The sequence below is a fragment of the Lonchura striata genome, chromosome 11, assembly GCF_046129695.1.
Source record: "Lonchura striata isolate bLonStr1 chromosome 11, bLonStr1.mat, whole genome shotgun sequence".
Classification (NCBI taxonomy): domain Eukaryota; kingdom Metazoa; phylum Chordata; class Aves; order Passeriformes; family Estrildidae; genus Lonchura; species Lonchura striata.
Window position 1 is genome coordinate 11,617,716 of NC_134613.1, and position 142,069 is coordinate 11,759,784.

General features: G+C 39.5%; 6 protein-coding genes and 1 long non-coding RNA gene across 16 annotated transcripts; 5 read left to right on the top strand and 2 right to left on the bottom strand.

Annotated features, from left to right (window-relative positions):
* Positions 1-4,137: 4,137 nt before the first annotated feature.
* PYGO1 (pygopus family PHD finger 1) lies at positions 4,138-12,311 on the top strand. The gene is made up of 3 exons (XM_021537407.2): positions 4,138-4,282; positions 8,638-8,723; positions 10,457-12,311. Exons 1-3 carry the CDS (start codon positions 4,234-4,236, stop codon positions 11,576-11,578), a joined length of 1,257 nt encoding a protein of 418 aa, XP_021393082.1. The 5' UTR covers positions 4,138-4,233; the 3' UTR covers positions 11,579-12,311.
* A 7,985-nt stretch (positions 12,312-20,296) lies between these two features.
* DNAAF4 (dynein axonemal assembly factor 4) lies at positions 20,297-28,040 on the top strand. The gene is made up of 9 exons (XM_021537371.2): positions 20,297-20,447; positions 20,989-21,136; positions 21,500-21,633; positions 22,714-22,954; positions 23,673-23,818; positions 24,388-24,497; positions 25,208-25,361; positions 26,353-26,458; positions 27,511-28,040. Exons 1-9 carry the CDS (start codon positions 20,325-20,327, stop codon positions 27,618-27,620), a joined length of 1,272 nt encoding a protein of 423 aa, XP_021393046.2. The 5' UTR covers positions 20,297-20,324; the 3' UTR covers positions 27,621-28,040.
* A 1,252-nt stretch (positions 28,041-29,292) lies between these two features.
* Positions 29,293-54,295, top strand: CCPG1 (cell cycle progression 1). 4 transcript variants are annotated; one of them, XM_077785892.1, is made up of 10 exons: positions 29,293-29,403; positions 33,669-33,740; positions 37,560-37,674; positions 38,171-38,250; positions 38,456-38,663; positions 42,689-42,937; positions 45,914-46,035; positions 47,058-48,472; positions 49,636-49,721; positions 50,975-54,295. In XM_077785892.1, the coding sequence occupies exons 2-10, from the start codon at positions 33,681-33,683 to the stop codon at positions 51,010-51,012; spliced, it is 2,373 nt and encodes a 790-aa protein (XP_077642018.1). In that variant the 5' UTR covers positions 29,293-29,403; positions 33,669-33,680; the 3' UTR covers positions 51,013-54,295. The 4 variants fall into 4 exon arrangements, with proteins under 4 accessions (XP_077642018.1, XP_021393086.1, XP_077642016.1 ...); XM_077785890.1 differs by lacking the exon at positions 50,975-54,295 and adding an exon at positions 30,948-31,005 and having other exon boundaries at positions 29,315-29,403; positions 49,636-50,379; XM_021537411.2 differs by lacking the exon at positions 50,975-54,295 and having other exon boundaries at positions 49,636-50,379.
* On the bottom strand, positions 50,369-58,044 carry PIGB (phosphatidylinositol glycan anchor biosynthesis class B). The gene is made up of 12 exons (XM_021537413.3): positions 57,965-58,044; positions 57,748-57,880; positions 57,389-57,506; positions 56,655-56,759; positions 56,380-56,510; positions 55,711-55,851; positions 55,259-55,310; positions 54,631-54,842; positions 53,380-53,444; positions 52,392-52,602; positions 51,450-51,630; positions 50,369-50,848 (listed from the first exon to the last, which is right to left on the bottom strand). The coding sequence occupies exons 2-12, from the start codon at positions 57,756-57,758 to the stop codon at positions 50,717-50,719; spliced, it is 1,359 nt and encodes a 452-aa protein (XP_021393088.3). The 5' UTR covers positions 57,759-57,880; positions 57,965-58,044; the 3' UTR covers positions 50,369-50,716.
* Positions 58,045-60,003: 1,959 nt separating this feature from the next.
* On the top strand, positions 60,004-90,680 carry RAB27A (RAB27A, member RAS oncogene family). Of its 7 annotated transcripts, none has more exons than XM_021537420.3 (7): positions 60,004-60,104; positions 70,492-70,609; positions 82,835-83,007; positions 84,546-84,631; positions 85,269-85,372; positions 86,053-86,176; positions 88,336-90,680. In XM_021537420.3, exons 3-7 carry the CDS (start codon positions 82,855-82,857, stop codon positions 88,532-88,534), a joined length of 666 nt encoding a protein of 221 aa, XP_021393095.1. In that variant the 5' UTR covers positions 60,004-60,104; positions 70,492-70,609; positions 82,835-82,854; the 3' UTR covers positions 88,535-90,680. The 7 variants fall into 7 exon arrangements, with proteins under 7 accessions (XP_021393095.1, XP_021393096.1, XP_021393094.1 ...); XM_021537415.2 differs by lacking the exon at positions 60,004-60,104 and adding an exon at positions 60,373-60,396; XM_021537418.2 differs by lacking the exon at positions 60,004-60,104 and adding an exon at positions 65,505-65,732.
* Positions 90,487-93,832, bottom strand: LOC116184020 (uncharacterized). The gene is made up of 2 exons (XR_004148739.2): positions 93,554-93,832; positions 90,487-91,350 (listed from the first exon to the last, which is right to left on the bottom strand). It is a non-coding gene; the product is annotated as an uncharacterized LOC116184020 (long non-coding RNA).
* Positions 93,833-93,852: 20 nt separating this feature from the next.
* RSL24D1 (ribosomal L24 domain containing 1) lies at positions 93,853-100,535 on the top strand. Its single transcript, XM_021537422.2, has 6 exons — positions 93,853-93,984; positions 95,744-95,857; positions 97,400-97,472; positions 98,196-98,259; positions 98,722-98,807; positions 100,118-100,535. Exons 1-6 carry the CDS (start codon positions 93,904-93,906, stop codon positions 100,189-100,191), a joined length of 492 nt encoding a protein of 163 aa, XP_021393097.1. The 5' UTR covers positions 93,853-93,903; the 3' UTR covers positions 100,192-100,535.
* The last annotated feature ends 41,534 nt before the right edge of the window (positions 100,536-142,069 follow it).

Sequence of the window (142,069 nt, forward strand, 5' to 3'; positions counted from 1 at the left end):
ACATTTTCTAACAATGTTTGTTATTTTTCTTTTTCATTTTGCATTTTGTAAGCGATGAAGTGCAGGAATTAAATGCTTCCCTTCTTTTCATCAGACCACGATAAACAGGAAAATGCAAAGGATTCAAGATGATGATCCAGAAAGAGCAAGAAATTGCATTTCTTTCCTTTCCCCACAGAGTGTCCCCATTTCACTGTTCGTTGCTCAACAGGCGACCACCTCTGAATAGGCAGAAGTCCATTTTGCAGAGAAGCCTACAAAGGTTATTAAGCATGTATTTGTCCCTTTCTAAAAGGTACTGTATTGCAGTCAACAAGGCAAACTGAGAGTTCCCTTTTACTTATCACAGAGGTTCTGTCTTGGTGACTTGAAAATCAAATGAGGTTTTTTAATAAGTATACACACACTGGATTGCTTGTCAAAACTTTTGTTGTTTGGTATATATATAGCTGTGAATACAATAATTAAACTTAAGTTCCTAGATAATATCATCTTTATATTTTAACTCTTTAGATGCTAATTATTTTTATATATATTGTATATAAAATTTTATCGTTTAAAACTAATGCAAAATTGTAGGTTTTAACTTCGTAAGTTGTGCATTGTTGGCAAGAGTACCTGAGTACATGAAAGCTGCTGCTTTTTCTGATATACTTGAGCATATACATGTTTTAGATGTAAACTGAAAAAATAAGTGTGCACTCAAAAAAAAATTAGTCTCACTAGGTTTCATAACTAAAAGCTTGCTTTGTTCTTCAAAAATTTTGTTCTAGTATAGATATGACACTAGAGTGGCCTTTGCACAGCTGAGACTTTTTTTGATCAGTTCACTAATAACTTGTCTTGCAAAACCTAGAAAAATGTGTTTCATCAGCCAGTGATTTGCAATGTGACTAGACAAAGGCATGATCATTCTCAGACTTGTATCATATGGAAGAAAACTAATGTAATGGGTTACAGATAAAAACTTACATTCTTCCATGGATCAATTCATAAGCCAATATATTTTGCACTTTTTTCCTACAAACAGTTTTGTATTAATTTCAGACTGAAGTTAAAACATGAATAAACTATTAATTAGATTCTGTTTTGTATTTTGTACTTTATATTATGTGGCTAAGTGGCTAGTGCAGAAGTTTAGACAGTCCTAATTTTTGCTGATTAAAAGCAGAAACGAAACAGACGTGTGCTGGTGAGGCCTGGTTTGCATCACCAGAACAGATGTGGCAGTCACCAGCAGGCAGAGCAGTTTGCACTGAAATGGCTTCAGTGACTCATGCTCGAGCTGTTGCAGACACAGCTACAACCCAGTCAGGTCGGCAGAGATGCTCTGCATCCAACAGACCCAGAAGGAACCTGCTTAACACATTTTCCCAGAGTAGTATCAGCTGCCAAACCAGCCAGGCTAAAAAAGCATAAAAAGCACATCTCAGTGTAACTTATAAACATGCACGTGTTCAGTTCTATTACCAACAAAGGGAGGTGTGGAGGAGGAGAACAAATGAGACTGGAGCAGCAGTATAACTCCAGCAGAACAACAAACCCAGATTTTTAGTATTGTCTCGGGCCTGAAACTCCCTCCAGTCCTGTTTATCACAGTGGTGCTGTGAAACATGTACAAGGTTGCAGAATTAGCACTTAAATTTGTTTAACATGAAAAGAGGCCTTTTAGAAAAATGAATTGTATTTTTTCTCCTCATAACAAGTGGGGGAATCGAATCTACTGATTCTGGAATACTGTTACAAGTTAAGATTATTGCAATCCAAATTTCCTTAAACCTGACCCTTTTTTTCCAGAAGACAATTATTTCAGAATGACAGCTTAATTACAGTTCAAAAGGACTTTGGAGGTCTTGACTTTTGAGTCCAGGCTCTTGCATAAAGCAAGTCTAACGCTGGCTGAACGTGGACCAGGCAATTCTGGGATTTGCCCCATTGGAAGCTTATTTCAAATTATTAGTCTAATTTTTCTGTCACACTCTTCTGTGAAGACTTTTGTCTCTCTTTTCTTAGTAACTTCCACTTTGGAAGGTTGCTAACTAGCTACCCCTAAGTCATCTTAATTAATGCCAGCTTTTGAGAGGAAGAAATGTTGGGGTAATTTTAAAAACAGCCAGTGAGCAGTGAGACTTATCAGGTGGTGAATTGTGTGTCATAATGAGAATTTCTATAGATTTTTGGGAAATATTTGGGATGCTGGTGTAGCAGGCACTTGAGCCAGTGAAGTAGTTCCTTTCAGACACCCCATCAGCTATTTCCATTGAGAGTTTAGAAGTGAGTCCAACAGGATTCCCACAGACTGCTCACAAAAGACCTGAGGCAGTTAAAAGCTGAATTTCGATGAACAGCAAAACAGACATAATTTTTTGCAAGTAGAGCACTGGGTTAAATCTGAATTCCCAGCTCACATTTCTGATGCAGACGATGTCCCTGTAGGAATCTTCATAGACTCAGTGACATCAATCTGCGCATCCATAATTACAGTCTACATGCCATTACACGGCAGCCGTGCACAAAGCTCGTGCAGCCCTGGGAAAATCAGCTGGGCCTGCAGCAAGCTCTGTCACAGAAAATGCAAATTTCTTCACCGATAAGGCTCATCTTCCTCCAAATATAGACAAGCTCACACCCACTTTGCTAATAACAGGCTCTACGTCTCTTCAGTAAAATTACACAGAATCAAGCAGCACATCCCATGAGAATACTGGTGGTGTGCTGCACTTTGAGGTATGCACATCTGGGATCGCTGCAAAGTAAGAGACTGTGGACAAATAAAAATGATGTCTAGGGAAGGACAGAAATCAACATAAATTGAATTACTTTATCCACTTTACTTTTGCATTTTGCATGTCTAACAAAGTAATAGCTATACCAATATTTTAACCCTTACATGAATGTAACCTTTTCCTCTCAGAGAAAGTGTTCCAAATGCTGGAAAAGCATCAATTATCCATCTAACAAGAAGGTACATAAAGAAAGGGCACTGACAAGTATTTCAAAGTGAGGCACGTGAGCAAACCTTACACTGTACAGCTGGACATTTTTTATCCTTATGGGGAGAATAAATCTTTATTCAAATGATACTTTTTATGCAGATGATTAAAAATTTTGATCTAGATCAAGAACTGCCTATGTAACACCTCTAAAATGCAGTCATTTCAGAAGATGGGAAACTGAGGCAGAATGTGTTTGCACAAAATTACACCGACACCTGCAGCGATTTCTCTGTCCCGTAGTTTTTAAGGGTTCGGCAGCGTTTACCGATGCCCTGAGGGCACCGGCTGGGCCCAGTGGTTTGAGCAGCACCCCCGGGCCAGGGACCCGGCCGGCGGGCGATACCTGGAGTGGGGAGCCGCTCTCTGCGGAAGGTGCCCCCCTGCCCGGGAGCCGCCGGAGCGCCGTCGCCGCGCGGGCTGCAGAGCGGGAGCCGCAGCCGGAGGCGGGAGGCAGGCGTGAGGCACGTGCCGCACCGGAGCCGCGCCGTGGAACCATTGACGGCCCCGGACGCGGTCCCGGCCGGCGACTCCCCCGGCACGGCGGCCGAGGCGGCCCCTGCCCCGCTCCTGCCAAGCCCCCGCGCTCAGGGGCACTGCCGGCCCCGGCCCGCCCCGCGGCCGTCCCGCGGCCGGACCGAGTCCCAGCAGCGGCCGAGCGGAGGGTGGAGCGGCGGCGGAGCCGCCCCAGCGCGGCGCCTTTGTTCCGAGCGGCGGCGCGGCCGCGGCCGAGAGTCCCGCCGCGCTCATGGCGGGAGCGGCGGGAGCCCCGCGGAGCGCCCCGCGGGCGCTGCCGCCCCTGCGCGCCCGGGAGCCGGCGGGCAGCGGGGGCTCGGCGCGCTGAGCGGCGCCGTGTCCGGCGGGGGCGCTGCGCGGGGCCCGGCAGCCCCGGCGGCGGGGGCCGGGCGAGGCGGGCGCCTGCAGCCTGCGGGGGCCCTGGCCGGCGCGGCTCGGCGCTCCGCGGACCCCCGGGCGGCCTCCGGGCAGCGGCGCCCCGCTCACCGGACCCCGCCTGGCCTGGCCCCCGCCGCGGGCTGTAGCGGAGCCCTCCCGCGCCCAAAGTTTGCAAAGTCTCGTAGCTCCGCTGCCGGGGCGGCGGCGGCTAGGGCAGCGGCGGGCGGGGGCGGCGGCGGAGGAGGCGGGGGCGGAGGGGGCGGGGTGCGGGCCGGCGGCGGCGGCGGCAGCAGCATCAAAGAGCCCCGATTCTTGCCGCCCTGGGAGCCATGCGCTGCTGTCTGTAATGTCAGCGGAACAGGAGAAGGACCCCATCGCGCTGAAGAGATCCCGAGGTACGGCAAGGGCCGGGCCGGGCCCGGGGGCGGCCGCCGCTGGGGCCTGGCTCCCGTGCGGAGCGCCGGCGGAGCCGCGGGATGCGCGCACCGCCCGCGCCGCCGCTGCCCGCCGGGCTCCCCTCGCCGCGCGGCGCGGGCCGGGCCGCCCCCGCCGCGGTCCCTCCCTGCGGCTGCGGCGGGGCCGGCGCTACGGGGGCCGCTCGAAGTTTGGTCGGTGGGGCCCGGCCGGGCCCCGCGGGCTCCCGCAGCCTGCGGGCCTTGAAAAGCAGCCCCGGGGCTCGCTGTGCGCGCAGGTGTGCCCCGCGGGGGAGGGCGGCGTGCGGTCCTGTCTCTTGTGTGTCTGGGGATGTGCAGCGCATTAGTATGCAGCGAGCATACTGCTGGTGCAAGGGAATACGGCGGCAGTGCCACATGTCCGAGTTCGTGCTGATGCAGAGCCCATAAATTACACTTGAATGTTCGCTCTTCTGCCCCCAGTCCTGGCTCCTGTGCTTGAGTCTAGTTGGAATTTTTTCTTTCCTTTTTCGGGAAATGAAAAAAGAAAAAAAAATATCGAAATATTATTCTTTACTAATAGCACTGGCGTATGGCTCTGGTGAGGTTTGAGGTATGCGTTTCTTTCAAAGGAGTAGGGAGAAGGGCAGAAATGCAGGGTCTCCTCTGACTTCGGCAGTGCAGCTGACTTTAATGGCAGTGGCACATCAGCCTGCGTAGTGATTGTTGTGTCCTTATAGTCCTTAGACACAGCAATGCCTCTCTGAATGAAATAATCAAAGACAGCAGGATGGGTGACTGAGTTGGGTGAAAATCATGGCAAAATTATAAAATTTGCAATTTAGTGCTTCTCGTTTTCTTGCCTCCTGTTTTGCCCCTGGAATTCTATTGTTCTTGATGTTTTAAGCTTTTTTTTTCTGGATGGGTAAGTGGTGAAAGGTGTGGATTCCATGGTGCACATTGTCATTGATTTACAGTTTGCTTTTCTAAAACTGCTATAGTAACAGCTGGATTGCAAACTTGAAAATGAGAGAATGAAGACACGCAGCAGTGTTACAAAGGAGACTGGGATTCATTAGCCTCCTCCACTCTCAAGCCCTGATTCTGCAAATATTTAAGCATATATAGTTTCACATACCGGAGTTATCCACCAAGTTCTACCCAATTACAGCTTAATATCAAAACTGTTTACAGTCTTAGGGCCACAGAATAGGCTCACCAAATTTGGTTGAAATTGGACTATTTTTAGTTTTCTGTCTATAATGAAAACTTTATTCAGCTGGTTAATTTTCTTGGGAAAATGTTCTTACTGAGATAAAGTACTGTTTAAAAAGACTCCGGCATCCATCCTCTAAAAACCTAGACTGACATTTGTCAGTGAATATGAAAATATTCCATACTGTATTTGCAGTATGTTAAGTATGGCATAAATTACATGCAAAGTCAAAATCCCTTAATGTGTAAACAATATACAACTTGCAATTTTCTTAATACTGAAAATGTCCATCTTAGGTACGTATGAAGTAAAAGGGAATATGAGGCTTATCTCTTCTCCTTTGCCCAACTGTGAATGGCTGAAATTAATTTTATCTGTAGTTTAATAGGGGAAGAGTTATCAGATATGTATTTATATCTTCAGATCCATGAGACAGGTGATGTCCCAGTCAAAAGGATTGTAATTTTGCCCCAAAAAAATAGTCTCAGATTATGAATAATTTTTCATTAGTGCAGTGTTCCAAAATGCTTGGTATTCCTTTAATGAAAGTCTGTGTGGTAGGTACCAAAAGTGACTTTGTGGAAAGTTTATTTTGGCTTCATGAAAATAAGCCTTATTCACTCTATTTTGGAGGTATGCTAGGACTAACATTCTGTTTCCTTTCATGTATAAATTAAATCATTATAGAACCCAAAGGGAAAATATAAATTCTTAGGGCTGAATTAAATCATTGGCCTCACACAGTGAGAACTGAAAATACAAAAGCTTTGTGCCTTTCCAGACACAGGACTCCCTTCTGTAAACCGAGGCATGTGAACGGCCTTGCTGATGAAAGTAATTCAGGTAGAAATTGATGGAACTTGTCACTGGAGTCCTAATGTTCATATGCTTATGCTTTTGAAGAATGATGTCCCAGAGAGGGAATTTATATGTCATTTTATAAAGTTTTAACTTCTGCTACTGTAAACCAGCACTTGTGTATGACTCTAAGTATTCTACTTGATCACAAATTTACTGATATCTGTGCTGCTAGTTGTTCAATCTGTTAAAAGAAATCTGGATATTTGGAGTATTTTGCTATCAGTGGTTAACGTCAATTATTTTTTAAGCATACAGGGACATGAACAGGATTGTAATTTATGCAGTTGTGAGGATTAGTGTTCACAGTGCATTCTTACATTAAATTTAGTATAAACTTATAGGAACACTGGAGAAGAAGCCAATAGGAAGTACAGTTTTGAGAAAATAGATTATAAAGAAGGTGATTTATAGAGTTGAAATTTGGCATAATTCTTTATGTAAAACTTCATGCTGTAATCATTTAGTATCTACAGGTAATGTAGTGGCAATGCTGCATAGTGCACTGTGTATATGCAGGATTTTATATTCTAAATCAAGGCAAAAAGGTCTCTTTTTGAAGAATAATCCCTAGTTTCTCTGATGGTATCTTAGACCACAATATGGCTATGTGCATGAGTTTATTTTGAGAACTTGATTGTGACATCATGCCCTTGGCTTTGAAATTCAGACTTAAAATTTGATAGGTGTTGATCTGGGATATCTACGTATCTTTCTTATGTGCAATGAAAAATAAAATCAGTTTTAACAGTGACAGATAGAGCCAAAAGGAACTTATTAAAGCAGAGGCAGAACTGGATTCTTAATTGATGTAGGACTGGTAAATTCCCCAAAACCTCAAAAAAAAAAAGGCATGGAGGAAGTGCTAGGAGTGAAAATGTGTCAGGCCTCCTTGGATCAGGGGTATTTCAAAAAACTTGGATATTTTGGTCTGTGTACAGGCAATTTGGTCTGCTGCTTCCCTGTGAGAAGAGATTTTGTGTTATGTTGCTGAATATTCCTAAAGCTGGTTTACCTGTCTGCTGGGAACACTTGTCTAACAGAGCAGTGTAAAGTCATACATTGTGCTGCTTTGCATAATACTGTTGATAATTCACAGTTATCTCCAGGTTGTCTTTGATAATGAAGACCTGTGTGTTCAGCTGGGTGCTTGCATCTTGATAAAGTTTGACTCGTATTCTGAATATCAATTTTAAACAAACAACAGTAAAATGTTTAGGTTGGATTGCCTGCTTACTGTTCTGTGCTATTGCTATATATTTATATAAAAGAGCAAATAAGCTATTATCCTAATGGGCCTGGGAAAAAAAGAATTAATCTAGTTTCTTAATATAATGATGTTAGTACTTTAATATGTGTTGCTCTGGTATCACCTGAAAATGCTTCTCATACTTCAGCCCAGGGTTTTCTTTACATTCCCATATTGTGGCAATTTCACTTGTGTCTGTGAAGGCAGACTGGCTGGGATAATAATGAATTTGCTAGATTTATTTTTCACTTATGATCTAACTAGGATTATAAAAATGAAAGCCACAATTTATACAAATTTGAGAGCTTGTCTCACTGCTGTGAAAGGTGGAGAATCCCACTGGGTGAAGTCTGATTGAGCAACCAGTGAAATTAACATTCCTTATATATATATATTTTTTTTTTTTGTGCCAGGATAGCCTTGCTCTGTTACTATGTAAGGTTTCTGCAGAGCTGGGCTGGTTCACTTATTATTGTGAGGTGTCTTTTTGTTTGATCAAGTCTTGCATTTAGATTTGATGCACTGGAAATTGGTCTAAACAACATGGCAAGTTTTCAGTGGTTTTTGTTCATGGATCTACTACTGTTTGCTTTTCCTTCATGGTGGATTGTAACAATCTGTTGTATATTGCTACATTGATGCTGTGTCTATGTGAGTTAAAAGATGAATCTTAGACATGGCTTTTTTGCAGTTCTTCTGAAAGTTTTATGATTTATGCAAACAAGAAATACTTCTAACTGGTGATGTGGAGATGTTAAGAATCAAGGGACAGATAAAAATAAAATAAACGTGAATGTCTATTTCAATAAGAATGAGCATGAATGGGACATGAAAGTGGTAGCAGACAGAGCTATAGGAGGGATGTTAGATTTCCTCCAGATCTGTGCTCCTTTAGCACTTGGAACATAAAGGCACCAGAGTCAATTCAAATTCAGTATTTGTTACAGATATCTGAAGCTATGGTAGTTAAAGACAAACTTAAAATACAGTCTGCAATAAAATTAATGTACTATTGCACTGATTGGTATCTTGTAGGTGGTGACACTGGATTGGATGGGTTAGGAGGACCAGGAGTTCAGCTTGGAAGCCCTGATAAGAAAAAGCGCAAAGCAAATACACAGGTAAATTTCCTTTGCTTCTTTTGAATTCTTAATAAACAGTGCACTCAAATGTTATTTGCTGGTATGACTATCTCTCATTGTTCAGAATATCAGTTTGTTGTCACAAATAGCAGCTACATACCAAGTATTTCAGTTTTACTTTGAAGTTGAAATCTTCCTGAGTACTAGTATTTGTGCAGAAGTTATTTTAATGCCTGTAAGTTGCCAAAGACATATAAAGAGAGGAGCGCAGTAAAACTGCAATAACATGGATTTTTACCTTAGGGATTTGATTCTGAGGCAGACTTTTTTTTAATGACTTTGTAGCCATTGGTAGATATCTGTACAGCATGAGTAGTTGCAATGAGACGACTCCTTACCTTACTGTCATTTCAGTAGGTGTAGGTTTGTGGGCTAATGAATCAGTACTGTTTGTTATTGCTTTGACCAAGCTCTTGGCATACCCTCCAAGTGATTTTCAGGCAAAAGCTAAGTCAGGTAGAGCTCTTGCAAGGTAAATCCTTGCAATGTGACATTTCTATGCAGTTGTTCTTTCCAGAAAAGAAAGCCTCAATACAAAATATCTTAAGCAATTGGGTATAGCACTGAGTTTTCCTTTGTGTATTCTTTGAGTGAGAATATTTGTTAATTTGGTACTGCCTAGTGGGAATACCTTTATTTATGTAGGTAAAACAATCACTTAGGCTTATGTAGAGTCCATTGAGATGTGGATCTGTTTTCTTAATTTTTGTTTTGTTTTAAAGTAGTCATGCTGAAACTTGCTCTGAGAAATATTCAGTTACTTTACAAGGCTTCACACCTCTTTCTTGGTTCAGTTTTCTTGTGTTCTGGAATGGTAATAACTCTAGAGGACATGCAGACTAGCTTGTGTTCCTTCAGATCAGGTTGAAATTTGTGCTGCAGCTTTTTTTTTTTTTAATAAATTTTCAGTCTTGGTTTATTAGCACTTAGGAGGAAGTGCTTTCTGTGAGCACAGTTAGTGTGAGGGTGAACCCAGCAGGTGTTCCCTACAGGCTAGTCTAGAATGAATTTCAATTGTATGACTGTACTGGTGACATTTAAACAGACTCTGGGCTCCATTAAACACTTGATTATGCTCTGTAACCAGAGCATAATCCTCATGTTTCATACCTACTGACTATGCTTTGCAGACTGCCCACAATCACTGAATGCTCTGTTTGGTATAGAAATGTACAGCATAGAATATTCCACAGTCTATAGAAAATACCAGTCTGCTGAGTCCTATATTCTAAGTGCCTTTTTTAGAGTTATAGTACCATTAGGTTTGTATATCCTCATAGAAGTGGGGTGTCTTAAAAGATGTATAATCAGTAACATGAACCCAAAATGAAATTAAGGAAATGCTTCAAATCTGCTCTTCAACATTTGGAAATACTTTGTGTATGTGTTTGTGACAGCTGGATTTCTGTATTGTTGCTTGCTTTTTGTAAAAGATTATGAAATAGAAGTCACATGTCAAGTAGTATTTTCAACTGCAAACTTTTTGAAACACTGAAACTACTATAAATCTCCACATTATCTGGAGCCCAAACTCCTCCCCTGCCTCTGTACTGAAATTTCAGACAGCCTGGCAGGGTAGAGTGGGTGAATTTTACACAACAACTGAACAGTTCTTTCAGCAGTTGTGTTGCTAATCCAGAATCTTTGTGGTTGGTCTGTCTTGCAGGGAAATCCTAAAACTAATTAAAGTGTTGTATTTAAAATATTTGTAGGGGTCATCATTTCCTCCTCCATCTGAATATGCTCCACCACCGAACCCAAGCTCTGACCACCTTGTAGCTGCAAATCCATTTGATGACAACTATAATACTGTGTCTTATAAACCACTTCCTTCAGGAAATCCATATTTTAGTAATCCTGGTTATCCTGGTTTTGGAGGCTATAACACTTTCAGAATGCCACCTCACATGCTGCCCAGAGTGTCCTCACCATATGGTGGTTCTTACTCCCTCAGAAACCAACCACATCCTCTTCCTCAAAACCCTGTTGGCATGGGTTTTAGTCGACCCCACTCTTTCAGCTTTGGTCCACATGATAATCCAGGTTTTGGGAATCAACCACCTTATGGCAGTGGTCAGATAAATCAAAATGTCAATATGTCTGCTCAGCATTTCAGACCAAATCCTGGGGAGAACTTTGGCCATTCTGGTCAGATACCTCACCCTGATGTGCCAGCTAACTTTGGTCCTGGAAACAATCCAAATTTTCCAAATTCTCAGCTAGAGTCAAACCATTCTTTTGTTCCTCCACCAAATACTTACAACCAGACAAAATCATCAGCACAAAAGCAAGACTTTAGTCAAGGTGCAAGCAAAGCATCCAGCCAGAACACTGCTGCTCATCAGCATCATCACAGGACAGAGGACGTTGTGAGTCAAGGTAACAGTGACCTGAAAAATGTTACTCGAAACAATGTGGTAAATCAGGATAACAGCCATTCTAACAGTGCTGATAACACCAATGCTGGCCACTCAAATGGGACTCAGAGCAAGGCCCGCCAGCCTCGAGGTACTGCTGAAGGATGCAACTCTGAAAAGAGCAGCAAAACAGCCCTCCATCCCAGTCGTCATGGACACTCGTCCTCTGAACCCGTCTACCCGTGTGGAATTTGTACACACGAAGTCAATGATGACCAGGATGCCATCCTGTGTGAAGCCTCCTGTCAGAAATGGTTCCATCGGATCTGTACAGGCATGACAGAGTCAGCCTATGGCCTTCTCACGGCAGAGGCATCGGCGGTGTGGGGCTGTGACACTTGCATGGCTGATAAGGATGTGCAGCTAATGCGCACGAGAGAGACTGCAGGACCACCTGCACTGAACACAGAAGGCTGACAGCCTGAATGGGTGCTAGTGGAGCAAATACTTGCAATGAAAATTCGGTTACAAATTGGGTACTTCACTTTCTGCAGACAATCACTTGTGTTTGATTGCTGTCATCTTTTTCCCCCTAATCTGTATTCATTCATAAACTTCCATCTCAGATTTTGTACTCTTAGTTTTATGCGTGCAAATGTTTTACAGGATGGAATATTTTTTGTTTCTGATTAAACTGTAACTGACAATTGATCGGAAGTAGGATGAGCATTGACAATATTATTGAAGGAAAAAATGTGCCTGTATGAATAGCCCTAATTTGCTAGTGTGTATTAATGTGTTAACTAACACTAGCATTTAGTGCTTAGTTTTAATGGTACTATATTTGCAAGTACTCATGACTTTGTTTTTTTCTTTTGGCGTGAATGTCTGTTATTGATATTCTTACTAGCCTTTCTTTGAATATAGTAGACATGACATGGAGGAATGTGCAGTACTAATAGTTGTTATTTTAGGGTAAATACAGAGAATGTGCTTTTTCCTATTTTTGAAGTAAAGCATTAATGTGCTATTCAAAAATCATGAATTCATGCTTAGTAACACAATGAAACCTGCTAACTATTACACATTTCTGTTTCCTAGAAAAGGCAATAATCTCTTGACTTCTCAGCAATTACATGCTGAAGACTCTTGATAGGCCTTGCATTATTTGGAAATTGTTGTGAAATAAGATTAAATTGGAAAAAGAACACATTGAGTTTATGAAGTCCACTGCTTTAAATCTAGAGACTGCCAGAACTAGGATTGTTCATGTAACCTTAATTCATTTATCTTGAGGACATACCTTGGGATACAGTCTTTGCATCTGTTACGCTTGTGCAGTCATGCACCTCTCTCTCATTCTTTCTCACTGATGGTTCCAGTCTCCTGCCTCAGTGCTGCTTGAGAATTGTGATGAAGTAGTGCACAGAAAATCCAGCTTCTAGGGCTGTCAGCTCCAGCCTGCTCAGTCACCCTGAGCTTACACAGTCCACTTGGCATGAAGGAGGGGGCAAGGCAGTGGAGTGTGCTCTTCACAGCCTCCAAATTGCTTGATAATTTGGCTAGCAAAGTCTTAAAACTAAATTCCCACCACTGCCTCAGCCAGTCTTGCAGTGAGGGGGTGGGAAATCTAAGGTGAAGAAAGAAAATACATCTGTCATATCAGGTGAGTTTAGCTCATATCAGAACTAAGTAATCAGAAGTTTAGCTCCTTTGCTAAACCTGATAGCCTACTGACAAGTATTAATGACACTACAGCCTTATGTGTGAAGCTAAGAAATTCTATTTTAATAAGGGTAATTTGATCTTATTCTTGATCTCAAAAATAACTCCCATTCTTTTTTGAATGTTGGGAAGCATCTAGCCTTGCACAGTTCAGCCTTAGCAGTGTGATTAAGTTGCACGTGCAACTGAAAAAGTTTCTTTTGAGAGTAATATTGTTTTGAATTAAAAGGAGGTACTGTGATAACAAATTCTGCTTGGAATATGTACCACTGTGCTGGAAATAGTCTTTAAACAGCAATTAAATCGTATGTCAAGCTTACAGGTACTAGTCATGTTCCTTAATATGATAAATTTTTCAGGTCTGTGATGATGAGTGATATAGGAGTTTATAGAGAATAGTCATCTAATAAAGAGATAGTTTTCATGGTAAGCTATGCTAATGAATGAAAGTAAGGCCTGTCTGATAGGTCACCTTGTGTTTGATTTTAAATGGGCTCTACTGTGTACATTTCTGGAAGATACTGTGCAGATCTACACAACATGTTTTATTTTAAAAGTGGAAAGTTGTATAAGTGCAGTATTACCCCATTACTCCACCATTTTTTTTGTTGGGTGTTTTTTTTTGTTTTTGTTTTCTTTTTTTTCCCTTTAATTAGGAAAAAGAAAATAATATCTAGAGTGTGACATATTTCATATAAGAAATTGAGAATTTTACTGTATGGAGATATAAAGTGTAAGGTAGATCCAGAGCTGCTGTTTTCATCAGTAGTTGCTTTAATTTAGTACATTAACTAGACTGAATCTTGTTTTGTTAGAGGTGTGATTTTAAAACTATCAACAAAACACCAAACAAGCAACACCCTCTGTTAGAGAGATTTATTCTTCAGTAGTTCTAATGACTGACAGACTATTTGAATTTGCTTTTGGTACCTGAAGTAGCAATTAAACCAAACCTTGTTTAGATAGATTTGTTCCTCTAGGAATCAGTTTAATCACTGCAACAATTAGCACTGTGAACATAGTGGAGCTAGTTCACGCCTACAGTAATGTAAGTGAAATCAAAATTTTGCTTAGTGCCAATTCAACCAAAGGTCCAATGATGATATTGTTACCTTTCCCACTTCCGTACCCCATGCCTCTTGTGAGAAGATTTTGGGGCATTTGTTCTCAGAAGTCTAATTAATGTTTTAACATTTGGAGCAGACATTGTATTTAAAATAGCCATGTATTTCTTACTCCTTTCCTCAACCCAACATGAAGTTAAGCAACTATTTTCTAGATTAGCTGTTGGGACATTAGTATTTAAACAGTGTTCTTAAATACCCAAAATAATCTGGAATATCATTTTATGAGGCCTTAAATTGTGTATTTATGAAACTTATTCTAACAATTTATTTTAGATTTTTTCTAAACTGGTATTATATTGAGTTTGTAACCCAGTAAATTTTCTGCATTTATTAATTTTTAAGTTCAAGGCATTAGCAAATGTCAATGATATCAAATAAAAACAAATGAACAACCAATTCCACACTTGTTAGCACACTGATCTTAGAGATAGGACTGACAAGGATCTCCAGAAGTCATCTAGCCAATATGCTTGCCCTACTGATATGCTCTTGGCATACTTGAACTCTTTATCTAGAGAGCAGTTATATTTTGGTTTTCTCTGCATGTGTTGACTAAGTAGTAGTTCAGGTATGCACAGGAGAAACAGCAATCATGTTTAATTAGTGAGGTACTAGGAAAATGTCAGCTGATTAGCATTAGAAGTTAGTTCTAGAATGATGGGTGGGAGGGAGGGTGGGAGGGTTGGCTAGAATAGGTGAGGTTTTTTTGTAATACATGAAACAATTTGTATTGAGCTCTCATGCGCTTCTTTCATTACTGGTGAATTAGACTTTACTGGTGCTGCACACCAAAAATATTGCAAAGATTTTGTAAATCTTGCAAACCTTAACATTTTTGTGGGAAATGCCTATGTCCTTTTTACATGGTTTGTGGTCATAATCAGAAATGCAGCCTTAGATTGCTCCCAAATTTCCACCCTCCTCCCAGGGTGAGATAAACAGGTATAAATTGGATTGTGCTGTCCTTAATACTTTTTTGTTAGTGACCAATTTTAAATGAGAAAACATGTAAGTGACAGTGCTGGATACAGACTAGAGAGCAGGTAGCAAAAATCCTGTTTCTTCCTGTTTTACTCATTCCTTCTACAACTTGAAACTAGCAGGTTTGTGCTTGTCTCTTCTGAAAGAAGATGGGACTGGTGCTTGCTTCCAAAGGTTCTTTAGAGGCTTAGTTATTATTTAAGATCTTCATATGGAAGAAGCTAGAGAGAAGTAATGAAGTTTGCTCTGCTTAAAAGAAAAATATAATTTTGGGGGCTGCTCAAAGAAGATTATACTTTGTGACCGCTGAAGTTTTTAATCTAAGAACCAGTTTTGTAATCACATTTTTCAGGCTTAATTTCAAGCATGTGACAATTAATGAAGCCAGTGAAACTGTATGCACACAGTCAAGAATGTTTTAAAGTGTTTGCAGTTTGGGGGCTGTGATATTTGCAAGTGAAATGCTTATATGGTTTGAGATTTTTACAAAATCAGTGGTGTTAAAATGTAGCACCCTTTTAACATTTGTCTTTATTCCAACTTAATACAGTAACACATCTGCATTAAATACATCCCTCTCATTTTATAAATAAACATTGCCTGTCAGTAAAAGTATTGGTGTAACATTTTTAAAAAAAGGAAGTCATGCTTCTTATCATGTTGTATGTGACTTAAACGACTGTTTCATATTAAAACTAATCTTTCCTTATGTACTGCTTAAATATGCCTGTTTTGGGATATCAGTTCAGTACTTTTTATACAATCTTGAATGTGTTCCACATTGGTGACATGTATTTTTGCAACAACTTTTTTGTTTTGATTTTAAATTAGAGCATGTCTGATGTAATACATGCATTAGTGCTGTGGTGTGTGACAAAGTTAATGTATGTAATTCAAATTGGAAAAGTTTCCAGACTTTGTCCAACATTAACCCTGTGGCCAGGGATTAAATTACTATGTAATACAAATTATTTCATACCATGATGTGTTTTAAGCTACTCTATGAAGTATGTGAAACATTATTGTTTATGGATTGGTAGCTGGTGAGGTATCTTGCATAGAATGAGGTATGTTAGATGGTAGCAATTCGTAATTAAAACTGAATACCTTTCAGAACCCACAGCACTGATATGCATTATCTTCTTGTTGCCATTACTTTATATGAATTTCTTAATGTTATCCACTGATAAATGGGTGGACATTTGGTAGTCAGCTCTTGTGCGTGAAAATTCTGTTCTAAGACTCTTTACTTGTTTTACAAAACATATAATTTTTTTTGTTTGCTTAGGAGGCATATAATTTTTTTGTCTATTGGATGTGATTAGATAATATGCAGGAAGATGTAGAACTGGACGTATTTTGAAGTTATTCTGCAGTTGCAGAATAACTTCAATAATAAGTTTTGGCTGAAGCTTTCTATATTGGAATAGACTCTTCCCTAAAATTGGAAACTAAGTGTACTTAGCAGAACTTTTTAAGGCAATATAACTATCCTACACTACATCTTGAGTTATGTACATTCACTTCTTTATGTGGAAGTGATAACATTTGCTTTATATAGAAGAAAAGAAAGGTTCCTTTAGTGGCCTAGTGCTGTGTGTCATCCGTTCTGGGGTAATTAGTTCTGAGTGGTGTTCAGGCCCTCAGAAGTGCTGCCTCTAGCTTGAAGTTTTCAGTGTCACCCTTTGTCTCCTGGTTTAGAAATGGCTTATCCCAGCACCACAGGGAATGACTATTTCTGCATACCATACATTATTTTCCTTTTCATGTTCAATGAAACTCTCTCAAAATAATTTTTTTATCCAACCCCACCTTTTTCCTTGGAGATTTGTGCACTGTATTTCAGGAATTGCTGTACTGGGGACATTTTGGGATTGGAGTTATGAGAGTTGTCTGTTCCTAGACACTCATCTTTTCCTCTACAGAATGGTCTAAATCTGAGCTTCCTTATAACTTAGGGAGGGAAAGCTCTTAATATATTATTTTTTTTATTTTTGTTTTTCTTTCTTGATAGTTTTTTTTTTTCTGAAATGTGAAATAATACAAAGTTGTTAGAGATTTTTTGTTCAAAACTTGGTCTTTCCTCCAAGCTTTTGTGTGTGGCCTTTAGAGCAGGCACTATGGTCTTTAGGGCCTTCTGACTTGGAATTTTTTGTTCACCTTCTCCTTTTAGAGTTAAAAGTGAGTAGAAAAAGGCAATTTACCAATCTACTGCCATCCAAACAATGCAAAATATAAGCTGATTAAGATTGTTGACATTTAATCTCTTTTTGTTAATTATGATGTGATATTTTTACCTTCTAGAAGAACATATATCAGAATCTGATTCAAGTGTTCTTGGAAAATGTATATGGTAGGCTTTGTCCAGCACTGTATGTAACTTTGTTGCTTTCTGTTGTCTGGTTTCAATTTATTTTAAAATAAAGATAATTTTTGTGGGGAAGTTGCCTGTGGACTTTCTGAAGATGATACAATGCCTAGATGGATGCTTCTCATATTCTGCCTGTGATAACACATTCGGATTAGGTGTAGTCCTGCAAGAAGCAGCATGAGGTCATGTGGATCAGAAAATGCAGCTCCTGCCTCTCTTGGAGAGCTCCACTGTTCTGTAAAGGTGTTCATCTGCAGTGACTTCAAGGCAGGTGGGAAAAGGTCTTGTGCCTTCAGCCCCATTTCTTTCTTCACAGGATGGGAAGGGATGCTCAAGCACCATTTGTTCAAATAGATTTTTTAAAATAATTTTCTGCACTTGGAAAGTGAGTATACAAATAATTATTTATTCCAGTTTATAAAATTATTACTAAGTTCTTCCTGTTTGTTAAAATGCCAGAACTAGCACATACCAAATCACTGCTTTACCAATCTTTTTTACAAGTAACTGATACAGGTCCCAAGCTACATATGCAAAACAGTTTGTTGGAATAAACAGAGTCTCATAAAATGTTTCTGCATTTTATTAAAAATATGGAGGGATGAGAGAAATGAGAGAATTTAGAAAGGATGTGATAAAAAATGGTTAGTAATTAAAAGTAAGAAAATGTAAAGTATCTAAAAGTATCCATATATTAAAACTTCTGAAGACATTAGAAGTTAAATAACCCCCAAAAAAGATATATGTATGTATAGGCAGCTGGAAGGTGCAGAATATTAATAATGTTGTTAAGGTTTATGTGAAACATACAAACATGTTTGGAACATAAATCTTCATCCTTCATAGCACAGGAGATGGGAATTTAGGAATCAGGTTTTCAATGGAAAAATTTATCTTCTTTCACTGCAAGCTTTCCACTGCAGACTTTATGACTGATAAAGTTAGTGCCAGCAGAAGAACCATGCTGTATGGGTGTCTCCTGTTTATTTTTCAAGTGAGAGCACAGCAGCTTGTCCAGGTAAGGCTGTGGAGTGGGTGGGACAGAGGTGGTTCTGCATGTACACAACAATTCAAAACCTTTAAGGCTGATCCAAGACCTTGCTGAATCCCTTTTGTGTCCTTTAGCAGGTAAATCTACTACTTTGACATAAAAGCATGTTAGTGATATTTACTGTATCTCCTACAAGCTGTGCATTGCAGAGCTAGGTTTTAAGTAAATAGACATTTTGGTTGATGTATTAGAGCTCTTTTGTGTAATTTGAGAAGACTGGATACTGGTAACCATTACTGTGTCTTGTAAAGCATGTATGCATAATATAGTTCTTCTAGCAGGAATAAATAATAAGCTGCTTAAATTCAGTATATTCTCTGTGATTAAACCAAAAATGATACCTGGGTGACCAAGACAGAAGACCTGCACTCAAAAGCTCTGACTTTCTGGATGACTACAGCTGGAGTGGTAGGAGATTTTGAGTTACTACATTATTATCATTCTAGCTGCTGCTGCTATGTACTTTGAATGTTCTTGGAAAGAGGAATTTAATTCAATTCTTGGATTCCAGTCTATGCAAGAATTCTTCCAGATGATATTGATGTGGGTGAGTGAGGGTGGAGAATAACCCAGAAATCATATGCGTTGTAATGGATTTCTTGCTCTAAAAAGTAATAAATCTCTGCAAAAACTACTTTTATATATAAACAGTACTTAAAAGTAACCTACACTGTTTGAATATTGCTGTGTATTACATGTAATAGAATGTAAAAATTAAATCTTAACATAAAAATTAAATCTTCAGTGATACACATTAGAAATACTAGCTAATGTGAGCCATTAAACTCCATTATTCTTGGTCTCATTTTAAAAGAAAGAAGAAAAACTAGACTTTTTGTTTCTGGACTTTTCGTATTGGTTCTAGGTAATTGTATACTTTTGAGGATCTTAAACATACCTGCGTTTAGCTCATCTTTCAGGCCATATTCTCCAGAAGCAGTTGCTTTCAATATACTAGACTTTATTTTGGCAGATACAGTGTTACAGTTTGTTTGAGTGGTAATGTGCAAATTACCTCCCGAGTTTTTGGCAGAGACAGTGCAGCAGACAATATTGCTCAGCAATAGCGTGGGGCTGCCTGTATGACCCAGTTATTTTCAGGGGACATGTGGAAGTTTCAGCGCCAGCATTGCCAGAGTAGGTCAAGGAGGTGATCCTGCCCTCTGCCGAGCCGTGGTGAGGCACACGTGGAGCACCGTCCTCAGTGCTGGGACGTGGAGATCCTGGAGCAGGTCCAGCACAGAGCTGCCAAGTTCATTCGAGGGTCTGGAGAATCTCTCACAAGGACAGGCTGAGGGAGCTGGGCTTGCTTCCCCTCAAGGAGAGGTGGCTGGCAGGGGACCTCAGCGATGCGTGTAAATGTCTGAAGGGAGGTGCTGGAGGATGGAGCCAGGCTCTTTGTGCTGCTGAGCAATAGAACAAGAGGCAACAGGCATAAACTGACGCTCAGGAAGTTCTGCCTTAGCTGAGGAAGAACTTCTCTGTGCGTACAGGCTGCCCAGGGAGGCTGTGGAGTCTTCCTCACTGGAGATATTCCAGAACTATCTGGACATAATCCTGAACAGGGAGGCTGGACCAGATTGGTGGTTTGGTTTTTTTTTCTTTTTTTCTTTTTTTGTTTGGTTGTTTGGTTGTTTGTTTTTTTTTTTTTTTTTTTTTGCTAAAAACTAACGTCTGATAGCTTTTGTCAGAAACTCTATGCTATCATGAGTTTGTCTCTTTCCAGAAGTGTCCGTGGATGACACGAGCTGCGTTCCTTCCTGCCCTGCGGAGCCGCGGGCTGGCAGCCGGAGCCGCGCCCGCGGCCCTCAGCCCCTGGGGACTACAGCTCCCGGCGTGCTCCGCGGGGCCGGGCCGGGCGCGGGGCCGGGCCGGGCGCGGGGCCGGGCCGGGCGCGGGGCCGGGCCGGGCGCGGGGCCGGGCCGGGCGCGGGGCCGGGCCGGGCGCGGGGCCGGGCCGGGCGCGGCGATGCCGGTGTGGCTGCGGGAGCACAGCTGGCGCCAGAGCCCCACCGCCGTGTACCTCTCGCTGCCCTTGCGCGGCGCCCGGGCCACCCCCGCCAACATCTTCTGCGGCGAGCAGTACCTGAAGGTGGGAGCCGCTCGCCTCACGGGCCTCCTGCCTCCGCAGCCTGCCCAGAGCCACGCGCGCCCTGCACCATGGCAACTCTTCAAGTTCATAGCCCTTTATCTTTTAGAATTTCCCTCTGTGTGCTGCAGGCTGCTAAACGCCCGGCCTGCGGCGGGTAATGGCTTTGCCACTGCTCTTTCCCAATTAATGCTCTTGGCCGCTCAACAGGTGTCAGCTGCCTTTACTCTCATAAATGGACTGGATTTATACATTTGCTTGTACTGTGAATAATCCTAAATTAGAAATCTATGGCTTCTGTTACAGTGATGAAGAACCGGCTTTTTCAATCTCATTCATGAAATATATAACCTTGTGATTACCCAACCTTAACGTGAAGGAAGCACCTTCGCTGGGTTTCTACAAACCACTACAGTGGATACAAAGCAAATTAGTTCTGTCAGTAGTGTTGTTTTTTGAGGTTTACTGTATGCTTGTGCTCTGCTTTGAATACGTGAGAGTTAATTTAAAATAGTTAATATTAGTGCAAATTATACTTTTGTAGGTAAGCATCCCTCCCTTTTTATTTGAAGCTGTTTTGTATGCTCCTATTGATGACACAAACAGCACAGCAAAGATTGGAAATGGAAACATTTTCTTCACTTTGTATAAAAAAGAACCGGCCTTGTGGGATTCCCTAACTCTAGCCAATGGTAAGTTTTCTACTCTGAAGAGTAGATTGCGTGTAAGGAAACCATACTGTGAAACTTCTGCTGGTAGATATCTGCTCAGTTCAACCTTGTTCATTATTAAAAATAGAAAGCATGTGAGAATGAAGAATATCTACTAGTTCTAACGTGTGTGAAATAATACAATGCTTCCTGCAGAATTTACATTTTGTGTTTAAGCAAATCTTGATGTTTCTCTTTTAGAGATAGGCTTGGTAGACACCGGTTTGTCAAATTGTAATCATGTTGTATTTTGCCAAAGTAGCAAAAGAAACCATATTTTCATTAACATGTTATGTACCAATAGAACACCAAGCCTAAATGACTAAGATAGTTTATTTTTTTAAGCTGACAAGGAGAAACTACAATATCTGAGAGAGAATGCTGTTCTAAAAGCCCAAGAAAAGGCAAAAGAGGAGACGGAAGCAAAAAAAATTACAAAACAGGAACACAAAAAATATGCTTTGGAGGCCACAATGAAGGTAGGTTTAGAAGGAGCTCTGCAAGATGTACATGTAAATAGCTACTGACTCATCTGGTAGATGCTTTGTTATATGTACATTAAAAAATACTAAATGTTCAGATTTTTTTTTTTTTATAGTAGCAGTGAACCTTGTTATTTCTTTGCACTTAAAACCTATTTATTATCAAATATGAAAATTTTACTGACAAAGTGCTTACAAGTTGCCATTTTCTGTGAGTAATACTAATGAAAGTTTTTGGTGACAGGCTCAGACTTTTGTTTGTTCAAAGGAGAGTACAGTCATGTTGCAAAATTGTAGTCTTTTGTGGCCCTTCCATATGTTTAGTCCTATTTAGCACTGTGAAAAAAATACAGGGTTTAAAAATTCTCACTTATTCTTTATTGTATTTTATATCAGACTTGCTTTCTTTTTGTCTTTTTTTGTCTTTGTGTCATTGTTATTCTGCTTTATATGTATATTTTAAGATAAGTTCTTAAAATTTTAATGTATAGAAGAAGTCTGGTCCCTTCACTTGTGTTCAAAGGATTCTTTTTTGGAGTATGCAATGAAATTTTAAGATTGCATATGCAATATGGACCAAAAAGAACCACAGTTAGTGACTTTTTTAGTTGCAACAACTAAGAAAGTTGTTGCAATGTTGTACCTCTTCTAATATGTAACAATCTCAAAGAGAAGAGGAGAAATAAGAAACAGGGTATTCAGATCATCACATATATTTTATATTTCTCTATTCTCCAGAGATCTACATTGGAACATGGCTAGGATTTTCACTGTTTAAAAGAAAAACTTATTTCTGAATATTTCTGAATTGCACCTTAAGGTTGTTAGTGAAATAGTTTAAAGATGAGACCTCTAAAAGCTATTCAGAAATCTTTCACAGTCATTTTCAAGCATCTTAGTTAACTCTGCTTGTATGGTCACATTATTGCATTATTGGTTGCATTATGCTTGGGATATGGAACTGGGAAAATAGTGGTAACTTTAACTTAGTCAAGTCAGTATTATCAGATGTTATGTATCTCATAGGGGTGTTTTTTTTTTGTTTGTTTGTTTGTTTGTTTGTTTTTGTTCAAATAGCTAGAGGAAGCAGAAAGAAAAAGAATTGAAGCTCTGAAAGAAAAGGAGCGTCAGAAAGTTGCTGAAGAGTTGGAGTTATGGAAAAACCAACAAAAAGATGGTGATAAATACAAGAGCATACAAAAAAAGGAGGAATTACCTCAAGAAATACAGCCATTAAAAGAAAGAAAAAATGAAAAAATGAACAAAACTCTGATTCCTAATGAAGGAAGTTCTAAGACAAGACTCAAATCCACAAGAGGTTGTATAATTGAACTGTACTTTGTAATTCTTTTAAGTGTGGGTATAGCTTTATTCCCATATGTTTCTAATTCATCACTTATCTTTGTCTCCACCTGTTCTTTTAGCTCGTAGCTATTTTAAAATTTTTATTTCAGGCAATGTATTGAGCTAAAGCACATGAGTTCTTAGCTCTTATTGAAGTCTTTGGAAATACAAGGGTGGGCTTTTGTTCTAAGCTTTAGGAAAGTAAATCAGAAAGCCTTTCTGGCACTGTAATGCAGACTTCCTGGGGGTGGGGTTTCTGGTACCCAAAGTTACCTAGCTGCTGGATTTCATAGAAGTATTCAATCTCCTTTTGTGCTCTCTGTCCTGTGTCTTGGCTCCATGGAGAGCCAGTTCAGGGAACTAAACCAGCAGAAGACATTTAATTGTTTGTTTGCGTGATTTGATAGGTTAGTTTTAGGTCTTATTGTTGCCCTGTCACAGCATCATACAAATAACAAAGAGGTGTAAGAGGAGCTTAAGTTAATTTGTGACAGATGCTGTATAATTCCATTTATTTATTTGCTACATTAGGAAGAAAAGTTGTCTGAACCTTCCCTTCAGAAGAACAAGTCTAAACTTTTCTCAAGCAACTAGAGGTTTAATTCTAATGTGCCGCATTTCTGAGTCAGGTAGTAAACCAGAAAAATCTCTTGCTTCATTTTTCATTTCCAGCGCTCTAACTCTTTTCATAGGTCATGGCTCCTGTAGTATATTTGCACAGAAGTTAAAGGAAGAACAGTTACCAGCTCCTCGAGCTCCTGCTACAATTAAAGTAAACTTTACACCACGAGTTTTTCCCACAGCTCTGCGAGAATCTCGTGTTGCAGAAGAGGAGGAGGTAAGGTGGGGAATTAATTACTGTGTATTCAGTCAATATAAAAATAGTGTCTGTGCCAAGGAATGTTACCTGTGCAATATCCTTATCTTCCAAGGAAGGCAGTATTATTTAAATTAAGATATAAAGAAACAATTTTATATAAAGAGTCTTTTCTCCATGTGGTTGTGCAGATTAATAAATAGTATGTCCCTTTTTTGGCATGGGGAGAAAAGGCAGCAATATTAATTTAATTCCTTGAAGTACAAAATTTGAATTGTCCTAACTCTTATATTGAAGATTCTTTCAGTTCTGTCTTAAAAGAAGCTCACAGTTCTTTTGAGCTTGAGATCAAAACAGACAAGTAAACAAAAATGTATTAGAGAAGTGGTAATCTGACTTTTCATGGTAATAAAATTTTTGGGGAAACTTGGAAGTTTTCATATTGGACGCTATCAAATATTTTCCTGTGTCTGAAATATGTGGTCAATGGAATTCTTTTGATAAGTATGAGTGAAGAGACAAAAATAAAATCCTTTTTTGGATGTGAATTTTTACTTCAGAAATAATACTAGCACATTTTGTATTTACAGTGGCTACACAAACAAGCAGAAGCTCGAAGAATAATAAATTCTGATTTATCTGAGCTGGAAGATTTAAAAGAAGAGGAGAAGAATCCAGATTGGTTAAAGGACAAAGGAAAGTAAGTTACATTCCACTTGAAGATGTATTAAAAATCAATTGGTTTTATGGTGTTTGTCTACTGTTCAGTTTTGGTATATTCTATTTATTATAGACAGAGTTGGTGAATGTCTAGAGTAGTCATGGTGGTCATACTGGAGATTTTATTGACAGCTTATGGGGTTAAAATATGATAAATCATGAGATGCAATGGTTGAAGTTCATGGTGAACAAAGTAATTGTAAACACATTATGTATATTCTTCTTTGAAGAAAGTTGAGGCAGTGCACTATAATTCCTAAGTGGATTTAATTTCATTTGTACTTTTTTAGTGAGACATTAGATATCTGTGTAAAATAAACTTTAGGGACTTTATACAAACATTGGTTTATTTATATAGTTGTGTTATACAGAAAGCTTTTATTAGGCAATCATAATCAGATATACAAAGCTTTAAAAATTAGCCTGTGTCTACATAAGTATATCCACTCTTACAGTCTTTCATTGCTTGTAAGCAGTGACTATTCTTGTTGTGTATCTCTAAGCTGTATTGTCAGCAGCAAGGTGCACTGAGCTTCAGCTGTGTTGTTCTCAGAAAAGGCTATAAAGGGACCTTTTAAAGGAAAATATGCTAAAACCTCAAATTTTTGAAAATGAGTTAACAATAAGTAGGTGGTTATTTTGTATTTATACCCTTCTTTAAAGTGCATGTTTCACTTTTTTAATACTCAGCAAAATGTTTGCAATGGGAGACTACCTTGGGGCTGTGAATGCCTATAACCTTGCAGTGCGGCTGAACAATAAACTTCCCCTGCTGTACCTGAACCGTGCTGCTTGCCACCTCAAACTGAGAAATTTGCACAAAGCTATTGAAGATTCCTCCAAGGTATAAAAACTCAGGAGCTCAGGCTGTCATCTTTTGCATTAATGTGATTTGTTACTGTGATGGTTCTGTTTTAAGCAGATCTGTAAATACATAGTAGTGCAATTTGAAGTTTTAAAATTAAAAATTGATATAATGAAGCCATGGTAAAATATTAAAATTTGATAGTGATTAATGAACTTTCAGAAATTTAAAACAAAGCAACAATAAAAAAAACCTAAACCGGACTTCCACACATTTGTGACAAATGGCCATATACTGGCCAGTAGGTTTCTTTACAGATAAAAATATTGTAGCAATATGTACACTTGAAAAATCTCACAACTTGGAGCAGAGAAAAACCAAAGTATACTCCTACATTTTCTTTTATGTTGTGGTGTGCTTCATTCAGTAGGAAGGAAAAAAAAAGGTTGTGGTGATAAGCAGGATACCTTAAAGAACTTCCAACAAACCAAACATTTTTAAACAAGGGCTGTATTGCCCTCATATTTTAGCAGTGTTATTTGTGCAACAAGAGGAATGATCTCAAATGGCACCTGAATAGTGTGGGAAAAGTTTTCCAATACTTATTATTTTTTGAACTAATAAGTACTTGAGTCTTGAAACTTGGGGGTTTTTGGTCTTGTTTTTCCTACTAACTGCTACTAAAACACATGTGTTTTTTTAGTGCTACCTTTTTCTTTTTGATAGCATGAGAGATCATACGATGCGTGAAAACAGAACACATTATTTGACCTCAATAAACATTTAACATGGTATTTGTCAGTTTTTAGCCATGGCAGTGTAACTGTAATTGGCAAACTACAAATCTTAATGACTAGAGTCACAAGCCATTTATAGTTAAATTTGAATAGCTATTTCCTATTTGTTCAAATAGTTATTATGTGACTGCATAATAATAGTAATTAGGTGAAAGAAGCGTTCATAAATTTTAAAAAGCCCCAAATTATCGAAAATTTACTTATAAATACTTCGGGTGTTCTCATTTGTAAAGGCACTGGAACTGTTGACACCACCTGTTCCTGATAATGAGAACGCTCGAGTGAAAGCCCACGTCAGACGTGGAACAGCATTTTGTCAGCTGGAATTATACACTGAAGGTGAGGCCTTGGTTTTATGAAAACATGCACAGGAATTTATAGTGACATGCAAGTAATTCTGTTTAGCTTAGTGAGGCTGCTCACACCTTTATGTTCTCAGAAGTGATTTTGAAGGAGGTCTGTATAATCTATGTCTATTTGTTATGAACCTTTATACATTCTTTATTTTTTTTTTAATTTACTGAGTACTTGAAAAATCTTTACAAGTTTGAGAAAAAGGATTGCATTCCTAATTTAAGGAGTTTTTCCATTGAAGATATTAAAATAACCTGAAATATTTCTAGAATACTTGTGAAGTGCTTAGTAACATCTTTGTAAAATGAGGTAGGAAGCACACATTAATGAGTAAAATGATTCATCAAGTATATGTAATTTGTGTGAAAATAACTGAATTTATAGTGTCCCTATTCAGTTCCTCAAGAGTATCAGATTAGTTTTGTAAAGCAAATTTACAAGTGAAAGCTGGTAATAGAAACTGAAGAATATTCAAAATGTCAGTGTTACATGAAGCTTTGGCCATTGTTTACCTTTTCCAACAGACATCACTTGGTTATTCCCTTACAGCTTCATTTGTACTTTGAAGCCTTATAAAAAAGACTAATGTAGGCAAGATTTTACTTCCTAGCCTCATGATTTGGTTTTTTTCCCCACAAGCTCTGGTTTTCACAGTTCATGTCTTTTTTGTTCATATTTTCAAACAGGATCATTTCCTCTCTTTTGCAGAAGACTTTAGAACAGTCCCCTCATGCACACACACATATATAGGTGTATATGTACATGAATGAAGAATCTCTATTTTCAGGTTTCAAAACCTGAAAATATTGGTGGTAGAATGTTTCCACTAAAATGTTTTGTAAAATAAGATAGACAAAATATAAGTTTATTTACTAGTGGAAGCTAGACGAATACCATTCTGATGCCATCTTACTTAAGGACAAACCTCAAGATGAATACTTTATGCATATGACTGGGGAGTGTTTATTTCCAGTTAGTTGCTAAAGAGGATGCTCTTGCATAATTGATTGATATTCTTATTAATGTGTCTATATTAGGCCTTCAGGATTATGAAGCAGCTCTCAAGATTGATCCTAGAAATAAAATTCTAGAAAAAGACGCTGAGAAGATTCGACATCTAATTCAAGGAACAATGCAAAGTTCTTAATTAAAAAAAGTATAAAAATTTGATGCCTTTGAGGACATCAGAAGAAATGTTATTGCTCTTCAGTGTGTGTTATCTTGACATTTTTCTGCTTCACTTGGAACACTTACAAAATTGGTAAAAGATTGGATATATTACTGAAAAATATAGTATTATAAACATGATTAGATATATTTTATATAAATTTGATACAAAGTTGTTGTATTTTTGTTTTTTGGTTAGCATTCTGTATTACTCTGACAATCTGAAATCCCGGACCTGAAGTGGTTCCTTTTTTTATGTGTTCTTTCCAAAATGGGACCATTTCAAGTACACTTATTTCAGTAGCAGTTTTAGCAGATTTCTAAATTTTCTGCATCAGTCTCTTTCCTGAATACCATTTATGACTAATTTCTGTCTTTATAATAAAGTATCATGCAGATACATATTATTGTGTGCAAATTTTATAGTGTTGTATCAGGGAGAAGGTGGCAGGCATTGTTTCCAGATGTTTTACTTAAGCCTTGAGAGGAGTGCTGAGGTGAGTCAGAAATGTCTGATAGGAAAGCTGCTGGCCCTGCTTTCCTACAGAAATCTGCTGCATTTCACTGGAAGGGGCTGAAAACACTTTTTTTATAACAGCTGGAAGGAGGCAGTGTAGCAGTTTGAGTGCCTCAGTTGACTGTAATGCTATACTTAAAGACATTGCTCTTTAAAATTACTGAGGGGAAGTGAGGGCTAAGGAGGAGAGACACTGGCAACGGGAGAAAGATCATCTTAGCCCTTCAGCTAACAAGGCAAAGCATTTATTAGTTGACTGTGGTCACAGCAAATATTGCTCAAGATTTGTATTGTATATCACTTGTGTTCATATGCATTTATTTTTATTTTTATTTTTTTCCCCTGTAGGGAGTGAGTTATCATATGACAAATACTTTTTGGTCTGTTTAAGGAAAGTGCTGTGGTGCTGTACTGATGAGCCTGCTGTAAAACTTCTCTGAGTGAGGTACCTCCCGTAGTGCTGCTGAGCCAGCCACTTACAACCTGCTGCTCTTCAGAGGTCCAGTGAAAATTTTTTTCCTAGTTTCTCAGTCATGTAAGACATGAAACTGACACTTAAATTGCTGTCTCATATGAAACTTGAGGAAGATATTATCTTTACTAGTGAGACCTGTTGTCAATCTCCCATTTATTTTTTGTTCCAGTATCAGAGACTGTTAGGCTCTAAACCTCTGGGATTTTGCCAGTTGACGAGATGTGGTCTAGGAACGTGGGTGGGAGTTAAGAGCTGCCTTATCTCATCAGAGTTGTTCCACCTGAGGCTAGAAGAATCAAACATTTGTTGTCCATATACAGCACCTTTGGTTTTCTGGGGTTTTTTTGGGGGGAGGGGGGTGTGTGGCATGTTCTGGGGTGTTCTTTGGTGGGGCATTTTGTTCGTTTGGTTGTTTTTTTGGGGGGGGGCGAGGGTGTTGTTTATCCTTTCCAAGGGATACTGGCATGTCACAGAGCGCGTCTGCTCAGAGCTGCTGTCCCTGAGCCCGGCTCTGCCGTGGTTCCCGCGGCACTGCGCTCTCCGGGCCGCCTCCGGAGCACAAGCTGCCCGGGCCCGGCGGCGGTGCCGGGCCCGCCGGGCGCTGCGGCGGCCGGGCCGCGGCGGGGCGCGGAGGACGCTGGCCGGGGCGCTGCGGGCGCCGCCCCGCGCGCAGGCGCCGGCCCGGGCGGGCCGGGTTGTTTGTGACGGCGTCACCGGCGGCTGCGGCCGCGGCCCCTCGTCCGTGCCGGGCCCCGCCAGGGCCGCGCTCAGGTAGGCGGCGGGACCGGCCCGCGGGGGCGGCCGCCCTGCCCCGGCCCGGCCGCGGGGAGCTCGGGGGGCGCGGCGGCTGCCGCGGGGAGGGGCCGCCCGGCGCGGGGCAGAGCCCGCGGAGCCGGGGCCGGGGCCGGGGCGGCCGCAGGCGGTGCGGGCGGCGCTGAGCGGGGCCGCGCGGGGCGGCCGCGCCGCTCGGGGGGCTCCGGGCAGCGCCGTGCCGGCCCCGGCCCCGCGCGCTGCCGTTTGCCAACTTCCTTCTGTGTCATCAGCTGCCGCTGCCTCCCGGCTGATGCAAGGTGCTCTGTTTCATAAACAGCGTCCTGGCGCCGGGCCGCGCTCGGCTCAGGTGCGCTCCGGGAGCACCTGCGCGGTGCCAGGGGCCGGCACTGAGCCGGGAATGCTCAGCCTTGCGGGAGACTGCCTTGGGGAAAGCACCTTCGTCTTTCCTTCATAGCGAGGAAATACTCTATGTCTAATACGGGTTGCTAAATATATTCTTAGAGGAGAATGTTACTTAGGGGAAGAAATTATCACTTAGTAGAAATAATAAACTTCCATGAGAACCCTGAAATGTAATAGCACTGAACCTATTTTTATTTCTGTTGTGCCACAAAGAATCGACTGTAGAAGAGAACTGAGAGTTTTTGCTTGGAATGACAGCTCAGCAAACTCTGTGGAACACATTCATGTTTCTCTTGGTGCCTGTTCTTCATCTTTGTCAATGCTTATTGAAGGTTATATTTTAGTCTTGAAAATCCTCTTTTTAGATGATTGAGCTTTTTAAGACTGGTATTTATTCTGCTTCACAGTGGATAAATAGGATGTGGTATCTCAGATTTATTTTTATATACGTATCTGGGATAACTTGGTATGGTGTTATCAACAATACATATGGCTGTAAGCTTTTACACCTTATGCTTCTGCTTTGCATTTCACTAAGGATAGGAAAATAGTTCAGACTTCTGAATTCGTGCCCCCCAAATACATACAAATTGAACTCCGAGCATAATGGATATTTAATTTGTCCAGATAGAAATTAAGAAGGTGATGTCAAAAGTGGCAATAAAGATACATAGTGAGCATACAAAACCAGTGCATCACGGGATTGGTTATGGTTTGTTTTTCCCCCACTGTTTCCTTCTGTCTTGGCCTGACATACAGGAGATGTGTAACACTCTAGTGTATCCTCCAGTTACCCCCACTGTTACTGGACTAAAACCCATTAGTGTCATCTTGATTCATTAGGAAGTTTGAAGGCTTTATGTCTTTTTAATTCCTGCCCAAAGCCATCTTTTTTTTTAAAAAAGTTGCATTCAGGAAGACAGTGGCAGCATTTCCAGCCCCTTTAGGCTGCTTGGAGAAGCACACTGGGTCTTAGTGGGTCTTTGTAATTTGCTGGAGAATCAAACTGGAGATTTTGTGAGTGGGTCAGTTTAGCCATTGGGTTCAAATTAGTCTTCTTTTTTTTTTAGTGTACTTAGGGGATTGAATTTGACCTCAGATTTAGTTATGATTATGTGCATTTTATTAATCTGTTACAGAAATAAGCTGTTTAGCTGATGATTGAAGTTTAGGATCACTGTACCTCACTGTACCTAGGTAATTTTTTTATTAAAGCTTGTAGGTATTTTTAATATTTTAGATCTGAGTAATAAAGTGCTTTAATTTTGGTAACTGTTTTATATGTGTATGTTTGCTGAATGTAGCTGTAGGAATACATTTACCCTAGAGATGCCCTTCAGTCTGATGCCAAGCTATCTGTTGTAATTTGACTAAATTTAGCAGTTTTGACCATAAACCTTAGTGTTCTTCTGATTATTCTTTTTTTAAATGACATTATTTTTCTTAATATTAAAAATATGTAATATGTTAAAATATTAATTAAAATACTATTAGAAAAATATTTTCTATTTTTGTGATTTGTCACCTGTATGCAGCTAAACATGCACTATTAGTGTAGTATTCTGGTTGAATATAAATAAATAACTTCCAACTCAAGGCCATTTATCAAGATAAGTATGCAAGAGAAAATAATGATTGTTTGTCTGCTTGTTTCTCTGTTTGTTTATGTAATATATTTTGATGATGTTGGTACCCATGGAGGTTTTGAAACTTTTGTTTGGGATGGGAAGGCAGGTGTTTATGTGGAGCCCAAAGCCATGGTTGTATGTTGAGAACAGAAGATACCTTTGGGTTTCTGTAGTTACGTGTCAGTGTGTTTTTGGCTGGAGAGGGGGACAGGATGGTGTTTCTGTCATGTTCACCAGGCCCAGGGTGAAATGCTGAGCTAGCTGGAGGAAGAGAGATGTTGCAATGTCCAGCACAGAGTCCGCCGTGACAAATTGGGCTTTCAAAATCTGTAGATGCACTTGTGTCAAACTGTACTGGTGCCATGAAGTTGTCTTTTGAGAATTCACTTCAGATTTTGCTGGGCAGCCAGTGATATTTCTGACAGGTGACGAGTTCTGGTGTTGGGAGTTACCTTCCTGTGAAAGGAATGCTGCTGCTGCTGCCTGGTCAAATTTAGAGTAATTAATGACAGCAAGCAGATGTCGTTGTCACAAGTAAACTCTAGAACTCAGGCTTTGCCATTTGGGCATTTGTTATTTTGATGATTGAAGAAGTATGATTTAAAAACAAATCACGATTCAAAAAAAAAAAAAATCCTTGTATGCAGTGTGATTTAAAAAACCCAAACAACTCAAACCAAAATAGATTTCTTCCCACCCCCTCCCAACCTGACATTCCCTGGTTAAGATTCCGGGAAAAGCACTAATGAAGGAAGAAAAATATCTACAGGAAAATGGCAACCTTATTCAAAGTAGGGCTTTATTAAAAAATTGAAATTCAGTTTTTCTCTAGGTTTCATACCTAAGTTAATTGTTAGTGAATATTTGTTCTTAAACTGTTATTGTGATTGTCACCATTGCCTTTTTTTTTTTTTCCTTCGGAACTATAAATATATTAGAGTTGATGAGAAAATAGTTTTATCTTAGAAAAACATGCAATAACTACCATATGCAGAGATATGAGACACATGCTTACTGTGTTTTCTGAGAAACCTAAATGGAATTGGAAGTTTTATATTTTGTTGTGCCAATTTCTAGCCACACTGGTGTACTTAGATGTTCTCATTCAAAGTTTTCTGTATAATTTCTGTGTTGAGAAACCAGGAGTGAAGACAGGATTGATAATAAAGTAGAAAGCAGTTAAATTTAAACACATAGATGCTTTCCTCTGTGTCCTTAGTGGAATTAACTCAGAGTGGGAAATAAAGCAGGTGTCTGAAATTCTGTGATAAAAGCTTTATTGAACTGTGATTTCATTGGCTGTTTTATTATGTTGATGCATACTATAACAGGCAATTGTTCAATTTTGGGAAGATTTTTTTCCACCAAGATGAATCCTAATTTATTATAGTAAATCATAGTAAATTTTATATAACAACTCTCTGTATTTTATTTCAATGAACAAGAAATATTTTAAACTTCTTTATAAAGTCTTTTTGGTAGTTAAGGACTTGAAAAATTGATCTGAATATGATGTTAATGAATACTCTGTATCCCTGGTTAATTCCTGTTAAAAAGGAGAAAAGATATACAGGCAGCTGCAGCTGGACAGTTCTCTTTTGAAAGTCGCTACCAGTCATCTCGTAATATTATTTTAAAAAATTTATACTTTGGGTTATTTTCATTCTGTTTTTGTAGTTGCCAGGTACTCTCAATTTTCCTCAGAATCAGTGTATTTGAGAGTAGTTGAAAGGAGTGAAACAGGAAACATTGATTTTGCCCAGTAGTTGAAAAAAATTAGTTTCAAAAGACCCTAATCTGTTTCTTCACAAAAAAACCCCAAAACTCACTGTTTTTCTTGAATAAACTGTAGTTTCTGTGCATGAAACAAAGATTTAATGTTTGAAAATTTGTCTGTAGCATCTTCTTTTAACTTTAGTTATTAATTTATTGACTGGCTTCTTGTGTGTGTGTGTCTAGTCTAAGAGTTTTTGGCTGGCTGAAATAAGTATGTACCTAGCAAAGCTATATTTGCTCCAAGTATAAAGAAGATAATAGGAAATAAGTACAAAAGAATATATTTTCTTTCTCAACTATTGTTCTGGTTTTCTTTTGTCAATTCCAGAACAACAATTTTTGTGTTAGTATATTCTTCTGTAATGTCATGATTTCCATTCTTCTGTTTATTTATTTTTCAATAGAGCAGTGAAATTGTGTGTCTTGGATATTAAAAGAGTCTACTTTTACCTGCAGTGTGCTTTGAAAATGTCTGAGAATTCCAGTGACAGTGATTCATCTTGCGGCTGGACTGTCATCAATCACGAGGTACCCAGTTTCACATTGGTAAAGTTCTGTCAGTTTAAGGCTATCTATATGCACTAAAATACTGTTTCAGCTTAGTAATTCTTGTTTTGTGTGGATCTTGGCATACTAACAGAGAATATAGAAATTTAGAAGTAAATAATGAAACTACTATTTACAAAAAAAGTATATTTTTACTATAGTTTATACAAATTTTGATATTTAAAAGAATTTCTTTTTCTGCAAAGGTTTTACTTTGAAGAGCTAGTAGAATTTTAGTGGCATGCATTCTTCTGTTCCACCCTGCCTGAAAACATTAGCATTCTATGTATCTTGTCTGTTGTTACTAATATATTTCTTGTCCTCCTGGATAACATGTACTCTCACTAAAAGAAACAAAGTTGGGAATACTGAGCAGGAAAAATACCTTGTACAGAAGGGAATGATTCCATGATTTCCCCAAGTTTTTTCTACCACTAAGGTATCTGATCCTAATTTCAGCAGTGGCTGTTCAGGAGCAGCCCTCTGTCCTTACATTGTCTTCCTTACAGAAAATTAGGATAGGGACAAGTGTTATTCCACCACTATAATGGGACAGGTGTCTGGATCTGATGTGGGTGTCAAAGTTTGCATTGTGTGGATGAAATCAGTGCTGTCAGTGGAGTCTGGAGAGCAGGAGTCTTATGGCAAGGTCAGCACTTTGTTTGATCAAATGACTGCACTGACTGTGCTGGTTGACACAGTGCCCTCAGCACCTGCTCAGGTGCAGACACATAAATGTAGGTAAGGAGAGTGTTCTATGTGTTTTATCTTCCCTTCCCACAGTGGACAAGGCAGGTCTGGGTTGCTCAGAACCTCTGAGAAGCCCTTCCTGGTAGTGTGGGTATCCAGCATCCTTTCTTCCTTTAGTCCTGAGGATTTCTGTTTCTCTGCAGATCTTGGCTGATGTGTGAGTGTAGGATGGGTGGGTTGGTTTGCTTGTTTGGTTTGGTTCTTACGTATTTAGCATTGTCTTGTAAACTGAGGAGGCCATTGAGCCAGAATCCTCAGGACAGATGGGTTGACAGTTTTCCTGGAATGACACTTAGGTATTGCCTGCATCTACTCATTGCCTGCCCCAGAAAAAAATTCAAGGACCAGTACTTGAGATATTTCACTCAGAGGAAGAAAACAGTAAAAATGGCTGAAGATCATGCATAGTTCTCCATGGCACACTCCCCTGTTTTGCAGACTGATGAAAACGGGTAACTTGGAACCAAGCTATTAAAAATTTGTGATTGCACTCATGTTTTGACAGTTCTGTGTCACAAGTGATACAGTTGGAAGTTTATAAATATTGGGCCATGCTTTCATTTCTGTTGGCAGCAAAGTATTTAAGAGATGGTTAAAACTTCTTGTCCTTGCTTTTGGCTGGATGACAGGTTGGGAATCTTGTCACCAAAAGAAGCAGAAAACTCATGCACTCCATTCCCCAAGGCCAAGTGGGCTACAAGAGTGTACAGGCTGCTGGACTCACAGAGTTCAGATAAAATTAAAAGGATTTAGAGGTTGAGTTCAGCAGTTGAGTTATTCAGCTGTGAAGTGCAGACTTTATTTTCATTCTTGGGATGGTTATTTTACACTGTAACTGCAAATGAATTATGCAGTCTAAATAAGCTAACATAACACAAGTTGTAGGATGGCTGGGATTTGTCTAGCTGAAGCAGAACAGATTTCTGTGACATGGAGATTTTGTGTTCCTAGTTATTCATCCCTGATTCAGTGAAATAAAAATGAGAAAACACTGGTGTTTGAGAGCTGCCATTATTAGCATTCTTCTGATAGGACAGCTTTGAATCTGAGCATGAAGAAAACAGAATGGATGGGATGGCCAGGTACCCTTCACACATGGACTTCTGTGTACTGCACTGAATTGATTTGGATTTTTAGGGGTAGAACTGTGGGTTAGACAGATGTGGAGTACTGTGGTATGATTTTCTCACATACTGTTGTGACCTGTATTGATGACGACACAGTGGAACCTGTTTGTGGATAGGTTTTGCAGTGAGTTGAGGGGCAGGAAGTGGCTGTTGTCCAGGCTGTGGCTGCAGGGAGCTGGCAGCTGTGTGGGTTTGGACAGAGAAGCAGTGCTCTGCATTGTTGGACTGCTCCAAGAAAGGACTTGCTAATTTTGTGTAGGAGGGTAGGGAGGTGACAATATCTTTTCTTGACCTCTTTGCTATTGCTGAGATGGAAGAGTGATGAAGGTCCAGCATCAGATCAGTGGATCAGAGAGTTCATACATTCACACCTGTGTGTTTCTAAGCATGGCTCACCATGTACTTAGCTAGTCCATTATCTTGGATTCTTAGCTAAAATTGTAATCTGTCTTAAGCAATACTCCTGATGTTTTTCTTCTTGTGGAGCCTGGGCAAACTGAAATGTTGTTATTCTTCTTATTATTCACAATTTAAGAAATGAACATACTGGTTCTATCACACCAGAGAAAATTGTCACATAATAAACCTGTATACCTATCTGTAAAACCCAACCAACGCAAATTACTTTGTATTTTCTTTCCTCAGCTTTCAATCAGATTATAGTAAATTACTTGTAAATGAGAGGTAAATTTCTGCAAAACACATGAAATCAAAGTTGTGATACTTATGTAGTCAAAAGGAAAAAAGATACAAAGTGTATTAAAAAGAAAAAAGATACACAGTGTTTAACAGTTTACCAAAGCAGTTAATTTTTGAAGACTTTTAAAAAGGAAACATAACTTTGTCACATGACTATAGAATGTATCTTATTCAATTCTTTTTGAGGTATCTAATCTTCCTGAAGTACAGTCTCTGTAAGAACAAAAGCATACATTTTTGCTTGAGTCCTGAAATGAGACATCCAGGGAAACTGATCTGGAAGTATTGCTGCTACTGTAATTTCACACCTGCTGTTGCAAAAATAACTATCTCTGTTTACAAAAACAACTCAACTTATTTATGGATCAGTGACTTAGTATTTTATCAGTTATGTTTTCCATGTTTGTAGTTTGCTTTACTGGTGTCTCATCACTGTTTTTAAACAAAAATTACAATAAAAAGATTAAATATTTGGAATTGTCAAGCATAGCGCTTGACTTTAGTACCCTGCAGTCTCCTGATGTTCTTTATTTGCAGTTCCTGTTGTGCTCTGGTGTTGTTGCTGCCTGGCAGCTGACTAATAACAAAAGCTTCTTTCTGGATTAATGCCAGAAATCCAATATAGAGTTTGTATAAGTATTTGTTTTTGAGGTGTCAGAGATGTACTATATAAGCAGCCTTTCAAAATTTCTTATGGGACTTGAGATGGAATAAAGTTATACATAATTTTTCCTGGCAGTAGTATTTATTGGAGCTCATGTTGGAATGCTTGAAAGTTCTGTTTCTGGGAGGGTGTGTGTATTTGCATACAATAGATGGACCTGGGAGCAAGAATTAGATCCCATATTCAAAACCTTCTCTGTTTCTCTAAATTCTGTTTAATAAACAGGTCTAATAATGACAATAATAATAGTTGTTTAAAATGCTCGGTGTAGTTGTTAATTAATGCCCAAATTGCTGTAATTTTTCCCCTCGAGAATTGTCCTTGTCCAACTTTTTTTAACCTTGGTCATGAGTATTACACACTAGCACTTGTTTCACTCTAGTTAATTAGTTGGTATTTCACTTGCTTGTCTTTGCTTAAAGTTGTCTTCAGTTTTAAAGGCTCAATTTTTATATTTCTGTTTTTATTACTAATATTCTGTTTTCTTTGTAACTCTTTCTTCCTACTTTACTATTGGAAACCCCAGTAACTGTAATGTCCATTTAAACTCTTCACCTTCAGGGTTCTGACATAGAGACAGTGACCTCAGAAAATGGAAGCACAAATGACAACCATGAGTTTGTTTCAGAAGAATATGTTTCTTTGCAAGAAGAGGAGCAGGCAATTGATGTGCAAGGTAAGATATTAAGGGAGGAGCAGTTTCATGAAATAGGTCAATATTTCTTGTAGCATTGGCACAAAATTAGTATTTTGAATAGATCTTTATGTGCTTTGTGGACCTCTGTCAGAGTATTTGCTTCACCAGTGTTATGGAAAATATTAAATCGTTGACTTTATAAAAGTATTTTTTCCTGAAATATGTGAAATTAATATAATGTTTTTCATTTTGTCTATACTTCAGATTTGTTATAGAATAATGTCCACTATATAATATCTATATATAAAATGTGTTGCTGTAAGATAGTTTATAGAAGTGTTATTGATAAAATAATTATTCCCTAGAAATGTAATAGATCAAATAAGAATAATTTAGAAGGAACCATCAATGCTTGTACTCCTAAAAAATGACATGACACTGTATTTAATATTATATGGGTGTGGGCATAATTTATGGTTGCTGCTTTTAATCCCATATTTGTTTGCTTGTTTATTTCCTCTTTTTATTCATATAGCTCAGTGCAACAATGATGAAGAGATCCCAGCAGTAGATAATACTCTAACTGGTTTTGAGGAATCTCAGACAGTTACAGAGGTAAATTACATTACAGACTACATTATTCAGAAGCTTCTGTAAACCCCATCTGTCAGTGGCAAGAAATGTTTTGAAAGCATTAAAATAAAGACACAAATTTTTCCTTTTCTGAAGTTCTAACAATTCTTGGGTTTTTTTTTTTGTTTGTTCTAATTATTTTATGGTTTTTGTGTCTGAATAATTCTCACATTGTCCCTCTCTCTAGGGAAATAAAGAAAAAGTTCCTGATGATGGGTCCTGCATTGGAACTATTAGTGATGATTCTGACATTGTCACACTTGAAGCTCCAAAACCAGAAGAAACTCAGAGTCAGGAGGAAGCTCCAGCTGATGGTGAAGAAGCTCAGAGTTCAGAGGATTTTAACATGGGTTCCTCCTCTAGCAGTCAATATGCATTTTCCCATGTAGAAACTGGTAAGAGCAATACAGTCCTATGCAACTGTGTGCAAAAATGTCACCAGGGAAAAAACCCAATCCAATCTTTGGTTAGGGAGCCCATTTCTTGTGGAGAGAGGAAAAAATAATGGTTTTGTTGAGTACATATCCAAGTATTTGCAGTCTCTAGGAAAAATCTAGGTGCCCTCTACAATTTTGTCTAAATATATGTCTGCGATCTTTTTATTTGAAAGCAATCTTTCTCATTGAGTGTTCACTGTTTTAAATGGAAAGTTAATTTGTAGCATATTTTGGAGAATTAAAATTACTCTTAGTTAATAGAATAATTGTAGGTTTTCTCTTGGCAATATTTTGGGCTTTATATAGAGTTGGCATAAATGACTAGCAAGTGGGAAATGATTTTTGGTGCCTTGAGGACTAAGCAGTATGGTTACAAAAACTTTGTACCACCTTCATAGCTACGTATTGTATATTTATATATTTAAGATACTCCCAGTGCTTGGCTGAAATAAGCAGTGCATTATAATCAGGAGGAAGGAGATGAATATTTGTCCAATGAAGAATAATAAACATAATTCCAACAAATCTAAACAAAAAACTTCCTGTTTTGTTGCTGTTCTCTAGTCTTCCTCTATAATTATTTTTAGCTGCTTATTTGTAATCTCTTCTGTTCTCTTTGCTCTCTATGACACCTTTGTATTGCTGATTTTTGTCTTTCAAATTCAGCTTATTATACAAGCAGGATTTTACCTAAAATACTGTTTTACCTTAGAGTAGGATACAGCATCATTAAATGTTCATGTATCTGTATAGTATCCACTGGAAACAGAATGTGACAGCTTAGCATCTAATTATAACCAGTGAAGATTTATAACAAAGCTGTCACCTTCTTTAAGTCTTCTGGGGTATCTGACTTAATTTTTAAGTTAAGATTTAGTTGACTTTATTTTTTTCTTTTAGGGATGAGTTCTAAAAGTGTCTTTTTTTCCCCCTCTGTGTTTTTGTACACAAAAGTCAGTTGGCTGGAGAAGCTGTGGAAGATTCCTGATTGTGTAAGGGGATGGGGAAATGAGGTGAAAGAGCATGTATCTCGCAGTCTTCCTTTTCAAGGTGGTGTGATTAAATTTGATCAGCTTGTGCAAAGCTGATTGCTTAAAGCTTGCATGGAGTGTTCTTATAATTTTTGAAAGCAATCTGACTTGATCTTGTCATAGTCATATTCTAGACAGATGCTGAAAGCCAATCCTCACTGGAGAACTTGGCTAAGCTGTGGGTGTCTTATGTGCTTCTTTAAAAGATTTTAACCTTGCATGTAAGTTTGGAGCAGATGTCAGTAAGGTTTGTAATACATTTGAATGTGTGTGCTGGATTGATTCAATGGATAGTTCTTGTTGGATTCCAAGCTTACATGTAACTGGCAAAAAGAATTTCATCTTCCTAACATAAGCTGATTTTAGCATGATCTTTAGTGCTGGGCATTCAACTGATCAAGTATTGCAGAAAATGTCAGTACTCCGTACTTTTGCAAGTACTTTAAATGCTGAAGTTTTAGAGGTGACAAAGAGTGTCAACAGAAATCTTTGCCATCCATTTCCTGTTGAGTGTTCTTCTGTGTTGGAAAAGGATAAGCCTCAGATTCTTCCTAATGTAGATACTAAAGCCTTCTACAAGGATTTTCTGCCACTTCTTTTTGCAAATTAGTTCCTGTTTAGGTTGTCTTCATCATGCAAACAGAAGTGTTTTAATATTGCTTCATGAATGAAGTTCAGCCAGCAGAAATACCCATATGCTACAGTGAACTGCATCTGAGCTGTGTCCGTGCAGAGCTGTCAGCTTAATCTGATTTCTGGTATAGATCTGACACTTCAAAATCACAGTAGAAACTAGGATTTTGAACTGCTATTGTGGTCACACTTGGTTTCATTTGTAGTCCTTTCCATCCTAGTTCTGTTAGAGCACAGCTTTGTACTGAATTCTTACAGCAGCTGTAAGGGAGTGTCTTGCCTGAAAGTGTAATTGCTGTTGACAACATGACAGTAAGTGCTTATGAATGTCTTTAAGTATCTTACAGCATTTTTCTTTCTGATAGTCATTTTTTGACTCCTTTCCTATTCTTTGCTGTCCAGTGTGTATCCAAGAATTTTCCCATTTGGTGAGAAGCAGCTTGTTCCTTGACCACTTTTGTATTACATGTGTGTAAGCTTCTTTGGTTATTGAAAAACCCTAGAAATCCCCACAGATGAGCAAGAAAAACATCTCTTACTAAGTTTGTCCTGTATATTTCTCTATAATGTCTGAGCTCTGCATTTTAGGAACGCATTCTGAATGTTTGCCTTTGTTTTTCAGGATTGGGAATTATGCATCTACTTAAATGACTGGGTCTAAACTTCTAATTTCTAAGTCCATGTCCAAGTCACAGTTTAAGTGATTTGTCTTTATTGCAAAGTCTGCTTGGTTGGTCTGGTTTGACTGATTTACTAAAATGCAGTTTTTTATTAAGGGAGGAAGTTGTCTTTCATAATCTGTACTTGTCCATGGACTTAGAAATTAGAAGTGTTTCAGATACTAATTGATAATCTTTTCTGGGCTTGAAATCACCTCTTGTAATTTATTTTAAGTGAAGAATCTTAAGTGGTAGTGCATTTTATAGATAATAGCTAACACTGCTTGGCGTTCTTGTCTGTTCAGTGATGTGTGCATGGCTTTGCTCAAAATGATTTTTCAGTTGTGAACTGTTCAAGGACAGCCTCTCTATATTTGTATTTTTACATTCTGTATAATGACATCTGATAAGAGAATGAACAACCATATTTCTAGGAGGGGCACTTGCATTCTGTGACTGTGAGCAGCAAAATTAGTGTCCAAGCAGGAGCACTTTGTCATGTCTGGAGACTTCACTGATCCCATTGAATTTATTCCAGACATGTGAATTAGGTACACAATGTAGATAGTTGAAAGCTGATTTTCTACCCAATTACTGCTTTCCCTTGATATTTATCTTGCACTTGAAAGTTACGCTTTTAAAGGAGGGAGATTAAATAATAATTACTTACATACTGGATTATATAAATCTATTTACAGTACATGCAGCAAACATTTGTACAAATGGGAACGAGCAACTACAGCTCTGTTGTTATTTTCCTGGTTAGAATATGTGGCTTTTGGGCCATTGGAACGTGAACATACAAAGGGCATAATAAGTACCTAATATTGCAAAAATTATAGAAAAGTAATTTTTTTAAGGTTAAATTTTGATTTTATGTAAAATGTTGTCCAATTTACCAAAACTCCAGTCTGGTAATAGAAGAATGTTGGGAAAGAACAAACAGAAAAGCACTTGAGCGGATTTTTTTCCTGTGCAGTAGTGGTTGAAAATGGCTTTTTAGAAAGGTGGGTAAAGATGTTAACATATAGTATATATAGATACTAAAAGTAAACCAAATTGCATATTTAAATACATTTATATATTAATTTTGAATATTTATAATAGCTACATTAATGGAACTGTAATGGAATTTTTTATGCAATTGCATGCAGATCACAGAATGTAGTTTTTTGAGAGTGTGTAACAAAACTGTCTTCTAGGAGACCTTCTTTTAGCAAGTCTGTATATTGCTTTTTCATTATTAAGTATTTCAGTTTTAACTGAAATTTTAGTTTTAGCTGCAAGAGAAGGAAAACTGAATTCTTTGTCTTTCTACTTCACAAAAATTTGCAGGGACAGTACATGTAGATGCTTTAGGAGACAGGATTGACTGAAACACTTTGCAATTGGTGAATGATAAGTGCCACACAGCTTTTTAGTGATAATGTCTTGATTCTCTATTATTTTGTTTTAAAAAAAGAATTAAACTTTGGAGACCACACATTCCTTGCATAATTTCCAGCAAAACGATATCATTAGAATTTTAATTTTGTTTTATTAATGTTCTCAAAGATAAACACCAAATCTGTTTTGCATAAATATTACAGATCTTGATACTCAGTTTGCTCTTTACCGCAGTACTGAATGCATTTTAACCACCGCTGTGCTTGCTTTTCAGTTTTCTCATCTCAGGCCAGCCCCGAGGAGTCCAGCAGCGACGAAGGCAGCGGCCCGAGCGGCCCGGCCGTGCGCAAGCGGCGCCCGCGGAGGCGCGGGGTGTCGGGCTCCGAGCCCGAGGCGGCGGCCGAGCCCGAGGCGGAGCCGGCCCGGGACGAGCAGCACAAGCGCCAGTTCAGCAGCGGCCTCAACAGATGCATCATCCTGGCGCTGGTGATCGCCATCAGCATGGGCTTCGGACACTTCTACGGTGAGTTCGGGAAAGCGGCACACGCCGAGTCCACATCTATGCTCTTTTATTGTGACTCCGATGGTTTTTCTTCTTCTTAGCTAACAACCTCAACCTAAAAATGAGAGAAAGCAACTGCAGCTGTAGTGGTAATACAGGGAGGTCCTGTAGCAGTGCAACTGTATGTAATATACACTATTCATACAGTAATGTGGTAAATAGTAATTTTTCCTGAGTAGCTCTAGTTTTATATGAAAATATGCCTTTCTAAAAAGACACATGATTCAGTTGGAGATGGGGATATAATTTTCTTTGGATTTGGTGTTGACTAATAGGGATTTAAACTTTGGCATTTGTTTTGAGATTTGTATTAATTTTCACTTGATCCCATTTTGGTTTTATTCTCAGGTAAACCTGAAGGTAAGAGACTTGAGTGATGTACTGTGGATGCTGTGCTCGCATTCAGATTTACTTTTTAAACCATGCATGTGTATGTGTACGCACACATCCAAATATGTATGCATACTTACATTACGAAAATAAAACAATAATCACATCTCATGAATTGCTGATGTGGGATTATAGGAACAACTAATCCAGTTATACAAACACACTTTATGTAGTAGTAACTGGTGTGAAAACTGGTGAGCATTGGCATGATACAGGCATAGAGGAGCACAGTGACCACAGCAATCTGTGATAGTGCTTGTGAGGGAAACTTGAGATTTCAGTGGTTAATCACTTCACTCTGTTTAGTTTGGTGCTAATGATAAACACTATCTTTTTAAAGAACTTGGAGATCTGTGGATGAAAAATACACTTCGAACGTGGACTCAGGGCAATACATTTTTTTAAGGAATTCACTTGTTCATTCATTGAATCTATACTTCTAAATAAAAATTGTCATCATTGATGACAGTGATGGCAGCATTTTTCAGCAGAAGGAAGACAACTCTGTGTGGCTTCAGTTGTTGCTTCTTCAAGTGAAAGTTCTTCATGGTTATGTGATAACTTTCTACCACAAGAAAGGAAGTGAAGTTCTTCTTCGATCTTCCTGCTTTTAGGTTGTGTTTTTTTGAACACAAACTTGCAGAGAGAAGTCCATCTCCCTAGATGACTACTTTGTATTTTTGTGGTTCAGCTTGGAATTAATGTTTCCCACAGCATTCTTCTAATGTTAGGCTAATAATGTTATGTAAGAGGATTGGAAAGCATAACATTTTATAAAATTACTTTTCTTTTTTTGAATCAATATCAGAATAGTGTTTTCCATTTAGCTAGAGCTCTAGGACCCCCTTAAGACTTTCAGAGATGTAGAAAGCAGCTAGGTTTAGATTTTAATCAACAACTGTATCCTCATCAGTATGAAACTGAGTTAACTGGCTTTATGATGCTCTAGGAAGGAGAACTAAAAGAAGGCAAACTTTGCAGGTAACAGATGAAGCTTAAATTAGGTAGAAGGTCCTTGCCAGAAAAATGTCTCCTTATGGACATTCAGATATTTAACCAGAAACTGCAAGGGGGACTATAGCGATAATGTTAGGGATTTGGATTTGTTACTTAAAGCATCTGAAGAATACTGTGACTTAGAGTACCAGCTGGAAACACAAACCAATAACTGAGGAATGGCACCTCAATATGTTAATTTTCAGTGATGTTAAATGTTATTTTTGCTTACTGTACCTAAATTAGGATTTTTGATAAGGAGAGAAAAAGAGCTTTAAGTGTTTTTCTGTAATTCTGTTAGGAAGAACATGAACCCCTTAATGCTAAATGATGATCTTTCAGATGCAGGCTTTTAGGATTGTTAGGATTGTTAGGATTGATGGATTTCCTTAGAAGTATCTATTAAAGATAAATATTAAAACCAAATTTACTGTCAGTATATGAAAGGATCGATGCTCTCAAGAAGTGTTTACCAGGACTCTGCAGACTTAAAATCCTTGCTGTGAAAATGTTGCCTTTGCATAGATGAATTGAACTATTATAGTTCAACTTGGTTTAATATAACAGTCTTTTTTTAAGGTCACACTTTACAATAGATAAAAATTAAGAGAGCACAAAACATTCATCAGTGTAAGTGTATCTACAATATTTCTTCTGTTTAACAACACATCTCCCCCTGCCTTTAAATACAGAAATAGAGCTCTGAATAGAGCTATACAGGTATTATTTCCATTATGATAATTCTGCATTGGTTTTGAAAGAAACACCTAAAAATTGCTGTTGCCTTCTTCTCTAGAGTCAGTTCAAGAGAATCTTAAAAACAAATATATAAAAACTACATCAGTGTTAGGATTTAGAGAATGTGTGTTAGGTGAGGAAGTACCAGTCAAGAAGCTGTTCTTGACAAAAAATTTTGGTGGCTAGTACAGCAAAGATACTTTTTCTGAAAACCAGGGTGTCTCAGCCTTTATCTGGCAATTGAAAAATGGGACACTTGCTTACTCTGCAGCCTTTGCTTATGGATAAGAAGGACATGACAGGGCCTGCAATACTTGCTGCTTTGTGAGCAGTGTGTAATAATTGTATTTCTGTATGAAAATTTAAACACTGTGCTAATCCTCTCTTAATCATGTAAATCAATTAATACTCAAGGTTGTAGTTCTGAAGTGGATAATGCATGGACCAGTAGTTTCCATTTTATCCTGTTTTACTTGCCTGTTACTAAAAAACTTACAGAGAAATCACAAATATTCTTTCCTGCATAACTTGTTGGTTTGGCTCTAACTTATTTCTGTGTAGTTTTTCAAAATTCCTTTATTTTTTATTAATGAAAAAACAGTGTAGAAGCAAAATTTTGGGTCTGAGAAATGGTTTATCATTGAAAAAAACAATTTTGTTACAGGTAAACAGTTACTGGTAAGGACAGGGCTGAAATGGCAAGTTAAGAATACTTTTGAGATTTCAAAGAGAATGAAGACGATGTTTAGGTTCCTCTGTTCCTCTGCTTACTCTAAGTCAGTCTATCAAAATAAACGTTTTTTATCTTTGTAGGTACAGTGCAAGTCCAGAAACGGCAGCAGCTGGTGACAAAGACACGTGAAGTAAAAGATATGAAAGATGACCTTTACCAGTGCCAACAAGAGCAAGGAGATCAAGTGCACCACAAAGTGGGGGTAGGTGTGGGCTTAGCTGGAAGTCATTGCATAATTCTGTCATCATGTGTGTATTTTGCACAAAGTGAAACGAATTTCTCACACAAATCCATTAAATTTTTGTCTTTAGTAAGTGCTTTCAGAGAACTTTCCCCTGAATTCTTGACAAATGTTCATGTTGATTGAATTTGCTCTGGAATGTGTTTAAACATACTGGGTTTTATGTCTGTATTCTAGGAGTTAGCTGAACACAGAGACTCTGTTGCCCTGTGATACAGTGCCAGGTTGTCATTAATGAGGACAGCTGAAGTAGAAAATGCTTGTTAAAACATGTTGAACCTACAGGTTTTGTCAATTTGCTTTCTAAATTATCAATGGTTATTAACTTTTTAAATACATAAGCTGTACTCCTTGTTTTTTACTGTTGCATCATCTGGAGAGAAGATTAGGGAGTATATTTTTTTTAGGTTTTCTTTTATGTGTCTGTTAGCAGCATTTGTATGTAATTCAGTAAGTTCTAGAGCTTGTCAATGATGCCAACACACCGGGCAGCTCCTTTTGTTTTGGTATATAGTTACACAAACAGGTACTTTCAGATTAGGTTGAAAATCACTTTGTGAGTTTCTGCCCCACTAAATGTCTTTGCTTCTGCTAATTTTTTTTTTTGTAATCTGTAAATCCAGCTTGCTGAACATAAATCAACAACAAAGATACAAATTTTGATTTCCTTTTAAGATGTTAGACTTCATGTACCCAACTGACTATCCTTTAGCTTGTTAAATCAATACAAGTGAGGGGTGATGACCTCTGGCTGGCTGGGAGAGTTTCTCACATGGTCTTTGTTGCCAAGAAAGTGTGTGATAAACAAACCCAACTGAGATAAACAAACTAGCTCTATTTTTGCATCTTGCTGTGCATGTTTCACTGCATCCAAAATGACAAGTAAGCTCTGTTTGGGCTGCCTTGGTTTTTCATCTTTCTAGCTAAAATTGTAACAATTCTCATTGTAGTATTTCTGCTTGTTTTCTTTTTGTTTCTTTTAGTCACTCAAGGGAGATCTTGCCACATGTTTGACCTTTACTGAGGTGGAGAAGAAATCCTTTGATTCTCAAAAAAAAAGTCTTGCTGCAGAAAATCAGCACCTAAGAGAATCTCTAGAGAAAGAAGAAAAAGCTTTGGCCTCACTTCAGGAAGAATTAAGGAAGCTAAGACAACAAATTAGGAACTTAGAAGATAAAGGTAGTAGCACTGAATCTATTGTAATAGAAAATCAGAAACTAAGGGAGCATTTGGAAGAAGAAAAGCAAAGGAACAGCAATTTTCTCAGGCAAAAGGAAACACTCTTTGCAGAGGCACAGATGCTAAGGCGAGAACTGGACAAAGAACGCCATGTTACAGAAGCTCTGAAAAAAGAACTAGAACAGTTAAGTTCTCGTCAAACACCTGACAGCACTGATGATGATGATGATGATGAGACATTAAGAGAAAATCAAGAAATAGAAACTCTGCGAGGAAGACTGGCAGAACTAGAAAAAAAGCTAAACTTTGAGCAGCAACGCTCAGACTTATGGGAGAAGCTGTATGTTGAAGCAAAAGACCAATCTGAAAAACAAGAAATTAATGAAAATGGACAAAAGAAAGGTGCTAAAGGGCAAAGTAAGAGTAGAAAGAAATCAAAGGAGACATTTTTTGGTTCAGTTAAAGAAACTTTTGATGCTATGAAAAATTCCACAAAAGAGTTTGTAAGACACCATAAAGAAAAGATTAAGCAGGCTAAAGAAGCAGTGAAAGAAAACTTGAAAAAATTCTCTGATTCTGTAAAATCTACATTCAGGCACTTCAAAGATACCACAAAAAACATCTTTGATGAAAAAGAGAAGTCATCAAGTGATAAAAGGTATGAGGCAAACAAGAAAGCTCGAACTTTTTACCGAGACCATAACTCCTACGAGAATCTGAAGCACATGCATTACAGGGGACCTCACATGCCAAAAGAATCCAGAAATGGAAGGAAACATCATTTTACAACATTTGAAAAAGATTCAGATTCCCAGAAATGTCTCAATGATCATTTGTGTAATAGAAAACATCAGTTTGCCCTGAAGGGCTGCTCTGGGATTTTTGAATGTGCTCATCAGGAATTCATTAGTCTCTTCAACAGAGTTTCAGATCCCATCAGGGTGGATGAATTTAATCGGCTAATGAGAAAGTATTTGCAGCAAGTTGTTCATAACTTTCATCACTGGAGAGAACTAGAAAATTTCATCAATAAGTTTTTTCATAATGGATTGTTTATACATGACCAGATGCTGTTCACTGATTTTGTTAATGATGTCAAGGATTACCTGGAAGATATGAAGGAATACCAAAGTAATAATGAGAAGGTTTTTGAGGATTTGGACAAATACGTCTACAGATACTACTTCCACTATGATAACTCACCCCAGTATGGACCCAGGTTTGTTTCCATGTTTCCTGAACTTGATAACACAAAGAAGTGTTTTTTGTAAAGACAACCAATGTCCTTGTTGAGATGGATGGTCTTTGAGCAGGTATGTGTATGTATGTATACAAATACACACACACATATGCTAGAAGACTTCCTGAAGAACTTAGTGGAAATATTAGATTATGTTATATAAAGTGGATCTGTAGAACCTTTATATAAATTCTGTGTGTGTGCATAGCACAATCTGATGTTTCTACTGGGTTCTTTAGAAAATTGTAACTGCCAGTAGGATTTCTTGAGACCAAACAGCTCTGATTGACCATCTGATCGAATGAGGAACTGTCTTGGAGCATTAACTGGGGCTTCCTTTTTGTCGTTTGCTGAATGAAGTTTTTGAGTATATTTGAGGTGTCTCTGAGTCCTGTTCTGGCAGATACATTTCACTATTCTCCTGTAGATTAGGTAATACTGGGTTAGTCTGTATGCCCAGAGCAGAGCTCATCACACAGCAGGCTTTAGTTAGATCCTGACCATGACTTGAGTTTTGTTCAGACTTGCTCACGATGGTCCTTGGTGTTAATTGTTTCCTGCATTCCTTTCCTGGATCTAAAGGTGTTCTCAGGGCTTTACAACTTTACACTTGTATTATTTATAATTTCATGTACTTTACTGCAGCTGCAAGTCTGAACAATTAACTGCTTTAGGGTTACTAAGTATTGCGTGAAGTACCACTTTTTTCTATTGAAAGCTGAACCATAAAGGTGATAGTCCCATTATCAGCTACCCAGTTAATGTGGTTTTGGCAAATACGTAAGGTTTATGATTTTATTTATAGTCCATCTTATTATCAAATGAACTTTATTTTTAAATTAAATACCTAATTTGTGAGAATTTCAGTTTGCAGCAAAACAATTCCAAATTCTTTTATTGATACTGTTATCCAGAAGCTTGTGATACCAGCTGCATTTTTATTTTCAGAAAGCATTTCTTTATATATACCATCTTATTGATGATTTAAACAAATCCCTCCCCCATTTTTCTTACAAGCTAAAGGACTAGTTACTACTAATTTTATTTCCAATGAACTTCAGCATGTTAAAAGCTGTACTTGAAAATGTAATTGTGTTACAAAATGCTTTTAGTAGTAATAAGGTTTTGTTTACTCCTTGCAGTCGACCTAAAAGACCTTATACACAAACTGAAAATTCCAGACATGAAAAACAAGCTCAGAAGTACCAACACCGTAATAAAAGAGAAGGTAAATGGTATAAACATGGTCGCACTAATGGAAGACACATGGCAAATCTTGAAATAGAATTGGGGCAGCTGCCCTTCGATCCAAAATACTGAGTAATTTATTGTAAAAATTAAGATTAAAATTCACATGCTCTCTGGAAACTAATTGTTTTTCAACAAAGCAGCAAAATGCAAGTGTTTTTTTTCTGAATAATTTGATTTTTACACATTTTTGTTAACAGGCAGAAGTCAGGCTTTCTGATTTGCATATTCTGTACCGTTGCTTTAACTGTTCTTTCAAAGTAAAGATAGTTTGGGTGCCAGCAGTATTGTTGCAGAAACTAGGCATGCCATGACCTGTGTATGAAAAAAAAGCTTAATTGCATTCCATTAGTGTAGTTAAAGCTTGAGCCATGCATAATGTACCAACTACTAACTCCAATGTTTGATATACTAACTTCATCTCATGCTTCAAAAAATAGATCAACATTGTGGTAATGTATTTGTTAGTGTTTTGTAACCTTATATTTGCTTCCTGTCTTTGGGGGGGGTTCAAGAGCCTGTTGAATTGTGAAGAATTTGCTGTGCTGCATTCTAATCAGCGTGCTGATTTAAACACTTGAAATGTCTTGCATATCTGCATATTGTAGAAGAAAAATAAAAGAGACATTGTGGGTAAACGTCTTTATTTATAAAAGAAATTCAGCATAGTTATACAGTTCTATAGAAACAGTCCAGTCTTGTCTGTATTTTGTTGCTTAAGTATTCATATGGTAATTTTGGTCTTCCCAATGCTTTCTAGTGTTGTAAGGTAGGTCACCAACCCCACCCTGCCCTACTGCTACTGAAGCTGCCTTCAGGAGGTTTTTGTGTTTGCAGGCAGCCATGGCTGCCTCATGGGACCTCCCATTGACTTTCCCAGTTTCCGACTCCCTGCTTTCTCCTTTTGCACCATGAGGAGTAAGCATAGCTACTGCTATGCAAAACTGATCTGGTCCGAGGTCTAGCCACTGATCTTCAGAGATAATTCATTTCAGTTTTTCTCCTGTAGATGGAGATGTGGCTTCCAACTCGTCCTTGAGGTACATGAGTATGAAAGACAGTGGCTGTTTTCTCATAGTCCCTTAAAGCTAGAAATGATGATATTTCCTACAAATGAACATACATTAATTTCCACAGTATGAAAACACAGCTGAGAGCATAAGAATAGTGTTCCAAAGTTTCTTGACAACTATCAGTTCAACTGTCCCTGGGAAGCTTTATCCTTTATTTTAGGAAAGCCTGCTAGAAAAAGAAGCACCCATCCTGTTTGATCCTGTCTGGAGCAGATATTCACCAGCCACCGTTCTTTGAGTGCATGGACTTCATTAAAGATTTGAGGGGTTAAAAGGTACTGTGACTAAAGGTGTTTTTAGTTTCATTGTTGCTTACTTAAAAGTGCAGTTTCTGGGAACAGATGGCACATTTGTTTTAACATGGATTGAGAAGAATTCCATGAAGAATTCCATAAAGAATTCCATACTTTGTGGCCTGTAGAATTTGCACAGAGGAGAGGGAATAGATGAACAGTAAATATATAGCAGTGGAATTATATCAATAATCTTACTATGGGCTAGAGGGGTCAATTTTAATATAAGCTATGTTTTAAAAAGTTGTGAATAACAATTTTCAAAAATTTTAACTATAACTCTTCCCTAATTTATTTTGTAACTTATCCTCAGTAGTTTGTTTCATCTTGCTGTTACCATACCTTTTCTAGCACATTGAAGAGGATCAAGTGACTGGGTAATAATGTGTCATTGTAAAACTCCTTATTCAGCCAGCCAAGTGGGTTAGAGTAAAACATATCTGCTTCATCAACGTAGCTCGCATTGCCAGTTAGGTCTGGGGGACACTGAAGGAATCTCATTTTTAGAGGACAGTGAACATGACTACGGAGGAAAACAAAAACACATTTCATGATAAACTGACCAGAACCAGAGATTTGAAATGATTCATCACTTCAAAAGACACCTCAGTCAAAACAAAAATCAATTAAATTTTTTTCCTCGGGGTAGTATTTTCTTCCTTTCAATACTTCATATGAAAGCAATGTAGAGCTAGCAGACTCATCTCCAAACTGCTGGGAGTGTTGTTAGCAGTTAACAGAAAATACATTTAATAAAAATACCATTTGCACAACACCTATTTCTTAAAAAGGTACTTTTCCATATCAGCTTCACTATTTATATCTGCTTTAACATTGTGTTTATTTCCCAAAATCTACTGAAAACCTTTTGCAATGACCTAAGTCACTGTTGTAATGACAGTTCTTTACTGCCTAGTAAAATTTTACTTCTGCCTACTTTAGAAGTAAAATTGATAAATTTTGATTATAACAGTTAGTGTTTAATTTTGCTAAAAATGTTGCCATAATGAAGAAGTGTGACATACTTAGTGAAGTAATTAGACTTACTGCATATCCTCATACAAAGCTATTTCACAAAAATGAGTAAAGCTTAGATGCTGAATTTTATTCTGTGGTATAAGCATTTGGCTCATGTCCCCTATTCACTCTGTATTAACTGTATGAAAAATCAAAACTCTTCCTGTATACATTTATATATCTCAATTAAGCCTTGGAAAAAAGAAATCTTGATTTCTGGTGAAGAGTTTGGATTTTAATGTAGTGCACTGTTAACACTTCTAATACCTGTAAAATGGAGTAGAGTGGCATGGCATCAGGATGAAGACAAAGGCTTGTGACTGCTGAGAGTGATTGCAGAGCTGCTGGATGTGACTCATAACATCCAGAGTGCCTCGCTGGTGAACCAAGCCTGTGTACAGAGCTGGGATTAAATTGGATAACAGCAGGAAACTTGCTGTAGTTTTCTTCCATGCTTTCAGATATTTCAAAGAATATCCTATAGAAACATTTGAGTAAGTTTGGGAGATAAGCAATTCACACATTTTTGAAAGTATGTTAATACAGTGGCAAACCATTACTCAGTCAATAACAATACTTTGCTTTGAGACACTTTACTACACTGTTCTTGGAGTCTTTACCCCTTGAATGGAAATTCAAACGCTTTGCACTTTTAATTCTTGGATTTAACAGAGTAAATCTTAAGCCCACACCTGTCTCCTGAAATACAGAAATACAATTTCAAAACCAGTGCTTTGTCTCTTTAATTTATTGTAGTGAAAAACAGTCCTTTCAATGGTTTGGGTGAATGATATATGGCAACTTACTGATGTATTCTGATTCATGCAAGTCCACATAGAGCCAGAATAAATGGTAACTACATGTGTATGGCTGTGGTATTCTTTTTCTCCAAAATGCTGAAAACTACAGCATTCCTTTATTGTTATTAAATTTTGGCCTCCTGGCCTTGGAAAAGCATACTCCTTCATTTTTTTTCCCATCTTCAATCACTGTCCCTTTTCCCCACTTTGCTTGAAGGAGCTAATAATTGGAAAAGGCACACAACTGTTATGTTTTTGCAGGAATACTTTTAGCCATGCTAAGGATTCTTTATCTGTGCTACAGTCACTTGCTCTCACTCATCTTTTTTCTTTCTCTTTTTAACTAGCTGTAAGAAAGGACTAGGTTAATTCTAAGACTCCTTGATCAAATAAGGTAAAAATGGGTAAAAATTATATCCAGGTAAGGTTGCAAGACATTTGAAACCAATGCTTACCACAAAATATCATGCAGAATGGCAGTACTGGATAGATGAACCTGAATTCCTTATGGCTCAGTGTGCTGTAATAAAACATACAGTAGTACAGCAAGAAAGTTAAATGCTTCAGTTCTGTTGACAAAATGGTTTAGAGCACAGAGGATTGGAAGAGCACGTGGATGTATTAAGAAGCTTTTGGTATTGAAGCATTTAAGAGTAAAAATCCAAATTGTCACTTCTAAAGAATATAATTTAATTCAAATGTACTTATTATTTGGTTGGTTTAAACCAAGCACTGGTAAAAATTCCTACAATTAAGTGGTCTGATTCTTTGACAACTAGATGTAATTTAGTACTTCACCAATCTGTTTTCTGTAATAAGACACAATAAATAGTGTGGATGAAAAGCTAAGATTCAAGTACCCATGTGTATCTAGCAAATTAACACTCACCCCTGCTAATACAAAAATACACAATTTCCCATGCCAACTTTTTGGGCTTTTCTGGGGATTACTGCAACACTCATGTCTTGGGACTCAAAGGGCTTCTTACAAAACTAAAGGAGGTAAAAAAGTCCTATAGCCAAGAGCTATTTCTAGTTTTGAGTTGGAAAGAAATTGCATTTCTGGTCTTGCTACTGTTTTACTGTAGTCTATTACTATGATAGTATTTATTGCTTAGTATTTATTTTTTTGCTGTATTTTATTCTTGTCTGAAAGTGTCTCTCCTGTTTAATCTACAGTTAATTCTGATGCTTTAGAAGAATCTTACCTTTTCTTATACTTCTGAGCTTACAGTGAGGAATACAGCCTTATGATAGTTAAGAGCTGTGTATAAACTTGTGAATGGAGTACATTTTAGAAGTCTAAGAATCTCTTATCTTACTGGAGATGTATTAAAGAACCAAATGAAATGATGTTTTCATTAACAGGCATCTAGTGTACTCAGTTTTCTAACTAGTTCTATTTTTGTCTAAACACCTGCTGGGTGATTGTTGGTTTTGGGATGTTTAAAATTTAATTTCATGATGAATTATTTTCTTCTGTAAAGGTCTAATCAATTTTAAAGATTCATGTTGGTGGCAACACAAGAAGTAGTATTTGCACAAAATTCTAGAAGCAGCTTTATAACTGATTGCATTTATTGGAGTGTTTGAACAAGTTTTCTATCACTTAACCTGAATACTACGCTGCTTTGTTCTGGAGAGGACAGGAGTTTTGCAAAGAACACAACCAGTGAGAGGCAGCAGTTCCACTCAGGAGAGATTACCTGTACACCAGCACTGTCCAGATCACTGCCAGCAGAAGGACATGGAACCTCCTTGGTGCCAGTGCACAGCCGTGAATAAAGAATGGCAGATGGGGACCCAAGACAACTGGGAGTCCCTGAGTGAAGTACCAGTGCCAAGGGTGAGAGCCATAAGATGTTCCCAAATTCTGCAGCACGTTGAATTTCAAGAAGTTCAGCTGAACCAGTACCCACTGGGAGACAGAGGGGGTTAAACACAAATCCAAAGTCAAACCCAACAGCTACATTGAATTACACAGTCATCACTGGTTCTATATATTACATTTTCACTCCTATTTCAGTTGGCTGCTTTTTTTTTTTTTTTTTTTTGTAACTAAGACTCAGCACGGACTTCTTATATTTAGCAATTATCATGGAAGTGTGTAAGTTTGTAGTTTTTTGAGAACTATTGAGGACTGAGCATACTGATTTTATATAGTATGATTTGAGAAATCAGTGTTCAAGGGTTTGTGGCTTAGGATATATTTAGAGATCATAGGCCAGACACTGTCACAGAAGCAAGAGAAGCTAGAGAAATCTGAAATATCCATCAATGCTAAAATACTAAACCCCAACCTTCTTCTTATAAGTCAAGTTTAAAACAGCTTACCTCACCAAAAAACACACGGTCAATTATTAAAGAGGTTCCTACTGTGACCAATCTGCAAAAATGGAAAGTTTGTTGCACTGATATTGCCTGAATTGCTTTTGTATCTTCTCCAGCTGTCAAAACTCTGATTCCTAGTATCTCTGAGATTATCCATACTCATGGCCATTTTACAGTGGCCACTTGACATCACCTGGTATCCTTGGCACAATCACAAATTAAGCTGGAATATAGCTCATGTCTCACCATCATGAAATCTTGCCTGGTGCTTTTCTGCAGCATATACAACAGTTTAAAGGAAATATGCCCCATCCTTAAACTTTTGCAAAAGGACTGTATTTGTTCTCTTTTATATTTACATGATATCAGGTTTTTTTTTGGCTTATCTGCCTTTGCAGTGGCAAAACCAATCTTAAGATGTAGCTATGCACAGTTTAAATTGAGAAAGAACTTACCCAACTGGAATGCAGTTGTATAGGATAAGATCTGTTTTCCTCTGTTCTTGCAAAAAATGGCTGAAGACCAAAGGCATCCACAGGATAACAGCAGTGGGACGAATAACAATTGCAAGTGCAACCAAAGCTAAATACTTACAGCTAAAAGGAAGAAACATAAAAAACCCAACAGCTTATCAAAGGGTCTGGTCAATTCTTTTGCAGTCAGTGACATTTCAACAACTCTCATGTCTCTGACCAAGTTTTTCATACTGCAGGTAACTTCAACTCTCTGAGTACAGATACTCTCTCTTGCTTAGAAAGCTGCAACTCCAGAATTGTTTTGTAACAATTGAGTTACTAACTAGAGGTACCGACTTTAAAATAGCAAGTGGTAAAGAAAATTGTGACCACAAATTCACCTACATCTCACCCCCAAAAGCTTTTGTTATCTTTTCCCAAATTACTATATATTCCAGTGTTTTAAAGTTTAAAATCACTTTGCAAAAGGAAAGAAGGAAATAGCTAATTTTACGTATCAGCTACAACATAATCTTAAAAAATATTTAGAATAAATACTAGAGTACTACTTCCATGAGACATACTACATGAATGAGGGGGCTTTGGTTGCCTTAGATGTTGTCATCCCAAACAAAAAATTATCAGTACTGTTAGGAGAAAGTTTCTCACCTGTTCCCCATCTTGGAGCCTTTTATTGGATAGAAGGAAAGAGCAAAAATGCTAAGAATAGTCTCCATGGTGTTTGTTAGAGTTCTGGTACAGGAATACCATGTAAACCAGGAACAGAGTTGGCAGAAGAACTGGAAATAATTATGAACACATTAAAAGAAGTTCCCCTAAATGAAGGTGGTAATTCTTCAAGGTGTGACAAATAATTTTGCTCTTATTTAGAATGCAAAACCAGTGTTTATTAACATGCATAATTTTTAAAGGCTGTGACTCACCACGAACTTTGCTGTTTCTGAATTTTCAAGGTGTTGCACTAATGAGTAAAGCTTCACATCAGCAAAAGCAGCCAGCACTGCCTGTGCAAGCCTAGGGACCCAGATCTGTGTAAGCAGAGAGAAAATTGTACTTGCAACAAAACAAGGTAAATTCCAAATTTTAAGAGAGGACTGAATTAGTGAATGACTGTTCAAGTATGAAAATAGTGAATTGGTGAATATTCTCTATAACTTATCATTTTAAAAATTAAGTAGTAAGGGCCTTGGGTAAGGATAGTATTTCTGCCAAAACAGAGAATGTCTGAACTTCATTGAAAGTGTTCAGAGGTGGAACGTAGAATTATCTGCTTTACATCTCAAATAGAAATCAAAAGGGACTGTTGTTAGTTAGTTCTTGTGGGTTGAGTGCAAATATACATTGCTAAACACTTTGGGAAACTTAACTACCATGCAATATGATGTAGTGGCAAACACAATCAGTATGAAAATTCAAGAGATTGATGGAGACCAAGGATAATCCTCTGCACTTACAGGCGTCACTGTTGTGACTGGAAATCTATGAATGAGTTCTGCCCCCGTGGGAAGTCAGTGGGGTCTCTGTGCTCACACATCTCTAATTGCCAGACTCAAGGCTTTGCATTTTACTTGGACAATGATTAAAAAACACTGTGTTTAAATACAATATTTTAAAATTGAATTTTAGTAGCAGATGCACATTTTTTTATTATACTCACCAGCAGCTGGACATTATCCTTAGCCAGCAGCTGTAATGCTTTGTACATGCTTGCAAAGATCAGTGGGTACGAGTAGCCCCTTAAGCTACTTGTCCATTCCCAAGTCAGGTAACCATAATTATGAATATTAAGGACAGATCATGACCAACTGCAAGGAAAAGTTTCACCCGAGCCATCCGGGTGGAGACTTTCTATCCCCTTGGGCCAGAGCAGTGGGTGTTTGTTGCTGCCAAGCCAACTCCTTACTGCCGGGGAAAGCCGTGTCCGAGCGGGCAGAGCCGTCCCCGAGCACCCCGCCCACGGCACCGCGGGGTGGGGAGCGATGAGAGGGCGCGGGGGCCGCGCCAGGCGAAGGATATTTGAAGACCATGCGATGAGCCACTTCCAGCGACTGCCAGTACTCGTCCGGCACGAAGCTGGTCTGCACGAGGAAGCAATTGAGCGTCCGCAGCGCCAGGGCGAGCGCCAGCAGCGGGGCGGGCGCGGCTGCACCTGCCGGGGCGAGGCTGGTCCATCACGGGCCCTCGGGGGCCGCCCCCCTTCCCGCCCTGCCCTTCCCGGCCCGGCCCCGCTTACCGGCGCCTCGCTGCGCGGCGGCCCCGCCGGCCGAGCTGTACAGCACCGACCGCCGCTTGCGGAGCCGCACCGCCTCCGGCATCCGCGCCCGCAGCTCCCCGGCCGCCTGCCCCGCCGGGGCATGCGCGACCGCGGGAGGCGGGACAGCGCCGGTACTTCCGTCCGGTGCCCGCAGCCGGGCGAGGCCGGCGCTGTGCCGCTCCCGCGTGCAGGTGAGAGCGCCGGGGCCGCGGGCCGGAGCCGAGCCGGGGCCGCGTCGCAGTGCGCGCCCGCCCCACGCGTGTCCGTGGGCGTGGCAGCGCCGCCCGCCGGCATGCGGGGCCGGCTGCCGCTGCAGCACGTGGCTGTGGCCGTGGCGCTCGGCGTGGCCAGCGGGCTCTACGGGCCGCTCTTCCAGCCGCCCGCCGCCCCGCACGGCCCCGCCGCGCCGCCGCCGGACGCCGCGCCCGAGAAGAGGCCCTGAGGGAGGCGTGCGGCGCCGCGCCCGGGCACCGCCGCGCCCGGGCACCGCCTCGCCGCCGGCCCTCGCACGCCCCGTCCGTCGGCGGCAATGGAGCCGCTCGCAGCCGGCGCCACCGTCACCTGCCGGGGCCGTCCCGCCCGAGCCGCCCGCCTGCTGCAGCTGCGTGGCTGCGTGTTTGGAACCAGACTTCGGGACGTGAATGTTGAATCATGAATGATATTCTGACTGACTGAAGGGCTGTTTCACTTCTGAATTTAAACAACATCAGGAAGCTCGAAAAAGAAAGCTGCTGCTGTGTAGTTACGCTTCATGGGTTTTGTTGGATTGCCTCTGATTTGATCCTCCAAGTGATAAATACCATTTGTCTCTGCTTCTCGTGGTGTCAATTCTTAATACGGCAGCTCAGTTGTGAAAGCAGTTGTGCAAATGGCTGAGAAGGGAACTGCACCCAACTTCAGTATTATTAGCTTATAATCAGACCTGGCCATATGTACAGAAACACACGTACCACATGTGCTTACACACAGATTTCATTCCTGACAGAGTGAGGTACAGTAGATACTGAATACATAAATCTGCCTGGAAAATGGGTTGTCCTTGAGAAGAGCCTCAGTGTGTAGCTCAGGAAGGAAGCATGGCTCTTGGAGTAGGTGTGGATTAGTCTGACAGTACAGAATCTGAGACTTGAGGAAACCAAATCAGTAGATATGTCACGATACATCTAAAAAGAAACCAAACCCAGGAGATCTTGGGACAAAGTTAAGACAGGTTTTAGTTTAAACACAGAATCTTGTTTGGACAGAATGGGGGAAGAAACCAGTTGTCTGTGTGTCTTTATATTTTAAGCCAGGAACAATGTTGTATCTGGAGGCAGAGGTATAGAAGCTGAGATGGGAGGATAGCAGTAGAAGGTGGACTGGGAGGTGCAGCTTAGAGCAGTAAATGCAGTTTGGACATGACATTACATGGGCAGTGGCTTTAAACTGAAAGAGGGCAGGATTAGATTTTGGGAAGAAATTTTTTAGAGTGAGAGGTTGCTCAGAGAAGCTGTGGCTGACCCATCCCTCGAAGTCTCCAAGGCCAGGCTGGACAGACAGGGCTTTGAGCAGCCTGGTCTAGTGGAAGGTGTCCCTGGCCATGGCAGGGGGTTGGAACTAGATGGTCTTTAAGGTCCCTTCCCACCCAAACCATTTCCTGATTCTATGAGGAAATGCTACAAATTACCACAAATTTCTGCATTACTGCAGTGACTCCAGCAGCTTCCTTTACAGTACCACTAAATATTGAAAAGGTTATTTTGAAGAGGTGTAGGTCAGGTCTAGGAGGCACTTCCTTTGTAAATATAATGACTGGAATTGTCCATAAAGATTGCAGTTGAATTTGAAAAGCCTCAAGAAAAGAGGATGTCTGAACTGATGCAGGTGTTATTGATGCAACTGAGCTTAAGACTCTGCTTGCTGAATTCTTGAGGCTGCTGGATTTAAAGCGTTTACTGGGAAGCTGCTGAGAGTATGGAGCACGCTTCCCTTTCGGGGGAAGGCAGGCGGCCAGCAGGCGGCAGGAAGAGCTCATTAAACCCACAGTGCTGTGCTTTAAGCAGGCGCCGCGGTTTTTCGCTGCAAAGCCTGTTTTGCCTCTCACGAATTCTTACTAAACGGCGCGAGATCTTCGGGGGAGGTGAGGAGGGGAGGAAGGGCTGAAGCGCAGCCCGGCCGATGCCGCGGGGCTGCGCTCGGGCCGCGCTCAGCCCGCCCAGGTGGCCGCGGCGGGGCCGGGACACGCCGGGGCGGTGCCGCCCGGCCCGCCCCCACCTCGGGCTGCACGGGAAGTGATGTTGCCTTGACGGAAAAGACACGGTCGGAGCCCCAGAAAAAAAAAAAAAAAAAAGTCAGGTGCGGCGTGACGCGGCTGCGGGAGCTCCGGCGGCCGGGAGGCGAGCAGGTAGGGCGGCAGGGAGGCGAGCAGGGCGGTGAGCGCAGGCGGCTGGGCTCGGCTGGGCTCGGCTGGGCTGGCAGAGGGCTTGGCCAGAGCCCCGGGACGGTGTTTCGGGCGGGCAGGTCGGGGTGCCGGCGCCCCGCGGCTCCGGAGCAGCGAGCCGGGCGTTGGCAAAGGGGTCTCGCTCGGGAGATCGGTGTGGGACGTCCGCAGCTCGGCCTTTGGGCCGCCCCTCAGGTGCTTCCCCGCGCTGCCGCTGCTGCGGGCTCCCACCGCCTCGGACCTGCGCGCCTTCTGCAGCGGAGAAGGGATTGCATGCCTGCTTTACATCTTTGAAAGGTTGTAAAAATGGTCAGTCGTTACGAAAGCACTGTAATGATGTTACATCTGCCTAGCCAGGACTCAGATCTTGTATGTGACTATCAGCAGACCTGTTGCTCCTTTCTGAACGTTGCACGTTTGTCTGAGGGAAGGCCCTTCACCTTGATTTGTAATGCTTGGGCTGAACTTACACTTTGATGATCTTGGATCTAAAGAATGCTAAGTCCATTAGAAACCTATTGATTTTCCTCATTCTGTAAGTAACTAGAGTATGTTAATATATAAGTGGTATTTTTGATGGTGCTAGGAAAGTATAAAGGACATGCTTAGAACTGTTGAAACCACTCAATTTTTATGTCTTAGACATGTATCAAGAATATTTTGAGCTTTCTGACTGTATGATTCTCCTAATGCTTCCCTCATAGATGGTGCTTCATCAGGATAGCACACACATGTTTGGAGTTAGTTCTGCAAGGTGATGTGTTGCTGCACTTACAGGTTTTTCTTTGAAACTCTACAAAATCTATTCTGCCCTTTCTTGGAAACTTAATCTGATACAGACATCTTCTCTCAGCCCTTCTTTCTTGTCACAGACTTTTACTAATTTTGTGAGTGTTCCAAGTATTTTCCAGCCAGGGAAAAGCATATACTGCAATATGCATTTCAAATGTTGATAGGTAAATGTAGGAATGGTATTTGTAATGCTAAATAAATGTCTCAAAAGCATGGTTAAAAAGAATGGAAAAAAGAACAGCATGTTCCTGTGTTTCTCGTTCAGGGTTCTGATTTTACATCTACTTAATCTCTTGCACAAAGGAGTTTGGGAAAGAGGGTGTGCTACAACTTACACTGGTTTATTTTCACATTTATCAAAATTTCTCATGAGCAACCAGATGTCTAAAACCAGACTGTAAGTTTGTTTTATCACTATCATTAAACATGGGAACACATTATTTTATCACTTGATTGCACACTTCCTTTTCTTTTAAAGAGAAGATAAGGTGAGATAAAAGAATTCTTAAGTAGGGTTTGACATTTACAGAAACAAGTATTACTTGCAGTAACCCCTGTGTGCCTTTGAATTCTTGGTTGTGCTGCTCCTGCCAGGTATCTGTTGTGCTGGTAAATGACCAGTGATAGGTCTGTCACTTTGCAGCATAACCCTGGACTTGCAGATCAACACCTTTATTAAGATCAGTCTGTCACAGTCAACAGAGATGGTTAGAATTTAATTTAATCTGAAGAAACAGGCAAAATTTGCACTAGAGGTGGAATATAAAGAATGAGAACTCATTTTCCCTGTTGATGTCTCAGCAAATAATTAAGTTGCATTTATAAATAATTAATCATCAAATATTCCCGTCTGTATTAAAGCTGCATTACTGTACTCTGCGCATGTGGTTGGTCCTGCAGAGGGTTACTTAGATACTTACAGGTGAACTTTTCCTGGGCTGGGCAAACACAGTGCTCTGGAACTTTCTTTTGCTCCCATTGTCTTGTAGATATCACTCAGTGCTGCAGATACAATCTTTGAGTTTACAGCACAGGCTTTGAACATGCCTGAAAAAGTTTAAGTACAGTATGGTTTAATAAATTCTAACCTAAAAGGTGGCTTTTTTAGCAGAAACACTTTTTTTTTTTTCTATTTATACAAATATATTCCAAATCAGTCTTTTTCTGGGTATATTATCTGGTTATGAGGATTTTCCTAATTTCTTTTTTTTCCTCTTCTTAGTCAGAACTGCATCCCTGTCAGAAGACAGGACTAACTTGAACCATGTTAAATCAACTGAGATCACTTAATTATTTAATGATCCTTTTATCTCCAGTGGAGCTTTGTGAATAAGTCCTAGCCCTGACATTCTTTTCTGGAACACCCTTACATTGTTGTATTTTCATACAAAGAACAGCAGAATTTACTTTTGATTTATAGTAATAAGTAGTCTCAGTGCCTGTGATTTATTTTCCAATCTAATATGCCTTATGGCATGTAGATTAAAATATGACACATTACCAGCATGCTTTATTCCTGTGGTGTTGGTGTGGCTTCAAAGGGCTGAGGATGCTTTTGGGGGTGTGTGACAGTTTTGCATATCCTGGGTGGTGGAATTCTTTTCACATACTGGCACATTTCAGCACTCTGGAGCTGACCTAACAAGTTTTTCAGTATTTTAGACTACAGGAGGAAAAAAACCCAGGCAAATGTCCTTGCTTCTATGGTTCTGAGCATAACATCAAAGTGTAAACCAGTGCAGTGATATTTTCCTGAGTTTGCAAACCTATTTCCCATGCCTGTTTTCTTTCTCTATATGTCTGATACTTTTACTGATGAGAAATGTGTAAGAATCAAGTGAGTCAAAAAAGGCACTTTTGGAAGACAATGTGAAGGAAGTAAGGTACCAAAGGGGCAGGAAGCAGCAGTGAAGATACAAATTTAGCAGGAATACAACTTTTCTAGAAATCTGTCATTTGCAACAGACAAAAAAAGTTGGTTAATAGGTAATTAGTTTTTTTAAATTAAAAGTCCAATCTGTGGGCACTTGCAAAAAGTATTTTCAAAATAACTGTACACTTCTGCAGTAATTCTTTGTGTAAATGTGATATGTGATTGAAAGGACTGTAAGGAGTACACCTTGCTGAAATATTTTATGTGCAAATGAAATACTGGATAGGTTTAAGGACACTGCTACACAAATCAAGTAGCTGAGTCCAAATGAAGTTTGGAGTTCGTGACTGCAGTTTTGCAGCTGTGTACTGCTATTGGTTTAGAATGTGATAAAAGGATAAAGGAATAAATAGCAAAGTAGATAAAAACTGACTCTTCAGTGATACTTTCAAGTAAGGAGAGCTCCATGGGTAGAAGCAATGCCTTTTATTAGAGCTGGAAAGGATAGGCTTTCAGGTATGTAAACCCCTTTCAGGTTTGATTAGAAACAGCAGAATGTAAAGCAAAATTGAAAACAATTTTTATAATACTTTTATTAAGTTTATGTCATTAGAAGGTGATGAAGGTTCTCTGGAGAAGTGTTGTTGTCCAGAGTCAGCCCAGTCTCACTCTTAAGGCCTGGCTCATTATTTTCATAACTGTGGGATATTTTATTTGGTTCCCTTATCACTCAAAGACTGTAAGGAAAATGGCTGCTCTGTGAGCTGAAAGGAAGAAAGCAATTAATTCCAGTAACATCCTTGGGGAAAGGGAGTATTTGGACTAGACTGAAGGCTGCTAGTGGTGATAAGGACTAAGAAAGCATATATAGTGGGTGGGGGAAAGAAAACTTCATTCATTTTTATGAATAAAAATGCAAGTCTTCTGTTTTTCTCCTGTGTCTCCACCAGTCTTGCTGGTATAGTATTTAATTTGGTAGTTGCTGAGGGAAATTACCTTACTCCTGGAGATCTCTGCTGATAATTGTGCGACTGTCATGGAGTGTGGTGCATTTTGAGAATTTCAGGGTATCACTCAAGGCTCACAGTTGTGGGACTGCTTGTGCTGTGAAATGGTTTTATGCAAGGTTTGCATGAGGTGATTTGCTGCTACAGTTCTTGCCAGTGGCTGGTGCTTTCCACACCTGCTTGGAAACCTAGATAACATTCAGAATGCAGATTATAGCGAAAAACTGGATAATTGGGGTCTTTTTATGGTGGCTTGGTTTTTTTTTTTTTTTTTCCAATTGCAAATTCTAATCATAATTCCTCCTCCCCCACCCCCAGTTGTTTTGTTCTAAACCAAACTTTAGGTGTGACTGAATGTGACCCAAAATGCAGGTATCAGGGTAGTTCTAGCCCTGCTGGCATTATCCATTTCCAACAGATTTTTCTCATGCAGCACTTTCAGATCCTGTGCACATAACTGCACATGCTCCACTGACTTTCTCCTCTAACACTGATTCAGCTTGACAAGTTTTTTCTGTCAGGGCATGAACTGTCTGACTAATACCTAATTTTTCCATATTTTTTCTTGGAATGGTGTCAGGATAGACTGCTGGATTTGACTGTATTTCTTCTGAGTTTTGTAGCAAAATTTTCATAATTTTAGATTGGATAAATATAGGCTCACGTTGGAGCTCTTAAAGTAGTAGCTTTTAAAATGTTCTCTATCTGTGAAATGGAAGAGGTGAATATAAATCTTTATCTGCTAGTTTTCTAGAATTGTCAGTTTGGATATAGTCCACAGGCCTTGAGATCCTTCTGTGTGTCAGGAGGAGCTGTGGAGCAGGCTTTGGAAGGCCTGTGAAAAGAGCATGCTGCAAAAGTGGAATCATGCTATTTTGTAGGTTTTGAAACACAAGACAACTCCTCCTCCCCCACATCTGAACTGCTGATATGGTGAAACTCCACTGGTTTTATTCCATTCACTTTTTAATAATAGATGCACTTTAATTTGCTTTGAAAATAGTGTATTTTAAATCCAGCTTGAAAGTAAATGTAAAATTGAATGACTGTCACAGTATGTGCTGCAGCAGGTACAACCTGGGCAGCTGGTGGGTTTCCCTTGCAGGACTGGAAACTCTTAACTGCCAGCTTTCAGGGGAGGCACACGTCCCACTCTCCCCTTTATCCAGTCTGCCATTTTTCTGCCATTTTTTCACAAAGTGTTCGGGAAGTTCAGATCGCCTCTGTAAAGGTGTGCTCAGGCTGATCAGCAAATTCAAATACTGGGGGAAACGGCAAAAATAATAGAAATTCTATGTCTCTGCCCCTCTCTAATGAGCTTTGTTTCCTTAGGAAACCAGGCTAAGAGGCATGTCCTCATTTCAGCTTTGTTTTTTGCATTGCAAATTTGGAGCTTTGTTCCAAGAAGTCCTTACTGCATTCATAATCTGGAGTGTGGTGTGTTGAGCCTCAGGGAATTTTTCTTCAGCCTAGTATCCTGTGGGAGCATGAAGAATGGGAGCAGTAATGTTTTTAGTAATTGGGAATCACACAGGGAGTGGAATGGAGCCAATGGAACTGAAAGACCTACTTTGGTAATGTACTGCAGAATCACCACCTTTCCAAGCCCACCCATTCCTCCTGCACACCCTGAAGGAAGGCAGATCAACCAGTCAGGTTAGTTAAACTGGGGAGTCGCTCAGTAGGTGGGAATAGTAAGGAGCTCTCATGTTAATGGTGTTCATGCTTTAAGAAATGATAGAAAAAATAGGCATCACAGGTGTTTAATTTGGTTTCATGTGCTTTATTGCATGGAAGATCAAACAATACACTGCAGAAGCAATACTTTGCTGTAGCTCAGAAGCAACAGACTTCTCTCTCTGTCACATAGTTCACATAATTAACCTTTCCATTTTTCCTCCTGAGAGCAGAGTTAAAGTGCAAAAGGCACTGTTGACAGCTTGCAAGGAGAATGATGAACCACTTGCCCTATTAAGTAGATTGAGAAAAGATGTGAACAAGGTCTTCTGCTGGAAAGAAAACCCAGCTCTGCTGAGACTGGCTTTCAAATAGCATGTACTGCCAAAAATAAACATATATCAATTAAGCTGAAGTGTGGATAAAAATATGACAGAAACTTTCAAAGCTGTATTCATATAAGATTGTAAAACATTGAAAATCCTTTCTTAGGTAGCTGTAGTGCACATGTTCCTTTAAATGGGTACAGCAGCTTCCTGTAAAGATACTATGTTTTTTAATTAAAACAGTTCACTTAGTCATCAACCCTTAAAGTAGATAATGATCATTGATCTAAAATGAGATTTGTAGCTCTTCAGGCTGAAGATAGAGACATCAGATTATTGGTGTGCTTTTAAAGCTTCTCACCCAATGCAGGGCCACTGGTGCCTCATGCAGTGCTCCTCCAGGTGCTCTCTTCATGCAGTCAGGCCTGCACTTTGTAGGTATTATGAAATGTGAAACAACACAGTCTCACAGGAACTGTAGCAGGTCAAATAATCTATCTTTAGATTAAATGTTCTTTTGAGTACAGATTATATAATTTGATTAGTGTGAATGTTTCCAAAATACCATTTTCTGCATACAAAATGATCACATTTGCTCAGTTCACTCAAAACAAAAAATCATATACATTTTATTGCTATTTTAAATAAACATGTTTTGACCATTTCTTGGTGTTGTAACATCTTATATAGACATATATAATAGTATTTTTTAATACTGTTTTCTTTCTGATATTTCAGAACTGTAATCAGAGAGAACCTTGTTCAATTATTAAAGGATTCTTTCCTTCCCCTTTTGATTCAGATCTGGAAAAGGCATTCTAGAAAGTGGTGTGGAGGCAGAAGCTTGCAGTTTGACAGAATTGACAGATCAATTAGAATCACTTGTTTGGGATAATTTTACTAATCTTTTCTGAGGTCAAATATAACCACATATAAATCGTATTTGGGAAGCAGTCTTTTGATGTTTTTTCTGGTGACAGAGCTTGGTCTAAAGTGTTTTGAAGTGCTGATGTTGAATACCCAGCTACTGCAAAAGATTCCTGTCTTTAGGCAGTATGATGTTCTAGGAAAGCAAAATTGATGCTTTTCATTTGTTGATTATTTTACTGTTAACTTTTTATTGTTGAAGAGACCCTGGTAATTCTTGGAAGCTAGTTATCAGGAGACTCTTTTGGAGGGGATTATTTTTAATAACCTCATTTCTGTTAACTGCTGCAGATCTTAAATATGCCAATCCTTTATCACATGCAATGTTAAAAGAAAGCTCTGTCAACTAGTACTAGAAATTGCCTAGATTGGCTTACAGTTGAAAGAACATAATGGAAGTTTTACTTTGCTCTATAATATTACTAAATATTTATCAGTTGTGCCTTTGGGTAGCAGGAAGGCCTGCCTGACCTACTTTTATTTTAATCACTGAAGGGATATTTCATGATTTGGTCCTGGCAAAGTTCAGCTATAACAGTTCTGGTGTGAAACCTGATTTTGTGAGTGTGGGTTTTTTTTTTTTTTTTTTTTCCCCTGGAAGGATATTGGTGAGAGGAAAGCAAAATAAAAAAATCCTTTATATGGAATTTATCTCCTCCTTTCAGGTCCTTTTAGTTCTGTCCTGAAGTATTGGCATGTTACTGCAGAGCAGGGGCAGATGCACTGATGTTAGGCACAGCTCTTGGCTTTGGAAATGTGTTCTGTAGCACTAGCTGAAATGGGCTGTTGCTAGAACCAATTCTTCTCCTATTCTTCTCTCCAGGGGCAGATGTCTTTATTTCTGCAGGCAGTTAACAATTCCAGCATTTTTCTTACAGAAGAAATGTCTGCTACAGGACAATTTGGACACTTGCACCTTATCTCAAGGTTGTGGAGTGTGTGAAGACAAATATTGTGATGCTTATACTGAAGAATGCTCCACACTGTTCACTGTGTTTAACTCCTCAGATTTTCTTCTAAATTCCTAGGCCTGTAAATCATAGAAAAGTTTTTCAAATAAACCATAAATTCCATGTATTCAGATCATCTTATTCATTAAACTTGTTAAAAATGTTTGGAATATTGAATAACTGAGCAGATGGGTATTCCTTTGTAGAGCTGGAGCTTTAAAACTGCATTTCACAGATTCAGTAATTTTGATCCCCTACATAAACTAAGAAATTGTCCAAGCTCTTAGAACCCCCTAGGACTGTGGTAGCAGTGGGGGAAGGCTCACCTTGGGCTGCCTGCAGTGGTTCCTGTTCCAGCTGTTGCTGCTTGGTTTCTGTTTGCTTCCTGCCACCACAGCAGGGCTGCCTCAGCTGCCTCTGCAGCATTTGCTGAGAGGCTGCCAACATGTTTGTTTAAAAACAGAGACTAAAATAACCAAACACTGAAGTCCTCCCAGTTTATAACTCTCCAGTTTGAAATCAACATAACTTCACCCTCAAAAAGAAAGCTTTAGTTCAGCTGTACCTTTCTGGCTAATTCTTACCGTTTCGGATAAAACCCTTGCCTGGTAGGGAGGAAGGAAGGATTAGTTGGTGTTCCTCACGCCAAGTTGGTGAGAGACAAGCTGAGCAGCCTCATTTCATCCTAAAATAAAACACTGAAGTCTGGGCATTATTTATTAATTGTTTTTCTATTAAGGATGGCAAACATCTGACTGTATGGAAGAGTTTGAACTCCATTTACATTGAGAGAGATTGAGGTTGACACTTCCAGACATTTTGTGCGTAGTGTGTGTAGTCACCTCCCGGGGCTGTTTGCAACATGGCAGAAGAATTGCTACTTTGTCAACACTTCTTATCCTGTTCCTCCTTCTGCACTCTGGAGCAGTCACCAGACATACTAGTGTGCTTGTGGTCTGAATATTTCTTCACAGTTAAGCAAATGTGCTGGAATCGATCAGGGAAGCAAGCAGTTAAAAGATTAAACATTTGCATGTTGCTGAAAATTCAACACAATTCTGTTTTTTAATTGCATGTGGGAGCAAAAAAGGGTCTTTTATATTCCTCTAAAACTGGTGAAATTTTCAGAAGATTGGATTGAGCCAAGAATGGGTAGAGTTTTAAAAATTACAACCTGTAACTAAATGTCAAAGAAATGGATTTTAATTAATGCTGGGAAAATGCTAAGGCAGGGCGTGAAAAAGTGTTCCAGCTCTGTATAACAGAACTTAGGTGTTCACCAGGGCAATGAAAATAAAAATTGCCTTGATTCACATGAAAAGAGGCAAGATAGTTGAGCACTGAAACAAGTCAGAGTTAAGAAGCTTGTGGTGTTTTTGTTACCAGTAGATGAATCCATATGTTAAATATTTGTAGCAGCCTGTCTGCAGCACTTCTTAAATTATAAGATTGGAGACTAGCCTGAGACACCACCTTAATTTCCTTTCTTTGCTGCTCTTGAAGTAGCCTGAGGAAAGAAACTGCGACAAGAAAGGATTGTGCAAGGACATTTGTCTGCAAAAGCTCACATCAGCTAAATCTTACTCAGTGAGTGCAAAACTTGCTTTGTCCACAGCTTTCAGTGCTCTCCTGTGAGCATCTGTAATGTTGGGGTGTCTGAGAGGGGACGAGGCCTTGTGGGGCTATGGGGCTGTGAAGGTCCTGTCTCATCCCCGTGCAGGGCCCTCCATGCAGTGAGTGCCTCTGGTGTTGGTACTGGGGCAGACGTGTGAATTCTGACTCTTGGGGGCCCGTGTTAACAGGCCCTTGTGAACTGCCTCATTGAAGAGTTGGTTTACATGTTAAATCAGTAGCTTTATTTCCTTGACGTTATTTAAATGTTTAAAATGTCTGCATGTGTCTCTTAGGACTGAGCAGGGACAGGAACTTGTAGGTTTAGCATCTGTGTTTCAGAAAGTTTCTGGCAACATCCTCACTCTGATCTCTTCCTGGAGCTTGTTGCCATCAGAAGTGGTTCAGCAGAAAGGACTGGACACAGATGCCTACAAAAGTTCCTGCTCACGTGGTCTCTCTCTGGTGCCTTTGCCAGCTTTGTAATCAGTAACTTTTTCTGCTGTCTGTAAAGGTGGGAAATAAAACCAGTTTGGGCAACTTTGGTGCTTGCTGTATTTCAATATAGTAGACAGTATACTGTGTTTGCTGTATTTTATTTTTTTCGTATACTTAGAAAAAGTTGTGCTCACGCATTGCAACTTCCTTTCCCTAAGACAAGGAGGAGGGTCAGTAGTTTATGCAAAGGCTGGAGGTGTATTACCTGGTTTAGGGAGATCTAGTTAGCTGCTTTGCTTACTTTTAAAAGGGGGAAAAGAGATCACTTGATCGGTCAGCAAGACCACATGACAAGCAGCTGAATGTAATTAGGTGGGGAGGGTGGTTGTGTGGGGCTGGCAGCTTCCCATGCCCTGTGAATGTTAGCGCTATTAGACTGAACTACACTCTTTTGGTTTTATTTCTCTCTGCTGATGCTTCCTGTAGATGAGAAATGGCTCTTTTTGCATGACTATGGTATTCAAGAGATCTGACCTGTGTCAGGAAACTTGTCACTGAAGCACATTTGGAAAACTACAGATCCATTCACAGCTGTTAAACATAGGTATGTAAACACTTTCTCTTTTCTGTTTATTTTCAGAAGATTTATTACATTGTTTTCCTTGAGCTGACTGTGCCAGCTGTTCAGAGTTTTGAAACACTGTTGCTGCACTTTAACAAGCTGCCTGGAATAGTCTGATTTTGAGAGTTCAGCATTGCTGCATCCTCCTGTTCTAGAGGAAAAGTAACGTTGGGGAGAACACTTGGTTTATGTAATGCAGGCTTTGATGTTAAATTACAAAACTACTGCTCTTTTGGTATGTATTTAGTAGTTGCTTTTCCTAAATAAATTGGACTTAACTACAAACCAGGGTAAGTTTATTAACAAAATAAATAAAATTACTTCAGTGAGCAATGTCTAAAACCATAAGATGCCTTTTCTGGTCCCAAGTCATCAGCCTACATTGTCTTCTGTGGCAAACTTGTCAAAACTTGTTCTGCAGTTGGAAGGTACAATTAGACCCCCAATAGTAAGTGTGCTGTGTAAATAACATTTAAAATACTGAACAAAGTAACTCAGGATTTTTAAATGTTGCAGTGCTTGAACTTTTTTTCCCTCTGTTTTTTCCTGTGTTCCTATGAGCATTTAAAGATAAATTATACTGAATAAAACAGTCCTTTAGAATGGCAGGGTTGTGCACCAACATGTTTGTTATCATGTTTGCTAAAGAGATGATAAAAGGCATGAACATGGTGTTCAACATGGTGCAATGTGTTGCATAGGCTGCTCTTTTTAATTACAAAAAAAAAAAAGAATAGCAAGGAGCCATAAGAGCTTATCTAGTTCACTTTTCTTATTCAATCATATAGTAATGACTTGAATCATAAAATTAATTCTCATAAAAGCAATAGGAAGGTGGGCTGTTATTACTGTATCTCCTTTGTATCTCTTTTAGAAGAAATTCTGAATATATGTACCCATCTGACTAAGTCATGCCATACCACTATAAGCATGATTTTGTAATCAAGCATCCTTTCTAGCCATGTGTTTACCAGCATTTCTCTAATCATGAACCAAAACTCCAGTTTTTGTAGACTGCAAATAACCAAGGAGGAGTTGTTCAGAGAACAGAAAACAGTATTCTTCTCCACTTCTGTGGAGGTCACAAGGCTTTCCCAGGGTTTTATTTTATGTCTAGCATAGAATGTCTTAAGATGATTTTTCTCCTCCAGATCATCACCAGCTGACTTATGTTTATGACAGAGAAGTGAGAATTAAATATAGTTCAATAAATTTATTCTCTTACTCTTTCCTTATAGACATCCCCAGTGTATGAAAAGTTTATATAAGATAACTGGGAAAAAGGATTTTATAAACATTGGTGCTTGGTTTATTGTTTTTGTTTTTCCTGTGCTGTGTGGATGGATTGGTTGTTGTAGCTGCTTCACTGCGATTTACTGTTATATAATACTTCAATTTATTGCATTGCATGTGCATTTTGAATGTGTTACAGAAACTATTTCTAGCACATTTTAGTGCAGTGATTTCTAATAGCCTAAGTTATTTGGGGATTAAATTTTGATAATGTTGGAAATCTTTTGTACACTGCAAAACAATATGCTAGCATTTGGTACTGCCACTCTTTCCCTCACCATAGTCTTGCTGGATTTTAGTATATTTGCATGTTTCCAACATGTCTTTAATTTATAACACTATCTTAAACAAAATAGCCTTAGTAATTAAGCCTGGTAAAGACAAACCGGGAATCTAATTCATCTGGGCTTCTTTAAGCATAGCACTAATATTGACCCTGATTTTTTTTTTTTCTTAAAGAAAAAAGTAGCAAAAGGAAGACTATCAAAAACTCTGAAACTCTAGAAAACTTAGAATGACCTCAAAAAATCTTAAAACCGGTTAATGGAAAAAGATCTGGAAGTATCCTAGTAGAAGGAGAGAAATAAGCTCTAGACAATGGGAAGGAGTAACTTTTATTTGGTCTAAAATGTTTTACTTCATAACTAAGAAACAGTGTAATTCCTGCTTCTGAATTTGTTTAAACACTGTGTCATAGGGATAAAAGTTGTTAAAAAATCTGTTTTGATACATTGTGATGTAATTGGTATAAACAGAAAAACTGGGATCTTGGTGAGGCAATTCTCTGGGAGTGAGTGGCTTAGTTAGTAGAGCTCGACTATAGGCACTGCAGCTGTACTGATTAGTGCTGAGATTTTCTTTTTTCACATACTTCATTTGTTTTTACTGGAATCTCATTATTGGATTCTTAGTTTCTTCTATAGTAAATCACATGCACTGATTTAAAATCAAGCCAAATACTGCAAGCCAAAGCCAGTCTTGCAGAAGATGAAACACCAGCACCTATTTAATGAGACTTTTCATATAGAAACTCTTGTGGGACAATACCATGACTTACTCCCATTTTCTTGTGACTTGTGCTCAGAAAAGCATAGCTGGATAGATTCTTTCCCATTACTTACCCTTTATATTCCATTCTTCATTTCAGAGGTTTGATGCCTTTCTCAGTTATGGTGTAGGATTGTTCTGTGAAGTTGGTTTGGCAGTTTGTGTGAGATTTTTGAGTTCCTCCCAAGCATACAACATTTCTATTTAGTGTCTCACCAAGCCAGCACAGTCTGTGTACACTGTGATGTGATAACTGTATACACATTTCCCTGACACAGTTTTCAACAGGAAACTTGCACTGCTTGGATCAATTAGAACATTCTGACTGGCAAATTATTTTCATAGAAAAACTTTGTATATTTTTTTCTGGAACTTGGGTTATAGAGGTGGTTGTTCTGTAAGCTCACTGCTGCTAAACCATTTATTTGCTGTAAACAGACCCATTCTTAATTTTAAATGAAGACTTCTAAGGTGGGGAATTGCCTGTTACTGGAGGTCAGCTCAAGTGAAACTTGATGCTTTGTGTGCATGAAATGTTATGAAAAAATTATTTAGGAAGACACCTGCAGCATGAAAAGCTGGCACCAGCTGCCAGGTTTCAGGTGGGGTTTTACTCTACAGTCATTTTGGGGCCCTCCCTCCATCTGGGAATAACTAAAAGGAAAGGTATAGGTAAACTGTGGCATTAGACTTATGCTGCTTTTTGCTTTCCTTGCTCATATTTTCCTATATAACAGCAATTAATGTAAGAAATTCTGGTTTGCTGTGCTGTTTATCTCAGGAGTCTTTGCTGTGTATCAGGATTTAACTGTAATTCATGCTGTATTATGGGATTCTGATCTGAACAGTGAGATACATATTATTGGCAACTCAGGTTGAAAAACAGCAGGCTTTTTGAATGGAAGCTTTGTGTTGAGCAGTTCAGCCTGCTTAATCAGTGCTTCTTTTGAATTATGCCTTCCCTGAAGGTCTAGAAAGCTGTGCTAGGACAGGAATTGAAGCCAGCATTTTGCCAAAACACTGTCTGAGTGGTTTGGCAGACAGCAAGGCCTTGGTAGAAGGCTTGGGCAGTGGTAATTTGTGCTGCAGTTCTGGAGCTGGGGGACAGGGTAGAGGTAGGGGCTTGGCTTTCAATTCTTGAAAGAAAAGCCCACTGAAACACCTTAGTTTTAGCTTTACTTTAGTTTGAGTGATACTTTTGAGCCACAAGCATACTCCAAAGTGGCTGTGTCTTGCTTTCACATGAAGATTTCTGTGAAGATTTCTGCTTTGCTGTTGCACATTAGTGACTTCTTGAAGAGAACAGGTTGTGGTCTATTGAATACAGCCTATTTCAGGCAGAAGTGGTGTTTTATTATGTAATGGGCATGTTAAGTTATGGCCAGAGTATTCTCAGCATGGTATTTCTAAACTTTTCATAGCATTTATGAAACATGGAATCATCACATAGACTCACTGTCTTTAAATGTGTTTACTGAAAAAGTCCTGCTCAGTACTAGATGAAAATCTTTCTTAGACTGTAGCTGCAGACTCTGAAATTAAAGGCTCAATTTATTTTTGAGACCTCTTAAGAGCAGATTATTCACAGCTGCCACCCATCTCTCAAACTCTTTGAAGTGTCCTGCTGCCAGCCAGCACTGCTCTCACTGGCTCCCCGTGTCAGCACGATCTCAGGTGGGTCCAGTGAGCTTTGCACCTGCAAGGATGCTTCTGTCATGATTTCATGATTTTTAAAAGACTGGGAGAAGTGAATGCTAGCTGTGAGCCTCAGTTTTATCAATCTAGATCTATCCTTCCATCTCTGTCCATTGTGTACCCTTCCTTAGCATCTCTGACTGTCCTGTGATGCTGGATTTGGGGAGTAAAAGAGTAACCTTTTCAAGTTGCTGGATGGAGTTTTAACTGACAGTTTCCCATGCCACAGATAACTTTTAACTGATTTTGTCCTTTTTGTTACATTCATTTAAGAAATCCCTCTGATTAAATATTTTCATCAGTAACTTTTTATCGTTCCTAAAATTGTGCCTGATATCCATACATAATAGAATTTTCCCTCTCACTAGAAATGGATATGGCTTAGTTGTTCAGTCAATAACTTTGATAACCAGAAAATGTTCTGGGGAACAGGAGGTTTTCACAGGAGGTTGCTGAAAGAATGATGACATTAGTCCTTTTCAAAAGGCCATGATGCCTTGTGATTGATTAGCTGCTTTCAGAAAACTTCTCATGGACTTCAACATTTTTTGGTATTTCAATGGCACCTAAATAATGAGAAAGCATTTAACTTGCTGAGAAATAACAAGAAAAGCAAGATGTTAGAAATCCTTTATACTGTCACCCCTGTTAGTTTAGATCTCAATATTACAGAAAAGCAATAATGCTAAAGAATGGCAGTGGATGCTGAAAATAAGGTTGTTGTATTTTCCAATTAACAACTAGATTAGCAAGGAAGTGTTACTTCCTATGAAAAACAAAACCCCTGTGTATTTCCCAAATCAAATGATGAAAAAGTGGATTAAATTCTGCACTGCAGTTCTTTCCTGCCTCACCCCTTTGTGTGCTTTCCCACATAATGTTAGATGAATGATGTAGTTTTACAGTACCATTTGTGTCATATTTGTGTGGTCTTCACTTTTTATCTAACAATGGAGGTATCTTCAGGTGTCTGGTAGTTGACCTTCTCCATTGACTTCTAATTATCCTAATCAGAGTAATTTATTTTGCCAGATAATTCCTCTCTAATGCAGGATGTATCTGGTATCCTTCACAAGTTTGTCAGTGTAACCTCTTGGAGAATTATCTTCTGTATTCCAGGTTATCTGGCCTATGAGACAAAGTAGAAGGTAGCTGAGAACTTTCCTGTTGCAAAAGAGAAATATATCTATATTGGGTTTTTTGAGAAGCTGCAAATATTTTCCTTTGGCCGTTTACAGTGCAAGCTTTAATGGAATTAAACAAAGAACCTGGCTTGACTAACATGTATTGCAGTCTACTGAATCACCCATATAGGCAGAGCATAACTTATACATTCTTTAGCATGAGTACTGGCACATGTTTTCTTTGGCAAATATTCTGCTGGTACATATGAAACTGCTTCCTTTTTCAGCTTTTAGATTTTTAAAAATTTTATTATTATTCCTCTTATTCTGCATTTTCATGTGCTTGCTTATCTGCTGGAGATCATTATCTTCTGAAAAAACAAACCATCCCTTAAAGAAATAAGCAATTCTTATTATCCTGTGTAATTCTTATTCTCTTCTCCTTTACCCTTTGGTGGCTATTTGTGTGGGCAGAAATAGAAGTGTGCTCTTTTTTCTTACCCTTCTGAATTTGAAAGTACTACTGAATCGGTAGATGGTCAGACTCCTGGATATTTCCCACCTGTGAATATGACCAACTTAGTGGGTGAAACCCTTGTGGCTCCTGTTTTGTCAGAAACAGTTGGAAAATGTGTGTATCTGTGTAAGTCAGTCCTTCATCATTCCTTGATCCTATTAAGAGTAGGTACAGTGCAGTGATGTATTCCAGATCTAAGGTTAGGCTGTGAGGAAGGAGATGGGTCCCAAGGTGGTCAGAATTGTCACATGAGGAAGGATGCTGAGCATTGCTCTGAATTTCCTGTTTATAAGTAGTAAAAAAGCATGGAAGCACTTGGTAGCCAGTGTGGCTTAATGTATTTATTAAAGGAAGAGGGGAATGGCTGAGGATGGAGTATATAGTGTGGAACTGCTTAAAAGAAATTGAAAATGCTTGCTTTACCTTCCTCAGTTACTCTGGAGTTTATTCACTTTATACAGATGTTTGCTTCAATGCTCTAACTAGAAAGCAACTTCTGATGAGAGTGCAAAGAGGTAACTTGTGAGGCAAAAGCTCTTGAGGGGAACAGATCAGCTGTTTTCATCACATAGCATTGCTAATCTTTCTTTATCTACAGTATTCCCTTACCATGGAGCATGAAAATGTTAGGAAGTGATGAGGGAACAGAGATGGTGCTGTGCTTTTTGCACAGAAATTGAAGCTGCACAAAGGTACTCCTGTATGGGGAGTGTTGAATAACCAACTGTAATATTCCTGCTTTTATTCTTAATTTTTTTCCAGTTTCATGCTGCTTTTCATTCATTTGTGTAACTGAGATGACCTTTGAAGTCCAGCTGCCTGATTGTTGGGTTGATGATGCTGAAATGCAAATGCAAAATTAACTGTTGTTTAATTTCCTGGCTTCTCCATTCCTAGTGTCTCCTGGTTTTCTGGAAACATAGTCCAGAATCTGCTAGTTCCTTACCTGGCTTGTTGTGGAAGGTTCTCACCACAGACCTGCTGCTTCCCTTTTGTGCCCCCTTTCTGGGTGGGATTATCATTTTCTGCCTGGCATCTCCTGTAGTAACTCACTCTCGTGTGCTTTGTGTGCCCGGCAGTTCGTGCTCTCAGGATGCTGCAGTTGGAGCAATGCTGAAAGATGGTTGTAGAGCACCTTCAGCCAAGTGAAAGTGCCATCAGTGTTTGGAGGCTAAAATTTCCCAGCCTGTGGTTTTGTACCTAGTTTTGCAGGTTCTTATGTATTATGAGCACCCTTAAAATTAGTTAGATCTTTCCAAGAAAGAGGCACTTCTTAGACAGTGATCCTGCAATTAGAATTCCTCTACAGTTGAAACTAAAAACATTGTAACAGTAAAATGTCAGGTAAAGCAATTGAAAGTAATAAAGGAGTATTTTTTAATGTTGTTTATGTTATAGAAAGTCACAGAAAGTGTCATTTTGACCAAAACTAAAGCAATCCAGGTCATACATTTTCCTAAGAAAAACAATAGTGCAGCTCAGAACATTTTGGCGAAGTGCTAATTCATTAGTTCTCTTCCCCCTGCACAGCAGGTACTTGAGTTTATGAACAATTGTTGTCATGATGTGCTACATTACATTTGTACGGATCTGGCAGCTTTTAACAAAGCACGTCTAACAAAGTGCTGACTAAGCAGGAACATTATTTAAATCTCTGTCCCTCGTTTGGCCAGAGCTGGCTGGTGTCTGATTGACCAGTTCTTCAAGCACTCAGGTGCTGCTGGAGCCTTAGAGCAGGGTGAGGCCATTCCATGTGCTTCGCCCACGCTGAGCAGGAATGTGGTTATTGCCTTGCTGCAGTGTGGTAGCAGTGCTGATGTGACAGGATTACTGAATTTGCTCCTCTGCTTTCTGGATCACTTTCTCAGTTTTTCTGCTGGAACAGATGGAGTGATACATTAAACACTCTCAAAGTTTAATTTTGTGTAGTGCCTTGGTGAAAAAAAAATTTTGTTTGACTTGATGTGCACTTGCAGAATAATCAAATCTGTATAAATGCATTATTGCCCACTGAGAGACCTGTAGTGTCTTCTTTTTCTGTCTTGGGGGATTTTGGATTCATTTTTCCCCAATGTTTATGTCAACTCTAATCACAAGCATGGAACCGCAACAGAAAGGAAACAGTTTACATTAAAGACTACTGTATTCTCAAACCAAAGGTAAAGAATGTAAAGATATAACTGAACAGGTGTGATTCATATACTCCATCATTAAAGCATTTTTGAATGAAAACCCCTGCTGGGAACAATGTAATTGTTTAAGGGTGTGTGGGTGATTTTGCAGCAACTTTAGATGTGTTCCAAGGTAGGTCTTGCACAAATCACTTTTGAAATGCTGTTTGCCTCTAGGAATAAAAGGGACATGTGAGCTGTGTAATTGCTTGCCAGCCATGCAGTGAGGCAGTACCCTCCTAGACACAGACATGGGCACACCTCTTTATCTCTGAGCTCCCATCAACGTGGATGCAAACAGCTGACACGTAAGCCTCTTGGCTGTGTGCTGAAGAGGTGGTGCTGGAAAAGTGCTCCTACTGGAAGTACTATCTCCAGTGTGCCCTAACTATTCCTTTTGCAGAGTTTGGGGTAAGTGGTATACCTTACTTTAAACTGATGTGCTTGAGGATTGTCTGATTAGGGGGGCATGTTCAGATTTCCTGAATTTTACACTGTGTGTATGTATACATGTTTTTATTTGCAGATATATGCTTTTGGTTTTTTTGGCTTGTGTTGCCATGTATATTCATGTCTTTTGCCTTTGTCCTTTTTCCTCCTGTCCATCAGCTCAGTAGCAGCAGAAGAGTTGCATGTTTTGTGTAAGGCCAGTTCAGGAAGCATATCACCTATTCCCATACTACACAGGGGAAATCCTGCATGCCAAGCCAATTTCCTTAATTTATGCAGGGGCAAATCTGCTATAGTCTGGAATGTTTTATCACACAATAGTGCTGTGATATCTGTGTCCCAGAGGCAAAAAGATGAACCCATTAACACCGATGTCTGTAATGTGAAAGTATCTCAGACTAGGAAATGAAGGGAACAAGAGGAGCACTTGATTTGGAGAGAATCCCTTCTTGATAAGGCCTGGTCTGTGTGTGTGTGTAGGCTCCAGAGCAGCAGCTGTACAGGCACAGCTCCAGTGCTGGGTGTGGGGGTCCTGTCAGCCATGGAAAAGGCCAGTGGAGCTTTTTCAGCACTTGTTCATAGCTCTTGTCCATCTGCATACCAGGCAAAGTGCAAAGCCAGAGCTGAATGGAATTTCAGGGGGGATTTACAATAGGCAAAACTCTGGAGAGCTTGATGTGGAGCTTAAAACTGTGCTATTAGTATTGTTTTTGTTTTTGTTTTTTTTTTTTTTACTTTTAGGAGCAAGATTTGGGAACGATTTTCTTTTGGTGACCTGGTGAATTCTAATTATATCATTAGTTTTTTCCGAATTTTCCCTTTCTACCTCCTACTCTGCTGATATATGAGGTGTGGAAAAGTGGAAGGAAAATGTGAAGCTATAAAGCCTAATTAAAAAAAAAAGAGGCAAAATTAGAAGAAAAAAATGGGATGGAATTTAGCAACAGGGCCATGATTTTTAAAAACTTCACAGCAGTTTTTGATGTCAATATACTTTGCATTGAATATATTCTTATTTCTGTTATGTGAAACTGAATGTGTCTGGACACTAGGACTGCAGGTCTCGGAAGTGAAGGGTGGAGATCACTTTTTAAATATTTGTACAGGGAGGAGGACAAGGCTTGAAACTGCTATGAAAATAGCTCTTTACATGTCTCCGAGGATAGGTTAACTGTGCAGGGTTTCACAAGAACCACTCCCTGGAGATATTTGAATAATAGATTGACATTATAGGGTGCAGTGGGAGGTGTGTGCATTTTAAAACCAAAGGAGAAAATTTCTTTCTCAAGCAAATCTTTTAGAAGGCATTTTTAGAACCCTTCCTGTGAAGGGTTCCTCACCCTCTGTCAGTCTGCTTGATATTGTATTTTGTACCAACCACAGGGAGAACTGAGTGGGCCAAATGATGAAATGTGTTTGTCCCGAAAGACACTTTACAAATCAGATATGACACTAGGAATACCTTTAGGTTATACTTCCCCAGGGTCTAATCTTGACTTAAACTGTTTTGGCCAGAGCTTTCACACAGCCCTGTCCAGTGGAAGGTGCAGCTGAACTGTAACAGTTCCCTACAGCTCTGTGGCACAGCTGCAGTGCCCTTCCTTCCTCTGTGCACAGGGTGTGTGGTAAATCAGCAGTGATCAGCTGCACTGTCACTGGTACTTGTTATTAAAAGTATGTTCTATACACCTAGAGCTACCCAACAGAAAACCAACAGGACAAGGCAAATACCTCTGTGCAGGTGGCATAGCACAGTAAAAGGCATGAAGCAAGCTTGTCTTAGTGTAATATACTGGCCCTAAGATTTACAGCTAAGTCTTTTAAAGCAACAATTAATTTAGGGATCTTGAGACTGAAAGAACATGTGCTTGAGTAGATGAGCTTACACAGCTCTTAGCCCTTTGAGAACATGAGGGCAAAGGAAACACCATGTGTGAGATGGAAGTCTAAATCAAATGCAGTCTTTATAAAAATTAATCTCTGTTTTTTAAAATACTTTTCCTTCTGGTACATTGCAATGAAGAGACTTGGGTAGAGCTACAGGGTAGATGATCAGGTTTTACTTTTTTCCTTTGCCAACAGGGGAGAGGATTTAAAAAATGAAAAAAAGCCCCCCCAAATTATTTTTGCTGATACATGTGAGTGTGTCTAATGGATCAGGATTCTTAATTTCTTCTGAAAACATTCTTATGTCAGTATTTGGGCTGCCTGTTCAACGTGCTTGAATATGCTGCTCCTTCAGACGTAGGTGGTGGATGCAGCCCTGCAGTTGTGGTGCATTTATATAAAAAGCTGACTCTTGCTGCAGGACTCTCCTTCTCCGCCTTCTACTCTATTGCAAAACTTTGGTTAAAGCACAACAGTAGGATGTGGATTAGCTGGCTGTGGCATAGTAGGGAGTGTAAACTCTGTCACCTAAACCCTCTTCCTGCAAGCTTTTACTGGCATTGATGGCATCATGTGAAATGTACATTGGGTGGGAAAAAGAGACTTCAGTGCTTTTCAAAAAGGGAAAAAAGTGTCAGCTGCTTTCCACTGACTCTTCAGGTGGAGAATATCTGGGGTAAATCTGACCAGTGTCTGCTTTTTAGTAAGCTGCTTATGGCCACATCAACCAGACACAGTTCTGACTTGTAACCAAGAGCGGCACAATTATAAAGGTGTGAAGCTTTTAGGATGGTTACGGTTGGAGCTGAATGGTGGTGATTGACGCCCACATGCTGGAGACACAGTTTGTTCTAAACCTCAAGCTGTGAGTTGATATTCAAGAAATGAATTGGTGTTTTGCCATTGATGCAAACTACTGCAGTGTTTGACTTGAAATTAATATCTTTATCTAGTTTAAACTACAGATAATTCCAAAAATACTTACTGTTGAAACAGCAGATATTACTCTTTGAAAATTTTATTTCCTCATCTATTTTTTTTTTTTTTGTATTCTTGTCGTCTTTTGCTGTCCTTCATATGAGGCAATTTTATGCTGGTTTTCTGTTGCTTTTAGAGTGGTTATTTTAGGCTTATCTTTTCATGTTCATGTCTTTGAACACAGTACAGGGCAGCTCACTACTGTTTGTTTTGGGGGAGGGAGGCTCAGTAGCTACTCAACAGGAAAGTGCCTGTGTACTTACATCAGCTTTTATAGTACACATGAAATTTGCCAGTGATTTTTGTTACACATTTTAGTTGTTCTTGCGCTTAGATCAGGCTGTAGAGAATATGGTTATTTTTTAAAAAGCAGAAAAAAGAGAGAAATTTCTTAAATGTGTAATGAACCATGGAAAAATGTGTGTGTTTGCTTAATGTCAATTTAGGATCAAGATTTAGTTTGAATGGCTAGCTAGCATCACAACAAAAACTTTAAAGGTAGGAGCTTCTTCCTTAAAACAAAAAACTCAACAACAAGAAAAAAGTCTTATTTAAGACTAAAAAATAGCTATTAATAGAAAATTACTGTAAATTTTGTTTAAATATAGTGGATAGTCCAGGAAATTTTTTTCATATATTACTAACTCCATAGTGAGTATGAGAACAGAATTGCATTCCTAGTACAATTAAATAGCTTTTGCCATCTTCCAGGAGGATTAAAAACAGTTCTGCAGTTTATGTTCCAGATACCTTGAATAATTTGACCTTGATTTTCAGCCTTGCTTGAAGAAGTTAAAATTGTGTTGCCTTCCCTTTCCAATAAGGGGAATGTAATAAAACTAAAGGTGCACTTTTTCAGTCACAGCTGGATTTGATATTGGTAATTTGTGTAATTGAGACTTTAAAGTGAAGTTGGTGTAAAGGAGCACAGAACTGGCCCCACCACTTGCTGCTTTGTAGTTCAGGGAGTGATTTGTATTTTAAACATTTGTCAGAAGTCCTGGCAGAGCTCTGGACTAACTTCCTTTTTGCTTTGCTTTTTAAGGTGCCGCCTGAATTCTCACTATGTCTGATGGGGACTATGATTACCTCATAAAATTCCTAGCGCTTGGTGATTCTGGAGTAGGAAAGACCAGCCTTCTTTACCAATATACAGATGGCAAATTTAATTCCAAATTCATCACAACAGTGGGCATTGACTTCCGGGAAAAAAGAGTGGTGAGTTTGTATGAAGAATGTGCTACTTGAAAATGGTGTCTGTCTGCATGTAGGCCTGCAATCAGTGTTACTGTGTGCTTCATTTTGTGACAGGAAAGGCCTCATCTGACCTGGCTATTTTTGTCATTGCTGTGTACAGACCCATTTCCCCAGAAATTAAAGAGCTGATTCTAAGAAGCCACTTCTTTCTGCTCAGTAGGTGTTGATGAGTGTGTCTACTCTGTGACTTGTGCACACAGTATCTGGAATAGCACTTTTATTGTTGAACTCCTTTCATAAGGAAGGGCTGAACTGTAGTAAAATGTTTTTGCTGGGTATGAACTGAAATGGTTACTGAACAAAGGTGCAGTTTTTTAAACATGTGGATGAAAAGCTATACACAGCTGATCTGGCTTCCTAAGCAGTCACCACTAGCAGAGAAGAATTATGAAATATAAGGTTTGTTTCTTTTAACCCCTGAATTGTTATTAAGCTAAGCAAATGTGATATGAAGCTGAGCACTGGAATATCATAACAAATTAGATGCTGGTCCTTACTGCTCTGAGAAATGGAGTTGGCAGAAGCTTTTTATTGTTATGTACAGGTATTAATTGTCTTTCTTTTCCACATTTCCTGTGTCCAGAAATCTGGATGGTGTCATGGGCATTGTGCAGACTGGTTTTTGATGCATAACATGCACCACAGTAGTTCAAGGACTAGATATCTTAGTTAAATGCCAAACTGGTCTCTTGAATAAGTAATTGTTCTTTTTGTGGGATTGTAAACATGGTGGTTTGCTTGATCAGCATATTTGATAACTCAGGATAAGGTTTAGGCTTCAGAGCCTGAATCTTCTAATACATAAACTTGCTGAATTTGTGGAATTCTGTTTGTAGCTTAGATACAATAACATTTGAAGGTAACGAAGATTACTTGACTTGAAGCATTCTAAACAAGAAATGAAACTATTTTTATCTGATCCTTCCAAGACTAATAGATGCCCTTATTTATTTTTTCATGCTGAGCAAACACTGCAGCTTTTATTTTTATCATCCAATTTCTGCTTTATAAGCTGTGATCTGATAAGATCTACCCTCAGCAATTTTTCAGCAGCATTTTGGCAGCTAAGTAGAGAAGTCATTATCTCTTGAGTATATCCTGTTTGCTAATGAGGTTCTGCTACTGCTACAAATACATTGCCAGATTGCATTGTTGCTTTCTTATATTTTATTTTGAACATGATGTAGTAAAAAAACCAGAAAATCATAATACAAAAATTAATCTTGTCTCATGGCTCTAAATATCTGTCTGGAGTCCCTAGTCTATTGGGCCCTGGTTGTGCAGTTTTCCTTTTACCCTTACTTTTAAATATTGAATTGGATGCAATATTAAAATGCATCTCATACTACTTTTGCCTTACAAAGCAGAGGATTGAGTTATAGTTGTGATCTGTGCATTAGCAGTGCTAATTTTGCTGCATTTAATGACTTTAAATGTCAGTTCTTTTGTGTTCTATAGCAGCTGGACTGGTAACAGTCTTGCAAATTTACCTCTTCCAGGTGTACAGACCCAATGGGCCGGATGGTGTTGGTGGCAGAGGACAGAGAATCCATCTTCAGCTCTGGGACACTGCAGGGCAGGAAAGGTAGGCCCAAGATCTCAATGGGAGCTTACTTTAACAGCAATGGAAAGCTTCCTATGAGTACCCATTAAATTCTAACTGTAATTTACAACTGTAGAACACAAAACCTGTAATTCTTGCTTTTTAGTCTTTTTTTTTTTCATAGCTAGCGCATACAGAGACTTTTAGAGCTTGTCTTTTTAAAGTTCTCTTAAGTTTCTGTAAATATGTTGATGTCTTGGGAAAGTCAGAAAGGCAAAAGCATATCAAAGGATTCTTTTCTTTTGGCCTATCAGAAGACTAGCACTCTTGTGGTTGTTAGTCTTAAATTCATGGACTGATGTGTATAGGGGAAAAATTTTTGTTCAAATTTAGAATTTCATTATTGTTTTAATTTTTGAATCTTGATCAAGGCATGCTTTATAGTAGAAGACTGTTTAAAGCTCTCACACTCATGGCTTCTTGATGCCTTAGGCCTTGATTAGGCCACAGTAATGTTAGCAATTTTTCTTACACAGTCCCTGCCTCAGCAAAACAACTATGAATATTTCCTTCTGGTTCATTCAGTCTTAAGTTACCTCAGTTCTTCTATAACTGTAAGCAATTATGTTTTCAAAGTAATTTGTCAGATGAGCAAATTAATTTCACTTTGCTGGTCTAGGTTTCGTAGCTTGACTACAGCTTTCTTCAGAGATGCCATGGGGTTTCTTCTACTCTTTGATCTGACAAATGAGCAAAGCTTTCTGAATGTCAGGAACTGGATAAGTATGGCTTTTTTTTCCCTTTCTTTGAATGGGCGGAATGGGGCATGGGGGTTATGTTTGTAAATATGGAGTCTCACTGAGAATTAGAGCTTAAAATACATGGTTTTATGGCTTTCTCAGTAAAATAATGTAAATGTATTATAATTGTAATGGCTGCTAATAGGGGCTCGCCTGAAATTCAGCTTTGCCTACTAAACTTGGATTTTAATCTATATAAAAGAAAGCCGAGACAATATCCTGTCCCCGACTCTGGTGCTGTTCAGTCATTTAAGTGTGTGGGAAGCTTATGCAAAAGTATTTTCAATCACCTGAAGCTTTGTCAGCAAAACTTAATGGAAGGCACATGTTACTTGGCTGGTATATCTAGGCAAAGGAATTCCCAAACTGCATCATCCATCTGGAGAGGGAAGCAGATCCTTTCCTGGCAGCTCACTGTAGATACTTAGTGAGTGTAACTCCTTCAGCTGCAAATGCACAGGTTTCTGTGCTAACTTTGCCAGGCTTCTGTTTCCCTGGGTTTTTCACTGGGTATGTGACAGTGGAAGCCCACCTGTTCTCTGGTTCCTCAGTGCCAGTGGAGAAGTGCTGTGGGCCAGCAGAGCAAGCTTGGTTTGTGGTAGTGATCCTAGGGAGCTGTGTGTGACAGTGACTTGTGACCCCTCTTCATGTTGATGTTGCCAGGTCAGCTACAAATGCATGCATATTGTGAAAACCCAGACATTGTCTTATGTGGGAACAAGAGTGACCTGGAGGACCAAAGGATGGTGAAGGAAGAAGATGCTAAGGAACTTGCAGAAAAATATGGGTAAGTAACTTTCTTCCCATTATTGCTGTGTTTTGGGCAGAATGAGATACTTTCTGTAATGCTTTTTTCTGTATCCTGAAAGGTTATTGTGAGAATAAGCATTTTAGAATGCTTAAATGGCTGGTATGAGACCTTTTTTTCTGTCTGAGATTATTATTTTCTGCATTGCTTAAAAATAAGTACTTAGTATTACAGTAATCTTGCACTGGATATTAGGTAATTTTATTTGCTTGGCAGTAAACAGTGTAAATTTTCACAAACATTCTGGAAAAGAGAGAGTTTGGAGAGGCAGGTGAATAATGGGGTCACTTCTTTGCTCTTGCCTGTGCTGAGGAATCTGCAATCTCACAGGCTCCCAGGGAGTCTGAAAACTGAGTCAGACCAGTAGGAAAACAGGGTAGCCTTGCCCTTCCCCTTCCTGCCAGGCACAGGTCATGTGCCGCTGAAGGAAGTATGTGAAATCTTTGTTCCCATCAGATATTAATTTGTACTTTTATATCCCTTAACTCTTTCATGGGGCTTATCTTTGGATTACCTTTGCATTTCACTGAGAATCAGAAACACATTTCTGAAGGAAATAGTCTGATGTGTATGTTGTGTTTTAATTCACATAGTGGAGAAATTTTCTAGCACATGAAATGGATTCCTTCTGAAATGAAAGCTAAATTATGTGCTCCAACCACTAATCCACCTTTGTCTGGAGGGACAGAGTAGAACTGCCCCAAAGTAAAGCCCACAGGACAGGCAGTAGTGGGAACACTGGGTCCTCAGTGCAAGCTGTCTTGTTCTGCAGGTCTTCTGCTGTCTCATGATGTTTACTAGGCACAAATTAGCTTGCCTTGGCCTCGAAGAATCATTGGAGGCAAGTCAGAAGCCATCTGAGACAGAAATGTGTTTAGTGCAGTTATACTTTCTTACTTTTTCCTTCTGTGAAAATGCTTGTTTGAAGTCAAGTCCATGTCACACAGACAACAGCAAGTGCATATGGTACTTTAACCAGCTGCTTGTGAAGGAGCAAGAAGTTTTAAGCAGCAGCAGATAGTATATGACATATCTTAAATCTCTTTGCATGTGACTTCTGAAAATAACTTATGAAGTATTTATCTTTGTGGCTGAAAATGCAACTTAATTTAGGAATAGTTAGCTAAAAGCCAAGGTTTTGGGTCACATCCAATCCTTAGGCAGTTACAAAGTTCTCTGCCCTGTAAAGGTGAGACAGAATGGCTGCTAGGAGTCACTTTCTCTTGAGGGGAGGCAAGATAAATCATGTTGCAATGAACAGTCTTCTGGTTACTGAAGTGTGAGATAGTGAATGTGGAAGGGCCTCATATGGATATGTGATGTATTTGAAAGAGACTACAAGAGACCTGCACAGACACAGCAAGAGACTTTTTCGCCACTCATTGGGTCTTGCAGGTAAGAAATACTTAAAATTCTGAAGTGATGGTATCAGGTTCCTGGGCAGTAACACAAATGCAGCCACTGTAGCACCACACTGTGGGGAGCACTAAGTTCAGAAGGCAACAACACATGGATCCACAGTGGAACATCCTGATCCACAGCAATAAAGAAACAAGCAATGTACTTTAGAAACCAAGGTGCCAGAGACTTTTCTTGACAAAGACATAGGTGTTCTGAGTGCTGAGATTTCTTCTTTTCTGTAATAAAGTTTAGAGGTGTGGTGTCAACAGAAGAAAGTCACCTTCTGTAGCGATGAGTACCCTGACACTGTGAGTCTTCAGTGCCTTGCCTGCAGAGGAATGGCCATAGCAGCATTCCTTCTCCTGCTTTATGTCCTTGTGTACACAAGTGTTCTTACTGATTTCTATGCACATCAGCTCTGGAGTAACTGCATGTCTTGCAGGGAACGGAGTTTAGAAAAACAGACCTCAGGAGCACAACTCTGGGATATCATGCTGACAAGTGCCTCTATAAATTGCGGACTCCATTGACATTTGTCCTTCTGCCCTACCTTCAGTCAGCCATTTCATTAATTTCTTTTGCATTTCAGACCACTGAGCACTTAGTGTCTCTCTGCTATGGAGTAGCAGTGACAGTCTTAGTGTGAGCTCTAAGTATGTGGCAGTAATGCTGTTATTTTTTTTTCTCCCACGAGTGACAACTGTATGATGTAAGGCTATATGTTTTGTCTCCTGCAGAATACCATATTTTGAAACCAGTGCGGCAAATGGGAATAATGTAAGCAAAGCCATTGAAACTCTGCTTGACCTCATTATGAAGCGCATGGAACGATGTGTGGATAAATCCTGGATCCCTGAAGGGGTGGTGCGCTCCAATGGGCACAGCTCTACAGAACAACTGAATGAGGAGCAAGAAAAAGGCAGATGTGGCTGTTAGCCCAGTTACAATTAACTTTAATGTGTATGATACAGTACAGTTGCAGCTTACCTGTTTAACTTTGGGAAAAATCGCTTTGTGTAGTTATTTAATGAGCTATATTAATTCTTGATACGAATTTTTATTTGCTTTTTCTCAAACAACATTGATCTCCACTTGTAAGTTTATTAGCTGTGGGACAGAGATTTAATTTGGTTTAGCACTGGATATTCCTCTAATTCACTGCTTGGGGGGAAAGGGGACAAAAGGAATTTTCATTACCAAATTCAGAAACATGTCTCTATGGGCATAAAGGGTAGGCTTCTGAGTTGAAGGGTTTGCAGTTGCCCTTGGCAGTCTCCATTAACTACACAGAGTAGGCATTTAGATTAGTTATTGTGACAGCTCTTGGTGTCTCCTAACAGCAAGATAACCAACTCGCTTCTTGGTTTTAAACAGAAACATTTAATAATTTTACCAATTAATAACAATCTTAAAGAGCACATCCTGTGTTTTCCACAAAAGCCTGAGAGTAGTTTTTCCTTGCTCTCCTAATCCATCAGTTTTCAGTGATGAAAACCAAAGGGAAGCACTTCAGTACAAAATAAAAAGCTCCGGAGAAGCGCAGGGGTGTGCACACAGAGCACTTGGGGCATGTCATGTAATTGAACATGTAAACTACAACTGTACTACATGAAATGTATCCAATGCAGCCTAGGAGAGACCTCCTTAGATCACATGAATTTCTAGAACATGCATGCATGTAAATTTACAAGTAAATGGTATAACTGTGCATCTGTTATGTTTGTTTCATACTGTTACTCATATTTTAACAGGAATGTAGGGCAACCTAGATTTCAGGAAAATTTCATCAGAGTTGGTGCTTTGCACTGAATTTGTTTTACCAAACACAGATTGAGAATGTTTCTTCAAATTTGGATTGAGAAATGAGTGATTATTGTCTTCTGGTGAGATGCAGCTAAGATACTAGTCCTGTAGATCAGTATTTCTATGAATTTATAATGCTCATTTTATTCTGCCAACCTTTGTGTTCTGAACATCTTGCTTATCATACAGTAATTTATGGCTTGTTCATTTCCTTTAGATTGTATTTTAAAAAGAAAATACCTTATCTCCCCTCAACTACAAATCATATAAATGTAATTTTTGGTTTCAGTGTATCATGTTACTCTAACCATTTTTATTTATTCCTATGACCTAGGATACAATCAGTATTTTTTGGGCTTTTGCTCAGACTGATTTATAAGATGTGCCTACCAAACTGTTTTCTACCCTGGCAGAGGTTGTATAATTGTAAGGTATTGCCAATTAAAGTCATAACATGCCAAATTGAGTCTTGTTACAGACCTTTCAGAGCAGCTTGTTTACAGAACTCCAAAGCTATTGCTTCTTTAAAAATTACATATTTATTTATTTAAATATTCTAACTACTGCAATTTGAGGCAAGTATTGATACCAGTTACAAACATGAATTGCAGCATAACAAAATTTTTGAAGGAAGGACCAAAAATGTTTCTAGAATAGGATCTAAGAAAAATAAAATATTTGATGTAGCTTCTGGTTATATTAATTAATACAAGAATAAATGTTTAAACTTGGTTCTTAAAATATTTTACACAGTAATGCATTGTTCTTTAACAAACACAATGTGTAAATATTAGATTTTTATCACAGCCTACACAGAATATTTTAAAAGTGCAATATAATTTGACTGCTCTGGGGCTAGGATAGAGATAAAAGAAATTTATATGAGTATAGGGTTTTGGTTTTTTCTACTCCACTTCTAAAATGCTTGTAGACCGGAGTTACTGTAGTTTAATTCAGAGTGCCTTTTGAAGTTACCATCATGTTTCTGACCAGTAGAGTAAGAAACTCTAGTGTAAGACACAATACATTTCAATGTACTTCAGTGTCTGAATTTCTTTTAATATAACTCTTTGGTTTTCAGAGGGTTGTAGTGGAACTTTGTCATGCATTAACTTAAAATGGGAGTTTTCACGCTTATAGCTCCATCCAGTTCCTGAAAACTTTAAGGATTATTGCAACCAGCTATTGAGCTAAGTGACTACTGAAATAGTGTAAAAATATTTCCTTTTGAATACTTATGTTTAAATTGGATATTAAATATTAAATACTGAAACTGTCATATTTGTGTCATGCCTATTATTTGTAACTATTTACAAAGAGGATCTGCATAACATTGCTTTGATGTCAACCTTTGAAATGTGCCATAAGATTTATCCGTTTGAATTATTGTGTGACAAAACTTTTGTTCCCTTTTAAACTCTCATGAGAAATCACGGTAAATATTTCTTGACAGTAAATTACACTGCTCTTACTAGACTAGTACAGGTTTTAAGAAACAAAGAAACAAGAATTCTGAGGTGATGTAAAACTGTTATTTCAATAAAAGTTGTTTCCATTTAGTGTCAGATGGAGACACTGATCTGTAATTGAACAAAGTGTTCCCATTAAGATGGATTGTCCCAGGATTTCTTACAATAATATAAAATAGCTAAACATTCCTGACATGAACTTTGCCAGCACTGTTGAAGTGAATTGTAACAGTTCAGTTCCTGTTGTCTTGGTTCAGTGTCGGTCCGTGTCCTGCACTGTCCATGTGTGTTGTGAGGGTTCTTTGTTCAGATGTGTCCAAGGCCTGTGCTGTGGTTGAGGTTCTTCTTGGTGACCCTCTTTTGCACTGACCAAACCCTTCAGACAGGGGCCTGGTGAATGCTGGGTGATGCCAGGAGGAGCCCAAACCCAGAGAAGACAATGGAGACGTCAGTTCTGTGTTCATTCAGAATGCTGCTGGTCTGAGCAAAGGGAATCAAGCAGTCCATTTTGTCAACTTTATTACTTCTACAAAGGTAAGGAGTCTGATTTTTCAGAGTAACTGCTTCCATCAAGAACAGTGTCTATTACCAGGAAGGTTATAGTGTGCTGGAGGACATTGCTGCTATTGAAAGGTTCCTTGACAGGCAAGAGAAGGAGCTGAACTAAACCTCATTCAGTTTAAAAAGGACAAGTGTCAAGTGTCTCTGGGTATTCCACCTGGGCTGCAATACCCCTATGCAGTAGTGCTAGCTGAAAAAACATGTTTCAGATAAGGGGATGAGCATCCTTTTCCAGGCTGACCAAAACACAAAAGTGTGTTGCTGCAGCAGAGAAGGCCGGCTGTATCCAGGGCTGCACTGGTAATATGAAGGCAGCAGGTTGGGAAAATCAGGCTTTCCTTATCTTCAGTAATTGTAAGATTGATGAGTTCTGTGCCCTGGTTTGGACACCTCAGTAGAAGAAAGACATTGATATAGGGAGTGAGTCCAGCAGATGCCACCAAGATCAGAGGGCTGGAGCACAAGGGGTAGGAAGAAACAGAACAGTTTGCTGAGCTTTAAGCGAAGGGAGACCTTTCTGCTGTCTTTAATGGGTGGAGCCAGACCCATTTCAGAGGGCACAGGGATAGGAAAGATGCAAGAGAGAAATGTTCTCTAGAAAATTAAGATTAAATAGTAGGAAAAGATTGCCACCATACAAGTGGTCAGAAATTGGAACAGGAGCTCAGGAAAGTTATGAAGTCTGTCTTTGAAGACACTAAAAACTGAAGTGCATGTGTCCTTCAGCCTGGTATTAGTTTGTTCTGCTTTGAGCAGGGCTTTGCTCTAGATGACCTCCAGAAGTCTTCTACCCAATATGATCATATCTGTCTGAACCTGATCCTACAAGGGCATTTGCCTGACAGTTTATTCTTTCATATGACTGTATGACAGTCCTTTTACTTCTATTGGGAAACTTGTACAAGTATGTAAATGCTTGCAGATCAGAGCTTTGCTATGAGTTTAAGGTAGTGAGTTGAGATGTTTGACAGTTCTTGCTGTAGTAATCTGTGTCAAAAACAAACGAGCCACTTAGTTTGCTGCAAAAAAATCTCTTCTTCCAGTGAGGCTGTTTTTCACCTGGATACCTAATTCTGTCTGAATAACTATCAATGGAGTAGAAGTACATACGGGATTTCTATAATTAATCTGGATTCTGTCACCAGCAGCCTTCAACCTCTATTGCCTTTTAGTAAGGAACAAGCACTTCAAATCTACAGCACAATGGCTTGTAGAGGAGATTAGTGCTTTGATGTAAAAAAAAAAAAGAGCTGGGAGGGATGATTTAGTGGTAAATGCTTGTACTATCACTGTGCACTCACATCCTGTCTGCTGGATGTATTGGTGACAGTCTGTAATTCAAAGTGTTTAAACTATAGAAGCCACCAAATGCTTCACAACCCAGTGCTCTGCCAGGAAAAGTGAAATAAATACAGCCCATGTGGAAAAAAATGGCACAGGCAGGAAACTCAAAGCAATCAAACTGAAAAAGGAGAACAGCCTGGGACCTAGGAAAACTTGTTTACTATTTGGTTTTTCCTCTAGCTGTAAACTTGTCTTCATAGCTTCCCTGATAAAACTGGATTGTGTGTGCTACTTTACCGTTTCCTCTTATCACCCAGGTTGCCATCCTCTGTCACAGCCTCAGAGCCCTCACTGCAGTGAGAGCCATTAACACTCCTGTGCTCCAGCCCTGTTCTCCACAGCAGACATGGCTAAAGTCTGCTTTTCAGAAAGACTGGAGACAGCCTCTGTGCTGATAAGGTGATTCCACTGTGCTAAAGCAAGTTTTCTTTCTTCCTCTGATTATTTCTTAATTCAGCACCAAGTTGACTGCCTTTCTTTTGTTGTTCTAGAAACCAGAAAGCAAATACTGCATTAGAAGCACATGCAATTCAATGCATGGATTTTTCACCAGATACTCAGGTAGTTTATTTGTTTTAAATGGCGAGGCAGGAATTGTGGTGGTAAAGACTTACCTGAGGAGGACTTCAGACTCAGAGCTGGGACAGCATCCTACAGTTGAAGAATAGAGAGAGGCCTTCCCAATTCCAAATAATTTGGAAGGTACTGGACCTAGGATTTAGGTCCTTTCACAATAAACAGGTAACTCTAGGAGAGAGAAGGAGTAATGGGTACTTACCTATATGGTGTGCAGAACCATTGGTTTCAGATAGGACTTCAAATTTTGCTTAGATTTTGGATTTTACAGATATGAAAACAGCACAGAAAGTGTTGCCTGAATTTTACAGTAAATCAACTGTAGTCTTAAAAATCGATCTTTTCCTTGTGTTACTGTGTCTATCCTTACGTTCATACCGATTCGTTCCTTTCTCGCCCTTGGAACAATTTCTCCCTTGGACAGAGAAGCCAGGGCCCCGTGTGGGCTGGGGGCCGGCAGGGGGCGCTGCGGCAGCGCTGCGGGAGCCGGGCCCGCCCCGCGCCGCCGCCTCCGGTCAGCCGGGCCGCGCTTCCGCCCGCGCCGCCGCCGCCATGCGCATCGAGAAGTGCTACTTCTGCTCGGGGCCCATCTACCCGGGACACGGCGTCATGTTCGTGCGCAACGACTGCAAGGTACCGCCCGGCCGGCAGTGCTCGGGCCGCCCCCTGCGCCGGCCCGGCCTGTGCCGGCGGGCCCCGGCGGGGCTCGGTGTCAGCGGCCGCGCCTCACGCGGGGCGCTCGCAGCCCGGGCCGGGCCCCGCCGGGGTGCGCACGGCCGGGTGCGGGCGGGCGGAGCCCGAGATGAGCGCAGCTGGTCAGAGAGCAGCGGGGCTGGGGTTCGACCCCTCTTCGGGCCGTTCGCTTAAGAGCTGGAGTCAGTAATCCTCGTTGTCCCTGGGTCCGCACCAACTCTGACTATTCTGTGCCTCTGCGAAATTAACATCAGTATTTAAATATTAGGACCTGGAGCGATGCCGTAATTTGGCAGGTGCGGTGGCCGTCGGCAAGAGTGGGGGCTGAATTAGTTGTTTTCAGTTTTCAGTAAGAAATAGCACACTTCGCAGAGCAGCACAGAATCCTGACCCTTTGACTGTCAGGCCTTGCCCTCAGGCGGCGGCAGCGCTGTCGCGGGCTCCGCGGCGGGCGCTGCGGGGCAGCCGTGCCCGCGGCCGCGCGGGGAGCCCGCGGCCGCGCGGGGAGCCCGCGGCCGCGCGGGGAGCCCGCGGCCGCGCGGGGAGCCCGCGGCCGCGCGGGGAGCCCGCGGCCGCGCGGGGAGCCCGTGCCCGCGGCTGCGCGGGGCAGCCGAGCCCGCGGCTGCGCGGGGAGCCCGCGGCCGGCGCCGTGTATCAGTGCTGTGGATCGCTCCCTGCCGGTGCTGCGGCTGTCGGAGCCCGCGGCGAGCCGGCGCAAATCGCTTCCTCCCGGACCGCGGGCGGGCAGCGCCGCTCGCAGCCGGCAGCGCCGGGCGGGGGTGCGCGCTGGCACGGGCCGTGCGCTCGCCGCGGCCGTAAACAGAGCACCTGTGACAAGGCAAAGCACCACCACAGGTGTGCCCGAGTTGAGGTGAAAAAACGTGGTAGAAGAGTGTAAAAAAAAAAAAAAAAAAAGAGCTATTCGAAAATGATTGCCGTAATTTAAAGTTTCGTATTTTCTGTTAATTTCTCTTAGAATTCACTGTTAGATGGGAAGGAGGATATATGGCTGTAGAAAAATCGGGTTTTCAAAACCTCATGAATAATGTGTAATTCTGACCGTTTTTAAGTGAAGAATCTAGTATTCTGTAGAATATGTAGAAAAATAGGGCAAAAAAAAAAAAAAAGACCAATTAAAACGTTTTGTTATATGCTTTAACAGCTTTCAGTAATTTTAGTCCAGGACTTAACTAATGCGCTTAGGACTCTTGCAGGGTAATCTTCGGGGCTTAAGGCTGCATCCCAGAAAATAGACATTTTAGTGTGTGTGTTGCATTCAGTATGAGAGGTGTGAGGATTTTTTGTTGTTGCTCTCAGGATGGTACTGTATCTAAAAAGTGTTGGCAGCTGTAGAAAATTGTTTATTCATACTACAGGTTTGGTTTTATGGTTATTTTTGCAGATGATAATTCTCAAAACTCAGGTGTATTTTATGTATAATCAGCTTAGTTGTAAGTACTTGTGCTTAACCCTGGCAGCTGTGAAAATGACTTCATAATGAAAAAACAATACTAGTGCTTGAAATTATTTTTGTTAATAGCTGTATTTTCTATAAAAATACTGGCATTTGGAAACTGAATATAATTTATAATGAGCAGTATTGTTAGTGTAACCTCAGTGTTTGATATCCCACTTGCAGTTGGCCACAAATAACATGATTTAACTAAGATTTTTCTTCTTTATTGTCACCTTCTTTAAGATATTTAGATTCTGCAAATCAAAATGCCACAGAAACTTTAAAAAGAAGCGAAATCCCAGAAAGATGAGATGGACTAAAGCATTCCGTAAAGCAGCTGGCAAAGAACTGACAGTGGTAAGAAGCTGAACTGGTTCCCACTTTACATGAACACACTAAAATGGCTCTTCCTGTGGCACACAGGCTGGGCTAGGTGCCTTAGAGCATTGTCATTTAATGAAATGAGCTGGGGAGAAGAGGGATTGTGGAAGAGAATGGGAGGTTTTCTTGAGAGTGAGCTGTTAATTCGGCTTGATTAAAACCTGGATCTTCCACCCTCGGGATGGAAGCCAGTGTATCAGGTGTCTGTTCTGGGAACACGTGGTGGCTCCCAAGTCCAAGGCTTTTTTTCCCACCAATAAATCCTCTACACTCTATGTGTACAATTGGTAGTTGTGTTTCTGCACAAATAATCTGAGTTACTGGGTACCCGAGGAAGTCTCTCTATGTAGACCCCTAAAATATTTACCTGTGAAGTCTCTTTAAAGCTTAGAATGTGTAGGAAAAGTTTTTGCATAGATAGGAATGTTTGAAAAACAGCATGAGACCTCAAATGGAATTTGAAAACAAAGTTGCTTCAGTGGTAAAAGTATTAAACATTCATATTTGGTGTGACAGCCCTTAAATAATTCAAGAATTATTGTGACTTAATTACCAATTTTTTTACAGACTATTAAAAATTTAGTAAGCATTTTGATACAGTGATTTCCTGCCTTTTGTGGATGTTTCAAGGGAAAGAATGTGGTTTTATTTTTTAATGTGGCTTTGAAAAGCCATGGTTAATTAGCATCTTCAGTAATTTCAGTGTTTCTTGCTTTTGAGTTGTTTCTGGCTATGTTGAATTACCTTTTTGAAAACAACTGAATTTAAAATTACTTTATGCATGTCTAAATATGTTCCAATTTTGAGATACCTAATGTATTTTAAGAATAAAACCAATATATGAACTTAGTGCTGTGTAACTCTGCCACAACAAAAAACAACCTTTGGGCAGGGAGAAGTCCTCAGATAAAACTGATATAAAGCTAAGTGTACCTGGCAAAAAAAAAGATGGGGAAACTGTTTTTTTGTCTTCAGCTCATGGGAATGGGAGGATGGCAGCTGTCCCAAATGCCAGAGGTATCAACTGAAATATTTCACAATTTCAAATTAGACTGTTTCAATATTCTTAAAATGAAATGGTGCTTGGGGTATTTTTTTAAAACCATTTCAAAATTACAAGCTGTTGAGTAGAGCTTATTTGTCCTGCAATAAATGCTTTCAAATCTACAGGTTTTCAATTTTGCCTTCCACCTGTCTAATCTGCTCTGTTTCCTATTCCACATGGGTTTTCTCTGTTCCTTTTGTCCTGCAAAATAGAAAATAGCTGAGGGAAATGTTGTGGTAAATAGTTCTCTCCAGACAAACCACTGTGGCTCCTGACACTTTGAGGTCGAACACTCAACTCAATTTCCTTCTCATATTTCTCTCTAATGATCATTCAAATCTAGGAACTGAGCTTCTGAAAGGGGGAAAAGAATCCCATAAAATACTCAGTTATGTGAGTGACTGCTACAGTAAGAATGTATTGATCTAAATAAGCTTCTGCATATAGTCTATATTTACTTTTTCTTGATACAGGATAATTCATTTGAATTTGAAAAACGTAGGAACGAACCAGTGAAGTACCAGAGAGAGTTGTGGAACAAGACTGGTGAGTCATTATAGGAAAAAACCAAAAAAATTATTTTTTTACTTACCATGAATGTGTTTTCAAAAGACTTCTTAGAGTACTGACAGCTTGTAGTGATTTGTGTTTGAAATTACTGCATCATGACCAAATTCTTAGCATGTGGAGGAGGCTTGAGTTGTAAACAGGTGTGGAGTTTCACTTGATGGTTTTTTTCAGAAACTGGTTTGAAGATGAGGACCAGAAGTCCTTTGTTTTGAATTTTTGTCTTCAAACCCCTTAGTGGTTTTCCAGCTTTTTAAGAGGCTCCCTATGTCAGCCTTTCACATGATGCAGTTGTTTCTGTGTTTGTGCTCATGCCACTTCAGTTTGTTTCATAGAATCAATTGCCATAAAATAGGAGAACTGCTTGTATCCATGTGAATGAATGCCACAAAGGAGAAGGTGGTAACTTGCATCTCTTTTCAAGTAGAGTCTTTTGCAGTCATGGTTAACTATAGAAATTATGTGTAGGCACAAAAGTGGAAGCATAAATAAGTTTTAAAATACAAATTAGCAGAGTTGCTACACAGAACATTTCTTTATCCTGCTCTTTGGAGAAGGAATAGTTTCCTCCACATAGTGTAAGAGTTGCCTCTGGTATTTAGGTATTATGGGAGTACTGTTAAGAGCTGCTTTACAAAAATAGCATGGATTTTCTGCTGCAGGGATTTAAGCACATTTAAAACAACTTCTGCTTTATTTCAGTGGATGCAATGAAGAGAGTGGAGGAAATAAAGCAAAAACGCCAAGCCAGATTTATTATGAACAGGTGAGAATTATCTGTGTGATGGGAACCCCTTGCATGTGTGTGTTAGACAACTTTTCAGAAATGGGATGATGCAGTTTTAAAGAGTAATTATTTCTGTATATACACAGTCATCCAAGGGATGGGGTAAAATACACTGGGTGGGCTCTACCCTGTGTTATTGGCTGTCCAAGGAAATGTACCTTTTGGACACTCAAGGATAATAGCTGTAATGTAGTCCTTGTTTGTATACAGAGTCTTAAATTTTAACAAAATTCTGATAGGAGTTGCTACAGTGCTGCACTTTCTTATGGCTTTGTATCCAGAATTTTCTTGAATGGTTTTCAAATACTTTTTGCCTTTACTTCCTCATAATCATAGTTACTTACAGCTTGTACATACCTTTACTGAGGGATACCATGCATTAAAATGAAAGCCTACATCTCCTCTTTGAAGGTAATTAAATCTAATTTTCCCCTTTCCCAGATTAAAGAAAAGCAAAGAGTTGCAGAAGGCAGAAGACATCAAAGAAGTCAAACAGAACATCCACCTTCTTCGTGCTCCCCATGCAGGTAAGAACTTGATTTACTGGTTTGCCTACAGTTTTAGGATAAGTGACTCATTCTACAGATCAATAATTCTGTACATTTGTCTTACAATTAATTTGTCTGTTGAATGTGGAGAATAGTTCTTGCCACTAAATATAAGAAGTATCTTAGCCCTGAATCAAATATACCTTTTTTATTTATCGAGTCCGCATTCATGTCATCCTTTCTCTTCCTTATTTTGAGTGTTTTAAATTGCTCTCAATACCTGGTACTGCATGAACTGCGTATTTGTTATCTGATGCATTTACCTAAGTCTTCCCTTTGAACTGCTTTGTTGAACTCAACCGACTCTACCACTGAATTATATAAAATACAGCAGTTCAGCTTTGCTGCTTGAATTTGTCAGTCAGTTGTGTAGAACTTATATGAAAATACTGTTCCTTCAGTAAAGTCACATTTGAAATAAATTATTTACTTTTAAAAATACACTTAACTAAGTAGAGTAATGAAGACAAGTTAAAAACATTTCCATTAGCTCTTGTTTTATAAAAATTACCTATGATTTTTTTCTTCATTATTAGATAGTACTTAGAAGTCTGTTCTATGATTTTTCTTATATTTTTGTCAGGATATATTTACACTTTGGTTTAATCTGTCTTCCTCCCGCCCCTTTTTAGTTTTGAGAAAAGGAAAAAGATCTGAATTCAAAATAATAAATTCAAGTGTTTATTTCTGTGTTTGGCTTTGCTTTTATGAAATGAATGTTGCACAGCACTTTGTAGTCCATCTGTTGATCAAACACCTGCTGCCTTCTTGGTATTCTGCAATTCTGACTGGGCAGGGAGCAGAATCAAATCTAAGTCTTTAGACTTTTAGATTTTGGTTTCTTCTTTTTCATTGTTTTTGTTTTTGGTCATCTTATTGAGAGTTAGCATTCTTGCTGTCCAATACAGCATTCAGGAGGGGTTTAAATGTTCATTTAAAAGCTAATGGGAGAAAGCCATTGATCTGTAATAAGCAATGAAATTTTGTAGTCCTTTGCAAGTTTCTGCCAGGTATTGACAGCTGTATCAGTTTGTCATAGCAGATGAAAACACAGGTTTGACTGCATTTCGGATTTTGCATAAAAACAGCGTCAGCTTTTCTGCTAAAACAAGTTTAAGAGATGGAGGTTAGCAGTAAATACCTTTGAGCTTGATGGATTTGCTCATAAACAGCTCTTCAAGCCATATAATTTAGGCTGTTTCACCTGGAATAGATGCGTATATCGTTCAAAAAAAATCAGTTATTTGGGCTTAGAGAAACACATTGAATTTGATTTGTTCTTTTTGAAGGTACACCAAAACAGCTGGAGGACAAAATGGTGCAGAAGCTACAAGAAGATGTGCCTATGGAAGAAGACTCTTAAAGTGCTTTTATTTACTATTTATATCTCTTCAGCAGTTAACAGTTCTTTACTGCCTCACCTGATGTCATTCAGAAATATGCTTAGAATTGAAGAAAAGTACATTTTAATGATAAGTGGTCATTTACAATTTGAATTATTTTTTTAATGAAAAATAATAGGATGGATACTAGTTTGGGCAGTACTTAAAATTCTGCAATTGGAGAAAACCTTGTCAGCAGGATGGAGAATGAGGCTTTATTGTTTGAGATACCATGTGCTCCTTGGAAAGTTACATTTTTTCTGGGTAACTTTTCCACATTCATGCAAATAATTAAATAATAAATAATAAAATATGCTGGCCCTGAGCTTTTCTTATTATGTCTGCTGTTCTTCCATAGTGGTAAAAGTAGATACAAATCTGTTTTACTGATTACAGTGTAGGGCAGGATGTATTAATTTTTCTCAGTCCAGTGTGGTCCAGACTTATTTTCATTCTTGTCCTGGGGAAAATATTTCAATTTGAAGAATACAGTGTTTGTTTTATTTCCTTTTTATGTCAGCCACCCCAGGATTCCATTGCAGTTGACACCTGGCAAAGCTAACATGGATGCAGGACTTAGGTTTGGAAAATAGTAATGGTGATACCACCTAGTCTGGAGTTGGCCCTGCTATCATCCTCACCCACCAAAATTCAAATCTAATGTCTAATCAGGCAGATGGAAATGCTCAATAAATCACATTTGAGACTGTTTTTACCTGACTCCCAGGATTATTTTGATGGAAAAGATGCTGGTAAATCACAAGTATTTTGCATATTGTGGCGATGCTTATTCAGTGTCAGCACTGTTTTAAACTGCCAGCAGTTTATCTGCAGCAGTGTGATCAAAGAAAGCTTTCAAAGGCATTTATAGTATTTGCTGTCATGTTATGCTAGTTATCCTCAAAATAATAATTTGTAGTTTTATTCCAAACTTGGATATGTACTATAGCAATCACTGGAAAACCTCACACCTACCACCCACATGTGTTTTGTGTAGTAAATAATCATACTTAAACTTATGTAAGGGTCTTGGGGAGTGTGTGACATGGACTGGCATTGTACTCAGTTTTTTATCTCTTCATTTATGAGTTATGTTCAGATATTTAGAAAATGACATATTTTAGTGAGAATTCTAGTAATAAAAATATAATTCCTTATTTTAATGAAATTAAATTTTTGCCATAATTTAAAATTTGCTGTATTTCTTGTGCAAACTGTAATATAAATACCGTCTGAAAAGCATATGGTAAGTTGGCCAGAAAACTTATATAATTGGGGTGAAATCACTAAGATGGTACGGTATAAATACAGTGTATTATGTGCTATATGTACACCAGGATACTTGGGCTTGTGGAGGGAGATACTCAGAGGATGTTAATTTATAGTCTCACATAAACATATTAATTAACAGCTCAAGAAATGTGATGTTTTTTGAATGGCCTTTTCTACTGTAGTATTTCATGTCCTTAATCCTTGAGGTAGGATACTTAATCTAAAAATAATGTTATATAAAACCATTTTTATTTACTAAATTTAAAGGATAGGATGTTCAGCAAGTGCCGAGTTTTAATTTTCTCCAAAAATAGGGAAGTAAATCTGTACAAAACAGACAAAGGTGGTGAATCTGATTGGGTGTTAGTTAATAGTCATATAAAATATTTTACTTCATAGGAGTTTAACATTAAATAATGTATATTACATAATATCTGTACTTGTTCTGTTCACCTGTCTTTAAATGAATTGCAATAATTAACTGGTTTGTGTGCTCTATAGAAGTGTGTCTGTGGGATTATTAACCCTTTCCTATGAAGTGAAAGTAAGTGAAGTAATCATTGTGCAGCAGCTAAGAGCCATCTGAGGAGAATACAGCCATAAATCCTGAACACTGCCAGCTGTATGAGTTGTTCAGCCTGTGTGCCTCAGTACTGGTACAATTGCAAGCGAGGCCTGTGGAAGTTAATGCTGAGTTATCCCACTGCCAAAATGCCATTTCTCTGGGAAGCAGAGACTTGCAGCTGGCATGTGTACCTTGTAGTATATAGGAGGTAATTGAGCTTAAAAAATTTGTCATGAGTAACATGCTTGCAGCACCTGGTCAGAAGGTGCCCTTGTGATTTTTTTTTTTTTTAATTTAATTGCTGTGTGTCCCGTTCTCTTGTCTGTCAACTGGAGCACAAGGTGAGGGTGGAAGAGCTGCAGCTGAACAACATGGGGCTGGTGATCATTCTGCACATCTCTGCATAACCCACTGCATGCAGAGACCTTCATGGAGAGCTGCTGAGCTGCAGCAGAGTGGAGGTTTTCTTTCTGGAGGCTTGCTGTCCAACCACATTTCTAATAGAAATTGTTATTATTCAAGACACTTTGGTGAAGATCTATTTTCTTTGCTTGCTTAAGGTAAAAATGTCTTTAGATTTTGCATTTTGCTTACAAGACTTACAGAGAAAATGTCCAACTGAGCAGTATACTGGTGGTCATGGATAAATACTGCCAAACAGGAGGAAGGAAATGCATTCCTCTTTCCACTTGAACAGCCCTAGATCAGACAGTGGCTTGCCAGAGGAGTTTGGGGATAGGCAAACGGGAAGCTCTTATCTGCCTCCTGTGAGTGGGGCTGAGCTGTGCCCAGTCCCTGGGAGGCAGAGCACGTTGGAGAGGGCATTTTATGAGCAGCACATTGTTATTCGCAAGAGATCCTGGTTTGGTGTCATACATCCAAATTGCCAGCCTTGTGTGCCGAGATCCAGTAGGAACAGAGCACAGGGTGCCTATGAGAACAGACTTACAAGAGAAATTATGATGATGGTGTGTGAATATTTAATCAGAAGAATTATTTATGAATAACTGGTAGTGCTAAATTCCATTGTACTGCCTGTCTTCTTGGCATTTACCAGGTCTAACAAACGATTGCTGTTTTGTGTTTGTACTTTGCAGTCAGGGAAGCCTTTCTTGAAAACAAGCTGAAAGGCTCGATCAGAACAAATGTGATAGTCAAAACCAATTTTTAACAAATGCTTTTTATTTTCAGTTGCTGTCATCTTTCCTTACAAAACAAAACCAGATGCATAGTTCCTTTTTCAGACTACAAAAGTTGGAAATGTGTATTTTAATAGTAATTTAGTAACCGTCTTTTTCTCATATTTCCTCTTTTCCATTTTTAACCCATCTCTTGGTGATTTTGAGTTAAACACTGGTTTTCCTTTGAGGGGGAGGTCAGCCTCTTGCTCCTCCCTCACTTCCAGCCTCAGTTCCTCGTGCCCAGGGCCCTGAGCAGAGGCTCCAGCATGTCCAGGGTGCCCTTTATGTCCCTCACCAAGTCCCGCTGCGGTTTCGGTGTGTGGCTGTCCCTGTCCCTGTCCCAGCCCGGCTGCTGTGGTGTGTGGGGAGCCACGGCCCACTCTGAGCGGCGCCATCCAGGAACAGCGTTCGCTGTTCGTGTGGGTTCTGTGGGGCGCCGAGCTCCTGAGCGACGAGTGCGGTGCCGGTTCTGTGCTTCGAGCTGAGCCGTGCCAGTTCTGGGCTTCGAGCTGAGCCGTGCCAGTTCTGCGCTTCGAGCTGAGCCGTGCCAGTTCTGCGCTTCGAGGTTAGCCGTGCCAGTTCTGTGCTTCGAGCTGAGCCGTGCCAGTTCTGTGCTTCGAGCTGAGCCGTGCCAGTTCTGCGCTTCGAGGTTAGCCGTGCCAGTTCTGGGCTTCGAGCTGAGCCGTGCCAGTTCTGTGCTTCGAGCTGAGCCGTGCCAGTTCTGTGCTTCGCGCTGTGCCGTGTCCTTTCTGTGCTTCGCGCTGTGCCGTGTCCTTTCTGTGCTTCGCGCTGTGCCGTGTCCTTTCTGTGCTTTGAGCTGTGCCGTGTCCTTTCTGTGCTTTGAGCTGTGCCGTGTCCTTTCTGTGCTTTGAGCTGTGCCGTGTCCTTTCTGTGCTTTGAGCTGTGCCGTGTCCTTTCTGTGCCTCGCGCTGCGCGGGGCCGGTTCTCGCTTCGCGCGGTCCCGCCGTGGCCGTGCCCGGGCCGCCTCACGGGGGCTCGGGCACACCGCAGGCCTGGCCTTCTCCACGTCTTCATGCAGCCGAGGCCTGGAGACGCTTATTTTTGCCTTTGTTGGGAAGCAATCCGTGCTTATTACTCTGGTTGTCTCCGGAGGTTTTCTACTTGAAGTTTGATCCTGAGGGAATGACCGAAAGAATGGCAGGTAATGGTGGGGTTTTGGTTTTGCTTGTTTGGCTTTTAAGAAAAAAATGCAAATTCCTTCTTTCAGGCTTCACTTTCAATCTTTCCTTTACAAGTGCTAATACAGTGTGGAAAAAATCTAAAATACAGCTTTCTGTATAATCAAATTGTGCTGAGCTGATGCAGACTTTCTTAATAGGAAATTGGGCTTTCCTGTATTTCGGAGATTTTCCTGAGATATTCTTGCTTCAGAGTAACAGCACAGTGGAGCCTGGCGCATGTATGAGATCTGTGTGTGACACAAAACCATAAATCAGTTCCATATGTTGACATGGTCATAGGTGTCCATGGCTGCAAAGGCAATAGACAGCTGCTAATAGGTCCAAAGGCTTATATCCCAGGAGATGTTTCAACCTCCAGGCTGTTCAATTCCTCAATTACTGTTCTGGCCTCAAAAATTCAATCTCCTTTACCAGCCTAACTTATTTATGGGTTGCACTGAATTGTGACCAGAGACAGCAGAAAGCTGAAATAAATCAAGCACTGATAAAATTGTTTAAGCCTTCTTGATGGCTGCCTGTCTATTTTTAGATCTCAATTTGAAGAGACCATATGGAGAGAAATTTATTTTGTTTCATTGATGTTGAACAAGCAGCATTACTCGAGATTAGGTAGGAACAGGGAGGAATAAGGATCTGTGGAGGTAGCTTCATTGGAAGACATTCTTTGCTGTTTTGGGTTTGTTTGTGTGTTATTCTCCTCCCTCTTCCTCTCATCCTTAGATTTTTCATATTATATTTAGCTTGATGAAGTCACTCTTGCTTCTTAAACAGCTGTTTTTTCATCTTTAAAAAGTGCTTGGATAACATTTTGTCTTGCACATATGTATGGCAGTAAAGGTATATTCTGAATAAGGGGGGATGTCAGCTCTTGCTCTACAAACTGTGAGAGTTATTAGTGACTTGTTTCAGTGTGGGGAACAGACTCCTGAATGGAAATAGATATGTTATTTATAAGGCAGCAACGTTGAGCACCCACAAATTATCACTGGGAATCAAGGCAGACATCTCTGCATAACTGGAAAAAAAAATCTTTTTGCAGCTATTTGAGCTGTTTTCTGTAGGCTCTGCTCTGCACTACACTTGCAAATTAAGAGAATTACTTTGGTAATCAACTTGACTGAAGTGATTGCTGAGTGGAGAATTTGAAAGATTTCTTATTACTTGATAAAATGAAAAGCTGCCAGAGATTCTCCCTTGTGTTGAGGTGAGATTGGTTACAGTATCTCTGTTTACACAAGCTCCTGCAGAAGGAAGTGTTTTCATTCAGCCTCGCTGCAGAAATTGCCTCTGCAGAACAGTTTGGGCTGAGCAGTCAAATAACCAAATGGTTTTATCTCCTATGACCATTACCTCCACTGGGCAAATTGAGATTGCATTTCAAATCCCTGTGTTTCCCAGCTTTTTCTACTCCTAACACAAAACTTGGGGACAGAGTGGTACAGGCCATACAGGTTTAGCTTGAAACATAAAGGTGGCAGACCTGAACTCAGCAGTCTTTAGGCATGGTTGTACAGACAGCTTTTTCTTCTAACAAGCCAAACAAAGTGTTGGTGGGTTTGGAAGTCAGAAAGAGCCAGCTAGGCTGCTCCCCCGGGCTGCTTCTTTTTCCTCTGTTTAGTTAGTTGTGCTGGGCACAGATGGAAAGTCATTCAAGTCATTTGATTAGCTGTACCCAGCTTCTGGGGATCTCTGAAGAAAATACTTTTTTTTTTTTTTTAATAGAAGATACAGATATCATTATGTGATCTTAATTCATGGGTGATATTTAGAAAGAAACAGTATTTAACCTTGAGCTAGGAATAAATTTAGAATGTTCTATGCACACAGCATATTTTAATCCAGATTTCTTTAGGGCATGGCCTTGCTACTGCTTGGGATGCCTCATATAGATTATCCCCAGGGTATCTGGGGAATACTGTGATGCTTCATTTAAAGAACTTTTGCTTTTTCTTTATGGATGTCTACTTCCATGTCTGGTATTAATTTGTGAGAAGATTGTGTGCCAGATTTTGTCACTGATGCTGTCAGAAAGCTGTGATACAAAGGTGACAGGAAGCATTCTTCACTTTTCACAGCTGCTGTAGATTCAATTGTTTTGAAGAGGAATGAGATGCCTTTCTGAAAATGGCTTTTACTGGCTCTTGGAGAATTTCTGCAGCAGATATGCAGAATTCAGGTTCTGCTTTAAAAGACCCAGCTGTGAACACAGGAGGCATTCTTAGATCAAACCAAAGGTGGTTAGCAGGATAAAGACCTGTAGTTCTCTAGTAACAAATTTATTTGCTTCCTGCATTTATAGAAAAAGGAATTAACAATATTACAAGCTTTTCTAGTGGTTGTTATGGTCTGCACACAGTTCTGCTTATTTTCTTATTGTACTCTATATAATGATCTACATGAACATGGTCACATGAGGAGCAGGTATTCTCCCAGTTTTCTAAGTAAATGCCAACTTCTGTTAGATTACTTCTGCCAGACTGTGTAGATTTTTTGGCAGTTATTTAAATCTATTTTGTTACCTGAGTTCCATCTGCTTGTGCAAAGTCTGTTAATAGCTTTAATAGTTTTTGACTTTTCATGACAATCCTATTAATTCCAGTTCTGGAAATGTTTAAAGCCTTTTGACAGAAAACAGAGGAACTTTTATGCTGGTTTGTATATAAAGTCCATTTAAACTTGTACTACCTTTGATGGCCAGTATAGCAGAGTCTTTCAGAGCAGGATCACAAAGCATCATCTGAGTACCCTTTTCCATGGTTTATCTTCCTAAACTCAATTGGTAATTTAGAGATTTCTTTGGAAATTTCTGGTGAACCAGTCTTTTATGACTGTATCATGTCTAAACTTGAACCCTTCTATACTTTCTCAATGATCCTGTGATGAATACTTCACACTTCTTCTTCTGATTATTGTGAGAAAGAACTTCTTTGTGATTTGCATTTTACACTGTAGGGTTTTCTGTCATTCTGGTATTGTGGGAAGCTGAATGACTAATTCTCTTTGCAGTGTTTGCAGTGTTGTGAACCTCTTGTTACCTCTTTCTAAACTGAAAAGTCCTGATCTCTTACCCTGTTCTGTAGGAAGGCCTCTGAGCATCTCTGTTGTTCCTTATGTCTGTCCTTCTTTTCTGGCTTGTGGGATGAAACAATGACAAATTCCTGCGGTATTCAGTATATGGATAGGTGTTCCCTTTATGTCTGCACTACTTCTCCTTTGTTCTTTGTTTCTTTTGTAACTGTGTTTCTCAATATCCCCAGCTTTTCCCTGCATGCTTTATAGAAAGAAAATAACCTCCACTGTTCACATTTATTTAGATTTAGAATTTGCCAGTTCATTCTCTATGTTTTCTCTTTTTAAATCTTTAGTGAACAGACAAATCCATGACTACCTGAATGCATCATAATTAGGACAGTGCTTTTAAGAGAAGCAAGATAGACAGCATTATAAAAAAGATAAACACAAAAAAATAAAACAAACAAACCAGCAGGAATTAAATTCTGTCAAAACAGATCTCAACAGATGGGCATCAGATGCTCTTAGCAAGCAGAGAAAATTACCTTGAATGTTCTTCCTTCTTGAGAACTGTGACTTGGAAGTGAGTGGTGCCATTGTGTTAAATGTTTAAACATAGTTGATTGTAGATGCAGGGAAGTGTTTGCTGGTATGGAGTTTTATGAATCATTTACCTTTGCAGGAGTACATTCTGACATCCTAAATGCAATGTGCCATTTCCCTTCCCACACATTACATGCAATAGCTAAGTGGTGAGTAGACAGCTACAAGTCAGCAGACCTGAGTTTTATTCCTGGCTCTGTTTCCCTTGGTAATTTTATTCAAGTAGTTCAGCTTTCCTGAGTCCTCTCTAGAATGGTCTACCTGAATCATGAGGAGTATGTTTTATCTCTTCCAACTTTTCCAAGCATGGTAAGGCACTGGAGTGAGACGTGCTGCAGCAATTAATGTTATCTTAGATTTCTATGGGGCATTTTAAAATGTAATTTTAATATTACTTTCCCAGCTCCGAAACAAAGTTCCTTTCAAACAGAGTTCCTTTAATTAATCCTTTCCATCACTATTTTTGGGTAGGTTTTTGTCATTGAGTGAGGCCTGTAGGGCCAGGTTCAATCATGAGACAGTTTTCTGATAGCTCTGGAAGTCAGATGGAATTGTTCATGTGTGTGCCCTGTAGAAATTAGTATGATGCCAGTCTGACTTGGTGCCATTCAGTAATTACTGACTCAGTTGTTCTGACCCCAAACACCTGACTGGGTATAAAGCAGCTCCATGCAAATAAGAAGTTGACTGTTGTTTTACCAGGAAACTGCCAAGGGTGTTGGACAACATACTTATTTCTGCTTCTTCTGCTGAAGTTAAATAGCTGGTAATTCTTTAGTTCTTAAATCTAGTAACACTTTGTAGCTGTGATTTTTCCCTGAAGCCATGTTTCAGAAACTCTCTCTGCTTATGTAATTTGGAAATCCTAACAGAGCAGTTTAAGTCTAGCAAGCAACCAAATTTAGCACTGGAAACTTTATATTTATTATCACTAGGGACAGAGGACAAAAGAGCTGAAATGTTCCCAAGGTATTCACTGAGAATATAGCACAAATACTTTGTGATTCCAAGCTTGCAGATTTTATGATTTGTAGGATAAAACGTAATCTGGTATTTTAAAATGTAAATTCAAACTTTTTTCCTCAAGCTTATGAAGAATGTATCTCAGCCAAGTATAAATGCCTGAAAGAAGTGATGTCTCATTTGGTCTGCAGACAAGCAAAACAGGTAAGAAGACTTTCACTATTCTAAGCCCATTTTTAATTCTGAAGCTTGAATTAATCAAAATCAGAACTGTCAAATCTTCACCTTGTTGATCACAGTGCCATTTGATTTCATCTTGCTGTTGGAAAATCACTCTTACTACCTGACAGCCCTGAAGGTTTTTGATATTAATTTATTGTTGATCAAAACCATTTTTTGTATATTGAAAATTCAGAGAAAGGAAAATTCAGCATTCAGATAAAAAATGTACGGGTTACAATACTATCTCACGTATTTTCATTAAAAATTCTTAAAATTCCTAATTTTCTCACTTGGTTTAAAGAAAGAAGGCCCTGTTAATTGGTGTCAGAACACAGTAGAAAATTATGAGGGAGATTAAAACCCTTGGCTGATTTGTATGACCTGTGTTTTAGAAACTTTATTTGCTTGAGACATTGCAGCCTGAAAGAAACAAGTATCTTCCTTGAAAACTTGATGATGAGATTCCAGATAATCAGTAACTTAGGGCATACTCCTAGGGATGGAGGAAATGCAGTCAGAAAAGCTTTCCTTGGATGATAAAAATTTGAAATTAGTCTCAACATCCAGTCATTAGCATTCAAAGCCCTATCCAGTCACAGAAATATCTTTTTGCTCTTTCCCCCTCTGTGCTATATTTACTAGGAGGTAAGAATGTGATACAGAAGCCAGAAGCTGAAGGTGTTAAGTGTGCTGTGATTCAGCTGCCTGGCAAAAGATTTTACTTTGGCAGTCCCCAGACTGGTCTTGTGAATTATTCCTCAGGGAGGGAGATTTCTTTCCAGAACCATCCTCCTTTGGTGTGACCATCTGCCTCTATACAGTCATTTGGGCAAAAATAGAAATTACAAACAGAAGATTGCTCTGTTGCCAGATTAGCTGCAGAATACACACTGATGCTTTACTCACTCAGGGGGATTTTAGTGCCAGGGTTCTTTGCTGGGGATAAAACACTGTATCATATTTTCCCTTTCTGTTGGTGTTGGATTAAAAACTAAATCCTGCTCATTTTACTTTCAGAAGTAGTCCCAGGATTTTGGTAGGATTAATTGCATATGAAAAACAAGTAGGATTTGGCATTCTGTGTACTTTGAAAATTAAACAGAGGTAAACATTATCAAAAGTTTTAACTTACTGATGTTATTTTAGCTTGTTTTACAATTTGAATATTTTCTTCTGAATACTTAAAGATGCTCATGGAACTTCAGAAAAGTCACATCTCTGAAAGGAAGAGGAAATAAATCTGTGTATGTAGAACCTCAACTCATTGAAGACTTGAAATAGCTACTCAAGTCCTTCTCCCTCCCTGAAGTTAGGCATGTATGTAGGTTGTTGTATTTGGGACTTAACAGAACTCTACTCTTTTTTTTTAATCACATGGACATTTATTTTTTCTGTAGTTTTTCCTCTATAATATTCTAAGCCTTCTGCTGCAGAGAGGATGAAAAACACCTTTATGATACATCAGGAATACTGCCCTGAAAAAACTTTTGTTTTATGGATTTAGAGTTTGCAGAAAAAATTTTAGTTCTGTGGGTAGTGTGGGTGGATGTAGGGATGAAGAGCTCCAGAAAGTAAAAGTCAATACCTGATAAACTTGGTCAGTTACGACATCAGCTGTTCTAGATTTTTTTGTGATGAGGGAATAGAAGACGTCTTGTCAAAACAGACCTAAACAATTTTTTTAACCCTGTGATCTTTTGTAATCTGTTCTGTCTGGGTCTTCTGTGAGATTATTTCACCTGCCTCAGTCTTTGACCTTTTTGGTGTTACCCCAGTTTGTAGTTGAGGGTTGATTTTTGAATGTTATGTGGAATCTGTTTCAATTACTTGCTCTCATGCAGTTTAACTGGGTTTACAGTACTCTAGAAGGATCTTTTGGGGAAGGTTGTCTTTCCTAGGGAGGGGATGGAGGGAGTCTGCGTGTCCAGGTGCCCTGCGAGTGCACGTGGGCAGGGAGATCAATTAAAAGACAATGTAATTTACCCAAATCCTGCAGAGTGCATGGCCCTAAATTACCTTAGGGATTTCATCAGTTTTCAGAAACTAATTTCAAGATCTGGAAGATTAGCATGGCCTTGTTGCTGTTGCTGTAATCTTGAATGGAGCCAGCGGGTCTGTGTGAAGGAGTGGGGAGGAAATGCTGTTTGATACCTTTAGCTGCAGGGTTTCTGTGTAATGGAGGTTCCTTGTTGCTGTTATTTTTGTGTCTTGAAATTAAGGCTAAATATTTCACAGGGATAACATCCAGTCTGTCTTGAATGAGTTGTGCCTTGGGCTAGAAAGAAGCAAACTGTATCTGAGGTCATCTCTCATTTACATTCATTGTATCTGCTACAGCTTTTGTGCAAGTTGTGTAACAGCTTGAGCAACAGCTTTTAATAAATAAGAAGTTTCCCCTGTCCATTCTGCTGCCCTGCAGCTCTTTGCTCCATCCATCACCACTGTCTCCATACTTTCCCCAGCAGGTCCCTCCATACCTGCCTTCTGTCTCTGTGCACGGTGGAGTCTGCTCCTTGCCTGGTCCTTAGGTGCTGTTGTGATAACCACTCTTGAGAAAGAGTGACAGGGGATCAATACTTCAGCTGCATTTTGAAAGCTCCCTATAAAATGAGTTTAAGTGAAATTCAAGTCCATGGTTCTTGGCCTGAATCTTTTTTTCCAAGGAAACACACTCACTTCCTGAATAAACTAAAATGACCTAAAATGACATAATGTGGCTTTCTTTTGGGACAAGGGCACAGTGCTCTATTTGTATATATCTCTACATTTGCCATCTTTTTCAGTTACCTCGTATATAGCCCAGAAGGATTTATGGGAGCATAGGTAATAAATCCTATGTGATAACTTTCTTACTGCTGTTGCATCATCTGGGGTGATTCAGTGTCACTCTCAGATGGTAACAGACAGCAGAGCGAGCACCAGAAGTGGATGTGAAATAATCACTGTGGTACTCTTTGCCTCTAATTCCAGGCAGAGAGGAGGTCATGGTGGAAATGCTGAAATACGTAATGCATTTTTAGTGTTTTCTATGGGAATCCCTCACATTGTGTGTAGGCACTTGTCCATCATGTGGTATATTGGCTGGTTATCAAAAAATTCAAGAACCAAAGACATAATTTCATGTAGGTTGATATGAAGGAGACACAATGATTGTGACATGCTGGTATTTTAAACACTTTTGAGTTAACAAACTCATAAAAGGGGGAAGAAGTCTTGATATAGTTTCTCAAATTAATTTTTGAGCTTTTCTTATCAGTTATCCTCATTTGATCTCAGAAGTTGCCTAGTTGTTTCAGCCTGACTTCTCTGGATATTGATGGTGATAGATGATTCAATTACTTAATCCTTTCATGCATGCTTTCACTTTCAGCAAAGCAGCAAGGTGCATAATCAGACTGTGTTTGAGACAGTTTTAGTCCTCATTTTCAGCTGTGGTACATTACCTCTACAAGAAACAGCTGATTTTATGTGAGGCATAACTACTTGAAGGAAATCTACCTACTACATCTTTTAATTCTCAGTGCTTGGTATGTTGTATGCAGAGCTATTTACTGATTAATACTGCTTTGCAATTAGCAAGGAAATGGGAAACATGTGAAGAAGTCCTACAGGAACTTCTGTATATTCTGGAGAAGTGAGCCTGTTATTTCACCCTTCAACAAAGTACACCCACTTCCCACTCTATGAGGGGAGTACATTTAATTTTTTTTTCAGCTATGCCTTATTGGTTCCACAGTTGTAACGTTTTCCACTGAGTTTGTTACCAAATCTGCACTGCTCTGCTCTTGTGGCATCACATTTAGATTTTGAACTGCGTCATTGTCTTGCCATCTGTTAAAGCCCTGTGTCTGCTAAGCACTATCCTGAGAGAGGGCCAGTTGCTGGCCAAGTCAGAGCGGGTGACAGATTTTTAATTTTGCAGACAGGATGGGAGTGGTGAGGGACTGAACAGTGAGTGGTGATTGCTCGCGCAGTGGTTGTGTCTCTCAAACTGCCTGCTAACAGCACTGCAGTCCTACCAGGAGTGGCTCAGGTTGTGCACAGGAATGGCTCTTTGGGGATGAGCTGAGGGAAGTGAGCGTTTTCTGGGGAAGCTGTGATTGATGGATGCCTAGTGGGTGAGAAGTCAGAAACTATAACTTCTTTGTTGGATACCTGAGAAGGCCCCTATGAATAACTCCTTTCTGTATTTTCCATTGATTGTATTCAGAATAGGCCACTTAGGAATTGATGATGAAGAGATTAGGTGTATACAACCCCTGCCTCTTAGAGGCACACGATCTTCAGACCATTTTGCACCAGCAGGTTGCTGGGTGCTCCCTTGGCAGTCTCCACATGTGGATTTCCATTTCATCAAAGGAGACAGGAGGGAAGAGCCCCAGCAGCTCAAAGCAGGTGTGCTGTTTGGTCGGATCAAAAATCCCCCAAGCTTTAATTGGAACTTGTTCTGCTTTATTCTTTCCATGCCTTGATGAGAGTACTTGGAAGGAAAAAGGGATTAGAAACTTCTATAACAGCCCTAAAGAGCAGAGCCTTGCAGAGATTGTGACTGTGTAATTAAATGCCAGTCTGGACATGGACTGTGAGGGTTTATTTTTCCCTTAGAACTACTGTGGGCAGATAGGGCACAGAATGAATTTATTTTGGATATAAGAAGGAGGGGATGCCATCTCTAGCCAACAAGGCTGCCTGCAAGCTGCCACATTGAGTCTGGGTCCTCTGAGAGTGCTGCTAACGCTGCAGGGCCCGAGGGCTGGGACAAGACCAGAGGCTGTGTACTGCAGGAATGTGATAACATCCCCACCACCAAGTGTGGAAGGCTGGGGAAGAGGAATTGTTCTGATGTCACTGTTGAGGCAGGACAGGAATGAAGAGACTGGACTCAGAAGGCTGAGAGTAAAACTCTGATTTATTTAAAATACCCTGCTCTTTTATACAGAGCTTTGTGAGGACCAACTCCATTGGTTCTGAAGTGAAAACAACACACACCATTGGTGCAGAGTGCTTGACGCACAGTGATAGAACTTGACTATAAACAATGTGAAAAACAAGAGAGATAAAGAATTATTTACATTCTTCTCTAGCTCTTTCCCAGCCTTTTGCCTGGCTAGAAATTCTCAGTTTCTTTCTTTGACTGAATCTGAGACCCACATTCTGATTCTGCCTTTTGAAGCATGACTATGACTCGGAGCAATTACAGGAAGAGATTAGATTCATGGGCTGGAGCCTTTCACAAGTCCTAAGGTCTTCTGTCTAATGCTTTTAATTTCAGTACTGGCTCCCCTTACTGGAGTGTTTTTAATCAGGGGTTTCTTTTGCTAAAGAATTTTGTACTTTTACCTGACATAATGGAAAGAAATAACAAGAAAGCCCGAGTTTTTGTTTTCTTTTCATCTCAGTTCTGCCATTCTGCCACCTCAGGTACTGAATGAAGCTATAAATTAGTTTCTTCCCTGCCTGGGCTGTGGGATGGCTGCAGGTGCTCTCTGCCTACCTGGTGGGTGCTGTGTGCCCTGGGAGGAGGGAGAAGCCTGGTTTCTCACACACTGAGCCAGCTGCTGGAGGTGTGGGGATAGGAGGCCCCCAAAGCCCTGCATTTCTGCATTGTGGGACTTGCTGTGCACTCAAAGGCAAAATGTTCAACCCCAGAGGTTTTTGCCAAGAATGCTGTTGACTTGCTGACTAATGCATTAACTAGTTAAAAAAAGGGAAATAGAAAGCAAGTTGTTGACTTGATTTCCCCTCTGTTGTGTGCTTCATTCGACTGTGCTAATCCATGTTATGACTTCTGAGATTTTCTCACCTGTTGATGTAAATATAGTCAATTCTTATGGAAATTTAATTTGCTGAGTCATCAGATCTCTCATCTTGCTTGATTATAGCCTTGTTGTCAGAGCCAGGCTTAATGTGCTTTAAATTCCTGGCTTTTTACTGACTTGTTTAGCATGGTGCTGAGGGCATCTTCACAATGTTACAGAGATAGGAATTTACTTTCTAATTCTCAGAGAAAGAACTGTTCCTGACTGATACAAGGGGTAGTTTACTGGAGGAATTTCAATAAAATTAGGGGGGTTGATTTTTTTTTGAAGCTTGTTTTGTTTTGTTTGTTTTTGATACAGGAATTATATATTTTCAGCTTGGGATCAGTTGGACAGGCATTGCAAATGCAAGCTTCTGAGTCAGCAAAGAACTGTCCAAGTTAAGAATTGGAATGAATGGTACAAATTGTTTAGACAAAAACAAATGAATCTATAATGTACCTGTTTGGGCTAATAAATGTTTTCATAAGTATTCATGCTATGTCCTGGTTCGACTCTAGCAAAACTCTCTGCTGTTGAAACAAAAATAGAGGAGAATTTGAACAATTTAGGTGAAATAAGGGCAGGAAAGGAGAATGGTTTCTTGAAATGGTAATTCCAATTAATCATGATTTGTAGGCAAAATAAATGGTTCAGTTCTACAGATGGGGAGGCACATTTATGGGATAATATGCCTGGTATAATTGACAATTTTGTCTGTACTTTCATCTGTGTTGCTAATGTGAATAAGTTTTAAATGAGCTGACTTCAGGAGATTTCACTCTCTTGTAAAGTGCCTGTGCAAGATGATATTTGGCTTACACATTTGAGTCTTCATAACTAATTATAACCTTCTCATTGTGGGCTCTGGTGGACAATAAATCAAATTATCTCTTCAGATGCCCAGGCCAGTACTGGAGGGCTGTGTGTGTAGCAAGAAATGGTGCTTGTTATTATTTGCTAAGACCTGTAACAAATGTAAGTGGGTTATTTTAACATATTACTGTTACAGTCACCTCTATATAAATGATCAGCATATAGGAAGGGGTTCTTTGCCAGGAATATCTGATTTAAAAACTGAAGAAAAATATTCAATCCTGTCTCTAGATGTATCCAGTATTAATATTGCTGGCTCAGCATACTCATCCAGATGATGGACATAGTAAATAACGTGTTTTTTCCCTGGAAGATCAGAGCCTCCGTGCATCAAGACCAGCCCAGCTGGTCTCACCTGGGACATCCCAGTGTGGGGTGTTTTCCTGCCCTCCTGCCATGGTGCCTGGTAGGCTGGCTCAGTACAGAGCCTCCTTCAGAAGGTAAAATGCTGAAGTGCAAAGTTTACTAAAGCACAGGCAAATGAAGCAAGTGTGAAGAGAGGGCATTGATGAATGGTGCTGGTGGATGGAGAGAAGTGATGCATTTCTTCTGGCTGACACAGCAGGGACAACTGGGATGGAAGTCATCAACACTGAATGTTATGAGGGTATTTTTTTTTCTGTTTGTTTGAGATTGTCTATATCCCCATGATAGTGACAGAAAGAAGATAATGAAATCTTTATCACTAAGAAATTCTTCCAGGAGAAAAAAAAAAAAAATAATTGTAATGATATTTAGTCAGGGGGAATAACAACCTTTAAAAAAAGTTGTGAAAACATTTCTAGTGCTAGTCCAGGATTATTATTTTTTTTAAACAACAACTTTTTAATTTGTTGAGCAGCCAAAAGCCATTTTGGCAATAACCTGGGGAGATAAACTTTCTGCAATAGGTAAGTCAGAGGTTACATTCTAGTGACTGCAGAAATATCATTACTATTGAATTATTTCACAGGGTCATAAAAGAGGTATTTTAAAAAAAAATTCTGAACCTATATGTTCTGTCATTGCTTACAAGTTGAATTTAAATTTAAAGTATTTTAATACACAGTGGTAGGGATAATGACTATTCTTGCCCTCATTAAGGTCTTTATTTGGAAAAGTGAGAGTAGATAATAATTGTGAGTACGTATCTAGACAGCAGGGTCAGTAATAAGAGCACAACTGCTGTCTGCTAGTGACTGGGAGCTGCGTTTCAGAAAGAGAAATTAAACATAAAAGAAATGGCTTCTAATTACACAGCTAAAAAAAGCTGTGTAGAAACTGTCTGCTTGTTTACAATGCACAGCTGAAAGTATATTGCAGTGAGGGCAGGAGGAGAGATAACCAGTCCTCTGAAAAATGGGAACTGGGAATGGGTAATAAAGAAGTACTACTCGTTGATATTTTGTCTCTAGTGTTGCCCGGTTTCACATGCTCTGTAAAATTTTCCATTGACCCCAGGAATTCTGCCCACGTAAGGAATGATCGTGCCTGCCAAGGAGGCTAGGAGGTAGAGAAAAAAGCTATTTCTCCTGAGTCTTCAAAGATAATATTGATGTAACCTGATGGTAAATATGGAAAATGGGAGTTAGAAATCTTTGAAAGCTTGATCCTGCTGGCCAAAACTGTCTGGTGTTATCCTCTCATAACTATAGTGGTGTGTGATTTTCCTACCTTAAGGTGAAGCTTAGCAAAGCTCCTTTAGTTTTAATATTGCTGCAGTTGCAAGTCAGGTCTAAAAGTCTTGAAAACATTTCTCTGAATTCTGAGAGAGGAAAAATAACACGTTTAGCTTTTAGCATTACATTTCTAAGGGTTAGGGAGTAGACTGTATCATTAATATTCAGAAAAGATACTGGCTTGTGTCAAGTTGTCAATTACAAACATATCAGCCAAAATCAGCAGCAGGGAAAACCTTGATAAAACTAATAGAGAGTGGTTTATCAAAGCGAGGTGAAATTTCATTGGAAACACATTTTGGTTGACTGGTGATTTTGATTAAAAAGATAGTGTGATTGCTGGTGGACCTTGTCTAGGACAGAGCAATCATACTTTTTTATCTTGCCTTAGAAAAAGATGTTGATAATATTGTTGAAGGGAACAATAACATAAAAAGTGTGAGCAGAAGAATACAAAAGGAGAGGAATGAGGGTTTCCATGGAGAGGAGGTTGAAAGTGGTGGGAGCTGCAATTCTGTGGGAGTTTTCACATACTGACTTATTCTCATGTATAGCTAAAATACAGTTAAAGTGAATATGATTGCAGAGCAATCAGAACTTAGTGTTGTGATATATAGAGGAAAATGTTTGCATCTTTTGTGCAGTGATGCAGCTGTGCTGAGGCAAATAGACTTCATCACATGATTTTGTTTTGAATGCCCCTTGGTTAAAGCTAAGATACTTTATAGTAGAACTCCTTTTCTGATTTGCAAATCTTGTTAGAGCAAGGGGATAAATGTCAGCAGTAGGCAAGAATGAAAAGATTGGCCTTTATGCCCAGAGACATAAAGACATGTCTGCACTCAACTTGCTTGTGACAGAAAAAGTCAGACAGTAAAACCTCCAGTCAAGCACTTATATCTCACTTCACAAATCAATTCCCAGATAACCCTGGAGAATTTGCATTCTAGTCCTACACAGACACCCCTACAGGAGGGAAAAAATGCACTAGACTTAATTCCACTGTCTGCAGTCTATACTTGCAGACTCATACCATGGCATGGGTCTCATGTAGACTACTACAAGCTGCATGTTCCCTGTATTTCTCTATTTTTCAGATTCTCAGCAGTTATCAGGACAAGTGGCTTATGGATTACTGTGTCTGTCACCAGCCCTTTGGTGTATGTTTGGTGGCGTCACTTGCAAGAGTTAACTGATGTAAACTGGACCTGAAACAAAGGGAGCCATAGGAATTGCTACTAGAAAGGATGTTCCACTGTCTGTGCTATATGCTAATTGGTTCGTAATATATACTATCAGCAGAGCGTGATTTGGACCAAAAAGAACTTGTTTTTCAAGTGAGTGAAAACAGTTGCCTCTGTTTTGAAAATGACTTCTGGTGTTTCCCATTTACCCCATTGGCAACTGTTCTGTTATTGCACCTTTAGATCTTAGTCCAACTTGCATGTCTGGTATTTCAGCTGAAACCAGCAAATTCTCAGCCAGCAATGCAGTAAGAGAGCCAAGGGTCCTGATCTGGAAAATCTTGTTTCCAAATGTGTGCACCACTTTGGCAGGGCATGCAGCTCTCATTCTTCTTTAGAGTGTTCCCTACTATGATTGAACACTCAGCACTTCTGTTTTTGTCAGTCTTCTGTCTTCTCTTTCCTCCCTTTCCTCAGCAGTCTTCCTCCCTAATAAAATTAAAAATCTCTCTTGTCTGTGTGCTTGGCAGTTGGATTTTTCTGTTCCTAGAATTTTTCCTTCTTTTGTTTGAAAGTTTGGTGTGCTTGTTCCTGGCTTCCATGATTAGAGTGGGAATGTCTCAAACAGTCTTGGATGGTTCTTGCAAATCTTGGGGTGTGCAGATGATGAACTGAGGCCCACAGGCAAGTGACAAAGCTGCAGAGGATTCATTGGCAGAACTGGGAACTGAGTTGTGTTTTAGTCACAAGGCCATTTTGCTCTCTGCATCAAGGAATAGATTCTCAATTTTCATAGTAACCATTTAAAAAATTGTCTTGGATAATTTTTGGGTTTGAAGTGAATTCAGAAATACATGTCCATTTTTTTTACAGAAGTCTTGGTTTTGAGGGCAAGTTCTAGACCTGTTTCACTACATGGCTTTTGTTGATTGCTGTCCCAAAAGACCAGGAGAGGGAGACTGGGATAGGGGTGAGTGTCAGGCAGAATGGGAATGGTCCCCATCCTTGCTATCTGTGTTGTTTGTTTGTTTTTTTTTTTACTCTTCTATTCCTTTGCTTCCCCTCATTTCCCCCCATTGTTATTTGCCTGTAATGAGTTCCACTTCTCCTGTTTCCTTTCTGCATTCTTCTCCTTTTTATCCTGTTTCCCTGCATCACTGGAGTGCTGTCTCCTTCCTAAAGCCAGGATAGTTTATTGGCCTGTCCCTGGAGTGTAGCAGACTCTGTGACTTCAGTTAAGGTCAGGAACTACATGTGGCATGTAGCTGGTCTCAGCTGCTTGCTTTTGGCTCTCATGATTTAGCTCATCTATTTTATGAGACATGATGGGACTGAGAAGATGACTTTTCTTCTAGACTGAAGGGTACAGAAAGCAAATGTCACACCAGGTGGGTGTTGCCAGAGGGACACAAAGGTACTCACCACTGTTTCAAGACCTTGATGAGTTTTGGCATTATTATCCATGGGGGCAGCTGCTGAAGGATTTCAGAATCTAGCATGCAGACTGTATAATGTATCATATGTATTTGTGAAAGAGCAAATGGCAGACAGTGATGCATAGAGTATCAGAACATTACTGAAATAGCCATATTAGACTTTCAGGGTCTGGCAGAATTGGATTGCAGTGTTGATACATGTACTGTTACACTAGAATTAGACATTTTCTGTTTTCCAAATAACAGGAAGAATAAATGTATACAGAGATGTTTCAGAAGGGGCAGGCAGCTGACCCTCTCTTATTTATGGGTGCATAACCTCAGCTGCAGGTAAATGGGGATCACACTGCCAGGGATATCTGGTTTGACACTGCATGGCTCCAGCTTGGCTCAGGAAGGATTTACTGGCTGCAGTTCTGGCAGGCTTGGGCTAAGGGAACCAGTCAGATGTGAGTGATTCAGCTTTGTGCTGGTGTCAGCCCTGCTGGGTGCAGGCTGGCTCTGTGCCCAGCTGCTGCTGCTGGATGCTTTGTGTGGGTGGGATGCTCTGACAGCACAGAGCCAGCAGGGCCCTGCTGAGGAGAGCCCTGGGGCTGTGCCCCGCTGGGGGTGCAGAGCTCTGGGGTCCCTGGTGTGGAACACTTGCCCTGTGCTGCCCAATGCCTGCAGGCTGGCATCGCTCTGCTGCTGCTCCTCTCACCCTGCCTGAGGGCAAGTGGCTCCAGGGGCCATTGCTGCAGGCCCTGGAAAACCCTTAAAGTGCAGATATGTACAGCCTCTTTGGGCTGGAACAGGTGCAGAAGGAATTGCAGGCTTGTCAGGGAGCAGACAATGCATATTCTGGGGAAGATTTCTTTGGCTCAGGAAAGTAAAGCCTGGGAATGGGTGTGTTACCTTAGAAGTATGCCTAAAGAACCAACTCCAGGGAAATTGTGCAAGGTAGATGTTGGCACAATAAGCATGAATTGGCAATGAATAAACTTGGATTGGAAGTCAAGTTCCTAACTGTCAGAAGAATTAAACTTTTGCAGAAGCAAGAGAGGAGTTCAAGAGCAATTCTTTTAAGAAATTATCTGAAATGGGCCTGGTAGCAAGTGGTTTGAGTCTGTATCAGGAATCATCTTAATCCGATGAGCTTCATTTGCAAACTATTCAGCGTAATTTTTGTGAGCTCAGACTGGAGGATTGCAATACTAGAGAGAGAAGGAATCAAGAAGTAATAATGAAACAATATTTGTTGTTAGTGCAATGTTTTTTGATGATGTAGTGAACACAGAAATTTTCTCATGACTGAACAATAGAATCAAGCAGGTGAGGTTACTGCAGATTAGTACCTAATTCTTCTGACTTGTGTCACTCCTGGGTTTAATCATTTGATGGAGTCTCTGTCCTGCAGATTTTCTTTTTCTTATTTGTATTGTTGTCAAATCAGGAGTTTATTGTTCTCCACAAATTTCTTGCTGATGTTTACTAAATGCTCAGCCAGAGATCAAGCTACCTACTCTAGGCTGGCATTCAGAAACTCAAGTTTCCTTTAATTTCTGGTAATTTTTAATAACTTGGAAGTAGTAAACTTTAGTAACTTTAATATGAAACTACTAAAGTGACAGGAAAAACACAGAAACTACAGCCTTTTTCAACAGAATACTGAATAAAATATGTAAGAGGCCTACCAGATTCTGACTTGTCATCACAAGTGACAACATTATGATGCAAGATTTAGGCTTTTTGAGATTGAAGATCTCCTATTTTGTGAGGTGTAAATGTTAAAGTTATTGTTGTATGGAAGCCATTAGCAATTAATTTGTGTCTGTCCCTTCTTGCTGGGTAGTACACTAGAACTCTGAAGAGGAAATTATTTGCCTGAGTAAAATATCTTTCACTAGTTTTTTTTTTCTTTTTTTCTTTTTTTTCTTTTTTTAAAAACAATTTTGGAAAAGGAATGTGCAATTTCTACTAGTTCTTTTCCACTGACTGGTGAGATACCAATTTATTAGTCTGTTGTAAAATTTTGAGGATTAGCAGTAGCATTACAATTAAATGAAAAAAATTAAAATTAATTTACTTTGATGTAAAGTCTTGATGTAGACCTAGGTATTGGATTTGGTGTCTGTCTTCTCATTCAACGACCTAGGAGTCTGCACACTGGTTGAGGTCTGGTTTTGTTCTTTCTTCTCTTTGGTGTTGCAGCAGAGTTTTGTCCATGATACTCTAAAGAGTGATTTATTTAATTTCTAAATGCTGTTCTCATTAAAACAGGATTCTATGTTAATTGATACACATGACATCAAAAATTGAGGGTTTCTTAAATAACTGTTTGCAAGCAGAATATAAATTATGTTCAACTGCCTGGGGAAGAAAAGTGTTCTTCTACGTGCTATTGATCTCAGACTTAAAATTAGATTTGCCTTTACTTACAGCTTGGGTTTCATTTTAAATTAAAGCTGAAGAAGGAAATCTGGTTTTTCTGAACAAATGAAGGTTTGTATGTGAGAAAAATATTATGAGTTTCTGAAGAAAAGGTATTTAAATAAGCTTCTCATGAGTCACTCTATGGACCTTATGTCCTCAGGTAAGATAAGCTTTGAATATAAATCATTCCTGATCCTCTAAAGCATCTCTAAATCTATAGTTAGTGTGAAATTTCTGCATTTACTAAAATAATTGGGGTAAATTATTGCTCAAATTGTGACCTTCATAGGCCTACCTGTATATAAATGTGCTGTATTTCATTTGGCTGAATAATCCAATAGTCTCATTTTCAGTTTAGTGTCAGTTTATTCCTGACTGACTTCTAAAATCAAATTGCAGCTGAGTTAAACTCAACTCCTTGTTGCTTTCCATACAGAAATAATTAGCTTTATTTAAAATAATTACACTTTCTTTAGAATAATGTGACTGATTTTGTGGACAAGGCATCAGCCTCAATAATTAGGCTCAGAGATGGTTTCTGGTAAAGAGTACATGCAAAGTACCACTCTGTGCCAGAGCAAAACAGATTCTCATCAATAACTACAAAAATGGTTCTTCTCAAGAGGGCACTTGGATTTGCTTTCCAGTCAGTGGATGCCGTCAGCATCCAACTGAAAAGTCAGGTTTTAAAATCTAGTGTTTAGAGGACCCAAAGGAAAGCATAAACACAGACTGAGGGGGATTCCACTGGTTTGGCTGGATACTGCAGCAGTTGCTTTGTGCTGGGATTTGTGGGATTCCTGTATTTCAAGTACTGAGGCACAGAAGTGTTGTGAATAATTGTAGCATATGAGAGCCCAGAATGGCAGGACAGGATTCTGGCAGAGTTATGTATTTTCTGTCTCCTTAGAGCCATAGACACAAGCAAGCTGTCTTTTATTTCATTTCAGTTTTCTGAGCTACTGTGATTTGCTTTTGGTATTTGCATGTCAGCTGCTGTCTGACTGCCTGTTGCATTCTGATATGGAGAAGAAACTGTGATTCAGCTTACCAGAAGTGTAATTTCAGAAACCAGCTGCTTATGGCTGTCCCTACCCACATCCAGATTCAACAAGCACATGTGAGAGCAGATCTGCATATCAGCAAAATTTCAAAAGTTCCAGATTTCAGTGTGGCTTTTTTCACTTGGGAGATTGTAGAAGTGCGTCCCAACTCTGCCTTAGAGTAGTGTGGATTTTAGGATCATTATTCCTGTAAATATTGAGCTTAACTAATATTCCATAATGTCCATATTCACTAGTGAATAAGAGGCAATGAACATCCTTTGCTGCTATATGGCTTTGTGCTCATTAGTTTGCTCTTTTTCACTGACTGCTGTAGTTTGTGCATCCCTGTGGTATTCCTTGGAGAGGCTGCTCAGCAAAGCTCAATGTGCTTAAGCATATTGCAGGAAGTTTCTCCCTCTCCTTACCTACATTGCTAACAAATTGCAGATGAGTGTCCATATTGCCCTCTCCTCTGATGCCATAATTTCCTTTTCCCTTCTTGGTTTCATCTCCTTGTAGTAACTACTCATTCCAGGCATGCCCCTAACTCTATTCAGTCCATCTGGTCATATTTGCTCCTTTTAGTATTGTACTGATTTCACTTATTAGCTGAATTATAAGAATCCTCTTCTCCCTTCTGTTTTTAGTGTAAACCATGCTGGTATTTAAGTATATGGGATTGTCATAGTAAGAGTATTGCCTAGGGAAGAAGTAGCTCTCAAATGTACTTAGATTTGTAATTATGTCAGTTATACTCCCGATATCTCTGTGCTATGTGTATCTATATATATGTGTGTGTGTGTTTGAAATCAGCTTTTTTTCCTGAGTTAAAATATGTTTATAGCTGTGAAAGTTGCAGAGTATCTATTGAAGCAGCCTTGCTGTTATGATTAGGTGAGGTTTAAAGCCTGCTGTCTTCACCCTTCCCAGGGCCATTTGAACAAACATCTGAGATCTAGTGGAGTCCTGATGACTTCACTGAGGCCTTATATGTGCTCAGAAGTTAATGTATCAGGAAATAGTTTAAAATAAGCCACAAAATTCCTTGTAGCATTGCCTTTTATTTCCAAGTACTTTGCATATTTTCCAGTTCTGTGACTCTTTCATAATTTACATTTTTTTTTTTTTTTACTTGAATAGTTATTTGTAGTGATGGGAGAGAGCATCTCTGAAAATAACTGAATATGTCATGGAAAAGATAAAATAAGCTTCATAAAAATACTTGTGATTGCACAAAACTTCCAAGCGAAAATGTGGAGAATTTTTTTTCAATCTTTGAGATGCTCGTTGAGTTACAGCAACACTGGAGTAAAAATAAGTTGATTATGAGTCAGATATGCAGGTCTTATTATCATCAAGATTTAATGACTGGCTTCTCTAGTCCTATATAACATGTTAATTAAATCTTTATCTAGTTTATGGTACAACAAGTTTTGCTTGGTGCACAGCTGGATCCTGTCTGTGTGACTGTAAAGTCAAAGGATGGTGCCTAAACAAAAGACTTCCAGCAACTTGCTGGTGTGTAATTGGCTTAAATTACAAACATGGTAAGAAGAATACAACAGCTGTACCTGTAGCATTTTTAAATCTGCCTCCTTGATTTTGCTTAAAAAAATTACATCAGGTATATCTACACAGAGCAAGAGATCAGCTCATTATCTTATCTCTGCAAACTGGTCTTAAATTTGCAATCCCATCCTTGACATGCCTTATTATATACTTAATGCTGTAGGGCACTGCAGAATCATAGCAACAGGCCATAGGGCTTTTCTAACGGGCACTTTTTTCATCCTAAATTTTTGAATAAATCAGTGTCATCTGGGTCAAACAGTGTCATTTGGTATGTTTGGCTAAGAGTCATAGAGGGATTGAGGAGCTAAATGGAATGGACAAAACTTGAAGATAGAACAGAGAAAATAAATAAACAGAGCATCAGGGAGGCTTTGAACAGAACTGTGGTGTTATGAGTGGTGAACAGACTGAATTAGGGACAGGACCATTTGTCTCTTTGCCCAGCAGGTTTTCAGCAACGGTGGATCTTTTCCTGGTATGCTGCCTCGCACTCAGCTCTCAGTGCTGGTGGGAAGTCATCTTCTCTTCACCTGTAGATAAGATGGAAATGAAGCACTCATCTTGCTCTCAAGGAGATGTAAGTATTTTTTTGCTTTTAGGCATGTCAGGATACTCAGGCAAACTGGCCTTACTGTGATGAGAGTTTCTGTTAAGTGTGTGACATTGGTGCGTGAACACTGGCTGTTGTGTTCCTCTCTCTCAGGTCCTCCTTGTTTTGGGAGTTCTCTGTTGTGAGAGGAAAAATGAGAAGGACCATTCTGGGGGAGGCCCTCAAAGTCAGTGCTGAGACAAACAGAGTGGACCAAGGTGCTCTGCAGCTCACCTGGCTTCACCCAGGGGCTGTGGAGAGTGTGGGCACAGGCAATGTCACATCTCTGGTGTATCTGTAGCAGCTGCACTGAGGTTGTGCATCTCAGTGCTAAAATAACTATGCAGAGATCCTCTAAGATGCATACAAAAGAAATTCAAATTTGCAATTCCACCCGAATACTGGATATTTCACTGATTATCAAGAGTGAAACTATGCATTTAGTTTCCATATGGATTTGTGTCTGTTTTCTAACACATAGCTAATTCCTGATGAACTTATCTACTTGGAACCCAACTAATTGCAATTTTTTGATTGCTGCCTGATCACCCATTTTGGAATTCCTCCTGTGACAAGGGACTTGGCTGGGAATAGTTGTTGGCTGCAATGGAGAAATTGACTTTGAGTGGTTCACTTGGTAAATTATAGGCTGTGCTCCTAATTATAAACACACACTTGTGGGAACATAATCATACAATTCCCTGAGGTACATCTGGATTGCTGCCTCCAGATTTTGAAAGCTAGAGGGTAAGATACTGTTTTTTTTTTTAACATTAAATTAAGAAGTGAAAGCCAGGGGCCTGAGGTCACACGGATCAATTCTTGCTGTGTTAGCAATTAAATGAAAACCTGCTTGAAGAGAAACACAGGAAAATCTGCCTTCCCTATAAATATCAACCTGACCATCAGAGCAGTTGTTTAATTCTTGAATCCGTACTCCTTGTCACAGGGCAAGAGCCCCAGGAGGATGGCAGCCCTGCAGTAAACTGTAATCACAGAAGACAGCTACTACCCTGCAATAACCCGGCGGAGGCTCCGAGGCCAGGAAGCAGCAATGGCAGCAGGGAGGGAAGGCTGAGGTGTGCCAGAGTTTCATTTCTGTGGTGAGTGACCTCCTGCTTACCCAACAGCTGAAACCCGAGAGCGCTGTTTTATACGGGGTGGTTTGAGTGAAGCATCGTTCACTTTTCTACCACAGGGCAGTGTGCAAGCTGCCCCTCAGCAGCAGCACTGCAGGCATGGCAGTGTAACCTGTGTTTATTTTGCTCTTGAAGATAAATCCTCTTAGAGCTGCAGTTAAAGAGCCACTCTGTGCTGCAGCCCATTCTCAAGGGGACACTCCACGAGACCAGTGTATTCTCTCACATGAACTAATGATTTGCTTTTCATTCCTCACTTCCTGACATAATTTTATCCAGTGGGACAATGAGGCCGATTCTATTTTTTTTCTCCCAACAAATATTTTTTTGATTTTCCCAACAAATCTTTTTTTGTTCCCCTAGTTTTGCTCAGCAGAGTGCTATGGCCTTTCTGATTTAATTTTTAGTCCTTCAGCTGACACTGACTGTGTGAGGACAGCTACACAACAGTGTTATAGGTCTCATAACTCAGTTTTGCATGGCTGTCTGTCCTCTTAAAAGACTACCAATAGTCAGATTGCAGCTTCCCAACTAGGGGTTAGTAGTAACCTTCTGGTGTATCCTGGAACCTTGGCTCATTGACATCTGCATTCACTTCCATGCTCAGAGCAGTTTGCAGCACTCAGCTGGTGATGCGATCTGCTTGGATATGTGCTTGGATAACAACACATATCCAGTCTCTTGCCTTTAAGATTTGTGGCTTGTTCTTCTCATCACATTAGCAAAGACCTTGTGGAGAAAAATATGGATTGCTAGAAACCTAGGATTGCTGGAAGCATTAAGCATTTTTTGTAAAAGCAGCAAAATCAGGTATTTTCTCTTGGGAGGAAATACTGTTGTATAGTAGGAAAAAAAAATCTAGGTGGCTAAAATATTAATGGTATGTTGCTCTCATTAATGTTGAAATTGTTGAAAGGCTGCATATTAATAAGGACAGTATTTCCTTTAATCTTGTCTGCAAAGTCAGAGTCTGCTGATTTTCCTGGGTTGTTCTGAACAGATCCACCAGGTTTGCTTTTGGAGCACTGCCACTTTGGTTATTAACTCTATTTTGCTCTGTGACTTGTCAGAGTGTCTTTGTTTTGTTTGTGGTTACATCTGATGAGCTAGCAGATGTTTGTTGTGCTCTCCCTGGGCTGTGAAATTCTACTGAAATGTCTTGTGTGTCTACCCAGAACTTTCCTTTTCAGTACCTTAGAAAGAATTACCCTAAAACCAACTGGCCATCATGTTTGTTTATTACACATGCATGCACACATGTATAAAATCCATGGATCTATTTGCCCTATTTTCTGATACAGGGCAGAACTATCTCAATAAAAAATGCTTTTTGCAGTCTTGAAACTGACTTTTATTACTATGACATTTCCCCTTGCTCAGTGATATATTTAAAAGGGGTTTTCACGCCACTGAATCATTGTGTATACAAAGGAAGGAAAATGACAACTTTATGAATATTTTTTCTTGCTTCCTCAGAAAAAAACATTTGTTTTTTTCTGTCTGGATTTTACACATACAAAAAGAAACTAACTCCTGTAACTCATCAATCTGTTTGCTGGCAAAATTTACTGTGATGTATTAATGCTGCATAGCTCAATTATGTACAAGTTCTGAAGTTCAGTAAGTGTTAACATACCCTGATTAGAATTTCATGTCCTTTGGAGAACCCCTTAAAAATCCTGAGGTCATTTATCATGAATACTTAATTTTTGAAAATGAAGCGGATTTAAAATAATTTATATCTCTGTCTTCTCTATTACATGAAAAAGTAGATCAAGGAACAAGTTTTGTCATGCTTCCCATGTTACTATCTCTGAGTTTATGGCTGTGTGTTCAAGTGTTATGCCCAAAGCAGTTATGGTTTCAAATGTTTAGCTTGTACGTGTTCAGGTGCTAGGGAAGCAAAAGCTTTGTATAAATTTGTATGATGGGATTTAATCTCCGTTCTGATTTTTTAAGTGCTAATGGGGTTTGCAATGGTACTTGCTCCTGCTAACGTTATTAATTAAACCAAGTGAAATTCCTGTAAAAACTATTGGTAGACTTTTCTGGAGAACACCTGCTTAGGTGGTAGTTACGTGTTTCCTATGCTTTTAAGTAATTCCATCACCTAAGCAGTGAATAATTTCACAGAATCACAGAATGGTTTGGGTTAGAAGGGATTACAAATATCCTGTTCCAACTTTCTGCCATGGGCAGGGACACCTTTCACCAGATCAGGTTGCTCAGAGCCCCATCCAGCCTGGTGTCGAACATCTCCAGGGATGGGGCAGCCACAGCTTCTCTGAGTGACCTGTGCCAGTGCCCAGCTGCCCTCTCAGCAAAAAATTTCTTACTAATATATAAACATACCTTCTTTCAGTTTAAAGTTCTATCCCTCATCCTACCACTACACTCCAATCAAGAGCCCCTCTCCAGCTTCAGCTCTCTCAGAGCCCCTTTAGGCACTGGAAGGGGTTTTAAAATCTTCCTGGAGCTTCTCTTCTTCAGGCTGAGCAACCCCAGCTCTGTCAGTCTGTCTTCATAGGAGACTTTTAACACGGCACATCTATTGTAATTCCAAGGTTTTTAGATAAATTAACAGCATTATTATTACTTTAAAAAAAGACTATTTCTATTTAGTTTATGTCGTCCTTTCATCTCACAGTACTTAGAGAATAATTACAAAGATTAGCAGAGAAAATTTCACGATACTCCAAGGCATCTACTTCCTGTGACTGTAATACGAGAGGAGAACCCGCAGAGGGCACTGCATTGTCTCAGATGAGACACATCCTCCAGAATCAAGGAGGATGTAGGATTTTTTAGTTTTCTCCATTTTCGAAAATTGCGGTCAGAAAATATATTTCTTTTTCATGTATATAGCGATAAGCAGAGTTACATATTGGACATAAGATTTACCATCTCTGTTTCTTATATCTTTTGAGATGAAAAGGTATAATCCAGAACTATCATGCTATGTTTTCAATGCAATCCTTGTCCTCACCTTCCTTCCTTCACTCATGCTTGTCTGAACATTTCAGCTGTGCAAGCACTCGGAAATGAATGTCGTAACTTAATAGGGTAAATTCTAAACCTGCCATGTGTCAGAACAGGCAATCTGAAAAGCACTACTACCAAGTGTGCAAAATGTACTGCCATCCATCTGAAGCTGGGCTCAGATTTCAGGCCTGAGCTTTATCAGGAGGAGAGTACAATATAGCTCTTCTGCAGAAAGGGATTCACAAATGGAAATTTCTGTTTGTGGTCCTCCAGAGATTAAAATTTGCTCAACTCTGTTTTGTTTGCATTTGAAAAATAAAAAGCATTTTTCATGGTTACAGAAAAGTGAAAAAGTTGTGTTTCATTGTGTGTTGGCTATGGATTTAAATTAAGCTTTAGGGATTTTAAAAGGCAGTCCACAAGTTACTGTGTATTTCTTTAAGTATTCTTGACATCTTTGTTTAGACTAAGGGTTTCCCTGACCTAGCTGGTGTCCCAGAATTGCTACAGTCTGCCTTATTTTTTTTTTTTTTCCTGCAGATGATTATAATAGAATTTGCTTTCCGGTACTGTTTTCACTAATATGTAGATTTGTGTCTGAAGTACAGTTATGTCTTTAAGTTATTATTGCATGCTCAATATAGTTGTGGTCTCTTCTGGTGCAACATTTACAAAACAGGCTTCAAGATCTGTCCTTGTTACAAAATGATGCTTTACAGAGAGCAGTGAGCAATGCCAAAGACTTCCACAAGTTGTGAAGTGCTCAGCTAATAATGTGCCTTGATTTTTATCTTGGGTCTTCTAGTTCTTTTGAATTTTGAACAATCTGTCTTCTGGTTCTTTAATTGGGGGGATATTGTGTGATAATGGTAGATGTTTCAGAGGTTCTGTCTGGTCACCTCTACTTCCACTGCAGTGTTGCAGTTTATTCTTCCTGTAAAATTGTGCAGAGGTAGTACCCAAAGGAAAAAAACAATAGCAGAAAAGCTAAGGGGTTAGGAATGATCTTCACCCTTCAGACCTGTGGCCAAACTTTTATCCTTTGCTTCTTAGCCCCAAGCTGACAAGCCCTCCTGGTGTGAAGGAGAGAAGCTGATAATTTCCACGTGATCAGACTTACCTGCAACTCAGCATTTAAAAAAATGCTATTGTCCTTTATGCATTTCTGTCAAGGGCACTCAGGTGAACAGACTCCTGTTCTCTCCCCTTTTCTTCCAGGAGAATTATTCAGCTGTCAAGGAAATTTATTTGGCAGAGGATGGTTCCCGTTCAAGTCTTCTAAGGTTCATTGGGCTGGCACGTCCTGATGAAAGGGATTTTGCTTTCTGGCTGGACCTGCAAGCTGACACCTGAAAATTGTATTAGAAAACATGTTAATCATTGTATGGCAGAGAGATGGCAGCCACCTGTATTGAAATGCTTTTACTGAACAAAAAGGAGACTCAGCACCAGTTTGATTCCATGCCCACTGGGACCTGTATAGGGACTTTATGGTTTCCTTAGTACCACATGGATACAGAACAGGGGCTAACTCTCACAAAAATAAAATTTTCAAAAATGGAAAATCAATTTTTGCTTACGAGTCAAAATGTTAACTATCCCTTTATCTTGATGTGTAGAATTAAGCTGGAGCAGGGTGAGCTGTAAAGTCATGGAAAAGGCTAAAATTCATGACAGTACCAGTTCTTTTAGTCCATTTGACACTTTAGAAGTAACAGGTATGACAGCAAAGAAAATGCAAAAAGTCCTGTCTTTGTTCCTGCTGTGGAACCTGTCTCCTTGATTCCTGCCTTGTCTCTGGGTTCCTGCTAGTCATCATGAAAGGGAGAGGTGTCAGCAGCTTTGCAGAATGATGACTGAGACCTGCAGAGCTTTGCATTTCCTCTGCAAAAGAGTATATTTAATTCACATCCTGTAGAAGACAAAGCAGTACTAAAGCACTTGGAGAAGGTAGATTTGTTCAGATCACTCAGATGATGACCCAGAGCTTTCAATACCCCTTTCTTGAAAACCCCTGCTGACTACTGACTGAAAGTAATTATTCTGTGAGAACTGAGTGGCAGTGATGTGTATTTGGTTTTGCCTTGTGCAAAGTGTGGAGAGCACATCAACCCTCATATTGGGGTGAGTGGGAAAAATATGTATCAGACAGTTGATGTGGTTTGCTATGCTGGCTGACAAAAGCAGCACAAACATTAAAGATTAAATTAACTGGACACTGTACGGATCATGGACATCTCAAATAAAAATTCAAGCATGCTCCTATTTTTGAACATTCTTCTTGAACTGGGAATTCTGGATACACATGGTGAGTAAAGTGGAGATACGTATGCAGTCTGAAGACCATCAGACTCAATTGAAATCAAAGTACTGGCATTTCTTCTAGAACTTCTCTTACAAAGTTTCCAATTAAACTTTCCTACACCAAATAAACAAGGATATAGATAGCCTATAGCAGTGGCCCAGATCTAGCAGACTTGAGAACTCCTGTCTCTATCTGCCCACCCCTTCTCTGACGTGGTTCTCCAGATACCAGGCAGTCAACTTGTGTGCTGTGGACAGCCTCTGTTTTTATCTGACTATTTGGAAACCGAAGAAGACAGAGACATTTACCATAGGTCTTTCCAAAAATAATCACACAGAAAAATAATTTAGTTTGCTAATGAGCAGCTGTCTCTGGAATGCTCCACCATGGCTTATTAATAAAGTCTACAATACTTGCTACAATATAGATTGAATTACAGTAAGAAAGAGCTATCTGCCAAAATGTAGCTGTCCAGAAAGATTGTATGAGCAGGATATAATCTCTTTGATCAGAACTAGGGCATGTCACTGTCATGAACACCTCTCAACCATAATAAAATATGCCACAGAATCTCTAATGACCACAAATAATCTGGATAGCTGATTTGGTCAGAGATACTGGACTCAGTAAAGTCAGAATACTCTGAGCTCTTCCTGTGCTGTCTCTGTTTGGCATCTGAGATGGAAATTATGATGGACAATTATATCCGCTTCTTCTTAATTTATGTTTTTAAGCCACTTAAAAATCCATCTGAAACTTTTTGTATTGTGTCCTGAAGACAATTATAAACCTGTGTAAATGGGTTTGTCTACTGAACTGTCTGACATAATTGTAACTGTAGTAGTGCAAATAGTGCTCCTGTTAAGTGGGAAAGGGGCTGCTGTGCATCCACTGTTACATATATCTTTAAATAAAAAAACAGTTATTGTCTGTTTGGGTGTGTTTATTTGTGTAGCTGACTACATGGCAATTTAAAGCAGATTAGAGGAAGGTGAACATGTTGTCTCGTCTGTTCTGATTCATGTGGGAGACTGTCTCAGCAAACAGTGATTATTATTTCAATGAAAAGGCTTTTAATATAGTAAATTCCACTTAGTGACAATCTAATGTGACTCTTTGAAATGGCAGACTGTACAGAAACCTGCTGGGAATATTGATAGTGTAGCACCAAATGAGAAGTGTATGCAATAGTCTGTCAGCTACTTTTCTGCTAACTGACACAAAGGAATGCAGAGCAACCCAAATTCTTTAAGACAGGTTTCTGTGTTCTGTTGGGAACAGATTGCCCTAACTAGCTGAGTCTAACTAGGGAACATATTTTCTTCTAGGAATAGGAAAAATATTGAGCTTGTTACAATACTGTTGTTGTTTTAAATACTGTTTTATCTTCCTGGGGTATTGCTCATTTATTCTTGGCTGAGGCTGTAATTACAAATTAGAAATCTTTATTTTTAAATGCACGACTCTGACTCCCTCTTAGTCTTTGCTTTTTCTATAACTCCAAATATTTTGATAATACAACCTGGACAGTATAGAAACAAACAGTATTTTTATATAGTTCAGTTTAGGCCAGTTCAATAAAAATATTCACAATCTATTTTATTGCAGAGTTCCAAGTTTCTATGATGACAGCTTCAAGCTTGTATGCTAACAGCTTAATTTTCAGGCCCTCTGTGGATTCTATTATCTGGAAATGTGCTTTATAGAAATCTGTGTGTACCCTGATGTTGGCATCGATAGTGCTTATACAACCATCAAGACAAAACTAGGAGGAACTGTAACTCCATTTTCCATGAGAAAAATAGAACCTACTTCATTCTCCATAGGTTCTAGCTACTCTTTTAATACAAGCATCTTATTAAGGACTTTTGCTCTAGTCACATGTCTTGAAATCAAGACAATTGAATAGATTTAGTTATAAATGCAATAACTGACATTTCTATTATTCCTTTTCACTTTTTGAGGCACTGAAGTGCCTCAGTTTGAAGATTGCAAATAATCTCAAATAATAAAACTATTTTCAGTCATTTACAGTGTGACTACATTGTTTCTAGGAACTAAACTGAAACAAAGTCTGATCAATGATGCATTAAATATCTTGGCCTATATATATAAACAAGTCCCTCTAGGAGTGGTACTTACACATTAAGAATGTCTAATAAAAGGGGATTAAAGGAAGATAATATTCTAGCTTTAAATGGTTTAGTAATTTGCATATGTCAGCAAAGAATTTGAGAAAATTATTATTTTAAGCAGTTGGGTTTTAATGGCCTTTTTTCTCTCAATTTTATTCCATTCTCCTACCTACACCTTTAGTTACTTCTTTAAATAATGTCTTCATTCCACTGTTACTGTAATGGATTGAAATACTGAGTCATGGCTGAAGAGAACGCAGACTGGTGCTGGAATTTATTTGCTCTGTAAAAAATGAGGATTTGGGCAGTGATGCAATAATTATAGCATCTCCTCAGGCTTTCGAATGGCTGGAGACAGACGTGTTTTATACTGCCTGGGAGGCAGGCGGGCACTTCATCAGGGGCTGCTGCTGGAGCACTGCAACTGAGGGTTGACTAATGCGTCATTTTCCTTAGGTGCTTTTCTCCACCTTGGAATTGTATGCATGAAAGTGAGATCAGTCTGCTTGGATCAATATCCTCAGTGATGAAGAATTTTGCACGCATTTTATGTGGGTAGCAGTGTAGTGTTATAATAGTAGCAGCTATTAACCTTGTATTTACTGTGCTCTTCTCTGTTAATGGCTATGGCACTCCAGCAGAGTCACTAAAGAGGGGAGACAGAGACACTCAAAGCAATTTATAAATTTTTTTCTTTGGTCTTTCTGTAGTTTTGATGTGTGTGAAACACTTGTTCCCATTTTGCTAAATGCTGTAGTCTTAAACCTCAAGCTCTTTCTGTTATCTCTTCCTCTTCATCCTTCTCTCCTTTGTAAAAAAGAGGAAGGTTTATGCTACAAAGCCTGCAAGTTTTATGTATTTTCTCAAAATATAGATTTTTTTTTTTTTGTGAGGTGTCCTTTATTCTGTAGCTGTTCTGAAATTAAAACTTCTATTATGAAAAAGGTGTTGCATTGTAGGCACACAGTTTGTGGTAATTGGGAGTGGGGCTGGGCCAAGCCTCATCCTCAGTGGGTGCAGCTGTGAGCAGCACTGACAGCAATGAGCCACGGAGTGCCCAGGGGCACTGCCCAATCCCAAAGGGAGCAGAGGGCACACAGGGGCACTGCATCAACATGAGGGTATGAAAGGTTGGGCTAAAGAAAAAAGAAGGCAGATGGTTGCAGCCTTCTGAAGTGATGTGGTGTCACTCTGTCTGAGCAGACTCCTGAAGCCTTCTGATGTGGTATGGTGTTACTGTGTATGGGGAAATGCTTAAAGCCTGCTGAAATTGTATGGGGATACTCTGTGTATCCTGGCCATCTCAACTGTATGCTGCGATGTTGTATCACAAAAAAAATACTCTTAGTTTGCACTTCAGGGAGTTTCTAATGCTCAATATCAATACAAATTGCACCTATTAGTTTGTGATTTTGCCAATTTACTGCAAATTTGACTTTTGGCAATCTCATGGGACTTCAAAATCTGAACAGAAAAAAATAAGTTAGGAATTTAAAATTATTTATCTGTTGAAGAAGATAAAAGTAAATGCAATTGAAGAAGATGATATATGCTTCAGTTTTGGATTAACTGAATGACAGGCAAGAGAGAGCTTTCCCTGCCCCAAACACTTGAAATTTAAATTGTGAAACAATGCTCTGGAGCATTTTTCAAGCTTATGGCTGTCACCAGTAGGGATAAAGCATAGCTGGTGACAGTTGTAAATAGTGCAGGCTGTATTAATGCTCTGTACTATGCTATGATTTGTGCTATAAGGAAGGTGAAACTCTGATTTGGCAGGGGGGTAATTTTGAATGAAAGGTTCAAGAAAGCCATTATTTAAAAAATACCATGTATCTGACATCATTATTGTCTAAACTTAAAGATTCAGCACTGGCAATCATAAGTTGATATAAAACCTCATTTAGGGAAGAGTCAGTGTTTGTGACAGATCCCTGGTCAATATTTCAGCGTCATTTCTGTGTGTGAAGAGCAGCTGCTGTGGTTGCAATCACACAGCCCTGGTTTGCTATCCCCAGACAACAGCCACAGAAGAAAGGTGGGTGCTCACAGCAGGTAGCAATTAGCAGAGTGGCTCTGGGCCAGCCTAACTTAAATCAAATATTTTCTGTGACCTACTGGAGCACTGAGTTCTCCTTCAGTAATTTTCCTTGCTTTCTGACTTTCATCAATGCCAGCTTACAGCACCAAGGCCAATTCCTTCACATGTACTCTATTGGTCTGACTGTCATCTTCTATAGAACTCTTTTTCTGGCTGCAAATTCACCAGTTTGTAACTGCCACACTAAAAACTAGATTTTGGAAAAGTGAGGCTCAAGAAGAAAGGACTTTGTGACGAACAAAGAAAAACCAACATATTTACAAAATTGACTGTCTTGGCTTACCTCTACTAACAGATGCACGTTCAAATGATATAAAAGATAACTTGTTGATTTATTTTTAGGTGTGATGGTGCTCCAGGGCAGACAGAGCTTTGAAGTGGATATGCCTGGACAGTCTTCTGAGTGAGGTGCCCAGAATAACCAAAAGGCTTTAAATCATAACCTTCTAAAATGTTTTATTGGAATTAGACTCAAAGATTTAATGCTTTAAAAAAATCCTGAAAATCTCAGTGCAGGTGGAGCCTGAGTTAGAGCCTGTATGGAGTTCTTTAGTCTGTGCAAATGAATCTACAGACTAAAGCTTTGTATTGTCTAACTCAATAAATTTTGGCATCAGCAAACTCTGCTTAGTTCCCATTAGTTTTGCCCTGAGCAGCTTTTTCTTCTCTGTTTCTTTCTGTATTTCTGTTTGGGCCTTTGACTCCTTCCCCCATCCCCCACATAACTGTGCTTCTCCAGAGGGCTCCAATAGCTGTCTTCTCAGGTGATGCCAGTTAGGTCTCAGTACATTCGGTTGCTACTTCTGATATTTTTTATGAATTTATAGCATTTGTGTCTTGGCTGATAGGGAAACTCAGCTTACCGGAGCATTGGAAAAACAGTAAGCCTTGAAAACTGGTTTCACATCAGATGAAAACCAAGGGAAAATTTATGGTGTAAAACTTCAAGTTGCTGCATTCAGAAAATGTTGAACTTGTATTTGCAATTAAGCCAGGAGTTATTTTCATGAAACTGCTAGTGGGTAATTGATGGCTCTTTCATGAGAGCTAAGATGACAGCATAGATGCTCTATAAATCACTAAAATTAATGTTTGCATTGCAGTACTGTTCTTGATTAAATCACATGGGTCTGCTCTTGCACCTAGAGAGCCAAGAGAGATCTTGGACAGGCTGTCAGCACCTCATTCACAGAACACAACCTGGCTGCTCTCAAGGGGTTTGCAGTTCTTACAATAGAAGTCCTTTCAACATAAATCAGTATCCCAAAGCTGTGGAAAGCCTGTAGTAAGGCAAATAAATATTTGCGCTATTGTCATTTTCTGCAATCACTGAAGTGCTATAAACATTAGCAGCTTCAGAAATGAGTGAGCTGATAAGTGGCTCAGTTAATATAGTTATCTAATTAGGTTGGGTATGAAAGCATGCTTTATTCTCCCAATTATCTACCTACTGGAAAATGAACAGTTAATTAAATGGAGGTTTTTTTAATGCCGATGTAAGACCCTCCTTTCCTGCAAAAATCTTTCTTGGGAAAGCAACTACTGATAGCTGTGTGGGTGGGGAACAAACTTAGTATTCAAAGGGCAAGTTATGCAGACTGAGATAATTTCGTTTACATAGAAGTATGGATGTTCATCCTGGAATAACTGATGTTGGAGTGAGTTTTGTTTGATTTTCCCCTGAGTTTCTGACATTTTTAGGACTTTATCCTTGTTATATGTGGCAGTTGGATTTAATGGAAGTTAATATCTCAAAAAAAAAGAAAAACATTAATGTTAGTCCTGCTCTAACAAGAAATTGACCTAGACATATAGAGCTTCCTTCTCCAAAACATTTTTCTAGAACAATAAAGCATGGATTCCCAAAGGTTTTCCCTGCTGGAATTTAACAGGAATTAAATATTATTAAGGCTTCCATTTTGTAGGGAGGTATTAATATCTTCTGCAGTTTTGATTTTCTTTTCAAGATAAGTAGGGTGCCAAAATATTGGCTCTCAAGGTATCTCATCAGAGCAGAAAGGCATCCACTGAGTCTAGAGGACTGATGAAAGCAAATATCTGTGCTGGTGAGGTACCAAGGAACAATGAAAACAGGGAAATAGAGACTATCAATTCAGCACCTTATGTAATAGTAAATTCATGAGGAATCTTTTCTCTTACCCATTTAAAATACTCCTCAATTGTCCAACACATCTGAAAATGATTTAGGAATTCTGTACACTGCCACAGCCTTCCTGTATGTTCTTTTCTGGTTGCATCCCTCTTCCCTGTTCTTTAGGAGACACTTTGCTCTTAACTCCCTATAGTTAGTCAAAACTGACATAAAGTAGACTGAAGTTAACATACACATTGTATGTGCAATAAACCATTTATTAAGTCTTGTGACAACAATAAAACATGTTTATTTATGGGGAAAAAGCTGTAATTTCTTTCTTTGAATGACAACCTCTCCTTTCCCTTCCTCTTCTCTCCCTTGTCTTTCTCTTTCTCATCTTACTGGAAAAAGATCTCTTTTCCATGAGAGACAAGTTTTTAAAAATTTTTATACAAAGCATCAGCATTTCTAATTTTGTCTGGTTGGTTTTGACAGTAGTAATGAAGTCCTGACAGCATCTAATTAGGGCACAAACATGTATTCTAACATGTCTGGTGAGGAATTGAGTGATACTTTTGAGAGGAGCCCTTTCCTTGATGCTTGTATTGGAACTCTGGGCTTTAATGTGATAAAAAGGATTACTGAAGGCACCTGGATGCTCAGCATGCTATTCATTGGCTCCTCTGAAAGTGTGTTTCTGTCAAAATAGTAACAGCTACAGTAATGATGAGAGATGTATGCCCTCTGTGCAGGGATGAGGCCCTGGGGACTGCTTCTCAGGGTGGCACATCCTGGCTCCAGTTTTATTGCAGGAAAACAGGAAATGCTATCGAGAGCTGGGACAGATGGGAAGGCAAGGAGGCAGGCAAGTGGGCTGGGAGCCAAGAAGGTTTGGTCATTAGAGTTGAATAAACTGACTTGCCCTTGAAAAAGTTTGCTGGGTTGGCATTTTCTTATGGAAAATTTTTGCATGTGTTTGTTGAGGAGCAGCACCACTTTTGAGCAATGAATACCTTCCCTGCCAGGCTGGATTTGTCACCTCACTTTCTCTGCTTCCTGGATTGGGATGCAGGAAAGGACAGGTTCCTTCAGTGGGGCAGCACCATGGGGTCTGACAAGAACTCAGCAAAGGGCACCTGGTACCCTCTTCTGGGGCCCTGGGAATCCACTCCAGAAGACTGAGGTAGTCACAGCATTTCCTGACTATAAAATCTACAACTGTGCCCGTTCATTTCTTAGCTAGACTAGACTAAAGACAGACTAGTTGAGCTTATATTATCCAATTTCACTCTGAAAATGCCTGAATTATGTGAACAGATTTTAAGGAATAAAAAGGAAAAAAAAATTGCTGCAATCTATCAGTACTCTGTGAGATTTCTGCAGCTTGCACACTGAAAGGTCTCTTAAAACAATCATGTCTTGTTTTTTGATTTGCAGATACTTGAAAGGAATGGTATCTATTGTTCCTCTCTGTGGCACTGGCCCATTAATGAAGCCCCCACCACAGCGGGGACTTATATCCTGCTTTTCAGAAAAAATTCTCTCTTTGTGTATTTGTATATTTATTTTTGACAGACCTAGTTATAGCAGCTGTCTTGCTTCCATTGCTTTGCTTTTTAAGCATGGAATTTTGATTACACCCTTGTCTTCTCTGAAGTATGAAAAGCCATTTACAGTATTGTTGACATGTCAGTTATAGTGTCTTCCCTTCAGCTCTTCAGAGACAGTACCAAAGGGGATTGTATTTGAGGGAGATCAAGATTTTCTGATGATCACTTTTAATATAGGCAGATGAACAGAATTTTAAAACCAGCTTTTATGTTTGACCTCAGGGATAAAAGAACAATATATACCATGATGGTTGAGTATAATCAATCTTCGTATACTTTCTTGTTGATTTTGTCTCTCCCTCCTTAATTTAATAAGTTCACTGTGTATTTATGTGAGGAAAATTAGTGAAAATATACTGGTTTCTGCAAATTTTCCCGTGCAAATTATTTTCTGTGTCATAGTGTATTTCACCTTAGACCATTATGCAAGTTTTTCTAGTTGAAATGTGGGTTATTAACCAGACAAAAATATTTTTCTCTTTTTTAAAATATATTTGGCAATGCTTACCAACTAATAGCACAAAACTGACATAAGGAAATAAGATTTGAAAACTTCCAACAAAGCAGGAGAAGACTGGGATGACTGGAGAGTGTCCTCTGCACATTTCTCAACCATTTGTTCAGTGAAGAGCCCAAAGGGCTGTGGAAGCCCTTGCCATGCCAAGGGGGCTGCTCATCCATGTGGGCCAGCAGGCACACTGGGCACCAGTGACACTGCTGTGCCCATGCCTAGGTCACCTGTGCCACACCCACAGCAAGCTCCTAGGCCAGGTCCCTTCTGGGAATATGCAAATGGCTGCTTTGGACATGAGAGGCAGCTCTGAGGTTTGTATTTTTAAAAGCCTTTCCCTTAATACAGATTTTCTGCTCTGGTCCACCTGAGGTTTGACTTATAACTTAGTCATGGCTTAATCACTGAACAGGAAATCTGCAGTGTTTGCTTTAACATATGGTGTGACTGCTAAAGACCCTGAACTAACAGAAAAGGGAATTTTCTAGATTAAATAGTAAAATGGAAAGCCTTGGAGACTACTTGGGGTTAGTACAAATACTGTTACAGTAGAGTGAGGCATTTTCATCCTTTCAAATAATAGGAAAAGCCAAATGAACAGTGATTGTCAATAGACAATTCTCTGCTTGTTTTTCTGCAGAAATATTGATTTTCTTCTAATAGATCAAAGAAAAGAATCCAATATCTTCATCGTAACAGCTAATAGAAAGCAAGGAAGGAAAAGAAAAAAATTGCCAAACTTTATGTTCCTTTGGAATCAAGGATCGTTGAGTCATACAAAGAGTCATTGAAACAGCAGAATGTAGAAGTTCTCTAGAAGAAAAATAAAGCCACAGAGATTTATTTTCCCCCCTCTGACAAGGTCAACGCAGACATTCTCTGAATTACACATCCTGCTGCTGTGTAATTTCTCCATGAGAACTGTGTTTGGTCAGGTTCAGTGAAACAAAACAGCATTAAGGGCAGTGCTATGAAAATATTTTAGCTTATGGAAACATGCATTATTCATGATTAAATATAATGTAAAATGGCATAGCAGAATGATGTTCGTTGCAATTGAGGCTGTGTGCTATACTGTTTTCCATGCAACAATGCCTTTTATACAACTTGTGTTAATTGCTCTGTGAACACGTGGCCTGTCCAGAAATAGGTGTTGCATTCTTTCTTTTTCAGTGTGACATATTTTCATGAGGCAATGCAGCTCTAGTCCATCCCCTGGGCTACTGCTATGAGAGCTCCAGAGAGTCAGTTGTTTTTCTGCTGGATCTGAGCATGGAGAGAGGGTTTTGGCTGGGTGGAGGTAGGAAGGCAACTCCCTTGTGGCCACGTGCTGAGGGTGAACAGGGCTGAGGGGAGAGCAGGCTGTGCTCCAGCAGGGCAGTCAGGCAAG

Excerpts from the sequence above, each read along its gene's own strand:
- PYGO1 (XM_021537407.2), top strand. The coding sequence starts at position 4,234 with ATGTCAGCGGAACAGGAGAAGGACCCCATCGCGCTGAAGAGATCCCGA. Across the intron at positions 4,283-8,637 it reads CGCGCTGAAGAGATCCCGAG|GTGGTGACACTGGATTGGAT; the intron begins GTACGGCAAGGG and ends GGTATCTTGTAG. Across the intron at positions 8,724-10,456 it reads AGCGCAAAGCAAATACACAG|GGGTCATCATTTCCTCCTCC; the intron begins GTAAATTTCCTT and ends AAATATTTGTAG.
- DNAAF4 (XM_021537371.2), top strand. The coding sequence starts at position 20,325 with ATGCCGGTGTGGCTGCGGGAGCACAGCTGGCGCCAGAGCCCCACCGCC. Across the intron at positions 20,448-20,988 it reads GCGGCGAGCAGTACCTGAAG|GTAAGCATCCCTCCCTTTTT; the intron begins GTGGGAGCCGCT and ends ATACTTTTGTAG. Across the intron at positions 21,634-22,713 it reads CTTTGGAGGCCACAATGAAG|CTAGAGGAAGCAGAAAGAAA; the intron begins GTAGGTTTAGAA and ends TTGTTCAAATAG.
- CCPG1 (XM_021537411.2), top strand. The coding sequence starts at position 33,681 with ATGTCTGAGAATTCCAGTGACAGTGATTCATCTTGCGGCTGGACTGTC. Across the intron at positions 37,675-38,170 it reads GCAGGCAATTGATGTGCAAG|CTCAGTGCAACAATGATGAA; the intron begins GTAAGATATTAA and ends TTATTCATATAG. Across the intron at positions 46,036-47,057 it reads AAGTGCACCACAAAGTGGGG|TCACTCAAGGGAGATCTTGC; the intron begins GTAGGTGTGGGC and ends TGTTTCTTTTAG.
- PIGB (XM_021537413.3), bottom strand. Across the intron at positions 56,511-56,654 it reads CAGAAACAGCAAAGTTCGTG|TTCTTCTGCCAACTCTGTTC; the intron begins GTGAGTCACAGC and ends AATTATTTCCAG. Across the intron at positions 55,311-55,710 it reads TACAACTGCATTCCAGTTGG|ATTGGTCACAGTAGGAACCT; the intron begins GTAAGTTCTTTC and ends CCATTTTTGCAG.
- RAB27A (XM_021537420.3), top strand. The coding sequence starts at position 82,855 with ATGTCTGATGGGGACTATGATTACCTCATAAAATTCCTAGCGCTTGGT. Across the intron at positions 83,008-84,545 it reads ACTTCCGGGAAAAAAGAGTG|GTGTACAGACCCAATGGGCC; the intron begins GTGAGTTTGTAT and ends TACCTCTTCCAG. Across the intron at positions 85,373-86,052 it reads GAATGTCAGGAACTGGATAA|GTCAGCTACAAATGCATGCA; the intron begins GTATGGCTTTTT and ends TGATGTTGCCAG.
- RSL24D1 (XM_021537422.2), top strand. The coding sequence starts at position 93,904 with ATGCGCATCGAGAAGTGCTACTTCTGCTCGGGGCCCATCTACCCGGGA. Across the intron at positions 97,473-98,195 it reads AGAGTTGTGGAACAAGACTG|TGGATGCAATGAAGAGAGTG; the intron begins GTGAGTCATTAT and ends GCTTTATTTCAG. Across the intron at positions 98,808-100,117 it reads TCTTCGTGCTCCCCATGCAG|GTACACCAAAACAGCTGGAG; the intron begins GTAAGAACTTGA and ends TTCTTTTTGAAG.